The sequence below is a fragment of the Coenobita brevimanus genome, chromosome 94 (assembly GCF_032717465.1).
Source record: "Coenobita brevimanus isolate Jiangsu-jjx chromosome 94, ASM3271746v2, whole genome shotgun sequence".
Classification (NCBI taxonomy): domain Eukaryota; kingdom Metazoa; phylum Arthropoda; class Malacostraca; order Decapoda; family Coenobitidae; genus Coenobita; species Coenobita brevimanus.
The window spans coordinates 6,794,016-6,907,513 of record NC_137047.1 but is presented as its reverse complement, the minus strand read 5'-3'; the positions used below and the strand labels follow the sequence as shown (position 1 = coordinate 6,907,513).

The window sequence follows — 113,498 nt, the reverse complement described above, 5'->3', positions numbered from 1 at the left end:
GTTGCTCCATGCCCCTCCATTTCACTGCCCACCTCCCAGCTTGCACCCCCCTTTCTCATATACCTCACCATTCCATCCCTCCATCCTAATCATAATTAATAAAATAGTAGCAAGAATTAAGTGCAGAATATTTCATCTGGTATACGGATTAGTAGTAAATTCACAGTAAAGTCAGAAAATTTGTCTATCAGAATTCCATTGCTACCAGTAATAATGATCTGCCCATTTCACTTAGCTCACAGTCTGTCCAAAGCTGACTTATTCAGCATTGCTGACAGGTAGCTGCAAAGCTGCTTGCTTAAGAACACCATAGTTTAAATCCTAATGCTAGCAGCTGATGCCACTCAACACAGGTGTCCATCCACGTGTTGTAGATTGGAAGGTAAAATGAGAACAGTACCTGAGGTAACAGCTAGTGGAGGTAACTGGGGTAACCTGGATGATGTAGTGGCTTTGTGTCCTGGGATGCTTTGCAAATAACCCACCACAAGTCCATAGGTCAAATTTTATTATCATTAGCAACATGGGTGAGTGCCTCATCTTGTTTTCTCCCACTTTTACCCATCTTTTTTTTACATCACAGTGACTCCACTGGAAATTTATAAGATTGCTTCATGATATATTGGATTCTCTTGTGAATTTACCAAAATATTATGTAATTGCTGGCCTATTTTTGTTTTCTTGCATCAGAAAAATTAGAGAAGACATTTCACTGTATCGATAAATGCCTGGTGGTTTAGTGGGTATATAATTAAAGCACTCCAGTTGGATTGAGCCTGGGCTGGTTTATATCCAAGGGGTGGTTGGTGTTTATTGGTCACGTAATGCCACTCAGGGTCCGTCAGGGATGAGTGAGACTGGTCACTTTCATCTTAAATGCCATGACTAACTTGCGTAGCCCCGGGCCCCCACGTTCCTCATGGGGCAACACAGGATTGGATGATGAATAAATAATAAACTCAGGTCTTTGAGATAATCCTGTCATTCATGCCTTTTTGTTTTTGAGAGTTTTTGCACATGCTTGCATATGTCTGCCTTGTTCACTTGATTATGGCTGTCCATGCTACACAATCTGTGATAGCATCTCTCTTCAGCTCCATAACCCTGTGGTTATTTTGTATGATCCATTGGTGTAATACAGTAATTTTTAACTCACCTTTTTCATATCCAGAATGTTGGGTTATAATCTGTGATAGCAACTTACAAGAGATTCTTGACTGGCCTACTGCAGCTGCACTGGAATTTACATGTTCAACAGGACATTTTTCTTTCCCTGTACTTCTAAAATTAATGCTGTATGTTTACTTGTACTAGAGTACCATTTGTATTTAATTTCTGCAGTCTTGTAGTTAAATGTTGTATCTACAATTTTTCAGGCCATATGGGGGTAACTCTGAACTGAGGAAGTGTGTTCGTCATGGCACTTCTCACACCAAATCCTCTCATCTCCCCCCTACTTCCTCTACTAGAAACCCTCTACGAGTAAAGGTTAGTTACCATATGTAATGAAGTACACTATAGTGATGTAACTAAATCATGTTGATGCAGATGGTCTTGATAGTCATTTATCTGATGTAAATTAGATCATAAGGTAGTTTTCTTGCTTTTACTTTGCCTACAGAAAAGCACAGTACAGTACTTGGATGAAAATAACTTTCACATTCCTGATCTAATGCAGCTGACTGTCACATTTGCTGTTTTAACTTGACTCTGTTTTGAAGACAGACTTCTAGCATATTCAGACATAAAACAGTTGCTTTGCTCAAAACTTCTAGTACTGTATCCATCAGGTGGATATCACATTGCTTTTATTATTATAAAAAGCAGTCTTATACTGTAATATATATACATCCAGTACCTTGAGTGTACAACTGGGATATTTCACTTCTAGGTGCTGGAGAAGGAAACCTCACAGTGGTTTGTCACAGGGAAGGTTTGTCAGCAGATCTAGTGTTTGACCCTTGGCCTTTGATTGAGACTGCTACTGTGAGCAGGGCAATAAACAGGATGCAGTTGGGGAAGGTAGCAGGTGTGTCTGGGCTGACTGCTGAAATGATGAAGGCCATAGGAGATATAGGAGTGGGATTAGTCAATGATTTGATAAATATGATCATATATGAGAGTGTGGTCCCAGATGACTGGATGAAGAGTGTGATTATACATGTGTGCAAGGGGAAAGGTGATGTCCTGGCAAACGGACCAGATAATGAAGATAATGGGGAGAGTCCTACAAGAAGGTATGATTAGGGAAAGAGCAAATATTGATGAGATGTAGTTTGGGTTTATGCCAGCCAGAGGGACCACTGATGCCATATTTATAGTCCACCAGCTTCAAGAAAAACATATAGGAAAGAAATAGGATATGTGGTAGGTAGGGACAGTCACCATCCACTCACCCGATGTAGTGCTGCGCTCAGGTGCCTGCTCTTTCCTGTCTTCCTTCCTTCTTTCCTTGCATCTTCTTCCGTCTTTCTTTCATTTGTTCTTTCCTCTTCCTTCAGTCTGCAGGTGACTCTACACTAAGTGACAGGCCAAATGGTTTCCTGCACACCAGGAAACCATTTACTACACAGAGTGGTAATCATATAACCAAATTATGGCGCCTGGTGGTGTAGTGGGTAATTAAGGTACTCCAATCGGACTGACCCACTGCTGTTTTATGTCCAACGGGTGGTTGGGGTTTATTGCTTACATATGGCCACTCAGGGATGAGCGAGGCTGGTCATTCTCATCTTGAATGTCATGACCAACTTGCCTAGCCCTGGGCTCCAATGCTCCTTATGGGGAAACTTTGGAGTAGGTGATGAATTAATGAAAAAGGCTCTGTACTTTGTTTTCTGAAGAAGGCCCTGACAGAGTTCCTAGGGAGGTGGTGAAGTGGGCAGTGAAAAAGTTTGGGATCAAAGAGTAGCTTGTTAGAGTGGTTATGGTTGTGTATGTGGATGCTTGCACCCAGAAGAGAATGAATGGAGATTTGAGTGATGAGTTCCCCATGAATATTGTTGTGCAAGGGGGTCATCTTGAGCCCTTTATTGATTGTCATGGTGCTTGAAGCTCTCTCATGTGGCATCAGAAATGGACTGCTATGGGAGATGTTGTATAATGTTGACTTGGTATTACAGATAAGGAAAGGATGGTGGAGGAAAGATTTTGGAAATGGAAAGATGGAATGGGGCGCAAGGTAAGTGTGGATAAAACAAAAATGATGATAGCCAGGGCACATGACGGTATTGTTAAAGCAGAGGGAGAGTGGCCTTTGCGATTTGCCACGGAGGTGTGGGATGTAACTCCATCTTGTGCAGTGTTTGTGATAAGTGGTTACATCAGAGATATTGGTACAGTAAAACCTCGATATAACGGACTTCAGTAGACCGGAATTCGCGTTTATCGGACTCGAGCTACCGGACTAAATTCCTATATATTGGAAAAAGTCCGATAAAGCCAAAAGCAGTCTGGACTGCCTGACCACTTCAGCTATTTTCACCACAATCAGGTAAATAAAAGACATGTTTATCAGTGTATAGTACAGTATTATTATATATAATATACCTTTCGATTAATATAGTGAAGCTGTAACACAGTACAGTACCACAGTGGTAGTCAAAACAGTTTAAAAACTGTTCATGCGATCCGGACTAATGTCTGATATATTGGAAAAAGTCTGGATTAGCAGGGGGAAGTCCGGATGTTGCTTTTATCGGAATTTCACATTTTTCGGAATGGTTTGGGCCCCAATTAGTCCGTTACAGTGAGGTCTTACTGTATTAGAGGTAGACTGCTCAATAATGCTGATTTAGTGTGTGTGGTGTGTCAGGGAGAGCATATAGAGATTTTCAGGCATTAATGGATTGATCTTGATGGTGAGCCTCTTGACTGCATAGAAGAGTTTTGCAATTTGGGTGACATGTTGTGTGCCAGAGATGGTTAAGGTAAGGAATGGCATTAAGAAGTTCTGGGAGCTATTGCCTCTCCTGACATACAGGGCTCTACCATGTCCTAAGGGATTTTTGTATGTGGCATATATTAGGAGTGTAATGCTGTTTGGTAATGAGACCTGGGCAGTAAAGGAAGAGGATATTCATAGGCTCAAACATACAGAAATGACAATGATTAGATGGGTATGTAGTGCATCACGGAATGCGAGGCCTTTGGGGGGGAGCTAGGTTTACGATTGAGTAGTTGAGAGGAAGGAAGGGGCTGAAGTGTATTGATGCTGTGATGAGGAGGGGCAGATTTAAATAGTTTGGGCATGTGGAGAGGATGGAGGATGTCAAGTGGGTGTGGAAAGTGAGAAGTGTGAATGTTGGGGGTAGAGTTGTGATAAGCAGATCAAAAGAGGTCTGGGATGAGTTCATAAGTGTGACCTCAGGGATAAGGGACTGAACAGGGAGGCTGCCAGAGATCGAGCAGCATGGAGAGCCACCATTCAGTGACCAAAGCTGACGGATGCAAGCATATTGGAGCCTTTATAAATGATACAACAAAACGATATACAGTAATACCTCACTATAACCAACTAATTTGGGGCCCAAGCCATTCCGAAGAAAGCAAAATTCCAATTAAAGTGACATCCGGACTTCCCCTTGCTAACCTGGACTTTTTCCGATAAATCAGACATTAATCCGAATCGTACCAACTTTTTTTCATTAGCACTGTTGATTCATTACTTGTTATCCAACTCATATCCAGCAGTCTGCATCTCCAAGATCCAGACCCACTCCAATACCCATCCAATGCCCATCATCAGGATCATGACAACTACCCAATACCCATCCAACACCCATCATCAAGGTCTCAACCATCCAATGCCCATCAAGGTCATGACAACCACCCAATGCCCAACATCAAGGTCATGACAACTGCCCAGTGCCCATCCAGCGCCCATCATCAAGGTCACAGCAGCCACCCAGTGCCCATCATCAAGGTCACGACAACCACCCAGTGACCATCCAAAGCCCATCATCAAGGTCACGACGACCTACCCAAACATCCTCATCCTCCACCATCCCCCTGCCCAAGCTGGACTGAGGTCAGACAGTCTGGACTACTTCTAGCTTTATCAGACTTTTCCCAACATATGCGGTAAGAATTTAGTCCAGTAGGCTCCTCAAGTCCAATAAAAGCAAATTCCAATATAATGAAGTCTGTTACATCGAGGTTTTTCTGTAATACGATACCCTGATTGTACAACTTGGATATTTCACTTCTTCTAGGTGCTGGAGAGGGACACCTCACAGTGTCACTGATATAACTTCAGTTATAGAAATAACCCTCAGCTTCCTCCTTATAAAGACTTATTGGCTACTAATATTTCCAGTCTCATCCTATGTGGGAGTGGTGCATGAGCTTGGCCATGATGCGACCCATGCGTCAACCCTCGACCTTTGTGTGTGGACTCTTCTTCTGCCTACTGTTCTTCCTCTACCTCTCCCTTCCCTCACCCTCTCAAGGTAGGAAAGAAAGTGGGGCATTGTTTTTTATTGCCATGTCTTTTCTGTGTCCATATCCTCTTCAACTTCCATGTATCTCCTCATCCTCTAAAGGTAAGACAGTAAGCCAGGTATCCTTTGGTTATCTCTGTGTTTCATTATTCACCTTCTCTGTATGTCCTCACCCTCTCAAGGTAGAAAAGTAAGCCAACTATCCTTTTCTTAAACATGTTTCTCTGCATCATATTTTCATCAGCAAACCCATTCTCATGGTGATTTGTCAGACTGGGTTAGGTACAGCATTTATACAGTAGACCCCTTCAATATGATGGACCTTTCTTAGGTTGAATATGCAAGTAATTGTCCATGAGAAACATTATTGAACCAAAAAAGGCTGTTCAGGATTCTTGGGCTTAAAGTAGTTCCTTGGCACTTCTCCCTTACCAGTTTATTTCTTTGTCTGGTGGGTTAATACCAGTATTTATTTTGTACAGAGTTACCATATTCTTGCAGCCTTTTGTCAGTTTAAAAAAAATGTAAGTACAGTAGCATAAAATCTTGAATATAATTCTGTACCAGTATACAAAATAGATTGCTAAACGGAAAGTTGTGAAAAAGCCTCTTTAAGTTCATGACAGTATGACTCTGTGTCTCTCCTCTTCATTTCTGTATCTCCATGCTCTTGCATGGTAGCCTTCTTGGTTTGCTCTTATGTCATATACCCTCACCACTCTTAAAGCAGTTTCTTTTTTTCCCCTTTCAAACCTTTGCAGAGTAGAATTAATAGTTGGTATATCCCTCTAGGACTTGGAGCAACTCTGTCCTCATTATGTAAGAGAGCTGGAGGGATCTCATGACCCTGTTCTTATGTTGCAAACAGTCTCATAGTCCTTATGACATATATACGTGAGGAGATTGTGTGGAATATTCTCTTTCCTCAGAATCATATCCCAAAGTATCCCGAGTCAGAACTAAGCTGTAGACTTCCTTATCTCCTTTGAACTTGGGGTATAGGGTCAACCACTTCACAAGGATTAAATATATTTCCATTATATTCCTGCTACTTGCAGACATTATTTTTATTAACTTGGGAGATACCTCTTGAATTGAAAGGGTTAGATATAGCCTTCATTAACTACTCCAACAAGAGAGGCTGTTCCTGAGTTGGTTAATATAGTCTAGACATAGCTAGGATAAATAAATATCTGTCATTTGCTTGAAGAGGTTAACATGATGATGATGAATACATCATCATCATCATCATCATCTGGACCACCTTTCCCATCCTTTCAAGTGTGATGATAATGACACTGGTGGGAGGATGTTGACTAATGATTTACTGTTTCAGGCCCTTGTGAGTGTAATGATGGTGGTGCTCTGAACTCTGTGACTGGGTACCCTTCTGGACAAAAGAGCAGAATGTACCCCACAGACAAACATAAAATGGCTCTGCTTATCCCATTCAGGTTAGAAAGTACCTGCACCTGTCTACTTCACTCAGATGATATATTTTACCTTATGTTTCTGCCACCTTCGGGCAGTGTTACGAGGTCTGTTCAGAAAGTATCCTACCATAGACTCTAAGATTATAAATAGCTAACCTGTTGAGCTACTGTATTAATCCCCCTCAAAGTAGGCCCCATCTGACTTGACACACGTAGCCCAGCGATCTTTCCACTCCCTGAAACATTTTTCAAAGTTGGTTTTTGGTATCTCCTGCAGGTGCTTTGTCGCATTCATCATGATCTCTTCTCTAGGATGAATGTTGCTCAAGACACATTGAAGTGTGCAAATCGCTGTCCAGACTCTCTGAAGACTGTTTTCACTGGAGATGAGACTTAGGTGAATGGATATGACCCAGAAACCAAAGCACAGTTATCCCAGTGGGGGCATGCAGGGTCGCCTCAACCAAAAAAAAAGCACAAAAGGTCTGCAACAAGGGGAAATGCAATTGCTTGTTGACATTTTATTTCAACTACCATGGTGTTGTGCATCACGAATATGCATCAGGTCAGACTGTCAACAAACACTACTACCTCAACATTATCCATTGTCTTCATAATGCTGTTTGGCAGAAGAGACCAGACATACTGCAATGTGGCAAGTTGGAAACTGCACCGTGACAATGCCCCTGTCTGTTCTTCTCAACTGATTCAGGAATTTTTGTCCAAGCACAACATCCCACAGGTCTGCCAGGCTCCCTACTCACCAGAAACGGTTCTGTGTGACATTTGGTTATTCCCCAAGCTCAAAACTCTGCTGAAGGGTTCCCAGTTTGAGATGAGAGAAGAGATCATGACGAATGTGATGAAGCACCTGCAGGAGATACCAAAAACCAACTTTGAAAAATGTTTCAGGGAGTGGAAAGAATGCTGGGTTATGTCAAGTCGGAAGGGGCCTACTGTGAAGGGGATAGTTTTTTAAAGCCTCAGGTCAGATACTTTCTGAACAGACCTTGTATTCAGCTGAGGATTTTTTTTTTTTTTTTTTTTTTTTTTTTTTTTTTTTAAAGGTGAGATACAGCCTTTATTTATGCCATCAAAAAGAGATACCTTTCCTAAGTTGAGTAAAATTGTCTGGAAGTAACAGGAATTAATCAGTAAAATATGTCATCTGATTCAAGAGCTTAGCGTTATTTCAGATTCTATGTGCAGCTTGGTTTGAAAGTACTGTAAATGTGGGTAAGAGTAAAGATGGGTGTTGAGAGAGCTGACTCATTTTGTTGTGCTGGTGAATGTACAGTACAGTTTTGAACATAATATATTATTGATTCACACACATTTATGAAAAATGTGGAGTAAGGAAGTCTGATGGTAAAACAGGAGAAATGAGTGTGCTTAGATGATATGGGATGGTATTACAGAGAGAGTGAGGTTGATGGTGGGAGGGGGCGTGGTACCGTAGGTGTAGAAGATTATGAGCAAATGTGTGGTAGGCTAAATGAAGGATAGATGTAAAGGAAGCAAAGGAATTAACATTCATTCATTCATCATCTAATCCAGTGTTGTCCCCTGAGAACTGTAGGAGCCCGGGCCAGGCAAGTTGGTCGTGACATTTAAGATAAGAGTGACCAGCCTCACTCATCCCTGAATGAGCAATAAACCCTAACCATCCGTTGGATATAAACCTGCAGTGGCTCAGTCTGATTGGAGCACTTTAATTACCCACTGAACCACCAGATGCCATAATTTGGCTATATGGTTACCACCCAGCATCGTTAATGGTTTCCTGGTGTACAGGAAACCATTTGGCTTGTCACTGAGTGTAGAGTCACCCGTAGACAGAAAGAAGGGGAGAAAATGAAGGAAAGAGAGACAGAAGAGGAAAGATGGAAAGAAGGAAGGAAGAGAGGAAAGGGTAGGCACCTGAGAGCAGCACTACATGGAGTGAGTGGATGGTAAGTGCCCCCACCAACCACTTCACAAGATTGAAATGGATGGATGCTTTTGACAAAGGGTTGCTCCCCTGATTTTAACTTGACTGTGATAGTCAACCCTCTCTTACACAGATGTGTGTGAAGTACAAAAAAAAAAAAAAGTGTGTGAATGGTAATCCTTTTGAGATTTTGCCAGAATCCAAAGGCTTGAATGATTGGGCGGCCATTTTCAATGGGCATGTTGACTTTGCCACTTTTATGTATTATCTCTTTCTTTCTGGATCCTACTGCCCATATTTCTTTGGGAATGAGAGTCATGAAGATGATATGGGTTAGCATTGTTTGTGAGTGTGATATATGATGATGAGTATTTAATGTAATGTGGAATGGATGGGAAAAATACACTGAGCATGGTAAAAAAAAAAAAAAAAAAAAAAAAAAAAAGTAGGCTTAGATGAGAATGATGATTGTTTCACTGCTTACTGTTCGCCATATTCAGTACTTCAGAGTATTATTATATGTGCAGTTATGCAGTATGACTCCTTTCAGGGAATATAAGTAATTATTTACATATTCTGTTCATGACTGTATCATTATCATCATCCGGACCTCTTTTCCCACCCCAGGGCAGGGTGAGGAGTAGCAACATCCAGACAACCCTGTTTGCCCAATCCAACAGGCCATGCTTCCATTCACGCATCATTCAAGCCCCTGGAATCCTGGCTTTATCTGATCCAACAAAAAAATTCACCACATTATGTAGCTTCGCATAAGCATATCCAATAGAGTCAATCCGAGCACTGTCACGTTAAATCATGCACTTCATCTCACAACATTCATCTAGCCAGCTCGATCTCTTGTCAGTCCCCTAGCCTCACCGACTTCCATACCTCTCTTTCATACACACTCCTGCACCATATCTCTCCACCTTCTCCTTGGCTTGCCTTGCCGTCTCTTGTATATTACAGGAATTTATTCGAAGAACTTGAAGTTTATATTTATTTATTTGTTTATTTATTTTTTTCAGAGATCGATTTGAAGAACTGTTGGAGTTTGCACCTCATATTCATAATTTCCTTTCATCTCAACGCAAGAATCACCACATTTATGTAATTAACCAGGCAAGTCGTTTTCATCAAGAACCAGTCTGTATTGTTTTAAGTTATTTTGTTGATATTGTAGCATCCCATTGGCTAGCTAGACCCTGTTTAAGCTCCATCTCTGTCCAGATGTTGCAGAAGTGTAAATAATTTAAAGATTACAGTACTGTATTTGAGAAATAATAGCTTTTCCCTGTTGCAGTACAGTATATTATATTATTATATATTATGTTATCAACAAATTACAAGAAAAGTGAAGGAGGTAGAGGTCAAAATCTAGATAGGCCTAGGCCTACTGTAGGTAGAATCTCTAATGTCACCCTTTAATGAAAGGGACATATGTTATCTCTCACATACACTTACCCTGTGATGAAAGTATATTTTTGGTGTCTTTATTTGTTTGATATGTATATGAGAAGTGAGTAGATGAACAATAATGGAGATGCTCATGACAACAGCTAGTTTTTGTTTCAGATCCCTTCAATATATGAGAAGTATCTCCTACATTGAGTGTAGATGTTAGGTGGTAATAAGAATAAGAACTAATAGACGTTTTCATACTAAAGGGTTATGATAATATAACTCAGAAACTCTGTCTTGGGGTGGGACAAGTGTCAGGATTATGAAAAAATTATATCCACATATGGAACTATGTACTGTACATAGTAAATACAGCAGATTGTTCCGACGTGGGTCCCTTTCAGAAGAGGTTCCAAATTAGGCTGAGAATGTTTTATTTTCCCACTTAACACCATTCCCATTTGTGGGATATAATTCTTCCATTTGAATAATTATTGGCACTGTAACTTGAAGACATAATCAGGAGTATGATGATAGAAGATGGTTATTCCCAGGTGGACAATCTGCGTTTCAATCGTGCATCTCTGCTCAACGTGGGCTTCCTGGAGTCTGGGGTAGACTGTGACTACATAGCCATGCATGACGTTGACCTGCTTCCCCTCAACCCAGCACTAATATATGAGTTTCCCAGTGATGGCCCATACCATGTAGCCGCCCCCCACCTCCACCCTCGCTACCACTACCCCACGTTTATTGGTGGTGTTCTCCTCATTAAAAGGTTTGAAGAGTGTACAGTCGCTAATTATTTTTTGGTGTATTTTCTCTTTAATTCCTCATTTCTCTAGGCAGTTTTATTCAGAATGTTTTTTTTCATGTGTGGTGAAGCCTAGATCCTGGAGATTTCAGTAATTAATGAATGATTGTGCAACCCAGTTCACTGAGCACTCTTGCAATAGTTCACCTGCTGTTATGTGTGTACCTTCTAATTCTGGATCTGGCCCATCCCTGTTTTTTATTGTGAAGTAAGGGTGGGATAATGATAATGGTAGTGTTTATGGTCATGAGCAAAAGTTAAGTGACAGTTCCCTGCCAGCATTGTATCCTGCCATCCATATTACTTTTTCCTCTTCAAATGTTAGAGAGTATCTTTCTTTCTGATACTTGTTTGTTGTATGTTTCATTTTGCCATTACAAAGAACAGTTCATCACAGGTGGCAAGGAAGTGCTAGTTTATTGTGATTGTAAATTTGTGATAGGGGGAGTTTTGGACATTTGAAGAGAATGGAGGTCAAAAAGATGGGAAAACATGTAGGAGTGCAAATATGGCAGAGAAGACCACCAAGAGGTAGACCCGAGAAGATTTGGGATAAACTCATTTAAAATGACCTCAGGGTTAGGGAAAACAGATTCTGCCAGTGACTGTGTACCATGGACAGTTGCCATTAGGTGAATGTAGCTGACACATGCCAGCAAATATAAAGCCTTTTGAAAGAAAATGGAACAGGTACAGATAATAATGATACAGTACCTGGAAAATATGGAGGAGAAGAGGTTACAAGTGCTGTAACCATAAATTTACTATGGACCATCTTTTAAATGCTGTATTAGATTTTATAGTGTCATTTGGCTGCTGGTTAAGCGTTCTCCTATATTTTCCAGGACTGATTTAGACATAAAATAATGATAACTTTTTGGCTGACAGGGATCACTTCCGAAAGGTTGATGGTCTGAGCAACAAGTACTGGGGTTGGGGTCTGGAGGATGATGAGTTTTATGCCCGCCTGAAGGAAGCCCACCTTCAGGTCTCCCGCCCAGGCAATCTCACCTCTGGCAAACAGAACACCTTCAGGTCAGTTGTTGTCGAAACTTACCTCTCTGTCACTCTCACTTTCTGTTGTGTGTTAGCCTTGTCATACTTTCAGGGAACAACACTCATAACCTCTTTGATCTGGTGAAGAATCGGCTGGAAAATGGGAAAGAAGCTGGGGTTGATGAGGTGTATGCAGAGATGCTTGACTGTAGTGGAGAGAGTGGAATGAAGTGCTTGTTGGAGATATGTAAGAAGGCATGGATGAGTGAAACTGTGCCTGCAGAGTGGTAAAAGGCTGTGATTGTACCCCTGTACAAAAATAAAGGTGAGCGAAGTGAGTGCAAGAGTTATCGTGGCATACGTTTATTGAGTGTGGTAGGGAAGGTATATGGAAGAACTATTATAGAGAAAGTAAGAGAGATATCATCAGTCTTAGTGAGTGATGAACAGGGTGGCTTTAGGAGTGGCAGAGGATGTGTGGATCAAATATTTGCAGTGAAACAGGTAGCAGAGAAGGCTTGTGAGAAGGACCATAAGGTGTTTATGACATTCATGGATCTGGAAAAAGCATACGACAAAGTAGACAGAGAGGGATTGTGAAATGTTTTGCGCATGTATGGTGTAGATGGTAAGCTGTTAGATGCTGTCAAGAGTTTTTATGATGGTAATGAAACATGTGTAAGGTTTAATGGGCATCTAAGTGAGTGGTTTACGATCGGTGTGGGTGTGCGACAAGGTTGTGTAATGTCCCTTTGGTTGTTCAATATATATATGGATGGGGTGACGAGAGAAGTAAAAACACGAGTGATGGGGAGAGGGATGGTGCAGGTAATGAATGGTGATAGATGGAATATCCCAAATTTGTTGTATGCTGATGATGCAGTACTGCTTGCAAGTACCGGACAAGAACTTGGTAGGCTAGTGCAGAGTTTTGCTGATGTCTGTGAGCATCGTGCCTTGAGAGTAAATGTAGAGAAGGGTAAAGTGATGGTTATTGAGAGAGAAGGTGACTCCCAATGTGATGTCACAGTGAATGGAGAGAGACTGGAATTGGTGAGAGAGTTCAAATACTTGAGTACAGTGATAGAAAAGAGAGGAAAATGTCCAAAAGAAGTGGAAAGAAGAGTGACACAAGGAAGAAAAGTGGCTGGTGCAATGAAGGCTTTGATAAGAAACAAAGGCTTGAGTGTTGCAGCTGCACGAGGCTTACATGAGGGAGTACTAGTGCCAACGCTAACATATGGGTGTGAGACTAGGGTGTGGCATGAAAATGAAAAGTCAAGAGTAAGAGCAGTGGAGATGGGACTGCTGAGGAATGTATGTGGAGTACAGAGGGTGGATAGGATACGAAATAATGTGATTCATGAAAGGTGTGGAGAGAGGAAATCGGTGGACACCATAATCGAAGAGAGTGTCCTGAGATGGTATTGTCATATGGTAAGAATGGATAACAATAGAGTGGTAAAAAAGGTATACCTGAGTGAATTTGAAGGAGGGAGGAGGCGAGGTAGGCCAAGGAGGAGTTGGAGAGATATGGTGGATGAGTGTGTGAGGAAGAGAGGTTTGGAAGTTGGTGAGGCTAGGGAACTGACAAGAGATCGAGCTGGCTGGATGAATTTTGTGAGGAGAAGTGCATGATCAGGGATTTTGGCACCCCTTGTGAGCATGGCAGCGTCTGGATTGACTCAGTCGGATACGCGGTGTGAAGCTGCAGAATGTGGTGAATGTTTTTGGGCATATCTGGTAGAGCCAGGATTCTGGGGGCTTGAATGACGAGTGAATGGAAGTGTGGCCTATTTGGATTGGGCAAGTTTGTACTGTCTGGACATTGGTACTCCTAACCCAGCCCTTGGGTGGGAAAGGAGATCCGGATGATGATGATATATGTATATATAGGTGGGGGCGCTGACCATCCACTCACTCAATGTAGTGCCGCTTTGGGTGTCTGTCATTTCCCTCTTTCCTGTCCTTTCTCTTCTGTCTCTCTTTCCTTCATTCTTTCCTCTTTCTTCTGCCTGCGGGTGACTTTACACTCCCTCCTTTGTCTTTCTTTCTTTCTCTCCTCTTCTTTCTGCCTATGTGCCTGTGAGTGACTCTACACTGAGTGACAAGCCAGATGGTTTCCTGTACTCCAGGAAACCATTTATTACGCTGGGTGATAAAGATTTAACCAAATATTGGCTCCTGGTGGTTCAGTGGGTAATTAAGGCGCACCAATCGGATTAAGCCTGTGTAGGTTTATATCCAAGGGATGGTTTGGGTTGATTGCTCATGTGATGCCACTCAGGGATAAGTGAGGCTGGTCACTCTCATCTTAATTGTCGGGACCAGCTTGCCTAGCCCCGGGCTCCTACACTTCTCACGGGACGACGTAGGATGGGATGATGGATGGATGGATATATATACAGTCAATCCTCATAAATCGCGGCAATTTGGGTCTGGACCACTGCCGTGATATATGAATTCCGTGATTTATGAATAATAACTCTTATGTGAAAAATTAATTTGGGTTTGGACTTTGGCCAACTAGCCCCCACAGCACCCTACCTACATCTATCTAGGCACCATCAAACACAGTCATACAAATTTAGGAATATTCAGTGCATGTATGAAGGGATCTCACCTTAATCCTATGATGAACTTGCTTAAGTGAATGGAGTGGGGTGGTGTTGGGAAGAACTTAGAACCTCTCAGCACTTGTTCTTCCCAAACATTTCACCAGCTTTGAAAACTTCTCTCCCCTCTCAGGTTGGGAGGGGCCATGGCAGGTAGGAGACAGGGGGAAGTTGCACAAAAAAGGCAGGTAACTCTCTTACTCCATGGCGACAGTCTGTAGTGTGCGGACTGGCGGGACAAGAACAACAACAACATGGCGGCATTAGTATGCACATATGCCACCAGGGACGCGTGGTGATTGGTTGTTGGGTCGCGATTTTCAGTTTGAATGCCGCAGTTTACGGTTCTCCTCGGAAAATGCCCACTTGGGTGCCTAGATCCGCGATTTTCATGACTTAACAGTGATTTAAGGTTGCCGGCAGTCTGATGGCCACCTAGCCATGATTTTCGAATCCCTGATTTATGAACACACGATTTACGAGGATTGAGTGTACTGTATATCCATCCATCCATCATCCCATCCTACACTGCCCTATGAGGAGTGTAGGAGCCTGGGGCTAGGCAGTTGGTCCCGACATTTAAGATGAGAGTGACCGGCCTCGCTCATCCCTGAGTGGCAGTACATGAGCAATCAACCCCAACCACCCCCTTCACCGGCTCAATCCGATTTGAGCGCCCCAATTACCCACTAAACCACCAGGTGCCATAATTTGCTTATATGGTTACCACCCAGCATATTAAATGGTTTCCTGGTGTACAGGAAACCATTTGGCTTGTCACTCAGTGTAGAGTCACCCACTGGCAAAAGGAAGAGGAAAGAATGAAGGAAAGAAAGACAAAAGAGAAAGTACAAAGTCACCCCTAGGCAGAAGGACGAAGAAAGAATGAAGTAAAGAAAGACAGAAGAGGAAGGAAGGAAAGGAGGGAGGAGAGGAAAGGGCAGACACCCAGAGCAGCACTACATCAAGTGAGTGGATGGTGAGTGCCCTTACATACCACATATATGCTGTATATCCATCCGCCCATCATCCAATTCTACATTGCCCCATGAGGAGCGTAGGAGCCTGGGACTAGGCAGTTGGTCCCGACATTTAAGATGAGAGTGACCAGTCTCACTCATCCCTGAGTGGCATTACATGAGCAATCAACCCCAACCACCCCTTCGATATAAACCTGCACCAGCTGAATCCAGTTGAAGCGCAATAATTACCCACTAAACCACCAGGTGCCAAAATTTGGTTATATGGTTACCACGCAGCGTAGTAAATGGTTTCCTGGTGTACAGGAAACCATTTGGCTTGTCACTCATTGTAGAGTCACCCATAGGCAGAAGGAAGAGGAAAGAATGAAGGAAAGAAAGAGAGAAGAGGGAGTGTAAAGTCACCTGTAGGCAGAAGGACAAGGAAAGAATGAAGGAAAAAAAGACAGAAGAGGATGGAAGGAAAGACGAATGGAGGAGAGGATATATATATATATATATATATCTATCTATATATATATGTATGTATGTATGTATGCACCTGTACATATACTTTATATAAACCAGAGTTTTTGAATTGGAGGGGTTCGATATTGCTTTAATAAACCCTTTCAGTAAGAAAGGCTTTTCCTAAGTTGAATAAAATTGTTTAGTAGGAGCAAGAACTGACCAAAAATTTTCAACACTTGCAATTTAGAATTAACACTTCAATCATTCAAACAGTTCTCTTCAGCTCAGGAGAGACATTTCTAACTTCATGAACCCCATTACAAAAACAAAATAAATTCCTTGAAGTGAGTGAAGTTGTCAGAAGGTAGAAAAAATAAAGCACGACTGTTACATCACCAGATTGAATTGTGTAATAGAAAACAAGAACATAAAATAAGGCAGAATGAAGGCTATACTCAATTTGTATTTTAAATGGACACATTAATACTGGTACAGGCACATTCATGACCGTCGTGTGCGTCGGAGGGATATGATCAAGTGCCACAATCAGCAGGAGGTGACGCGCCACCGTGACCGTGACACAGGGCTCTCTACACTGTCATACCATGTCCAGTCCAGGAAGGAGGCAAGTAGTGAGGCAGGAATGACAAAATGTCCAGGTAGTGACAGTGTTTCAGAGTAACTGATGATGCCACAAGAGGCAAGCATGTTGAATATTTGCTAAATGGGAGAGTTGGGAATGAAAAAAGAATGGTTTTGAAATAAAAAGATTTATATAAGGGCTAAGCAGCATGAAGATTTGTCTTATGTATTCCCAGTAGGAGAGGTCTAGCAATGGGATGAGGCATCAGTGAGATAAACAGAGATAAACAGAGAGTTGGATGAACCCTCAGGATGAGTTTTGTAATGGAAGTTAGGCATTATAAAGTAGGTACAGTATAGTGTAACAGTACAGTTCATTGTAATGATTTAACATTGCATGATGTGGTATAATATGGAACACATTATTATTCTCTGAAGGTCCTTTGGCTTCATCATATTCCTCCCTGTGGTATTTCAGCTGACCATCCAGGATGCACCACTGACTATCTTGAATGTTGTGCTTGAATGTGACCATGCAGTGACCCCCTGGTGTGACTGTACAGAAAATATTGGCAACACACCTCGGGACCCAAAGAATCCAGCTAGGACACAGGATGTCATTGTGCCTCGTCTTAACCGTAAGAAGCACCTCTCACAGGATGGATAAAGAGAGCACAAAGTCAGTTATGCAGGTAGTATTTACATACTAAGAGAGCTTTGGTAGATGTGCATGGTGAGTTGCTAACCTTTCCAGGTGTTTAAGCACGTCATAGTAGATAATTGTTCTGGTGAGGGATGCCTTCTTGAGGTGGCACCAACATAATTGGGAGGCTCTGCTGTCTGGTTATATTCTGTCTTATCCTCTGCAGGGAGGATGGTGGGCTACAGGAAAAGGCAGCTTCAGCCTGCTGTCCACTGGGTTCACATTTAGATGAGTGTGGAGTTGCAACAAGAATAGATAATGATAATTCCAGTTTGTAAGGATGAATGCAATAATCTTTTTTATTTATTTTTTTTTCAGTGGTATAGAAAATATAGGTATACAGAAGTTGGAAAGATTAGTGTACTTTTCTGATGCTACATTTTGCAGAGCAGTGCAGCATAAGAATACTCTGGGACACACTCAGTTACATCAGAAGCTGCATTCCCTAGAGAAATTTTGTGTAGTTCTGTATTGAAATACATTTTTATGGTAGGATTTTCACATAATTGTATGGTGTATTAGGTAAGTCAGAATACTGTAATTTTGCCACAAAATAGTGCATTATGTCCCTGTTGCACATAGGTTACTTTATCTTCTGTTCTTTAGATACTGTGTATGACTGACTTTTTTCCGGAATGAATGGCCTCATCTTGATTTTTATGTAGATAGCAATGTTGATATGAACATATTTGAGTGATGACACATTATATGATATATATTAGTACTGTGTGCTGTATATATATTTTTAGGACTGCATCAGTGAAAGAAGTGAACTATAGCTTACTTTACCAAAAATATAATTCAGGGATTATCTACTGTGAAAAGGTTAGTTATTGAGTCAAGAGGAGATATGGATAACATCCATCCATCCATCATCCAATCCTATGTTGCCCCATTAGGAGCGAAGGAGCCTAGGGTTAGGCAAGTTGGTCCTGACATCTGTTTAAAACAAGTTCCATCGGTAAAATGCTTATGACACAATTTTGACATATTATTATGGACTTGAAAATATATACCTACTCATAGTATGGTGAAGTATTATGAAGTTTTCATCCATCATGAAACATTTACAGCATTCACTTTCATGTCATTTTCTAGTACTTGTACAGTATTAACCAGACATACCTTTTCTTTATCATCCATTGCTCAAGTTAACTTATTTCCAGCTTCCATCCATGATAAGAACCATGGTATGTTTACTGTACAGAATAGATGTCTGTAACCTTCATTTATAACTATGGAATTATAAAGCAACAAAATCTTCCAGCATTCCTTCCTTATGATGTTCTGTATCTGTTTCTTAAACTAAATTGTTATAGCATGTTATCAGTAATGATATGTGATCTGATATTTTATCTGTGTATACTGTATTGTGCTCTCAAACTTCCTGATCCATGAAGTTACAGTATTTAGTTTAGGATCTCATGTTTGGATTAGATGGCCTGCCAGTATGAGTTAGGCCGTGGTGCTACAACTCATTCTTGTCATCATTAAGTCTCTACAAGGAAGATTCCAGATTTGTGAGATACGTATATGTGCATATTTGATACCTGAGCATTTTAGATATGATGATATGAGTTTATCTTTACTATCACTTAGCTGTTTATAATGTACATCATACTTATTTAATCTCGACAAATTCTATTAGAGCAACTGCCTGTCCAGTAACAGTAGACACCCAGCAGATGGCTATAATGTCATTTGGTATTTGCCTTGCTCAGGATAGCAGAAATTATGTACTGTACAAAAAAAAAAAGTATATATTTTATTGTCTTGGGTATATAAAGCACAATTTAAAACTGGTATTTGTACATACAGTAATCTGATGTTATCTGATTAAAAAAAATGTAATTATTGTATTCATCTTGGGTCGAATTAGTGGGAAGTACAGTAGAACGGATTTTTCATGCATAATATTATCATCCAAATTGGCTGTGATCACCATTGAGTGTACTTATTGTTAAGTATTTCTAGTGTCAGAGTATAGTACAGTATTGCCATTTGCTTAGTGTCTGCTGTAGGTTGAAAGTACAGTGGAACCTCGGTCCTCGAATGTCTCACATGTCGAACAAATCGAACCTCGACCAAAAAATTCAAGAAAATTTTGCTCCAGAGGTCGACCAAAATATCGGACCTCGACCAACCTGAACGTAGCCAAACGAAGGGAAGCTGGCCGACCGACAGTAACGCGTCCACCTTTGTTGTTTGTCAACGTAGTCATCCTGCTGTGCTTCATATTTTTCTTGATTCAGTGCAGTATTAGCCCCTAATAATGGCTCCAAAGAAAGCAAGTTCATCCAGTATGGCTACTGGCAGTGAAAAGAGGAAAGTAGTGCGGAAAATAATTGAAGAAGTGGAAAAATTATTGCTTATCTTCAGCAATGAGAAACAGTTAGCAGGAGACAGTGTTAGTGAGTATATAATTTGTGAAAAGGCAAGAGAAATATAGTCACCTCGTAAAGGATAGCACTGGTACCAGTGCTGAAACTTAAATAGGTAAGCATCTGGGGTCTTGGAACGGATTAAAATGTTTTACATTATTTCTTATGGGAAAAATTAGTTTGGTCCTCGACCAATTCGGTCCTGGAACAGCCTTCCAGAACGGATTGTGTTCGAGGACCGAGGTTCTACTGTAATCTTCTGGCATACCTCTTCTAGTAAGAGACCTGTAAACTTGTCATGTTATAGATGAATTGTTGCCTACTTTAACTGATATGTTGACAGGCCATAGTGCCATTTTTTTTTTTTTTTTTAATAAAAATATTTACTGAGTAAAGCATGCTTTGTCACTAGTTTAAGTGCAGTACAATAAGCATGATCTCAGTTACATAAAAGACACATTTCTAAGGGAAATTAAATACCATGTAAATGAACATATATTTATTTTTCAAATTTTTTATTTATAGGGTATATATTTATATATATATATATAAAGCCTAGGTTACTTTCTAGGTAATAAATACAGTCATGATTTGCACTAAATCATGGATAATAAATACAGACATGTGGATAAAAAAATGAAATTATAAACACAAAGTAAACCTAATATACAAGACTAGATTTTTAGTTTTCAACTAAATAAAGTGCGAGTGTGGGATGAAGGGTGGCAGCCTTGATCAGTGAACTTTATCAGCACGGAAGATACTTTCCTGATACACCCCACACTAGTGGAAATTGTAACCATATGCAAAAAAAACTGAGTTTCACCATGCTGTCACAATTACTGGAGCATTGAAAACACATTTTGGAGAATAATGAAGCTGTCATTTCACTTGTGGACATAAGCTGGAGGGTTCGTAGTATGGGGTCAAGCCCACTGCTGCCCTGAACACACCCGCATATGCTCCCATTTCCCACCCCACAGTACTGTACTTAGCCTCACAACAATGTGAGTCTTCATACTATATATTTAACCTGACAACTCAGGAATGACAAACAATTTAAGTGGCACAAGTTTGAAACTTATTCTCTGGGCTTCACTAATACTAAAATTAATCTTTATAACTTTGTACTACCAAACTTCTAGGTTTGTGTTTAAATACTATTTTGAAGGATGTTTGCTTAAGACCATGAATATACTTATACAATTACTGTAATATATATATATATATATATATATATATATAATATATATATATATATATTTATTGAAGAATTACTTGAGAATGAGCCCAATAAAGGAGGTGATTTAAGCAACATCCTAACCACCTTCCAAGTGTCCTGAGTGCTTGAGGCCCATCACAGTCAACTAAAGTACTGAAATCATGCAAGTAAAATGTCCTCTTATCAAATTATAGTAAACAAAATGCTTGGTACAAATTCTGCCCATTGCTGACAAGCTCACATTAAATACATCAGATCCCTCACTAGTGACCCTGAATGAGTAAAGGCATCATAAGTACAGGAACCTCACCCACGGGAGGTCTTGTAAACTCTCAGACTTTGCTTGCACTTGGTCCATGCCAGTCACACACACTTTATGCAGCAAGATATTCCATGATGATGAATGTTTTTGAGTAGTCACTTGAGCCTCTGCCAACAAGTGGAGTGTTCAGAAGGAGAGGTTTACCAACATACGATAAACTACCCACTGATCAACTCCTGCTGTCAGATTTGTTTCATTTGTGAGCTGCTGGAATGATCTAAAGCTTTTCCAAATAATGAAAGCTAAATGCAAAGATCCACCAGAGTTTTACCCACCACCTGAGGCTAACATACCAGTGAGTCCAACTCTATATTGTTCTGTACTCTACACATAAGTCACAGTCTACAGGTCCCAGGGAATGCTCCAGTGGTGGGTGACTAATTCTAGTGTGTCTAATGATTTGGGAGGAACTTGTGCTGATGTGAGAAGAAAGAATTCAACTCTGAACAAGTATCCCTATATTCCACAAACGTTCAATTTGAATGAAGGAGACTATCACAATATACACTTGTCAGAAACTATAAAAGGCCCTTGATAAGGCAATGCAGCATACCATCTCCATACACACACAGGGGGTTAGAAGGAACTACAGTAGTCCAGTAACAGATATGAATCACGAAGTTGAACGAGCTAGTTAAGGCAAAGGTATATAATTACTAATACTGCGCCGACACAACTGCCTTAACAAGATGCTGTGCACGAAGCAGCTGCCTAACTGAGTGAATACCTTGATCCTAGCGTCTCTCTCCAAACCCTCAAAGTTCCACGGAGTCTATATAAATCCTGCCTCGTTCATACACTTAATCACTGAGCTAATATAACACTGTAACATTTTGATAAAACGAGGAAGGTAAAGTTTTCTGACTTATTTTTCACAACCTTCAGTGTATAAAGTATTCAATGAGTGGTTTGTTAACATACAACAATCATGTACTGGAAGTCCAAGAGCATAAATATTAAAACAGCCCTTTGATAACAAGTTTGATTGAAGAATGCTACAAAGACACTTCAACCAGGCCAACTGATACAGTATCTGAGGTCCTGAGTCCACCTCTAACTTTTGATTGGGTCCTAAATTTCACATAAGGACGAACTGCTCTGTGCGCATCCTCTTTGCCTTCCCGCCTTCCTCTACCTCCCTTGCTACTTCCAGATTGGCATCGCTGCATTCGCATCTTTTTGGGCCCCTATGCCGAGGCTGGGTGGCATCTTGCAAGAGGCTCTGAGCATGTTTATCCGTTGACATGATAAGACTGTCCCCTGAACTCGGACAGCCATGTGCTTCCACCCTCCCTAGCTTCAACTCCAAATCATCCATGAGAAGTCTTGCCAAGTGATGTGATTGGAGGCTGGCATGTAACTGGTGAGCCAATGAGGAGAGCTGCTGGTTGGTGGTACCTGAGGGAAGAGCTGTATTGGTATCTTGGTCTCGGCTAAGGCTACCTCTCTCCAGTCCCCAGATGCACCCACACTCTTGCATCTCATCTTCGCCTGATTCCTGTGGTTGACTCCTAGGGGGTGACTGTCATACCTGGCAGGCATTTGGAACTTTTTTAACCTCCTGCCGCTGCCACTGGCACTGATGGCATGGTTTGCAGTCTGCCTCAGTCTTGTTGGCCTGTAGTGCTGCCTCCCAATCCACCAACTGGCCCATGAAGTTTAGGTTGGGGGAGATGATGACCCTGCGGGCCTTGACATACTTATAGGAGTCGACCATCGTCATACGTGTGTGCTTCATCAAGTATGCGATGACAATGGTGGGTGAACGGGATACACCAGCCTGGCAGTGCACTAAAACACGTGCTCCCGCCTGTCGAGCTTCATCTGGAAAAAAGAAAACCTTTGTGAAAATCTAGTAACAGTGGCATTAAAGGCAAGTCAAACATAGTCAAAATTTTGTATGAGCTGCATTACAGGCAAGCCATTCATTAAATGAATATTTAAAAGAAATATTACTCCAAAATAATTATAGCTCGGGAGAGGGAACAGCCCAGGGGAAAAAAAAGGGGGGGAGGGGGGAATGTTTCCCCGAGCTAGACCTTATTAGATCATATAGCCCTGCTAAGTGACAGGAGGGTGTTACCCTTCCCGGCATGGCAGCTACCAGGCGTGGCTTGAACTCACGACCCCCCGGTCCCGAGTCCGACGCTCTACCACTGAGCCACCCCGCGCCCGACAGCCCAGGAAGTAAAGCCCCATTCATTCGTATTTTAATGGGTTACAATCTTTTAAGTTTCCGTCATTATGGCTCCATTAAAATACTTCAACTGGTGTACATTACTGAGACAGGGGACCACCTCAAATATTCCTAACAAATTCTCATTTATTCTCCATATTTTTACATTGTTGTCCATCCTCCTTTAACTCAAATTTCTTATTTTACAACCTAACCATCGACAAATATGACCTGTCCAAAGTTAGAAGACGGGTTTGAAAACGGTGGGAAATTATTGCATAAAACTCATTTTGAAATGGTCAAAATCCTGTTTACTAATCTGGGGCATCAAGCAGCTTGGCCAAACACGCTGATTCCTGCGCTCTTCCTTGATATCACGTCACAGATTCATTTTTTTTTTTTTTTTCGTTGAAAGATTCCCTGCACATATAGTGCAGGCCGGGCCATACATTAGCCCGGTCAGTGGTGTATGGGCTGATTAAAAAACAGTAAGAGGGGAGGAAAGGACCTGGGGAATGCCCAGCACACACGTCCTATCTCCTGACTGGCTTTGTGGTGTGTGTGTGTGTGTGGCAGATTCATAGATCCCGAAACCAGCCATCCCTATCAGATTCAGTACTCTTATTATGGGGTACTTGAGAGTGCATATACGATAGTCTTTTGTTGTTAATCGCTTTCCTGAACAGTTTTCCACAGTTTTCTTCTGTTTCGTACAATCGTTGTGGCGCTAGTTTTCGAATTGTAGTGACAGTGGTACCTTGCCTCGGTTGCTCTTTCACAAATCATGAAGTTATCGAATTTTGTGCCGCCAGATCTACTTCTGCAACATTTAATTAACCACGACCGCTTTGTTGTACATATAAATAAGAATTACGAGTTCATTTGCAACAGGAAGTCGCGCATTACTGACAGGAACTTCATTGGAGGTTAGTACCTGTTTGGTTGGTTGCTATTTTGTCTTCGTTTCAGAAAGCATTTTGCCTAAAATTTTTAGTTTTCATATTTTAGCCCTACCCTTGTTGCAGGGTATTCATCCTTAAAAAAAAGGGGGGGGGGCTTGGAAAATATAGGAAAAATTTACATTTGAAAACGCACCCGGGAACAACTTGAAGTAGCTTTAAGTTAGAAGGGTTGTGGTTAGGGAATATCAAGAAAACTGCAAAATACGGTGATTCTTACTCGTAACGATTCCCTTTCACAAAACCCCAGACCAACTGTCGAGGGGTAACTAGGACAAAAGCAATAATTGTTGGCGACGGCTTTTGTTTCTGAGTCATATGGTGAGGAGACCATTGTTAGGCCCAGCACGCGCCGCTGCCAGACTCGCGCGGCGTCTCACTTGTTTGTTTCTTTGTTACGGCACTACAGCTGCAGGGCGCTAAATTATGCTATACATGTATTTTCGTGTCTATCCATCAGCTGCCATTAAATAACACATAAATTGTGCTGTAATTACAAGGCAATCCACTACCTGCCAGTAAATAACGCATTTAGAAATTGCTTTATTTACTGTATATACCTAATCACTACTCGCCACTAAAAACAAAGCTTTTCTATGTTATGCTTTATTTACAAACCTATTCGCTACTTGCCACTAAAAATAATGCATTTAGAAGTTTGGCTTTATTTACATAGTATCAACACAGGGAAGGTGAATTCAATACTTACCACTAAAATCGCATGTAGCACATGCCTTACTTACATACCTACATTATAGTTGCTGTTCAACAAAACGCATTTATATGTAATACATAAGCCAATAAGGAGTTATTGCAGAAAACTACTGTTTTCGATTAAAAACGCTGATAATTTCCAAACTCCCAGACATTCTGCAACTTCTGATTAGGGAGGCAGTTTTATACATTTAAAGCATAGACTTGCTACAAGACGGGCAGTTACATATTATACAGCATATTATTAAGCTTTTACAGCGGTTCCCCTGTGGTCTCAATTCACTGGACGGAACAGTACCCAATGGACGGCAATTTTAGCGCGGCTACGAGAGAGCGAGAGGTGCAATTACGTCCCTGTTAATGGTACAGCCGGAAGCCCGCCCTCTATTGTCACGGTCCCTGGGATATATTACCAAAGTTAAGAGATAATCCGCCACAGCCACCATTCCTATTCAAATCCCAGAACGTTTCCCAGCAATTTATTAACCTTTGGCAACGATAAGTTCCTCTGAGTTGAATTAAATCCGCATGACGTTAGCCGCAGTTTAACTTAAAGGTTATCCTATGAGAAATCTCACCAAAGCTGATTAAAATCGTCCGTCGATAGCATGGGCAATGTAAAGACGCCATCGTAGTGAACTATTCAATGGAGATAAACTATGTACTATGAGTGTCCTCTGACATGAAATATCTGGTGCTTGCAGAAAAATATGACATCGATGAAGCTTTGTTTACCAAATAACTTCCATTCCACTACCGCCAAATAATGTCATTAATTTCAGAAGCCCCTAGTGGTTAAGGTGGGTTTAAAATGATCCTGACACACTTTACAGCTTAAGGAAATCCAGCTCGAGTTGCGTTACGGTGAGGGGAGGGGGGGGGGAGGATTACTGAGTCACGCACTCAGTCATCAGCGGACAGACACCTCCCCCCTCGCTTCACAAACACCACCACCACCACACAGCCTACAGTATAGATCCAGACCGCAAATAAACACTGCTATCACACCACACTAAGAAAATTAATACCGGTGTTTCGACGGCAGAACTAGCGTAATCTACAGACGAAGTGGTGGAGCGTGTGAATAAGCGCAGAGGACTGTTTGCTGACTCTAAATGATGATGATAATAATAATAATAAATGTCATTAACATCTTATCACTTCTACGTGTCATATACGCTAAATCGCCTGGTGGGAATATAGTATTTCTCTCTCTCTCCATCCTGTACAGACACCTCTGACCTGACTCACGTAGACCGATATTTAACACTGCTGGTTATTCCCTCCCATTGTGGAATCTAGCCTAACTTAACCTCGTCTTCCTATAAACTAATTCTGCTATCCTCTCTCTCTCTCTCTGTCTGTCTCTCTCTCTCTCTCCCTCTCCACACACACACACACACACACACACACCATGACTCAGCCCACACGCATTACCATCACAAAAGTCGATCCAAAATACATTAGGCAAGGAAGGAGGGGGCTGAGAGGGAAGATTTGGGAGAGTAGTCACTTCTCCCCCATTTTTTTTCCCTTTAGTCAACCCCCACTCTTATTGGATAGTTCACCATATTTCCTCCGTGTCAAATCTTACCCATTTTCAGCACCGTAGCCCGTTCTCCTTATAATTCCTTAAACTCAATCGTATCGGAATCCTTAAAAAGTCCATCTTCCATTTTAACATCAGTTCAACAACGATTATTTTTATTAGGGTAGGACAGCCCCTACTCTCTCTCTCTCTCTCTCTCTCTCTCTCATGCTTGGAAGAAGGAATCAAAGGTTAATGTGAAACTGCAATTAATATTCCAACCACTTCAGTTCTAATATCTCTTCCCAGCTGTTTACAGTCGCCAAGAGGTAGCTACAAATAAATAAATAAATGAAAGAAAGGCATTCAGAAGCCGAATGCTAATCGCCTGCCAGAATATGCTGTTGGCCAAGTCCAAGATTTTGGTCACATCTTTATACCCAGAAGCTTTTATATTGATAGCTCAAGCCGTTCAAGAGATACAATGGTGTTAAAGGCGGGCGATAAAAACTAGTTGTCCTTTGGCAGCCATTTTGGTGACCTTGACCCTGACCCCGAGTGCCCATTTTCGAACTCAGCCATGATTTCGGCCATATTTTGATACCCTGAAGGTTTCATGTTGATAGCTAAAGCCGTTCATGAGATAATGGTAACAGAGAGAGAGAGAGAGAGAGAGACAGAGGCTGGCAAAAACATTATCGGTCCACCTTCTAGAGGCAGGTGATTAAAATAAAATAACATACAAGAATAAAAATAAAGTCTAACGTCCAAGGTTTCAAGTTCCTCGAGTCAACCCCTCATTTTAATTTTCCATTCATAAACTTCGTCCTATAACTCCCCTTCAGTTCACTCTATTCTAATTCCCTGGTTCCCCATTTCAACCATCTCTAATCCCCGCCTTCCCAGTCCACCAGAGAGAGAGCTTTGTTCCCGGGCAGAGTGAAATATTAGCGGTGAGGTCCCTAGGGTCGTGGTGAACGATGCCACACCAAAATTTCTCCGTTCTTGTTACATATTGCAAGAAAACGAAATGATGGCAGTACTGTATTAACCGTCTTTCGACCGTATTTAAAGCCTTTCAAATTTCTACGCTGCTTTGTCAAAATGTAAGCGCTACTAAACCTGTCGCTGTCATAGTGTAAAAATATATATATATATATATATATATATATATATATATATATATATATATATATATATATATATATATATACCGTATATTTTTACTCTGGTCACACTTCTACGTTCCTGTGTCAAAATACTGGAAAGTAAACAATGTCAAGTAAGATACCCGAATGATAATGCTGTTAAACCGCTGTCAAATATATTCGATCTTAGATCAAATGTACGTTGAGATAATGCTGTTAAACTTCTTCGATGTTTTGACAAGATGTAAGGAAGTTATGACGGGAGATATCTGTACACTCGTCAAATTTCACTGTTATCATGTCAGAATGTAAGGTTGCGCAGAGGGTTAACAGGTATTAATCCTCATGACAGTTTTCACTGATGTCGTGTCAAGATATATGGCAGTGCAGTGGACGGGTATCGCCATCAACTCTTCCGCCTTTACCAACGAGGTCTAAAGAAAACCACTATGCCAACGGACAATGAATGGAGGGGGAGGAACCGCACTGGGAGCTTCATCAGTAGGGGTAGTTGAGTTTTCTACCCCACACCACGTCCCTGTATCTCTCCATTATCTCAAACACTCCTTCTACTCCATCTCACCAACAATCCATCCATCCATTCCCCCCCCCCCTTTTCCATCTCCAGAATTCCCTCCACCATCACTGACCCTCCCTCAATCTCTCCAAAACTTCTCCACTCTCCCATCTCTCCAGCATTTCCCCTCCTCCACTATCCAATCTTCCCTTCACCATCTCTCTAACTTCCTCCACTCCCTCCTTCCCTACTCCCCCTCTTAGTTACCCCTTTCCTTCCCACTCTTCTCACCCCTACCGTTTCCTCGCCCCATCAACCTTAACCCTCTTCTCTCCTCCCTTTACCCCCTCCTTTACTAGAGGCAATGGGCATAAAATAATTGGCAAACGATTCTAGTCGCATGAAGCTAACCATTTCTTCTTTAATAGATTTGTAAATATATGGAACAAATTGCCCTCCAATGTAGTAAATTGTAATACAGAACTAACCTTCAAAGGCCGCTTGGATAAGAACCGGTATCAGTCGTCAAACCCCAGCTTTTTATGTTTACTCCTGAATAAAACACTTGTGAATATATATATATATATATATATATATATATATATATATATATATATATATATAATCACCAGCCGTTTGAGTATCCATATATATATATATAATCACCAGCCGTTTGAGTATCCACTGCAGGACCGGCCTATCCCGACCGAAGTCGGGACGATACAGCCTAGGTATCTCTACCAAGTGGCTTAGATTGTCGGGAAGAGATTGTACTCCGTAACAACAGCCTTGAATGGGACTATAAGGTCTGTTGATGTTTACTTTCCTTTGTACTCCTTTCCGCACCCCTTTTTCCCTTTGGTCCCTCCTCCCCTACTCTTTCTCGCATGTCGTCAAAGAACTCTTCCCCCATTCTCGGTCCCTCCCTCCTTTCTTTCCTCACTGCTCCTTCCCTTTCTTTTCCTCTCTCCCCTCCCGTCTATTTTAAAAAGGTTTACTACGCTACACGAAACTTCAATCTGGAGAGAGAGAGAGAGAGAGAGAGAGAGAGAGAGAGAGAGAGAGAGAGAGAGAGAGAGAGAGAGAGAGAGAGAGGGGACCTTCAATTTAGAGAGAGAGAGAGAGAGAAGGGGGGCGTAGTAATGGCTCTCCCTGAGGGACTCGTTCGTGGCAAAGAATGAACCAGAATTACACCTTACTCGCCCGTCTCTCTCTTCTCACCACACCACCCTGCCATTTTTTTTTTTTTTTCATTTTTAGCTTCCCCCTCCCCCCAGCGGTCTCTGGCTCTGCATCACCGCATCCCGAGGTGGAAAAAAGAGGACGAGACAATGATAATGACTTTAATTATCCCTTCATACACGAAAGTACCACACGTCATACAATTCCCTTCGTCATATTTCCTTTTCATAGGCAAAGCACCATACGATTCTTTCAATATCCTTAATTTTCCTCTTACAAACACAAATATACACCCAATCTGCGTGAAAACATGAGCAAAGAATCAACGTGGAAGAAGCTTACTGGCATATCAAACCTCGCAACCTCCTTTACTGCATCATTTTTACATTCTTTCACGTTCTCATTGTCACCTGAGTTTAAGAAGTGATAACAGGAAAGTGCGACTGGATTACTGAACTAAAGGACTGCACGTGACTAACACCTAATGAATATATTTTTTGATCTAGCACATGGCAGTAGATGAGGCGGTGCCGTGAAGTCGCCTAGGCGGGATGGTGATGCGGCCCCACCCATTCATGAGTCATCTGAGCTTTACCTGTTGCTCCCCCTCCCTCCCTCACGGACACTCTCCAATATACACTTCATGCCCTCAAAACACTACTTTGCTACTGCTACCTAAATGACTACCCTCACACCACTGAGTGCTCAGCAGTGGGGAAAAAGGTTAACAGTTCCCCCTTTTTAATTCTGACTGACGTCCTACGATTTTATTACCCTTACAAGTGAGTTTTTTTCTGACGATGTTATGAAATGGAACCGTATATAACAAGCAGAATAAAAAAAGGAGTGTGTACGCTTCTAACCTTTAAAACCCACACACGAAGTTGTTGTTTTATGGCATAGAAGTAGTCAGAAAAAAAAATTACTTGCGTAATTCACGGCCCCCATTTATCTAAAACCCGCAGAGTGTATATATGTAAGGAGGATCAGGAGGGGGGGGGGGAAATCCCCTCTGAATAATTTACCATCCCCGCTTTTAAAACTGAGCATGTAGCATACTGGAGCGGCGAGAGATAAGAAAGGGAGGGCGGAGGGTGTAAGAGTGATGGGAGAGTTGAGGGAGGATACGTAAGAAATAAGAAAAGTTAACAGCTGCAGGATAATTAGCTCACACTTGGTTGCGACAAGGATAAGACATGGATAACAAAGAAGCAGAGTTGAAGGAAGGCGCTTGAAGGAACAACTGAAGGAGGGAAGGAGGGTTAAGGAAGGGAGGAAAGGGTGTGAGTGAGTGTGTGTCGGGAGAGCAACACTTCACCACCCGGGGAAAAACTGGATGCAACAAAAACGCCGCCACACTCTAGGTCGCCCGCGGTTGTCTTGTGCTGTGATGCGGTGGTGTGGATGGGGGCGGTGTGATGATGGAGGGAGTGTGGTGGTATGGATGAGGGCGATGTAATGGTGTGGATGGGGACGGTGTGGTGGTGGTAGTCACTGTGGGGTTGGGATGGTAGGATTAGGCCTTGGGTAGGACTATACAAAGCACAAACGGTGAAACACAAGACTGTCAAAATAACCTGAAGAATGGTGTAGGTCTCCCCTCCTTTACCCACTTTCAGCTTTACCACTCTCCTGTCTGTATTCCTCTGTCTTCCTACCGCTCTTCCTCCCCCAGTTATCACCCTCCTTTCCTCTCTTATCGTCCTCTCTCGTAGTTAACTTTCTCTCTGTCCGTTTGTCTTTGATTCACAATAGAGTCATCACAGTCAAAGCCCAGTTTTTTTGTATTTGCAGGCCTCTGCATTACCCCACTTCACCCTCCTATCCTCCCCCAGTCACCGCCTCTCTCTGCTACTCTCCCAGTCTCCCCTCCCCCCATCATTTATCGCCCTTCTATCTTTCTACAGTCCCATTTCTTTATCACATCGCCTAATCTATCCCTCTTCTGAACCCCCATCATCCCCAATCATAATATTCTCATCCCCTCCACACTCCCTATTTTTCATTCCCATCATTTACTTACAATTCCGTCTTTTTCATTATCAAATCCCCACTTACCCCCCCTCCCACTCACTGCATCATGCCCATCGCCAGTACCCCCGTCCATACTGGCACAGAAACCTCACTCAATAACCTCTCTTCCAACATCAATTTTCCCTCGATACGACACACTCAATACCCTCTCTTCCAACATTAATTTTCCCTCGATACGACACACCACCAAGCGCCAACTTTATCGGTTATCAGGCACCCCGCTTCCGTCCTCCTCCTCCTCTCACTCCCCGCCGCGAGCAGAGTTATTGAGGTCCCAAGTTTGGTGTATACCTCGTGCCTGCCTGCTTTCGAAGTTCAATAATTACCTGAGGGAGACAAGGATGCGAGAAGGGGCCCGAGGGCGATAAAGACCTCGTGTTCTTGAAAATGAGAGGCCGAAGGTACATCCAACGCTGCCCAATTTCATTTAAGTTGTTGTTTTGATCCCCTCTACATTTTTTGTGGAGGGGGGTCAATAGTAGTCTTCGTCTAAATAGGGGAGGGGGGTTTGGCATGACCAGCGGTCATTTTAGGCATGCCGCATTTACAGAAATATAAAAGACAGCCATGCATCAGCCCTTTGGCCAATCACTGCCAGCGAGAATACGGTGCAATGAATACGGGTGAAAGACTCGGGTGGCAACGGTCCGCTGGTAAAGGGCTGGACCGACCACAGTGATTCAGTGTTTCTTCCAAGGATGCATTCCACCGGGCATCAGTGCTGCGGCTTCCTGGAAGGTTCCTCCGTCCTGATAGGCCGGCAAGACTGGAAGGATGGCATGGAAGGTGCGGCAGGTGAAGTTGTAGAGGGGAAAAAAAAAAATGCTCCACCATGAATGAATTTGGCATGAATGTACGGTCCACCAATTAATTACGATATCTTTCCAGTTTTGAAAGTTATTTAACTAATGGTACACCACAACGAAAAGTCTTCTCTAGACATGTCACAGACAGTTTTTCCATAATGTATACATCAAACTATAGGACGATGCTTATCACGCTCTCTATTTAGCCCAAGTGACGGGTATGAGGTTAGTGAAGAACGCATACAAACTGAATGCAAATTTTACATTACTTCCTCTGTGTGTGGGGGGGGGGGGGTAATTTGTATTTTTTTCCCCAACAGAAAGAAAGGATCACAAATATTAATGTCGGAAAATCCCCAACCTTCCAAATTATTAATCCACGCGGCGCAGCTAAAGACAAATAATAAGGTACAAGGACTAACGAATTTCAAGACAAAATTATGGAGGTGAGGGTCTAGCGTAAAAGCCAAGCCGAGATAACAGTAGTGAAGGTGAAAATGCGAGAGGTGTAACGGCGGGTTGAACAGGAGTGAGACAATGGTGAGGCAGTGAAGGAATGTTGAAAGGAGGGAAAAGGAAAGCTGAGTAAGAAGAGTTGTGCTGGAAGATGAGAATAAAGAAAAACTGTAAAGGTGGCGGTAAAAAAAAAAAAATGAGAAAGGTCTGGGTGGAGGAAAGGTGGCAGAGAAGATAAAAATGTGGAAGGTTTGGATGGAGGAAAGACAGTGAAAGAGAGAGAGAGAGAAGAACGTGGGTGGAACAAAGGCAGTGAAGGAGAAAGAACGAGGATGGGATAGGGCTGAATGGGTTGTGGAAGAGGAAAGAAGGATGGGACAAGAGAGGAAAGGAAAGCTAGTGGAAGAGTGGAAAGGTGAGAATACGATAGGAAGGCTGCTGGAGGACAGGAAAGGAAGATGAAAGACTGGAAGGCTTGTCGGAGAGAGGAAAGGCAGATAGGAGAGGATACGAAGGCTGGTGGAAAACAGGAAAAGGAGGATAGGAGAGGATACGAAGGCGGGAGGAGGAGAGGAAAACAGGAGAGGATAGGAACACTGGTAAAGAAGGTGGGAAACCCGTCAGTGCCCCGGGGTGAGTTGAGGGATGCCGGGAGTAAGGCGTCATCCTACCCTCCCCTCCCTACCCCACGCCATCCACGGAGGAGTGGGCAGGGAGAGAAGAATAGGTGGGGGGGGGGGGCAGAAGAAGAGGGAAAAGAAAACGAAGGAGAGGGGGTACTGGGAAGTGTAGGCGGAGGGACAGAGAGTGAGAAAACGAGGCAGAGGGGGGGAAGTAAAGTAAGAAGTGGGAGAAGGAAGATGAGGAGAGGGAGAGGAGGTGGAAGTATGAGAAAAGAAAGAGGGAAAATCGAAAATGTGAAGGGAATGGGATGAAGGAGAGAGAGGGAAAAGGAATGGGGTAGCGTAGGGGGGGGGGGGACAGTAAGAATAATACAGGGGATGGAAGAGGAGGGGTGAGAGGGTTCGGGTGGAGAGAGGGAGAGTGAGTGGGAAGGCCGGGTGTTGCGTGAGAACAGATAACTAGATAACAGCCACATGGACCAACGACATTTCATCACCATCACAACCACAACATCCTCTACAAAACCCATTCATTACCATAACTGATAAACTACAATCTAGCTTCTCTTACACTACCATACTGCACAATTCTTAATCCATCATCCATCTTTATTATTTTCAGCTCTCTTACTATCATCCAAACCTCAGTCCATCACCCATCTTTCATTACTATTTTCAACTCCAACATCCGCGCGCCGACTTCCAATGCCACTCCTTCAGCCCCAAATCTTTACATATATTATTTTATTCAGCTTAATGTCGACAGTCACGGTGAAGGGGTTAATGGTTATGGCCTTCTCTATGTTATTCTTGCCTCCGTTTGACTATTTTTATTAAGCTTAAGGGAGACACGTGGAAATGAAGGGGTTGAACCATTGTGGAGATGATAATGAAACCTGGTGCATAATTCCGATCTTTCCTCACCATTTCCTCAAGCATTCATAATCTTTCCACCAGCCTTCATCCCTCCCTCCCTCCCCCTCCCCCATCTTTCCAGGATATACCCCCCTCCCCTCCTTTCAATTCCAGGCAAGATGAGAAGTCCGGAGGAAATACAAGAACACTCCGGAACATTCAATAAACAAGAAATATCGGTAAATAATAGATATGTTGCGTATACCACCGCGATAATGTAGTTACTATATAAACAATAGGTTTGTTTTTAAGAATACTGTTTTGCTGCATTATTTCATTTATTTTCCACTTGATAAGGATTTTAATAAACAAATCAACTCCTCTACTTAGTAAGTCCCGTTCGTCAGCTGAATAAAATCACCCGGCAGCAGCAAAAATAAAACAAAGTCTCACTGGATTGAAATGTTAAAAAAAACACACACACACAACGAAAAAAATCTCCCAATACATCCAGGCATTTCGTTACACCCCCTGAAGCATGTTTCATTCCTGGAAGAGGAGGCAAGGGGTGTAAACTGTAAACAGAATTGTATCCTAACCCCCACCCCCCGCCGTGTTCAGTTTCTCGGGCTTCCCTAACTTGCACATTCTCACTCGTTAAATGAGAACAGAGAAAGAGAGAGAGAGAGAGAGAGAGAGAGAGAGAGAGAGAGAGTGTGTGTGTGTGTGTGTGTGTGTGTGTGTGTGTGTGTGTGTGTGTGTGTGTGTGTGTGTGTGTGTGTGTGTGTGTGTGTGTGTGTGTGTGTGTGTGTGTGTGTGGTAAATGGAGACACGATAAAATAAGAGGAAAAGGGAAGAGGGAGTTCAAAAAAATAAAAGACCCCCTACCCCCCTCCCTCTCATATCATCATCTCCCCTCCCACCATCACGCTATCTTTCCTATCGCCGGCGTCCATATATTTGCACATTCAGTCGCTATTCCTGTCCCTTTAATCTTTTTAGGCACGTGCTATCTGTTTGTGTATCTCGCCTTTGTGTGTGTGTGTGTGTGTGTGTGTGTGTGTGTGTGTGTGTGTGTGTGTGTGTGTGTGTGTGTGTGTGTGTGTGTGTGTGTGTGTGTGTGTGTGTGTGTGTGTGTGTGTGTGTGTGTGTGTGTGTGTGTGTGTGTGTGTGTGTGTGTGTGTGTGTGTGTGTGTGTGTGTGTGTGTGTGTGTGTGTGTGTGTGTGTGTGTGTGTGTGTGTGTGTGTGTGTGTGTGTGTGTGTGTGTGTGTGTGTGTGTGTGTGTGTGTGTGTGTGTGTGTGTGTGTGTGTGTGTGTGTGTGTGTGTGTGTGTGTGTGTGTGTGTGTGTGTGTGTGTGTGTGTGTGTGTGTGTGTGTGTGTGTGTGTGTGTGTGTGTGTGTGTGTGTGTGTGTGTGTGTGTGTGTGTGTGTGTGTGTGTGTGTGTGTGTGTGTGTGTGTGTGTGTGTGTGTGTGTGTGTGTGTGTGTGTGTGTGTGTGTGTGTGTGTGTGTGTGTGTGTGTGTGTGTGTGTGTGTGTTGGGTGAAAGAATGAGAGAGTGGGAGGAAAGGGTGGCATAACAGAAAGGCTGATAAAAAATAACCATCCATGCAGTGCTCCTTCTCATCAACTTTAACCACACCGTCACCACTCCACCTTACCTACACTCTACTACTTACAATACCCCTCATTCTACCCTGTCAAACCGTGCCCTGCCTTGCCCTGGTCTATCCTCCTGCCTTGCTCTACCCTGTCCTTCCCTTTGATATCCTGCGCTGTCCTGCACTCTCTCATCACATTCTATTCTTTTCTTTATCCTGCCCTGCACCTTATCCATTTTCTCGCCTTCTGCCTCACATTCACTTCATCATGTCCTGCACATTATCCATCCTCGCCTGGCCTACCTAATCTTATCCAGTCTAACCACATCCATCCTGCGTGCACTTATCTCACCTTACTCACCCCGCCACATCCTCCCGTCTTATCTCCCTCTATCTGTCTCTATCTTGCCATGAGCTGGTTTTGCCTACTCCTGCATTCTCTCTCTCTCTCTCTCTCTCTCTCTCTCTCTCACACACACACACACAGTTAACCCTAATTTAAGTGTATTTCTGGCATCCCTCTGTAGCATTCCCTAGCAAGACCCCCTGCCTCCCCGCGCACCCCCTTGCTGGCTATGCCCCCAGCTGGCGTGGAAGTGACCAATGGAGGGGCTGATCATTGCCTCGTCCGGTGAAGGGGTCGCGGGGAGAGGAGGAAGAGAGGAGGGGATACGTCTCTCCATCCCCCCCCCTCCTCCTCTCCGTTCTACCCCTTTCCACACCTCTTTACTTAACCATTTCTTCCCTACTTTCCATCTCTACTCCTCGCTCTCTCCCTCCTCCCTCCCCCTTTCCCCATACCCCCATCCTCTTCCATCTCTTCCCTCCCCCATACCTCCTTTCCTCCCCATCTTCACCATTCTCATTTCTCCTACCCTTCCCTCTTCCCACCGTCTCCTCTCTCCCCTCTTACCTCCCCCCTCCCTCCCTCATCTCACGCTATACTGTATTATAATAAGTTAACTCATTCTCCTTGTGTGTGTGTGTGTGTGTGTGTGTGTGTGTGTGTGTGTGTGTGTGTGTGTGTGTGTGTGTGTGTGTGTGTGTGTGAGAGAGAGAGAGAGAGAGAGAGAGAGGCTAAGGGGCTATATACCACACCATCAGACCATTAACTAAGAGGGTGGGGGAGCATTATTGGACCAGGCTAGGACATCCCATCTCTCTCTCTCTCTCTCTCTCTCTCTCTAAATATTTCAAAGTTTTCTTGAGTTCTGAATTCTTCCTCTTCTCTCTTGCTGACCTTCTCACATCCTTCTCCTCACTTTTATCTTCCCCCCATCTACTCTTCGTACCACTCTTCTTTCCTCCTCCTCCTCCTCCTCCTCCACGTCGACTGGCACTCTTGTCATGTCACTCACCGACCTCCTTCCTGTCCCTCCCTCCCTCCCCCTACCCCCATTCCTTCCTCCTCTATCCTACCCTCCTTCCCATGTCTTTTCCTCTCCTCTCTTCTCCCTCCTTGTCTTCTTCCTTTCCCCTCTGGATTCTCACCCCTCACTGCTCACTCTTATCTCACACACACACACACACACACACACACACACACACACACACACACACACACACACACACACACACAGTTATACAATTATTCTTTCTTAACGTCATACTATTTACTTCCTCCACCTGGACATCAATCTCACTTGAAATCATTTAATTATATATAGCCTAGCATATTATCATCCCTCTGGAATGTATATTTTCCTTCGTTGGTTTTTTATTGATCAAAACTTTATCATTAAACCTTAGTCTCCTCCAGTCATCATTTATCTCCTTCCATGCCCCTTCTTTGTCTTCGCAGCTCCCTTTGCTTTTCTTCTCTCCTCTTCCTCTTCTCCTCCCCTCGCTTTCCTTTTCTCCTCTCCTCCTCCTCTACTCCTCCCCCTCTCCCCCCCTGTTATCTGTCCTCCCCTACACGCACGTGTCAAACCGCTTATCTCCCTCATCTCGTCCTTCCATTACCCTCCCTTCACGCCCTTACACCGCTATCTACCCTACCCTAACCCCCCTTCCCCCCTCTCTCTTTCTCTCTCTCCATTCCTGAACCCTACAAGAGTCACGTTTAAAAGACACTGGAGAAGCATGGAGGTAAGAGGGAGGGGAAAGAGGAGATAGCTGAGAGGGAGAAGGAAAGGGGAGTGAGGAGGGAAGAGGAGGAGGCAAGGACATGTGACGGAGAAAGAGATGGCGAATAAAAAGGGGTAAATAGGAAACGAAAAAGGTGGACAGAATTAGAGACAGTGAAAAAAGGAAGAACAAGGAGAGAGAGAGAAGGAGAGAGTCAGAGAGGGGAGGAGAGAGGGGTATCGCTTTACACGACTGAGGGTGCGTCCGATTTCCCTCAGTGACTCACCCGCGGTTTCCTCCTCCCTCCCTCCTTTCCTCCATCTCTCCCCTCCCTCCCCTCTGTCCCTCCCCCCATCCTTCTCTCCTCTTCTTTCCTTTCTTCCGTACCGTTTCCATTTTCTTCTTTTTCCCGTTCACTCCTTCAGCTTTCCTCTCTGTTTCCCCGTTTCTTCTCTCCTCATGTATTTTCTCTTTTTTTCAACATTCCTTCCTTTTTCCTGGTTCCTACGTCTTTCTCATTTCTTGTTTATCTTCTCTACTTTTTTCTGACTTTTTCCCTTCCTCCCTCTTCTCTCTTAAACTCCTTTTTCCCCTCCTTTCTCTCCCTTCCCTCCTTTTTACCTTGACTTTTCAATTTCTTTCTCCTCCCAACCTCTGACTCACTCCTTGAAGTCCCCCCTCCCCCCCTTTCTCTCTCTCTCTCTCCCTCCCTCCCCCCCTTCTCTCTCTCTCTCTCTCTCTCTCCCTTCTCTCTCTCTCTCTCTCTCTCTCTCTCTCTCTCTCTCTCTCTCTCTCTCTCTCTCTCTCTCTCTCTCTCTCTCTCTCTCTCTCTCTCTCTCTCTCACTCATATCAGCACTTCTTTTCACCCTTTCCTCATTCGATGTCACCAGTCATGAGAGAGAGAGAGAGAGACAGCTGAACTGAATGCAAAGAATGAGTCACAGTGGGAAAAATATTAAGACAATTAGGAGAAAAGTACGAAAATGGACTAAGGAATGCAGTGTGTGTGTGTGTGTGTGTGTGTAAGGTGTAGCTCCCCCCACCCCCCCACAAAGCAGTACAATGGGAACAAGACATTTGATAAGCTGTAAAACTCAGGGCTATCTGGACCTTCCATAATACCTCCCACACCTCCCCACCAAACATACGACCTTGTCTCACCTTCCTCCCTACCTCCCTTAAATCTCTCCACCCTACTTTTATCTCCCTCCCTCATATTCCTCTCCTTTTATCTCCACATCATATCTCCATACTTCCCTTCCCTTCCCTCATTTGGATCTCCTTCCCTCATAGTACATTCCTTGGTATATCTTCATGCCTCCCTCACACTTATCTCCTTGTCTCCCACCTCACTTCCTATCTACCATACCTCCTTTATTTTAATCTCCCCCCCTCATACTTGTCTACTGTGTTCTATTCTCCCTCCATCTACCCCTCTCTTCCCCTCCCCCTCACGTTCGTCCTTCCCTCACCTCCCTACCTTCTATAATACCTCTCTTCCCTCCTAGTAAAAGAAAAAAAATAAGGGAGAAGAGTTACCTGAACCAAAACACCAACACTACTACTATTACTACTACTACTACTAATAATAATATGGTGATGACGATAATGATAATCCTGATGATAGTAAGGATGAATACTGATGTTAATGAACAGAATAAGGAAATAGGCAACCTTGAAGATGATGAAAGAAGAAGGGGGGAGGATGAGATGAGAGGAGTGTCCCCTTTTCACTGAATGGGCAGAGTCAATATCAATACACGCAGCTCTTTCATTGTCCTGCCCTGAGTCATACACTGATAACAGGAGGAGGAGGAGGAGAGAGGGGAGAGGAGGTGGAAGGCAAGGGAGGAAGGGGTGTGGGGGAGAGGGGAGAAGGGGGGTAGTTTGTTTTCCCTCACCTCCTCTGTTTCAAGTAGTAACACCTTGCTTTCCCTTCTATTCACGTATTTCTTTTTTTTCACGATTTTTTGTGGACTTTCATATAACTTCTTTTCATGATGACTTGTACTCTCTCTCTCTCTCTCTCTCTCTCTCTCCCTATCTCATTAGCCATTGCTCTCTATAATTAATATTTCCTCCCCTTTTCAGTTTCCTTTCCCCTCGTCTTTTCATTCTCCTAAGAGGCCAAAACAAGCGATGTGGAAGGATTGTAAACAGAGGGAGAAAAAGGGGAAAGAAGGGCGCAGAAAGAATAAAGGGGGAAGAGGGAGTGAAGGGAAACTGGGGGGAAAGGGAGGGTACATGATAGGGTTGAAAGAGAGGAAAATACGGAACAAGGAGAGGTAGAGAAATAAGGGAAAGAGAAAGGGAAGGGAGACAAAAGGGAGGGAAATATAAAGGGAATAAGAAAAGGATGGAGAGAGGGAGAAGAGGGAAAGAAGGGAGGGGAGAGAAGAGGAGGAGTAGGAAACAAAAGTGGAAAGAGAGACGCTGTTAGAGAAAAGGAAATGGAGAGAGAAGGAGGGAGATGGTGAGGCAGGGACAGGAGGTGGGGTGGGGACTAGGGGGAAGGAGAAAGGGAAAGAGGGGAGCATTGGGGGAAACAGAGAGGGGGAAGAGGGGGGGTAAAGGGGAAACATCTGAAAGGGGCGAGAAGGGTGATGACTCATAGCCTGTCACCCTAATGGCCCGACCAGATTTGTTCACTAACATGCCTTCTGGGGGGGAGGGGGGTGCATTTATTTGTTTACTCATTCATTCATTTATCAATTTATTATCCAATTACATCTTCTGCACTCATATAATAATTCATTTTTATTTCTGTCTTCATATATTCATTCATTTGTATTTACGAACTCATATATTCACTGATTCATATCCATTCATTCACTTACATTTACGTGCTCATGCATTCCTTCCTTCATTCCTTTACTCATGTTCATATATTCGTTTACACACACTTATTTTCATCTACTTTTTTACTCAGTCTCTTTCATTCAGTCATTCATATGCTCGTTTCTCTCTCCCTCTCTCTCTCTTTCTCTCGTCCTTGGCAAAATACAACAACCTTCAGCCAGTTTACCGGATGTGACCCGCTAAATTACCCTTCCTTGGTATTATTTCTACGCTCTCCCTCTCCCTCTCTCTCTCTCACACACACACACACACACACACACACACACACACACACACATTCATTCCCATTCTCTTTCCTTCTATCCTCCTTTCTCCTTCCCTCCATCCCCCATTCTCTCTTTCTCTCCATCCCCCATTCTCCCTTCCCCTCCATTCCCCTGCCCCTCCTCCACCCTCGGAGTGTCACTGGCCGCGCTAATAAAGTCACCCACTTGTGAATTAATAACGTTCTTCGCATCACTGGCTAAAGGCAGAGGGGAGGGGGTGGTGGGGAGAGGGGAAATGGGTGGAAAGGGGACAGAAGGGGGGAGGGAAAGAGGGGAGAAGGGAGAAAGAGGGAAGATGCATGGAGAATGAAAAGAGGAGAGGGAGAGGGGAGAAAAAGGGAAGATGCAAGGAGAATGAAAAGAGGAGGAGAGGAGGAGGTGGGGAGAGGGTAAAATGGGGGGTTAAAGGGAACACAAGGGGGAGATGGAGGGAAAATGGAGAAGGGAGGATGAGGGGAAACGCAAGGAAAAGAAATATGAGGGAAATGGTAGGGTTAAGGAAGCTTATAGGCCAGTGTAGAATACAAATGTAAAATGGGACGCAAATAGCAAGAGACCTGACGGAGACTTTCCTTGAAATATTTCCAAACTCTCATTTTACCCACGGCATCTCTTCTCTTAACTTTTCCCCTCTTGCTCTTCATTCCTTTTCTTTTATTCCCCTCTTCTCCCTTCTCTTCTCTTCATATTTCATCAGTTTCTCTTCATTTTCTTACTCCCGTCTGCCATACCCTCCTCTTCTTCATCTTCTTCCTCCTCCTCCCATGGCAGCCTCGTTTATTGGCATAGTAAGAGAGAGGGCACGAGACCCGGCCAATGTTTTGAAGTGGGGACACGAGTGGCCTGCAAGTGGGTGGGCCCGACCGGTGAAGTGGTCAGGCTGGGAGACAGGATGGAACTGGGAGTGTGTGGATGTGGAAGAGAACTAGAGGATGAAAAACTGGCCGTGGAAGACTAAGAATAGTGCAAGGAGAGTGAAGCGATGAGAAGAGAATAACACAATACAGAACATATGAGGAGAGAAGAGAAGAGAGAAGAGGGCGAGAGGAGAAAAGAACTGAGCAGGATAGAATAAACAGAGGAGAGGGGAGACGAGAAGTGGAGAGGACAGGAGATGGGGGAAGGAGTGCTGAAGAACCCTCTTGGTACTGTGGTTCAGGCAATAACACACTCGCCCCTCACCACTAAACAATACCACCTATTACCACCAGTAACGCCTTCCCCGTTCCCCTCCTCTCTCTCTCTCTCTCTCTCTCTCTCTCTCTCTGCTCCTCCTCTTCTCTCATTCCCCTCTTTTTTATCTTCTCCCCCCCCCCTAAACCGCCCAAGGGACCCCAATCCTCTCCATTGGTAAATGGTCACCTCTAATACATTCGCACTTATATTACAGGCAAATAGAACTCAGATATTTGAGGATAGTACAGTGGTAAGTGCAATAGTTAGTAGCTGTAGTAGTAGTTGTAGTAGTAGTAGTAGTAAAAATAAACATCAAAACACTGGAGGCACATTCGTCAATGGGGGTGGAAGGGGGGAGGGAGCTTAGGCTTGTAAATAGAGGAGGATTGAAGTTTAAGCCAACCCACCTGGGTAGGGAGGGGTGTGGGGGGAAAGGTGGGAGACGGAAGGGAAAGGGAAGAGGAAGGAAAGGGGGAGAATGAGACGAATAAAGGGGAAAGGCAGAGAGGGGAGAACTAAGAGAATGAGAGATGGGGAAAAGAAAATGAAGAAGAAGCAGGTGGAGGAATGGGTTAAACAATAAATGAAAGGAAAGGGCGAGGTGATGAAGGAAGGAAGATAGAGGGGGAACCAGGGAGCTTAGGAATACAGGGAGAGGGAAGGAAAGGCGGCTTAGGAGGGGAGTGTCGGGGATTAAGACATGGGGAGTGAGCTAAACAGGTCCTCGTGACAGGTTACTCACAAGAGGCGGGGCGGAGTGGGTGGGGATGGGTGGGACGGGGTAAGATGGGATGGGGTGGGACTGAGCGAAATGGGAATGGAAATAGTATGAGATGGAAGAGATATAAGAGCCAATATTTGCCCCTCCTTATCATCATTATCCTGACCCTGTTTTCCCGCCTACCCATGATAAAAATAATAAAACCAATCCACTTCTGGGATGCTCATATTGAGAGAGAGAGAGAGAGAGAGAGAGAGAGAGAGAGAGAGAATACTGGGTGACTTATTCAATAGGGGATTTAGTGTGTGTGTGTGTGTGTGTGTGTGTGTGTGTGTGTGTTGTAGGGGAAGCCCATAGCCAGGGGGGTCAAAAGGGGGGGAAGGGGGGAGGGAGAGGGGAGAAAAGAGGGTTAAAGAAAGGGAGTGAAAAGGGAGGGTGGGTAGGTGACTCACAAGAAGCTGATGAATAATATAGAGACGCCGTGAGTTTGTGTTGTGAGTCATGCTGAGGTGATAGGTGAGTGACTGAGTGTTAGAGTGAGTGAATGAGTGCGTGTGGAAATGTGAAAAAAAAAAATGAGTGCGTGTGGATGGCTGAATAACTGGAGTGAATGAGTATGATGTGAATGAATGAACCAGTATGCAAGCTGGTTAGTGAGTGAATAATATGCTGAGTGAGAGAGGGACTGAGACAGCTTTAAAGTGAATAGGCTACAACATAACTCCTTCAGCCTTTGCATCCTTTCGCCCTCTCTGCTATTACTGTCGTGTTTTCTTATGCTTCCCTGTTGTCTTTAATGGCTACGTTTATGTTCTATTTCAATACTTCTTGCTTTTCACGATGCTTTCTCATATCCTGTAGCTTTTCATTATCTTCCCTCCATTACCCCTTTCCTCCCCCTGTTTCCCTCCCTCCCTCTCTCCCTTTTTTCCCCCTACTTTCCTCCTCCCCATTCCTCCCATCTGCTTTCTATTTTCGTCTCTTCCCAACCTCCTCCCCTCTCTCTTCCCTTTATCCTTTCTCTCTCCCTCTCTCTCCTTCCTCTTCCCTTTTCCTTCCTTTCTCATTTTCTGTTTCCCTCCTCCTCTCTCTCGCTCTCTTTCTCCCATCCTCCCATTTTCCTCTACTCTCCCCTTCTCTCCTTCCGTATCTTCCTCCTCTCTCCATATTCTCTCTTCCCTTCCTCCCGCCTCCCTCCCTCTTCCTTTTTCCCTTCCTCCCCTTCTCCTCCCAAATGTCTCTTTCTCTATCAAATTATCCTCGTGTCATTGCCCCTCTCCCGTCAATGTCCGCAACTCTCTCTCTCTCTCTCAGACACACACACACACACACACACACACAAACACAAACCTTCTCCCTCTCCCTTGGAAGCTGTTTTCCCACATATATACACAAACACGCGTACAAAATAATATTCACAGACAAACTCTCTTCCCTTTTAAGGCGTCACACACACACACACACACACACACACACACACACACACACACACACACACCAAATTTTCGGCCTTATCCTGTTCGTTATAAGTGCAAATTCTCTCTCCCTCTCTCATCTGCCTCTTTTCTCACGCCCTCCCTACCTTCAGGCACCCATTTCATTTTCTTTAATTTTCTTTCATCTCATTCTCCTCAAAATTCTCTCTCTCTTTCTCTCTCTATGCCTCCCCTCCCTTTCTCTATTTTCTCTCCCTATTTTGCTCCCTCTCTATTAGTCACCACACCCCAAGTCGTAACTCTCTCCCCCTCCCTCTCTCCTTCCCTCCCCTCCCCTGCCCTGTCTCCCTCTCCCTTCCTCTTCCTGTCACCGAGTTTCCCCCTGCTCTCTCTCTCTCTCCCTCTCTCTCTCTCTCTCCACCACATGCGAACTAATGGCGTGTTATTTTATTAGCGGGATTACGGCGCGGGTTGTGTGTGTGAGGGGAGGGAGGCTTGACTAAACACACGCCAATTACGAGAGAGAAAGAGAGAGAGAGAGACGCCACCATCCCCACCCTGACGCATCCACTCGACTCTTAAGTGGCGTATTGGCAATGACGCTTCCCTCCGTATCTTTGAGTGTCGGGAATGTGATCACCTATAATTGTATCACACACACACACACACACACACACACACACACACACACACACACACACACACACACACAGAGTCTCATTCATTAATTTCCTTAGTATTATTTTTTTTGACAGTATTATGGCCTCCTTTTCTTTTACCATAATATTACCAGTGGCAGAAACTAAATCAGTAAGCGGAAATTACTTGCCTTTACTTACTGACCTATCGCTAATCTTAAGCCGCCATCTCGAAAATTTTACATCCAGTGCTAATAAACTAAACTTCAGAATTTCTCAATACGAACACGATAAAACTAAGCACGCGCTGCGCTGATATACCACGCATCTCCCAGCGCAAGTAAAAACCTAGTGTCAGTGGCAGGTACTTGTGAATGACGCTCACTGAGTTAATAAGACATACCAGTAAGCATAATTATGATGACAGAAAAATTCAGGGTACACAAAAATTCAAAGATTTACAACGATAAACTTAAAAACCTAATTGTGTGTGTGTGTGTGTGTGTGTGTGTGTGTGTGTGTGTGTGTGTGTGTGTGTGTGTGTGTGTGTGTGTGTGTGTGTGTGTGTGTGTGTGTGTGTGTGTGTGTGTGTGTGAGATGGGTTGTCAGACTGGGTTTAGGAAATCTGTGCGAACAGTACCCTATGAAGCCTAACCTTTTTAGCCTAATTACGTCTTTTGGGGGACGAGGGGATGGGTAAAATTTTTGCAGTGTAAAATGGTCTGAGTCAGCCAAAATAATACATCATTCAAAAAGACGTCCTCGGGCTAAAAAGGTAAGAGCCACAAATATAAACTGAACATACATACCAATAAAGTGTATAGCCTCATCGAAGTACTGCCTGAGGTTCTGATGCCCAGAGTCCATGGCGGGTAGGGTCTTGTAGCAAATGCCGGAGTCCTGGTGATATCCCGGAACATGGGCCGTCACGTTCAGTACCCGTGTGATGCCCAGCGCCTACGGCAGAGAGGGAGAGTTAAGTGTTGTGCCAGAGAGAACGGGTGGTAAGGAGTGTTGTACCAGAAAGGGGTTAGGGAGTGTTGTACCAGAAAGGGGTTAGGAGTGTTGTACCAGAAAGGTGATAGGGAGTGTTGTACGGGAGTGTTGTACCAGAAAGGGGTTAGGGAGTGTTGTACCAGAAAGGGGTTAGGGAGTGTTGTACCAGAAAGGGGTTAGGGAGTGTTGTACCAGAAAGGGGTTAGGGAGTGTTGTACCAGAAAGGGGTTAGGGAGTGTTGTACCAGAAAGGGGTTAGGGAGTGTTGTACCAGAAAGGAGGTTAGGAGTGTTGTCCCAGAGAGACAAGGGGGGGTTAAGAGTGTTGTGCCAGAGAGAAAGGGGGATTAGGAGTCTTGTACCAGAAAGAAATGGAGGTTAGGATTGTTGTACCAGAGAGAAAGGTGTTAGATGGTGAAAGGTAAGGAGAGGTGTTAGGTACGTACGAGATGGTATGTGTGTTAAGCTGGGAGCGGTGTTAAAAAGCTGATTTGTGTAGGGTTACGTTGAAAGTGAGTTACGTTAGGTTTGGAGGCGCTGTGTGATCAGGAATGGTGCAAAGAGATTAAGACAAATGTTACGTGTTTGTGAGAGGTAGTACGTCTGATCAGATTTTAAGTGATTTGTTAGGTGAGGTGGGTCATCTTAAAAGTGCTGGAAGATTATAAGTCTTAAGTTAGCTAGTCTTATAGGAAGTTAGAATTGGCGTCAGAGATAGGAAATAAATATATTAGTAGTACGTGAGCAGTAGAAGAAAGATAGAGGGAGAAGTGACAGGATGATAAAGGGTTAATATGAGGGAGGGTGGTGTTGAGTGTAGCTGCGCAGGTGGGTGGGAATAAGGTGTGACGGGGGAAGGGGGGATGAGTACTTGTGTGTGTGTGTGTGTGTGTGTGTGTGTGTGTGTGTGTGTGTGTGTGTGTGTGTGCGCGCGCGCACACACACACACACACACACACACACACACACACACACACACACACACACACACACACACACACACACACATAATGTTGGAATCTATAAAAGGCCAATGTAAAAATTATGTGATGTGTGTGAATTACTATGTGGATGTGTAATAATAAAACGCACTTGGTTTGAGGGGAAAAATTCATCATATTATGCAAAATTAAGGCGTGTGACTATAGCAATAAGTGCACCTGTACGTAATTATGTGGGCCTATTTCCACCTCACCTGTAACACCCTAAGGTCCTGAGCGTCCCTGGCGTTGCCGATATACAAGAAGGGCAGGACCTCCGACGCTTGCGCCTGCTCTATGGTGGCCTCGTTGCCGGGGGAAGGAGGCACGCCCACGCCCATACCCATACCCACGCCCAAGCCCATGCCCACACAGGGATTGTAAGAGTCGTAGCAGGCGGGGGCGTCGACCATCTCGTCCCGGGTTCGCATGAGAGCATCTTCACACAGCTCGGGGTAGGCGTGCTCAAAGGCCTGGAAGCCACCTGAAGAGAGAGGAATAAAGAATTGGTTTGAGTCTGGCTTTAAGATGATGATAGTTCGTTTTATTTCACTTTAATTTGGTGGATAGTTTTGGGCTGCATTATCTTCACTTAGACTTGGTTTGGTAAGTAAAGTTAGTAGGGTAAGGTTAGGTAAGGTAAGGTAAGGTAGGGTAGGTTGCACTGATTGGATTTATCTGTTGTGAATTGGGTTTGGCTGGGTTACGAAGGCCTGGTTACGTCTGGATTCACTTGGTTAGGTTGAGTTTGGCTGACCTGTATTTGGCTGGTTTGAGATGTATCGTGTTGGGTTGGTTGGGTGTGGTGTAAACTGTTAGTGAAGTGGAATCAACTGCTTTGTATCCAAGATGGAGCGGGTGTCCCTGACCCCTAGAGCACGACATAACCCCCTCCCCCCAAAGGAGGTGACGCGACGGGAAGCCTACACCCCCAGACCTGTTGTGGCTCCTGCTGACACCCTACACGCCGGGGTGGAGAAGGCAGGGACGGGAAGGTAGGGAGGGGGAAAGGGCAAGAAGGCAGGGGTAGAGTAGCTAGTGTGAAAGGAGAGGGGCGGAAAATGGAATGGGGAGTAGATGTGTGAAAGGGGAGGGGCGGAAAATGGAATGGGGAGTAGATGTGTGAAAGGGGAGGGGCGGAAAATGGAATGGGGAGTAGATATGTGCAAGGGACGTGACGTAAATTGGAGGGTTGGGAAGGGGAAGGGAAAGGTGTGGAAGTAGTGTGAAAATGGAGTGGCGTAGGTGAGAAGTGGGGGGAGGAGAGGAGGGAAGTGAGGGGGTAGGTAGGTTTGAGGTAGTAAGAAATGAGGAAGGAAGGGAATGGAAGAGATGAACAGGGAGGAGGGGAGGGGAGAGAAAGGGATAAAGGTAATGAGAAAGAGGGGGGGGGCGTAAAAAGAAGGATCTAAGGAAAGAGGGGAGAGGGATGATGGTGGTGAAAGAGGTGAGGGGTGATGAAAGAAGAGGGAGAGGTGGGAGGGGAAGTGGTGAAAGAAGGAAGGAGTGGGAGGAGATGGAGAGTGAGAAGGGAGAGGGTGACGTGGCTGTGTTGGAGTGGGTGGTGAGTGATGAAGGCAGTGGGTGGGTGGGTGATGAGCGATATGTAGCCGAAAAAGCTGAGGAATTCAAGCAGTGGGAGGTGATACATGGTAACTTAGGGCCACAAAGCTAAATTTAATGAAGATGCTTGTTTCCTCACAGCTACACAAGACTATTAATACAGGCATAGTGGGAGGCTGGCTTGACGTGGTGGTGGTGGTGGTGAGTTTGATAATGGTGGTGGTTGTTGTAAGAGAATAAATATAAAATCATGTTCGTGAAAATAAACGTACAGCTCAGCATACGATGTGATGATGTCAGTAAGAGGGTAAGTATAATTATGTAGTGATGATGAAGGGACATTTAGTGCAGCCTGGTAGTAACTATGGATGTAATGGTGACGAGAGTGGGTATAGTGGTGGTGGTGGTGACGACGACAGCAGGTGGATGCAGGTGTTTTAAATCATCATTTTCACACACCTGCATTCATCCCTGCACCTATGAACACCTGAGAGAGAGAGAGAGAGAGAGAGAGAGAGAGAGAGAGAGAGAGAGAGAGAGAGAGAGAGAGAGAGAGAGACTTTTTAAAATTTAGTCATCCTTAAATCGCAAGAAAGTATTTGCTTTTGCATAAATTACTATTACTACTGCTACTACTATTACTGCTACTGCTACTACTACTACTATGAAAGACAGTATACAATTTATGTAAGAACAGGTTTGTGTGTGTGTGTGTGTGTGTGTGTGTGTGTGTGTGTGTGTGTGTGTGTGTGTGTGTGTGTGTGTGTGTGTGTGTGTGTGTGTGTGTGTGTGTGTAACTAAAATACTGCGTCAAGCCAAATACACGTATTTTCACAGGTAAGGTTACAAGGTCTAAGCCTGTCTAGCGTTACAGGGGAGCAATAGGCCTAGCTGTGTGTGTGTGTGTGTGTGTGTGTGTGTGTGTGTGTGTGTGTGTGTGTGTGTGTGTGTGTGCGCGCGGTGGGGGGGTGGCAGGTGATTCACACGTGATGCCGTGACTGGTTTGCAACACACACACACACACACACACACACACAACCTCTAAAATGGCAAACATCAAAGCATTAAAATCATTACAGTCAGATCCAAAAATAAAATTCCTCCTACATACATCTAGACTCTCTCTCTCTCTCTCTCTCTCTCTCTCGTCACGCACCTTGCCTTTCACACCGTCACTACTGTCAACCAAACCATGAACTTCTCTACACCACCGACCCACACACTCTACTCTTCCCTTTCCACCAAGACAACGCACTCAGACCTCCCTCCTTCCTTCCCAACATCAACACTCTCCTTCCATTCATCCAAACACACACACACACACACATACACACACACACACACACACACACACACATACACACACACACACACACATACACACACACACACACACACACACACACACACACACTCTCCTTCTTTCTCACTCTTTTCTTCCATCTCAGCATCCACATTTATCACTCCACTCACAGTCACATTCCAGGCACATCCACATATTCCATCCCCACACACATACCATCCACTCCCACACACAAACATATCTTCCTCAGCCAGCTGTACTTCTAATTATTGTGATTTCATCGTGTATATGTGAAGGCTGTGCATTTGTATTTCATTTCATCACACTTTTTCATCTCTGTTGCCAGGATCAGTTTTTTGTGGTGAATCATCCATGTACAAAACCATACAAACACAAATTCACTTTGTTCACACACACACACACGCACACACACACACACACACGCACACACACAATAATGATTTCTCTCTAAGACGTCCACTCCACAGATTCCTTCCACCAACTACTTACATAAACCACAATCAACTCTACATAGGACTTAAAATACCGTGAAAACACTAGTAACACGCAATAACCCCGCTGCGGAAATAAACCCTCCCCCTCAAAAAAAAAAAAAAGTGGGGGAAGCGGGAGGATAAACTAAGCTGGGAATAATGTCCGTCTTTCATTCATTGCACCGCGTAATAGGGTTAAGCAACCATCTCAACTCGCGGGATTAAGTGGGACACACGTATTAGCCTCTATCCCAGGGCGCTGTAAGGAGCCCCACGTCAGCCACCGGTTAGGGAAGGAAGGGGCTGGGGGAGGAGGAGGTGGGAGTGAGGTTTGTTATGCGAGGATGCAACCCCGTGAAAGGCGCCGAGTGGTGATCCATTGCAACTCCGCGCCGTGCCAACCTCTGACGTCAACAAAGGATGCTACGAGGCCATTTAGTCACCTCCAATTCAAACTCGCAAAGTCTTACCCACATACTTCTCACTTGTTAAACCAGGATATAAATACCAAAATAGGTGACATGAGATACTGGGAAGAGTGATAAATCCGGGAAGTGTTTGAAAAAGAGTAATGCGTAGGGTGAATCCGGGGAGTCGCCACACAGTCCGGGATGGTCCCAGTGACGCGGGGCGCCATCTCCAGGGAGGCCGTGACGTCAGAGCGGCGGCGCGCTACAAGTGGCTAACTGGCATTGCGAGCATCCAGTTTCAAATGCCATGTTAGGAGAATAAAAACGCTCAAACTTTCTATTTCCATCAGACAAGCAGAGCTTTATATTAAAGTTCTCGTTACTAATTATAGTGATGGAGAGATCAGCGTGCAGGCCACAGCAAACATGGCAGCTACGGTATCATGGGTGCTCAGTTTCAAATGGCATACTAGAACAAAAACAAACTTTTCCCATCAGACGAGCAAACCTATATTCAAATTATAAACTTCACTGTGGTCAGGGAAGCAATACGGTTACAACTCACAATAAAAACTGTACAATATGCATGTTAGTGAATGTGTACTGTATATCTTCAACTACATTTCTGCTAATAAGAGGAATATTACTTGCTATTACTCCTGCATCGGCTACCACTTCTGCTGTTGATACTGATACTAATATTATTATGATCTGTTTTTTGGCTTGTTTTACAGCTTCAGTAATATGATCCCCTGTTATCATTCCAAACAGCTTTCGACATAGTGATGAGGTTAGTGTGGGTGTTGTGACGTCATTATGGAACACCTGCATCCCTCCCCTTCCCCTTCCCCTCACTCATCCCTACTCCTCCCCTCCCCTTCCGTTCACTCACCTGCCTCAATTCTCACTCCCTACGCTTGCACTCATTACCATTTCCATAATTTATTTTCCTCATCTCCATCCCTCACCACCTACTCATAACGCATTATACTGACCGATGATCATTCTCTCTCTCTCTCTCTATCTATCTATCTATCTCCACTGATATTTATTCTTGTTCTACTCTTTACGTATGACTCATCAGCTCCAAAAGCGTGTTCATATTTACTCATTTCCCCCCAAATTTCTTACTTTCAATATACCTACCAACCTACCAATATACCTACATGCATCCACACGCGAGCCATCAACTTAATACACACACAAATGAACCTAATATCGTCGAACACACACACACACACACACACACACACACACACACACACACACACACACACACAGCCTTGTATGTATGTCAGCGGCCTATTGTAAGCTTGAGTCTACTTCCCTCTTGCTGTCGAATCCTCTCTCTCTCTCTCTCTCTCTCTCTCTCTCTCTCTCTCTCTCTCTCTCTCTCTCTCTCTCTCTCTCTCTCGTCATTATTATTATACTTTCCCGTTTCGTAGGCTCCCGGATGCTACTAATTTTAAAGCACTGTCCGCTTCCTCTTCCAGTCTCGTCATTCCTATTTTGGTTTTTCCTAGTTCCCATTTACTGACCCTTTTCACTACTTTGTACGCCCGGATCTTGCCATTTTTCAGTATTTTCCGCTTTATCAGGTAACTCCCCTTTCTATTTCTGCTATATATCCACTCGCTGTTAAATTATGTAGACTAGAGACTATATTTGGCGGTCTGCGATGCTACTTTGTTTTCATCGGACGTTTCTTGTGTTTCCAGGGCTTTGCTGTGATCATTTCTTAGGTGTGGTATATGGAGGATGTTAAGCAGATCTGTAGGTTCAGGAGGCTTCGCTGTGCATATTTTAGGTGTGGTTTACTGTAACTAGATGAAACATGGCATTGCTCTTTCAATCTGGACTATTTTCGTTAGTAATGGAGACCTTCCTGTGTCCGTTACTAGACCACATATTAAGCTACTTCGTTCTGAATATGTGAATTTATGAGGGAAACATGACGAATGTGGTAAGAGATCCGAAAATTTCCCTCCAGTATACGGCAGGTATAAAGATGTACTGTATGTGTAAAAGATAGCTTCAGGGAAATAGCCTATAAGCGTGTACAGGAAGGCTACAGAGTATTTATTAAATGGCTATAGATGAATATTTAGCTATGATATATGACGGCTATATACAAGTCTAAGTGTGGCAGTCACCTGTGGCGGTCGACACACTCCCCGAACATGTAAATGAGGCTTGGCTGGTGTGACTCATGGAGGGGAGGGGGGAGGCTTATGGGGAGGTGGGGGGAGTGAAGAGGGATGTATGGAGGAGGGGTGACAGTAGTAAGGCAGAACCACAGAGATGGCTCTGGTAAGGGAGGATGGATATATGGAGGATGAGGAATGGAGGGGGGGGGGAGAGAGACGGAGGGAGGATGTATGGAGAAAAGATGGACGTATGAAGTATGGATGGATGTATGGAGGAAGAGGAAAGGAGGGAGGAACGGAGACGGAGGGAAGTGGGAGTAAGGATGAATATATGGGTTAGAACGGATACTTGGCGTGAGGGTGATTATATGGAGTAAGGATGGGTATATGGCGGAAGGAACGAAGGTACGGAGGGAGAAGGAAGTGGAGAGAAGCAAGAATAATGATCGATGCTTAAGGAAGGATAGAAGATAAGACGAATGGAAACGGATAGACAGACGGAAGGAGAAAGGGTGGGAGAAAATAAAGAAGAATGGAAGGGGAAAACAGAGAAGTGGGGGTAAATAGAGTAGGAGGGAGGGGATGATACATAGAAATCAAAACATCAGGCATAAAGGCGAAAATAATGATGAATGGGACAACGTAAGAAAACAAAAACATACCAGAGATAAGGATAGCAGCAAGGATGTCAGAACTAGGGAAGGCCGAAGAAAGGCAGGGGTAAGGACGGAGGGAAGGACGTAACTAGGCGGGAAGGACGGAGGGATGAAGTGAGGGAGGAGGTAGTTGGGAGACAAGGAAGAGGGGGGAAGGGAGAGGGGGGGGGGGCAAGCTGTAACACTATACCTCCCTCCTTCCCTCCCTCCCCTACCCTACCACTTTACCCTCTAGCACCTCATTCATTGCGCTTCCTGACACATTTACAACGACAAATCACAACCACAACAAGAACACGACCAACAACAGCAATTTCCCCGCCTCATGGATTATTTGCGTCATCCAAGAACGACGCAGCGTGAGCCAAACACATCTTGAGTTACTCTGCATCACTCACAGCGTAAATTCCCATCTACTTTATAAACGCAAAGGAGTGTGAGAATTGTTTACATCCATTCATAAGTGTACTTCCCAATCCTAACAGTCCTCACAATATAACGTCAGTTCAATTCCACGGTCATTTTTAGAAAGCAACACCAGATCTCCACCCACACTCTTACAACACCAAACCGATGATGATGATGATGATATGCCTGAAATCATGGATGTCTCACGGGTATACTAACCCCCAACATGGCGCCAGTTCAAATACCAGGGCGGTTTTTAGAAAGCACTACGATTACTTTCATCCCCGCTCTTACAACACCGAACTTGAGACGATGATGATGAGACGAGATATCACGGACGTTCTCCCATTAGACACTCGAGAGAAAGCAGGCGCGGGTTCTCCCAGATAAAGAGATAACAAGTATTAAGATTATCACATCAGCGCTCCACTTGCTGACGTCCATTTTATCTAAGCGGGGTCCTTCTTGGCGCACACGTTCCTCTGAGGATAAGTGGCGTCGCGTTGCATTCCTCAGACAAGGATGGTTAATGGGATGTGATGATAATGATGCAGTGGGGGGAGTTTTAACTCTCTCTCTCTCTCTCTCTCTCTCTCTCTCTCTCTCTCTCCAGTTAAAATAGTTTGTTCTCTACAATAAAAGCTGACTCTCTCCCCACACTACAATTGAAATATGGAATTGCCTCTCCTCTCTCTCTCTCTCTCTCTCTCTCTCGTAGGCCTCCACTAAAGCAGCCATCGCCTCCCATTGATTTCCAATGATGAGGCGCGGAGAAATTCATTACAACACCTTTTTGCTGTGACTCATCACCCGTTCCCTCCTCCACACCCTTAGCTCTCTCTCACTACTCCCCCCCCCCCTTCTCTCTCTCTCTCTCTCTCTCTCCTTATCCTTACACTCAATTTTCCTTTTCCCCTACTCTCTCTCACCCTACACACCCTCCCCTTTCAGAAGCATTAATCATACTAAGGGTGCCCCCTGTTACGCTTGCCCCCTCCTCCCCTCCCCCACCCTTTCTCCCTGCTGACGTCATCCCTTGCCCTAATGTCCGCGGTGTCAAAAAATTTTAATAATTTTTACGATTTCCTTGTATACATATTCACTTGTCAACACATTTCGACCACAACTACTACCAGGTAAAAGAAAACAAAAAAATTAGATGGCGAAGTTAAAAATAAACAAACAAACAAAACCTCTGTGGTGTAAGGAAGTTTAATGTAACTGTCTATATCTCTGAAACTTATTATTTACTTTTTCTTTTTTTGTTTTCATACCGTGCTGTCTTTTCCTTACATCATTCCCTCTTCTCTTCAGTCAGTTTTCCTTCCTCTTTCGGACTATCTAACTTCCTCGTTTCTTTTTCATACGCTTCTCAGTTGTGTATGCATGTTTTATTTTTATCATTTCTTATCTTTCTTTTGTGTGTGTGTGTTTTTTTTGGTCTTTTTTCTCCTTCCACTTCCTGTTTTTTTCTCTCCTCCCACTTAACCCATTTTCCCCTCTCTCTCTCCTCTTCGTTTCCTTGATCTTTCATTCTCCTCTCCCTCTCTTTATCCTTTCATCTCTTTCTTCATCTTTCTCCGCCTTGTCTCCCCACTTCCTCTTTATTGTCATTTCTCAGCCCTTCCCTTCATCATCTACGCTCTTTCTTCTCTTCTATCTTCCCCTTACTCACTTCCTAGGGTCTCTTCATCCTTGCTCACTTCCTCTTCTTCCTCTTTTACACGCCTCTTCCATTCCCATCTTCCTCGCTTTCCCCTAATCTTCTATGACTCACCGTGCATAGGCCTACACACACGCACACAAAACGCGCACACGCACACATACACCCGGAGTGAAAGTCTGTGCGTAGGTGTGTGTGTGTGTGTGTGTGTGTGTGTGTGTGTGTGTGTGTGTGTGTGTGTGTGTGTGTGTGTGTGTGTGTGTGTGTGGATACCATATAAGTAAATGTGTTTGTGTGTACGTGTGTTCTCCGAGTCTGTGGGCGAATGTGCACAGAATATGTATGTGTGTGTGTGTGTGTGTGTGTGTGTGTGTGTGTGTGTGTGTGTGTGTGTAATATCAAGGTTGGCGTGTACACATCCTTCTGCAGTGACTAAGATAATTATGCACATCATTTACATTATTTTTATATTCCTTTTTAAATCAGACGAAGATTTTCACATGTATGGGAATCCCTGAACATACAAAATTCCACAAACACACAGCTCCAAATATACACACACAGACCCAACATATACGGTTCACAGCTACAAACGCACACACATACACAGATGCACACAAGTATACGTCTACATACACATCTACACATGGTACACACGAAAATATGACAGTTACATACACACAAACGCTCACATAGCAGTATATGCGATTAAATTTGTAGTACGTGCTTACCTACATAAAATGCATACTCTGACGCACACAATCTTACACGTACATACTGTAAACACGCTCACAGTATATCTTACATACACACATAAAAAATACATTACACTTACACAAGCATTCACGTTCATACATCTACCTTGCCTTACACAATCATACGTATACTTAAAACACACACACACACACACACACACACACACACACACACACACACACACACACACACCTGTAAGACCAGACCCCGCTGCGATGACTAATGCAGGTGGCGTCGGGATAACGAGCCCTATCAACAGGTGAGACAAGGCCGATTCTCCCGCGCCACCATTACACATGACTAATATTGACTCCAACCTCCACCTCTCACACACTCGCACTTACTCACTCACACACACACACACACACTTACTCTCACTCACACTGCTCGTAAAATTAACGTCATTGAAATTCAAGTTTCTTATACTGACTCCAACTCTCTCTCTCTCTCTCTCTCTCTCTCTCTAAAAATAAGCTTCTAAATACCAGTCAAATTCCTCTCTAAAATACTGCTAACTGCGCAAACCGGTACCGTGCAGTTTAAAAATAACAGGGGCCCATAAAATAACACCATACTGAACTCTGGGCAAATAACCGGATCCCTGCAACTTTTCCAGCATAAAAAAAGGAAAAATGCGACATCCATTACGCACTATGTTCAAGCCTCGGAAATTTGCGATACGGAAATGGAATATACGAACTGTTTCCCTACAAGGACATATTTTGCAGTCTAATATTACAAGTATCAGTAGACTTGTATATAGTTTTAGGAAAGGCCTCTCTTAATGAAGGTGGGGTTAATTAATTCTGTATCTACCCTCCTCCAAGCTCGAAGATCCATGTATATAGAGTCAAATTATCTAAATTAATAAAAAAAAAATACGTAATTGTAGTGAATGGATTAATTTACAAAGATACAGCAACATCCATTAGGCACTACATTCAAGCCTCTGCATTAATTACCAATACGAAAATGGAAATCGACAGAAAAAATTAAAAATAAGAAAAATAAGACCCATCGACTGTGTGCTATATTTCCGCCTGTTCCGCCGGCCTCGTACGCGGCGAGTTTACGCGTCACCATGGCAACGATGACGTCACGGCGGAGTGTCCTATTTCAGAGCCTATTGATCCCCGGCAGGAACTCGTGCACTCCAGGCAGGCCAGGGCAGGGCAGGACGCTCGTGGGGGGTGGGCAGGGCAGGGCAGGTAGGGTTACGTGAGGCAGGCTAGAGTAAGGTTGATTGGATAGGGTAGAGTAGGGTATGGAGAGGTAGGGTCTGGTAGGACATGCAAGGTAAGGCAGGGTAGGTTTAAACAGGGCAGGACAGAGAAGGGAAAGGCATAAGAGAGCAAGACAGGGTAGGGCAAGGTAAAGAAGAGAAAGGCGGTGCAGGACGAGGTAAATTAAGGCAAGGCAGAGCAGGACAGGTAAAAACTCAATCATTCCAAACGTTGCAGGTGGTCTGATAAACATTCACACAGTAAGCTAGCAATTACACGAAAATTGACGCTATCAACAGTTTTAAATTCAAAATACGTACAATGCTCTCTCTCTCTCTCTCAATATGGCTTCCCGCGGCACACCTGAAGGTTGCTATGTTACTCCACGCAACCCACGCACTTAAGCTTTCAAGTGGCACGCGAGCGCACGCGCGCACGTGTGTGTGTGTGTGTGTGTGTGTGTGTGTGTGTGTGTGTGTGTGTGTGTGTGTGTGTGAACTTGCTAGCTATACTGTTTTGCTCTGGTGGATGTGCTAGTAGCTGTGGTAGAAACACTGATATATAGTAGCGGTTATTGTGGTAGCGGTATACCTATGCACAACTGAACTTGTGGCAACAATAATACTGAGCAGTAACAGTACCGATGACGATGGTACTATGCTAGGCTTAGTAAGGTTTATTACACTTCTACACCAATACTGCACGTGATAATGTTTACATTAAAAAGATGAACTCACGAGAACACTATGGACTTGAATGCTGAACAAACTGCCCAGGAAAGAGTGTCAAGAGAGCCTCGTAAGCTCACTAGAATTACGGGCAATTATGTGTAGCGGTATTAACAGTATTAGTATGAGTGTGGTAAACATGGCCAGGGCGCTGCGTCTGTACTAGGCTACACGTTAATTACTGGCTCATCTGACAGGGACCAAGCCGCAGTCACGATATACGGTAACTCTCTCTCTCTCTCTCTCTCTCTACATCAGCTGCTTTATTCCTCTGTGACTTGCACTTCTTCTTCCATTTTTTTTCTTTGCATACCTCTTACTTTTATTATTCGTGCGTGCAAAATTGGATGAAGATTCTTGACTTAATAACATCGGGGCACTGAGGGGGGAGGAGGAGGAGGAGAAAGAGGAGGTAACATAACTAAAAGAAAAGGAAGCAAGACTGATAAAAGGGGAAAGAGTGAAGAACTGGGGGAAGAAAATGAAAGAAGAGCGAAGTGGGTAAGAAGAGGATGGGGAAGAGGTGCGTGGCATAACGACCACGACCGTGTAGCTAATGAACCGCACACACACACAAACACACACACACACACACACACATACATACACGTGAACAACCTACACGCACACAATCTCCCTCGCGTACACATTCTCTCTCTTTCTCTCTCTCTGGCAACATTCCCACCACAACAACACCACACTCCACCGATGACGTCACACCTCAACCACTCCACCCGCCAATCTCACTCTCTCTCTCTCTCTCTCTGATTACAAAGATTAGATGACTAACTCACTGTGTACACTGAAGGAGTTATGAGTCGACTAACCAATTAATTCTGTCTCTACGATTCACTTTACATTCGGTACATACAAAGTTTCTGTGATTGGCTTTAAGCATATAAATTACTATCATTCACTTTACATACATACGTCTAAGTTACTAGGATTCATTATCATCACCCCGATCTGTTTCCCGTCATCTGCGTATCGTACATAAAAGTACATCATTCACTGCAGCAAACTCATTTTACGCACATAACTCTGTAACCACTGGCTAATGGTGTTACTGATTTGGAGTGGCTGAGTCACCTTTGAATGTTATCTGATTCACATTTGACTGGCATAGACTAAAAAATAAATTTATGTATTGTCATTAGTTTGAAGTCTATGTATGTAGTCTAGCCTATGTCGGTGAAGGGATAACTAGATGTGACCCTAGGTATAATGTGTGTGTGTGTGTGTGTGTGTGTGTGTGTGTGTGTGTGTGTGAGGGTACAGGTGCACCGGGCTCAGGTGGTGACGTCAGAGTCGATCAATATACCCGCACACGCATACATACACACACATACCTCACACACACACATACATACACCACACACATGCACTGGCCCCAACTCTGTCTGTCTGTCTGTCTCTCTCGTACACACACCATCTCTCCTGGCCAGGTATACAGGCCTAAACGTACACGCAAGCCCGTTCATGTAATATACACACCCACCCATTTCCTTGCACGTACACTGAAACATACACACATACATATATACATTTATTTTACCTCCATGTATAGTATGCGCTCGCCCCCCCCCCTCTCTCTCTATGTGCAGATGTCAAACTAGGGTATTAACAGAGGAAGCCACACACACACACACACACACACACACACACACACAAAGGGTTTCACTGAGTCACACCTCATTCAGCATTCTTCTAACACTGTCTTCTTTCACTTCTTCATTCTTCGCTATTTCATTTACCTAACTATTTGCATAACTTACAATTTACAATTTTAATGTGCCCCTTTCTCTCTCTCATATTGATAACAGCGATCGGGATGGGTCGGGAAGGAATGGGGGAAGGCAGGGACAGGGAGACAGAAATAAATGTAAGGGGGAAAAGAGGAGGAAGAAGTGGGGGAAGGGTGAGTTAAGAGAGAGAGAGAGAGAGAGAGAGAGAGGGGGGGGAAGAGGGGGTGAGAAAGGGAAGAGGAAGGGTTAAAGGGATGAGTGAGAAAGAGGGGAGGAATGATGGTGGGGTGAAAAGAGAGAAGAAGGCAAGGAAGAGAGAAGAGGGGGTGGCACCGTTCTAAGGGAGGAAGGGGAGCTAAGAGAGGAAGAGGAGGGGGAAGGGGTGGATGTGGGCATGGGGGATGAGGTGGGGAGGAGGGGTGAGTGAATCAGTGACCATCGACCGACTACCCAGCCTCCCACTCCATTCATCCCCGTCACCAACACCACCACATCATTACCAGGCCTACGTCAATACCAGCTTCACTGTTATCTGATTCAACCTTGTCGCCAGAATCACCAGTCCATCAATGCCACTCAGTACCAGGCTTAAATCACTGTCGAGTCATCCATTCCACCTTCTGTATCGATCTTAACATTAGTCATGCCAAGTCAGTATTGGTGCTAAATCTATTAAGGTCACTGATATCAGCATCATGTGATATATATATATATATATATATATATATATATATATATATATATATATATATATTATATATATATATAGATAGATAGATAGATAGATAGATATATGGGTATGTAGTTCGTAAACACAAAATGATGCATAATCGAGTGTGTGGCTCGACTGCATGCATGAATATTTCGTGGGTGCGTGAATCAGTCACAGGATGAACGTGGGGAGGGTGCGTGTTCGTGTATTCGTGAGTAAAGCCAGTGAGTGCGTGGCAGCCCCAGGGAATGAATCACACACCCTTTTTAGCGTCCAATATTGAATAGCCAGCGTACCCAAGGCCTCGCACGCGCTAGTCCTATTCTGGGGAAGTTGTCGTGTTGGCGATTTGGCTACGGTACTGTGTTTGGTTTCTCGTAACTCTGTCTGGGATCTGTCTGTGTTTTTATTCGTTGTCTGTCAGGGGTGTGTTTTTATACGTCTATTTTGCTGTCCGTCTAGGTTATGTACCTCTTTCCATCTGGCACATTTTCTTTGGAATGTCTTTTTGTTTTCTATTTTGATTGTGTATTTGTTTTTGTCTTTCTTGGGATTGTATTTTCGTGTCCGTTTGTCTTTTTCGTCTGCTTCTCCGCTTCATTACATTCCAATCTATCTGTTGTCAGCCTGTTTCCGTTTATTTTAAATATCCTGTACTCTGTAGTATTATGCTCTCTCTCTCTCTCTCTCTCTCAGTTCAGGTACCGGTATGCTTTTTAACCCCCATCATTATCTCCCAACATTTTAAAGTTCATTTCCATTATCATCAGTGTTTATTACACAGCTCACCACTCCCCCTTCCTAATTTACTGTGTTTATTCTCGTTTATCTAGTCACCTCATTCGCTTTTTTTTATGAGGTAAATATAATAGTTCAAAGTTAGCAGAAAAGTGTTTTGTAAGCGGGGTAACTAGTGAAAATTGGTTACGTATACAGCTTATCATATTTGAGAGAGAGAGAGAGAGAGAGAGAGAGAGAGAGAGAGAGAGAGAGAGAGAGAGAGAGAGACTGGGAATGGAAGATACAAGTTAATTTGGCAGTTAGGCTAGTGAATGGAAAGGAAAAGGGGAGAGAGGCAGGAGGGGAGAGGAAAGGAGGAAGAAAATGGGAGTGAGAAAGCACACTGATGCGAAGGGAAGAAATAGATTTGTGGGATATGGGTGAAGGGTGAGGGAGGAAGGGAGAGGAGGAGGTGAAGGAGGGAGTTGATAAAGGAAGGAAGGATGGGAGAGAAGATAATGGTGAGGGTGAAGTAGGAATGGTGTGTGTGTGTGTGTGTGTGTGTGTGTGTGTGTGTGTGTGTGTGTGTGTGTGTGTGTGTTTCTTACTACACTCTGCTTCCTCTTCCTGGTCACCTCAGAGTACTCACACACACACACACACACACACACACACACACACAAAGGAGACAAACCATGCACATATACATATCCAAGCACTTCACTAAAAACACCCACACGCACATACTTGCACACACACTCACGCAGACACATGATCATTATTTCATTGGTGTATAAACACGAACATCCCGACTAGATACACACACACACACACACACACACACACACACACACACACACACACAGTAAACTACCTATGATGGCAAGGTACCTTCTCGAGCGAAGGCAATTTTCAGCATTAAAGCAAACATTTACTTTCTCTCTCTCTCTCTCTCTCCTAACCTCACTCCTCAGGCAAAAGCAATTATGAATATTATAGCACACACACACACACACACACACACACACACACACACACACACACTGCATTATTCCCAAGCTGGCACACAGAATAGCCTACACACCCACCCACCCTACCACTCTTTCCCCTCCCTCCCACCACCCTACCCCCTCCCAGCCATTCATTCGATCAGGCAGTAGCGAGAGACCTTCAAACCCCCCCCCTCTCCTCCCCCACCTCATCTGGTCCCTTCTACATCCTTTCTCTCTCCCCCACTTCACCTCCCCTCCAAAAACCCATACATCTGCACCCCCACTTCTCAACCCCGACATCTTTTCCCCGCATCAACCCTCTCAGCTCCCCTCCCCGGCTTCACTTTCTATGCTTTTTCCCCTCATCACACCTAAATCCTCTTCCTCCCTATAATCATCTATCTATAACCTACCTATCCATCCATTTATGTAAGCACCTACTTATCCGCCACCATCCATCTATCTATCTATCTATCTAAGCCCTTTCCCCTTCAGCTACATACATAACCCTTCCCCTCCTTTCACTACCCTCCTGCCTCCCCCCCCCTCCTCCTCCACCTGGCTTACAATGTGAAGGCATGAGTCACAACATTGCACGTGCACTTCTGAGCAACTTTTACCATGGCTGCCAGCGCGCTATTTACGTACACTAGGCTACACACACAACTACGCCACCCTTCACCCTCACCCGCTCACACGCGGTTAAATAATAATAATAATAATAATAGTAATAATAACGTAACCTCAGCTCTGGTTTATCTGTCGAAGTCTGTAATGTCGTCAGTGTGAGCCAATGGGATGCAAACACATGTGAGCAAATGAAGGGACATAGGAGTACATGAACTATCAGCGACCTCATAAATGCCAGACACTCACTTTCGAGATCAGAATCAAGTACTGCACAAATCGCGAGGCGAAAGAGGTAACTACGGAGCCGCGGTAACTTCAAGCTTTGATATAAATTCTCGGAAACACTTTATGACTCCGATCGAAGCCAAACTTGTGTGAAAAGTCAGCCCAGTAACTGAATATCGAACAAAAGTTTATGCCACACTACTAAACGTACTCCATAACTTATAAATCTGGTACAAATGTCGTAAGACAGTTTGATCTGCTGTTAATGAAAAGTACAAAAAAAAATCACATCACAATCATTACTAGTCATGAAAAAATGCTGCAAGTATGAATTTAAGAGGTACCGTAAGTTGCAAGAATAGTAGTAAACACAAGGCCTTGCCGCTATTTAAAAAAAAAAAAAAAAAAAAAAAAAACGCAGCAAAAAATGTCAGGCAATGAATCGGCTTCGCGAGCAATATAGATTTCGAATAAAGTTGCAGTTTTCATGTGGGTATTGCGACTATTCCATGCAACGGCCCAAGATTCCGTAGATTCCGCTGCGGGTGATGCATGCTGGAATAGCGTCCAATACTAGCGACATTGCGTGGTGGGGGCGACCATAATGTAGTGGTGACTCATACGGCATCCACCACAGCACCGCACTACCTTCACCCTCACCACCACACTACCATGTACTTCCTCACCACAACTCCCAAATTATTCTCACACTGTTCACGTTCATAATTAATGATACATGTATATCCAGTTAACATGTTTAAAATTACACGAAGCAAAGGGGAAAAACTCAACCACGTTCAGACAGCATGGCGACACATGGCACTCTAATCTCACCATTATTATGTATTCACCTCACATTCCATCCGCTAAAACAATCCTTCCCAACCACACCTCAAATACAAAAAAAATCACCAAAAATCACTAACAACACTTCAAAACCCTCCCAAGTAGCACGAAATCTGTAAGTAAAAGTAAGGGTATGAGTTGGACCCTCTAGCGACATATGGCGCTTTCCCTGGGTGTATGGGAATGTGGCGGGAACACGAAGGCGCTTAAATAAACTACGCTTCCTCCAGGTATTACACAACGCGGCTCTAAACATGGCACCCCCACCATTACAAGATTACATAGAGCATTCTTCCACGGCAACGAATGGCATACCTAGTGACTCATAACCTCCTTTATAAACTGTCATATTTTTCCTTGTGAGGGGTTAGGAAGAAAGTGACGTGTCGTGGCGTCACAATAATTAAACCTGAGCATAGCAGATTCTACAGCAAAAACACTATCACACAACTTTCGGCTTCATCTCATCAATACATAGGTTCCCATGAGGTGAATATAATCGTCTGGCCGTGGCGTGAATATTAAAGAAGGCTGCTAATATTTCAACATTTATTTGCGTGACGATTTTCTTATTTTACCTCAAAGCAATTGTGTACATTTTGAATTGCCTCTACAACTTAAGGGATATATGAAATGAACTATATCACACTGAAAGGGGTTATAGGCCATGCTTCCTATATAAAAACAGCCACCAGCATTATCGTGAAGAAACTATTATTTCAGACACTTTTGTTTATTCTCCCATGGGGCTGATGTAAACTCGTGACGACACCAGGTTAGTGTAAACAGGAAACGTTGAGGTTGTCATGGCTACACCGCTATCAAAATTATGGGTATATAATATTTTAGTAGGTTCTTTGTTTCTCACGGTGATGTAAACTCGTGACGTCACCAGGGTAAACAGTATAAACAGGAAACGTTGAAAGCCGTTGTCATGGTTACCCCGTCCCCAAGGTGCTCCTCCCTCTTACTCAAACTTCTCCTCTTAACATATGCTGTCTTCCGCGTCTCTCTCTCTCTCTCTCGACCTTCCCGCCTCCCCTCAGCTTCCTCCTTTTAAATCCCGGGCAACAAGGAAATGGCCCTAACGAACTTTTCCCGGGCCTGGCAAGTATATTCATAAAATTTCTTAACCTCAACCACTTCAATATGATGGCATTTTATATTTTACTTATTAAGCTATCTCCATGCGATTATTATTCAGCTTAGGGGAGACTTCAAATTAGAATGGTTAAATATAGCCTTACTAAAAACCCATCAATACTGGATTCTTCGTAAAGTGAATATAATGATTCAGCGGCAGTATCATTCCTTAACAAGTAACGTTCCTGGGTTGAAGAGGTCAGGGTGATGAGATAAAGCAATAAAATGATTCCCACTATTTAATGTTTCTCGCATTTAAGCTACTTCCTAATGGTATGAACTGAGATTCTTCGTAAATCTGACTTGGGTGGGGTAGGGGCGTTCTGGGCGGCGCGTCACTCCTCCCCTTCCCCCCCGGCCCGCCCTTGTGCGTGTTGGGGAAAGTGCGTGTGTGCGTGCGTAAGCTGGGTATAGTGGTGTGTGTGTGTGTGTGTGTGTGTGTGTGTGTGTGTGTGTGTGTGTGTGTGTATACGTCATGTATGTGTATGAGTACTGTGTGCCTGTGTGTGCGTTTAATGAAGGTATGTGTGTGGCTGTCTGGGAAAACTTGCATGAGGTGTGTGTGTGTGTGTGTGTGTGTGTGTGTGTGTGTGTGTGCGGCAATGGTGGTGACTCACGACAAGGAGGGAGGGAGGAAAGGGGAGGGAGGAGTATGCAGAGAGGTGGAAGGAGGGAGGAAGGGAGGTGGAAGGAGAGAGATATTGATGACGGAGGAGGAGGAGGTTATGGAGGAAGAAGAGGTGTAGGTGGAAGGAGGGAAGGTATTGATGGAGGAAGGGGGCGGAGGAGAGTGGAGTTATTTTGGTGGAGGCGGAGGAAGGGGAGAGCGTCACGGAATATGGCGTGGCTGTCACTCCACTGTCACCTCTCTCTCTCTCTCTCTCTCTCAACTTACCGCCATTTACTCCTTTCGTTTCTCGTACTACTCCATTCTACCGCCTATCTAGCTTCACCCCGTCCCCCTCCCTCTTAGCATTTCAGACCCTTGCGTTTTCTTGTCATCTAAAAGAAATCTCTCTCTCTCTCTCTTTTTTTTAATATATAATTCCCCTACCCCGCCCTGCCTAGCGTGTCGCATCCATAGTCACGCTAGGGGGTCAAAATGGAAGATCCTGCACTACGGATGTAAACAAAGGAGGGTTAGGGGAAGGAGTCCTATTTTTACCGTCTGCTCGATAGTCTCCACACGGCATCCCTGACTCACCGCGTCATCACCGAAGCAAAATAAGGTTATCACGCTTTTGAAAATTTAGGAATGCAAAATAGTTAATCTCACCACGTAAATAAATATGCGGTAATAAGTCAAAATGATATGTTTACCTGACTATGAAATCTGTATTCTGGTGTAAGACTCAAATTTGTCAGTGTGTGTCTTTGGCTTTAGAAAATTGGGAACAACAAAATGCTTCATCCCTGCTTCATCGTGCAAACAAACACCACTAAATCGCACCAAAATACGACCGTGTTTCTTAGATTTTTGAACATCTAGGACGGTATAGTTTCTTCTGTTTGATTTATCAGTGGAAACAATCAAAACAGAAGTATGATTTGGGGGCTTTTCGAATTTGGATTAGAATATTATTAGTTTAATCTTCATGCTTTATGAACCCTAACTCACTCTATCCTTAGGTGGGAAGAAGAGGCCAGGATGATGATGATGATGATGATGGTATACAGACTAACGACTGTATCCTTTAATTTACCTTTATTTGTTTTTTCTGGTGGAAAGGTAAAATATAAATGACCTACAAACTAAAAATTCCCAACTGCTGTCATTTCAGAGCCCGGTGCTGCGGTGTCCGAGGCAACCCAGCGCTGACCGTGGCCATTCCAAGACACGGCAGCCAGGTAAATAACACCCACAACCCGGAATAAATAGCAGGCTGACTCACGCTACGGCACTACCACCACCACCACTACCGGCATTACCACCACCACCACACCACTACCATCCCTGTCCCTTCGCCACCACCACCACTACCACCACTATCATCCCGATCCCCTCACCACCACCACAACCACCACAACGTAAGTTCTGGGTTTTAATGTAGTGCGTGTTGGGAGACGGTCTGACCTAAGCTCACTCATTCTAATAATAGGTCACGCCTGTCATCACCAGAACCCTTTGAGGTAGGGTCAGCCACGAAAAGAATATCTACCGGTTTATATCGTTCCTATAAGCATGACAAGAGGAAGAAATATGTATGGTATGGATTTTGGTGGCATAAGAAATGAGGTTACCATTAGTAGTAGTAGTAGTAGTTGTTGTTGTTGTTGTAGTAATTGTTGTTGTTGTCGTGGTGGTGGTGGTAGTGGTTTTACAGCCTACTATACTTCATCCAATTCATCTGTCTAATAACAGGTCACAAATACGAGTAGCCTATATGAATAATTTATGTGTATGGCGATCAGAAATTACCGCAACGATACATATAATTTACTGATAATATGTAATGTATTTAAGCATGAACACGCGTACCACATCCTTCTAAATACGGAACACCAGCAGACATAGTTTTTTTTTGGTTGAGGGCGAAAAATGTGTACAGTTCGAGTAAATGCATTAATAATCTGCCATGTTTGGGGAGAGAGAGAGAGAGAGAGAGAGAGAGAGAGAGAGAGAGAGAGAGTGTGTGTGTGTGTGTGTGTGTGTGTGTGTGTGTGTGTGTGTACGATAATGTATGTATGTGTGCGTGTGCATGCTAAACTCCGTCTCCCACCCAACATTGACTCAGTGTTTGGTCTGTCGCTGTTGGTGAGGTGGTATACACACAGACACTTAGTTACCCGCCCTGCCCTTTTCTTGTCCTTTCCTCTGTCCAGTCTTGGCCTGCCCTGCCCTGCGCTCCATTATCTTTCCTCTGACTTGTTATGACCTGCCTTGTCATGTCAACTACCTTTACCCTTCATGCCCTTCCTTGTCCTGCACTCTGACCTATTCTGATTGCCTTATCTGCACCGAGTTAACTAGCCTTGTGACATGACTTGCCCTGCCCCGGTCCCTTCCGTGCCCCGCCTTGCCCTGGTGGCCATTACCATGTACGCAGCGCCTCTCCCCTCCAAAGACCTGCAGTAAAATTAGGGGCAGCCACGACATCAGGTCACGGCAGGCCAGGGCGGGACAGGGAACGTCAAGGGAGGGGAAGGCGGGGAAGAGGAAGGCACGGCAGGGCAGGTGAAGGAGGAAGCGTGAGGTGTTGTGGCTCTGCTGGTATGCAGGAGGGGAGGAGAGAGAGCGGGGGAGGGAGAAAGAAGTGTGGGGAAAGGAAGAGAGGAGGGAAAGAGAGGTGTCGGTAGTGTGGAAGGGAGGGAAGAGAGGAAGAAAGAGTAACGGATGGAGTGTTGTTCATAACACCTCTTTTCTCCCCCTCACTCCATCATTCACGGTTCTTCAATCACCAGTCTACTCCCCCCCATCCTCCTCGCTTCCCTTCTCCCCCCCCATCATCCTCGCTTCCCTTCTCCCCCACATTTCCTCCCTTCCTACGAGTCTGTGTGGCTTTGCAGGTGAAGGAATGCAGAAGGGAGAGAGGAAGGGGGGTTTGGTCCTTCAATCGCACCTCCCCTCTCTCAGGTGGTATGTGCGAAAGGTGGAGGAAAGGAGGGGAAGAAAGGAGGAACAAGAGGAAGTACTGGTCTCCCTCCCCTTGGTGAAGTTTAGTAGGATATGAAGTTACCACCGAAAAATGTTAACTAGAACATCTTAAAGTACCAGAAGAATAAGGTAAGAGTATTAGAGTATTAAGGTAAAGTATTAGGGATTGTAGTGTTATATGTTCCTCCAAGTCACTATATTGCAATCCTTCTATTATCTCTCTCCTGCCCCCTCCACTCCCCCATGCTCCCCTAGCTGACCTTTGCCTCCCCCCGGTCCCCTCCCTACCCAAGTATAGTGTTTACCCACGACCACGATAGCACTGTCAGACGCCGAAATGAAAACTGCACCGAGAGAAACGGTGCGCAAGGAGTAACACTGCGACGAAAAGAAAAGCTGCGTCTAAAGACAGGAGGAACAGTGTGTGTGTGTGTGTGTGTGTGTGTGTGTGTGTGTGTGTGTGTGTGTGTGTGTGTGTGTGTGTGTGTGTGTGTGTGTGTGTGTGTGTGTGTGTGTGTGTGTGTGTGTGTGTGTGTGTGTGTGTGTGTGTGTGTGTGTGTGTGTGTGTGTGTGTGTGTGTGTGTGTGTGTGTGTGTGTGTGTGTGTGTGTGTGTGTGTGTGTGTGTGTGTGTGTGTGTGTGTGTGTGTGTGTGTGTGTGTGTGTGTGTGTGTGTGTGTGTGTGTGTGTGTGTGTGTGTGTGTGTGTGTGTGTGTGTGTGTGTGTGTGTGTGTGTGTGTGTGTGTGTGTGTGTGTGTGTGTGTGTGTGTGTGTGTGTGTGTGTGTGTGTGTGTGTGTGTGTGTGTGTGTGTGTGTGTGTGTGTGTGTGTGTGTGTGTGTGTGTGTGTGTGTGTGTGTGTGTGTGTGTGTGTGTGTGAGAGAGAGAGAGAGAGAGAGAGAGATGGGTTAGGGGTAAAAACATAAAGTGACAAAATTCTAACAGCAACAATTACATAACCAATCATTCTCTCTCTCTCTCTCTCTCTGTCTGGTTGATTTCCAGTCTGGGAAGGAAAGGTAAGGTCAGACAAGGTTCACCCCCGCGTCCCACAAAGGCTGGGTGATACTCATGCCCCCCCACCCTCGCAGCATTCCACCCCCACCACGCTATCCTCCACCCATCCCCTCCCAACCACCCTACCCCCACCCCCACATACCTACCCCCTCACCCCACTTCCCTATCCACTCAACCGCCTTTTCCTCTTCCTATTCATTTCATCCCATCTTTTCTCATGCATTCCACTTATCTCTGTTCCTCCCATCTATTGAAATACCCATGTTAAGTTTCATTTCCTATTTAAATACACATCTTCCTCCCACCTACTGATTAAATGTTCTCTCCCTCCTACCTTATGTTAAAATACCCTTCTTCTACCTTTGTAATACCCCTCTTCCTCCCACCCACTCTTTAAATACCCCTCTTCCTCCCACCCACTCTTTAAATACCCCTCTTCCTCCCACCCACTCTTTAAATACCCCTCTTCCTCCCACCCACTCTTTAAATACCCCTCTTTCTCCCACCTATTTAATACCCATATTCCACCTTCTGTGTAAATATTCCTGTTTCTTCCACCTACTTCACTCGCGTACCCTCACAATCCACTCGGTTCGTCAGTCAGTTGCCATGCTAGGAAGTCGAGGCGGCGGTGAGTGGTGGCGTAATGTTGGTAGTGATAATATTTGTGATGGTGGTGGTGCTAATGGGTGGAGAGAGAGAAAGAGAGAGAGAGAGAGAGATGGGGTGTAACTGGTGGATGGGAAGTGGGGTGCAGAGCAAGAGGGGGGAGGAAAGTAGCGAGAAAATGGGTGAAATGGGTGGCGAGTGTGCGGCAAGAGAGGGAGAGACAGGGAGTGAAGGAGGGGCATGGGGAGGAGGGGGGAAGGAGGGGCATGGGAAGGAGGGGGGAAGTTGGGGCATGGGAAGGAGGGGGGAAGGAAGGGCCGAGGAGAGAGGGAAGGTGGAAGGAGGGGCAGAGGAGGGAGGGAAGGAGGGGCAGCCTTCTCAACTTTCCCTTCTGCCTTACGTGGGGCGTCATCGGTATAAATGGAGGGAGGGAGAGAGGGAGGGACGGAAGGAGGGAAAGAAAGGAGGGATGAGGAACAAGAGCACAGGGGAATGACAGGTGGGAGGGATGAGGAACAAAGGGAGGGGGAAGGGAATGTGGGAGCGAAAAGCAACGACATGGGAATAACAGCGAGGGGGGGGGATGAAAACTTGGAAGCAACGAGGAGAAACAGAGAAGAGGAAAAACGGAAAAGAGAAAAAGAAGGGAAGGAGAAGAAACAAGGAATGAGGAAGGGAGAGGAAGACAGACAGAGAACGAAGGAGAAATGGAAGTACGAAGGGCGGGAAAGAGGAGGAGGAAGGGAGAGAAAGAGTTCACGGCTATTCCTCTATCACGTGCGCCACCTTCTCACCTCGTCTCTCCTTCCTCCTCGGCTATCCTTCAGTTTCTCACATAGCTACTAGCCTGTTCTTACATGAAACGTGTACATGTGGAATCAGATGGAATGAAGCGGTAGGCCACGTTAGAACATTCAGAGGAAGAGATAAACTAGTAGTCATAATGTCGTAGGACGTGGGGTAGATGGGGGAGTACCGTAATTACAGAAGAAACAGTAAACGGGAAAAATCACTGAAATGGTGGCAGCAAGTAATAAAATAGGCTAATGGTAAATAAGGTAACAACAACAGCACCTGGAAAAAATAGTGTTGCAAGTTGAAATAATAGTGTCGTGGGAAAAAAAAAAAAAGCGTTGGAAGTGGAAAAATAGCGTCATGAGTGAAAAGAAAAAAAATACAGCGTTGGAAGTGGACAAAATGGTGTTACTAGTGAAAATATGGCGTTGGAAGAGTTAAAGTTGTGTTGCAAGTGGGGAAAAAAAAAATAGCGACAGAAGTGTGTTGGTAATGGTGGTAGGGCTGTCAGGGCGGGTGGCGGAGGTTGCAGGGTAAATTGGAAGTGTGTTGTAGCGAGGGTGATAGCAGGCCTGTAATGGAGGTCGGGGCAACAGCAGTGCAAGGATGGACCTGGTTCATTTAGCTCTCTCTCTCTCTCTCTCTCTCTCTCTCTCTCTCTCTCTCTCATCGTGGGCTTCTGGATTTTGTGCCGACTGTTCTTAATTAACCTTTTCGTCCATTTCTTCCTTGTATATGTTCTTCTCTGCCTGTTTGTTCATTTCTCTGGCTTCTCCTCTGCTCCACCCAGCCTACTGGATGCCGTGTAATATCATTCCCTGCCTTGCCCTTCCCTTCTGCCCTGTGCTGTCTTGCCCTTATCTTTACCTTGTGGGCCTACTTGTATCTTATGTCATGCCCTTCCCTTACTCTGGTGTCTCATCCTTCTCTTCCCCTGTCCTGTCCTATCCTTCCTTTGCCCTATCCTGCAATACCTCTTACTGAACCTCACGTCTTTTAGTTGGCTATCCTTACCGTCCTTTCCTTGCCCTGTTCTGTCCTGGTGTTTTCCTTGCCTGCTGTCCTCTCCTCCTCTATCCCTTTCTGCCTATCTTAAATATTGACAGGGTGGACAAGATGCGAACAGGGATATAATATAATACATAGAGTAGAACCTTAAAGGGTGCAAATAGGATCCGACGAAGAAAAAGAGAGGAGAGAGAGAGGAGTGAAAAAGAGAGGCGTTGAGAGGGAAGAGAGGAATGGAGTGGGATGCTTGGCTACCTCCCCTTTATTCCACACCACGGTAAGTGAGGGAGTGAGAGGGAGGAGGGGAGGGGAGAATGTCAAAGGAGAGAGAGAGAGAGAGAGAGAGAGAGAGAGAGAGTGGGGGGGGGTTGTGATGAGTAAGAGAAGGCGAATGAGGAGGAAAGAAAAAATAATGAGTGGAGGGGTGACAAGGGAGGCAGAGTGCTCTCAGGTGTATTTCTCTCTTTCTCTCTCTCTCTCTCTCTCTCATTTTTTTATTTGTTTCCTGTATTTTTTACACAAATTACTTTAGATAATTTTACTTGTTTTTTGTTTGTTTACTCCAAGAGCGACGTGGGAAGTCATCGATTTATTGGTGTTCGAGGTGACTCATTTGTTGACTAGGCTTCCTCTCTCTCTCTCTCTCTCTCCATACATTTCTCCGCCCCTACTATCTATCATATTTTCTTTTCCTTTAAATCTCCCCTTTCTCTCAATTCTTTTCTTTTTCCAAATTTTCACTATATATACAATTTTTTCTCATCTTATTCCCTATACCCGTTTCCTCCTCCTCCTGCTCCTCTTCTCCTTCCTTTATACTTCATTTACAGTATTTCTTCCTTTTCTTCTTCATCCCCTTCTTTCTCCACCTAATCTCCGCACCTCCTTTATCTTTCTCCTTCCAAAACTCCCAACGGCTGCCCCCCCCCCCACTCCAAGGGCAACTCGATACGGCTTCCTACTACCAGAGCCCCCCCCCCCTGTCCCCTAACCCCCTCAGGCTTAAGTAGATACCCCTCCCAAACCCTCCAGCTCTTCCCCTACCTCTCCAGCTCTCCCCTTCCCTTCCCTTCATTTCTCCCCTTACAATTTCTCTTCCCGTTTCTTGGCTACCCCTCCCCTATTCTTTTCCTCCACTACTCATCCCTTCTCCCACTCCCTTTGCCTCGTTATTCCCTCCCCTACCCTATTCCCAGCTCCTCCCCTACACTAACCCTACCTCCAATCCTCCCCTTCATCTCCTCCCTTCCCTACACCACACCTACTTCATACCGTCCTTACCTACTCTTTCATTCTCTGGTTTGTTTACCCATTCTATGTACCTTACCTCTAGCTAATTACTTTCCTGTTTTTCTCTCTCCCTTTCTCTTTCCCCATTGTCCTTCCTTTTCCCTTTCCTTCCTCTCTCCTCCCTTCCTTTCCCTTTCAAACCTCACCCTTCCTGCGAGCTGTATTTTTTCTCCATTCCTTTACCCCCTTTTCTTCATCTCTCTCCCTTTCCTTTCTCTCTCCCCCCTTCCTTTCTCTTTCACCCTCCTGCTTCCTGTCCCTTTCTAGCTTCCTCTGCCCTTTTCCCACCCTTCAGCTTCCTGTTCTACTTCCTCTCTCCCTTTTCCACTTTCACAGTCTCCTTCCTTTCCCGCTTCCCTTCCCCTTCCTCTTTTCTATACATCCCTTTCCTTATCTTCACTTTCCTCCATCCTTCCGTCCATTCCCTCTCTTCATATTTCTCCTCTCCTTTACCACTCCCTCTTCTACTCTCTTTACCTTTCCTTCTCCCTCTTTCAATACTTTTCATGACTCCAGTTCTCTCATTCATTACATTTTTCTTCCCCTTCACGTTTTCAACCAAGTAGCCTATTTTCCTTCTTACACATTATCTTTCTTCAACTCCTCTGTCCCATGCCCCTCCTCCCTCCTCCTCTTTCCTTACTTTCTCAGATTTTTTTTTTCCCTCCCTCCCTGCTACACTCTTCCTTTCGCACACAGTCCCCTTTCCACTCGCGTCTTTCTCTTCACCTTCCCTTTCCCACACTCTTCCTCTACCTTCCCCTCCCCCTTCCTTTCTCAAATAGACTCTTCCCTTTCTCTCCTTCCCTCCTCGTGCCCTCTTCACTGTCTCTTACAACGGGGGGTCAATATCGTGAAGGGGGTGAGAGGGGCGGGGGAGGGGAAGGGGAGATGAGAAGAAAGGGGGCTGAAGTAGACTGGAAGAATGGAGAAGGAGGGAGAAATAGGCTTGTGGCAGAATGGAGATATTAAAAGGGGGAAGACAGAGGTAAACAAGAAAGGGAGGGAATAAGAGAATGAGATGAAGTAAACGGAACAGAAAGGGAGGGAGAAATGTGCTATAGGAAGAAGGGAGATGAAGAAATGGAGGAAAGGATAAACAGAGGGTGAAGGAGATACTGCATATATTGGAAAAATGAAGAAGAAGAGGGGGATAAATGGAAATTCGAAAAGAAAATGAAAGTGAAGTAGACTGGAAAAAGTGGAAAACAGAATGAACACAAAAGAAAGAGGGCTGCGATGAGGGAATGTACTAAAGAAGAATAATGAGAAGAGGAGGAGGAGGAGGAGGAAGAGGAGAAGGAGGAGAAAGGATGAATAAAGAAGTGAACAGGGGAAAGAAGAGATGGGTATGGGGAAGCGGATGGAAAATGGATGAAGACAGGAGAAACGGATGAGGAAGAGAGAGGATGAACGAGGAATGACGAAAGAAGGAAAGAACGATGAAGATGAGAAAGGAAAAGGATGAAAGAGGAATAAGGAAGGATGAGGAAGAAAGAGGAATAAGGAAGGATGAGGAAGAAAGAGGAATAAGGAAGGATGAGGAAGAAAGAGGAACAAGGAAGGAGGAGGAAGAAAGAGGAATAAGAAAGGTTGAGGAAGAAAGATGGATGAGGATGAGGAAGACGGAAGGGATGAGGAAGGGAGAGGACTTTGCGCCAGGCAAGGTCACCAGCACTGTCTTGTCTTGCCCTGGCTTCCTGCTCTCTCCCTCCCTTCCTCCCCCCTTCTCTCTCTCTCTCTCTAATCTGTCAACGAGATGAGTTAGGGTATATACCGTCATAGGGACATATAATAAACCTGGAGATTTGGTATGGTAATGGTATGGCAGGGAAGAGGGAAGTGTCATGGCAGGGAGATGTGAATGGATTAGGGATGTAATAAACTGGGGAAGATGGTATAACAGTGGAGGAGAACTTGTATGGTATGGTCAAGGAGAGGAGCTGGAAGATGGTATGACAGAGAAGAGGAGGGAAGGTGGTATGATATGATACAGCAGAGAGGAGGTGGTGATAACAGGGTGGAAGGGAGCTTGAATGGCAGTAAGGAGTAGATGGCTGGTATTACATAAGACCTCCGCCACACAGTACAGGTGGAGTGTACTGTGACGTAAGGCAGGACACAGCACATTACCTTACAGCAGGAGGTACGCTTTAGTTCTTTCACGTTAACTTGGCACAGATTCTCGTCCCTTTGCAGTTTGTTTGACGAAGCTCAGTGGCAGAAAAAGAAAATACTATGGCTCTACATCCTTTCCAAGCAATTCCTGACCAGCATCATGTTCTAGTAGTTGTCTGTTGTTAAAAATGAGGATTCAAAATGGAGATGGTAATTTTAGCCCAAGTTAAAGTGAAAAGAACACAGCACCATATATTACAGTGCGGTATTCAAATAGTGTTACAACTCAGCATTCATGATGGAGAGACAGCAATAAGGCCAAGTTAAAGTGAAGAGTTATAGGCTAGTGTACTCACCCTTAAGAAGGAGGGGCTCCCGATTGTCCTCGAGGAGCGCGTTGAGGACGAGGTAGACGGGGTGGTGAGGTGGGAGGGCCTCGAGGTCGGTGGTGGAGTCGTCATACACGATGATCTCCTTGTAGCACCGCTTCTTTAGCAGGTCCCGCCCGCAGGGGGACGCCGCCAGGTCCACCACGGAGGCCCGCCGTAGCTGAAGCCGCTTGCGGTTGAAGCGGTCCGAGCAGTTGAGGTTGATGGCGGTGCGGATGTGGCGCATGTTGTACGCGATGAACGGCCGCAGGTCCACCAGCAGGAAGTTCCTGGGTTTGGTTTTGGTCAGCTTGCGCGCCACCTCTGCAGGCTGTAGGTGGCGGGCGCGGCGCAGCAGTATGGAGCGCTGCAGCGTGGCGCTTTCCCCACACGGTGACGCAGGCATGGAGACCACTTGCGGTGCCAGCAGCTGCGGCAACGACACTGGGCAGCGCACCGCAGCCTCGCCGCTGGCCTCACCTGGCTCACTCAGCGACCGGTTCAGCGCCAGCCGCAGCCCCTCCCGCCGCCCTTCACTCAGCATTTTGACCACTCAGCAATCTGCAACAAGGCCGTGCACCGCGTCACTATACATACTGACACACCCACACCAATACACACACACACACACACACACACACACACACACACACACACACACACACACACACATCTACACCACCCTTACTCTCACACCCACACCACACCACACTCACACTGACACCCACACCACACATCCGCACCGTCTGCACCACACTTATACGATACCACTCACAAGCTATTTTCTACACTTTCTCACTGCCGCCTACACTATACTTGGGCTCTCTCCCACACCTACACTACCCACACACACTCTCTCCCACCTACACTAACCACACAGGCTCTCTCTCCCACACCTACTCTCCTATCTCCCACCTACACCACAGCAGCACTCTCTCTCTCTCTCTCTGCAATACCATCTAAGGCAGAGCACTTACCCACCATTCATTCCACTCACACACACACACACACATACACATCAAATCTTACCATGACACACCACACCCTTCCATCAACACGTGCGATAAACATGGTCCCTATAAACATCAGCACTGGCAATGACACACCTATAACAACGTCACTAATGACACTAACACTCCTACAATATAACAAAAGCCACTATACCCTTTTCACCTTAACTTGGCCTAGATTTTTGTAGTTTTGAAGCTTATTTCACGTTGCACTGTGGGTGAAAAAGACAATGCTATATTTCATTTTCTATAGCACTCCATAACCGGCATCATATTCTGGTGTAATCCACTGTTACAGCTCAGCATACAAGATAATAATATGGCAATGTCAGGCCAAGTTAAAGCAGTATAACACTCCTACAATGGTGTCAGCAGCCTCCCCCCCCCCTTGACACTGACACACTGATTCACTCCTACGTTACGCAGCCACAGGAAGCCCTCAGCCCCCTCCACTTCCTGTTACGCCTCTTACATCCTCCTCCATCCCCCCACCCCACTAACATACCCCCCCCTCCTTTCCTACCCATCACATTACCTCCTCCTACTGCACTATCATACTCACCCCCTCCCGTTCCTCCACCACACCAACATATTCTCTCCTTCTACCTTTATCTTACCTCCTCCTCCTCCCTTTCCACCTATTCTCCAGCCCTACCTACCGTCTCTTAACCCTAACCCCCTCCCTCCTCACCACCTCCTTCCTCAACTCCCCCTCCACCTTCCCCCACCCAGCTCCCTTCCTCCTACCACGTGCGGAAATTACTTATACCAAAAATACCCAATATGACGAAGACCCTGCCGGAAAACGAGCTATTTTTAAAGAAGTGATGCACAGTTCCACGATTAGTCATTTATGTTCGCCGGAAACAAATACTTATGTACAACCCCCTAAATGTACTGCTCCACTCTTGTTCCGAGTGTTACAAGTCTGTTTATGCAGTAGGTGACGTGAGGTGTGGCAGTATGTGGTACGTTAAAGCTTATGACAGTGAGGTGTGAAACTACAATGATGTGACTATGTGATGTGATCGATTGGTACGGTATGACTGTATATATGTTGTATCATATTGGTGTGACCATGGCGTGACTATGGTGTAACAGTGATGTGATCAGTTAGTGTGACTATACGTTATGTGATCAATTAATCTGACTGTGTGTTGTGTGACTGGCGTGATTGTATGGTGTGACTATGTGGTGTGATGGTACGGTATGAGTATATGCTGTGATCGTATGGTATGCCAAAGATGTGATCGTATAGCGTGACTGAATGATGTGGCAGTGTGAAGTGTGACTGCTGTTTAACACCACAGTACTTTTCAACGACTTGTACGCTATAATACTGTGAAGACACGTAAATCAGTGGCATATCTGTATTGGGTATATACCGCATATTACTGGGAGGGTAGATCAACTGCATATCAATAATGCTAGGTATGAGAGGGAATGAAGGTCTGCAACTGAGTCATGATAAGGGTGCGTGGTGTATCATCACAGTCACCCTGCATGAAATAAGAGTCAGCAATTGATAAGGACAAGAGTTAGAAAGACTGTGTGAAAGATATTGCACATATTAGCAGATTATCGTGTATATGGTGAAGTAATCAGGATGTGTTATGTTTACTGGTACTACACAGCCTGTATCTTGTATTTGTATCATAAAAGCGCATTCCAAGTTCCGATGTGTGTGTGTGTGTGTGTGTGTGTGTGTGTGTGTGTGTGTGTGTGTGTGTGTGTGTGTGTGTGTGTGTGTGTGTGTGTGTGTGTGTGTGTGTAAATATACGCTACTTAGTACGACGTTACACAGATTACAGGTAGTCTAAGAAAAATTTCTTTGTACAGTAGCTAGTGGCTGTGTGAGTACTTGTTACAAATTTACTCCGACACTATAAGGTAACAGAAATTGAGACAATGTTTAAAGAGAGAGAGAGAGAGAGAGAGAGAACGCTTCTTCCCCTCACAGGACAAAGAAAAGTTGCAATACTGCGATCAAGCGAGGAGCGAGACTAGAGGGTGAGGAGTGAGTGAATGAGTCAGTGATGGTGTGGGAAAGTCCGGGGAGCAGTAGAGTCCATGGTGTTGCTCCTTCCTTCCTTCCTTCACGGCATACACACACACACACGTAACCAATTATGAATATTCCCACATCCCTATTAGTACAGTGAGTTTCAGCATCCTACCAGCCCCATTTATTAGCAGGGAATAGGGTCAAGATAATATAGCATTCTGACTCTTAACTATCCAGTAGCTACAATGAATTAAACAGTATGGATGCTCGAAAGTACTTATGCATGACTGTATACATCACGCTACTGTTCTCAGATATTACTAATGCTAAGTATGTTAAGATAAATAACAATTACCTGTAAAACTGTACTTGTTAAAATATGACTGGATATCGTTAATACTGTTGGAATTAGGCTCACCACACATGTCGGCCTGAAGTAAAGTACCGGTACCGTACAAAGTTGCTGAATGTCTGAAGTTTTTAAGTGGAAGATATTATTGAGGGGCGAAATGTTTCAAGTGGCGAACTCTCCAGATCGGGTAAGCTCTCTCGCATCAGTCAAAGCTCTGCAAGTTTTAGTGAGCAATACCCCGTAAAATACTGGATTTCTGCTTTAAAAAAAACAAACACAGCCAATGCCTAGTCTGAATATACACCAGCGGCGGGCATGCTGTCTTATTTTCAATGGCTCCATACATTTCGCAACACCTCTTCCTTTGCAATTTATCCTGCTCATTACACCTCAATATCCTCATGTGATGAAAAGATTCAAGTGTAATACGGAAAATACATTGCTATGGAAAAGGAGCTACCTAGAATACAACCCTCAAGTCTGATAAGGTAACATCCGGGAACTCAGCGTCAAAGCACCCGGACTCATTATGCTACAAAACAATTAACATACCGAACGGATGTCTGTCCACACGGTAACATACACAGTAATTTTCTTAGTACCAACGTTCAACACATCGTTATCTCAGGACCATTCGATTCTGTGACGAGATAACAACAGTATCTGGATTCGTTACAGCCTACCGTATTGCAATGCATTTTGCAAATTGAACCAAAATATTCACATATAACGGCAAACAGTTAGCCTATTTATATCAGACTATTTTTGCCTTCCATTTCATCCCGCTTTTAAAACGCTATGCGTCCACGCATCTCGAAATGAAAGGAGCTTGAGTCTTTTTTTTTCTTTCTTTTAATTTACTTCTTTGGAAGGGACGTTGTGCAGGTTCTCAGCCTTGGGTCTTTCCATCTTAGGCATTATATACGGTAAAGGACCATGAAAAGTTGTATCTTACTTTCAATTTTAACACACCGTACCGGCTTCTAGAGCATCAGTGCACAGTTTTGAGCTAAAGTTCGCCGACATTTCTCAGCCGGCTGTGGCAATCGAAGATATTGCACGGCCTCTGTTTATGAGAGCAGAATGCAGTATAAGGAGAAGGAAGGATACTATCTGTCGATTGGAAAGGAATGGGAAATACGAGTATGGTTGGCAAGACACGATGTTGGCAGAGGATTCTCGAGGAACTCTTGCTCCAGGCAGTATCTACGCCAAAGCAATTAACACACATATTTGCCTAGCACATTAACACAGTCTCTTTCTATATTAACGACAGCATCGCCAACGCTCATTAGTGAGTTCGTTTCCCATGACATTCAGGTTTGTGACGTGTTTATCACTGACCGCGCTTAGCCAAACACAACTGACATTCTCTCGCCCATGACTCACTTCTCCCCTTACCATTCCTGCCTGCTTGCTGTCTGTCTGTCTGTGTTAACTTATCCTCGTCTGTCCGTCTGCCTGTCATCTCCCTGTGTCCTGTCTTCGTTTGTTGTCTGTCCGTGTTACCTTATCCATGTCTGTCATCATCTCCCTGCCTGCTGTCTTCTTTTGCTGTTTGTATATCTGTATTTGTCTATCGGTCGTGACCAGCATTATACTCTAGTTTTAATCTATTGCTATAACTAAGCATTTAGGATGGAGGTATGGCAGTTTCAAGCCAAAGCAACATCAACATAGTACAGTGTGATAACAGTAAATAAGACGTTATCACTTTCAAGGGCTTAGTCTTGAAGTTACCGTGCAAGCTGGATTACTGGCAATAAATTACATTCTTTGGTAGTCTCAAGTAGTAAAGCGCTTATCGCCTGACCAGGAAATACTGTATATCCTTTTTCTGACAGCCATCGTTGTACACTGCTGCATCAAAATCTAAAAATCCTTTCAGTACCATGACGTTTATGTATGCGGAAAAGGAGGCAAAACCAGACATAGGGTCATACCGTAGGCAGCAATGGAAGTGGAACTTAAAATAGCAAGTTAAAAAATAATTGTTAGTTTTGATGTAATTAAAAAAAAATTATATGGAGAATTGACATAAACTGGAAACACGGACGACGGTGCAGACGATATTTTTGAGATACTGTGAACTTCCCATAAAAAAGATCGTAAAACAAACTGAGGATCAGGTTTGCTTCAAACTAACATAGTAGGGCGGAAAGTTGTGCTTATAATGAGGATATATTTTGGTACCGTAATATCATCGTAGGGTGAGGGAAGGTATACGTGTAACTGGTATGCCTGTTCATCTGCCCTTGTGATCCGCTTCTCACACTCTTCCCCATTGCTCTTCCCTTTCCGTGGTTGTCGAGCACCGGAGGACGAGGTTCTAGCTGGGGAGGGCCCGTCACACAACTTTAAACGGATACCACACACACACACACACACACTCCGGCCTTCATTTACGCTGCAATTTTTACTGGGCGTGTGTTCTTGGGTGTACAAGCATGTATTCGCCACAAAATTTCGTTAACAATGAATTTTTCCTGTGACTGCACAGCATTCTTTGGTGTAACATACGAGTAAGTTGATATTCTCTAACGCTATAATTCACGCATCTGAACTATGGACCATGCTGTGCTTTGGTATATATAATATCTTGTTACATATTATCCATTTAGCATTTTACTATTTACCACGCCGAGCCATTTCACTACGGATAATTTCAGTGTAACTATTTAAGCTCTTAGGCTCATTTAAAGTTACGACTAGCATCATACGGGTGCACACTTAGCAACCAGGTGAATTCTTCTTGGGTTGTGTGATTCTAACCCAGTAACATAATTTATTGATTTTGTCCTTAGCCTAGGCTGTGACTGATACGCCCAAAGTTGGAATCTGGAGCTATTGCACGTAAAAACCACCAGACAACAATATAAATCAAATATACCGAGGCCATATCCCACTATCAATCACACATACCTTCCTTCAGTCCTTATACCTTGACTCGACTGCCTTCTTACATTTCATCCCACATTGGTTCAGCATCTTAGAAAATTTGAAAATGACAAATATACCAAACTAGGCAACATATCCGCAGAAATATCAGTGTAGTAAACTCTGTATCCAAGTATCATACTGACAAAACCATATACAGCCCTTGAATCCCATCGTTATCTTTAAAAATATGAAAACTCATGATGTATAATTAGGTAACATGTCAAGAGAGCACGAGAAATCACTCCTCAGTTATATACTGTACATGAAATCATCTGTTGGTTGCCAAGCTAATATAGCCAAGATCTGTGACGCTGTGAAGGTTAGTATAGTAAAACAGTGGGACACGAGAAGCCACCACTAGGAGCCAAAAATTTAATCATTAAATATCTTCGTAATTCAACGCCTCTTTACTACTACCACTACCACTACTGGTATTACAATTACTACAACTTTTACTACTAGTGTTCCTACTACTACTATTATTATTACAGTACTACTGCTATGAACGCCTTGGGGATAATACCCACTGATTTTCTTCTGGAGGAAACTACTTGTCTAAATGTTAATTACATCTGGATAACCCTTGTTCCAATCCATTCACAGCACGAGATTCCCTTAAGCTGAATGAAATCGTCTGACAAACAAGTTTATCACGCTAACTCAAGACGATTTTATTCACCCAAAAAGAAATAAACTACATATTAAACCCATCCCATACTACTTCGCTGTCACCAAGAAACAGCCAGAAATGACAGAACCGTAGCATGGGGTTGAAGAGCGACAGAAATATGCAACGTTGCCGCCTATTGCACACAAGCAGTCGACCCACACGGCGTGACAATGTGCAGACGTGGCAGTAGCGCGTGACATCACCTCGGCGTTTGAGTCACTCGCTTACAATCTTTCACTTCCACAAATACCAGAGCCCCACTTGAATTAGTCCGTCACACGTCATTAATGAAAAGTGGGCAGGTAGGTGGGTGGGCGGGGATGTGACCTATACTGGGTGAGCACCACTGGTAAGGTCATTCACGATCACCAGGCAACTACTCCATTCATTCATTCACCTACAGTCGTCAGCATCTTCGCGTTCTTCACTAATGTTATTCAACTAAGCAGCTGCTTTCACTCATTCTCATATAGTTTTATTACTACAGGCTACATATTTTACATTCAAGCTCTCATAGCAAATTACAAACTATAATTCACATACTGTTCAAACAAAACAAACATTACGTCAAGAACACGTTCATATGCACCAAACGCTGCAAACTGAGTAAATATATAATTAAAAAAAAATAACAGTACAGTAATCATAACAAAACAGTATCACTCTACTTACTAAAGTTAGCACATGATAATCCTTCAGGTAATAAATAATAATCCTCGTTGACTAGAATCTTCTCACAAACACACACTTAGAGCGATATGTAAACACTAGCGTAAATGCTTCGAGTGGCGGGAATTGCACTGAAAGGGGAGATTGCACAGAGCAGTGCACGTCCTCCCACCACGGTAGTTGTGTATGTACTGACTGGTAGTGGTGTCGACTGTCGAGGGAGGTGGAGTCGACCGTCCCGGCTCGGCTCTCCCGCCTCACAGATGTTGCCAACTGTAACCAGAGGCCAGATGTATAAGGCTTTTGGGATGTTCCTTCTCTACTGAATATGCATTTTCTTTGGCTGTGCTGGGAAGGTCAAAGGGCGTATTATCCGTGCTTCGAAGTTTCCTATGATTTTAGACAGTCCCCGAGGAACTGTGTGCTCGAAAAGTTTGGGAGTCGAGAGTTTTCAAGAATTTCTGGTTGCCTCCTCTGGTATGAGCATGAAGGGGAGTCATCACCCAGAGTTGGTAATACAATGATGTCATACCACTGACACATCTTTATGGTCTGGGAATCCTTGCAGGCCTCTTTTTCATCGTGTTATCTTAAGCTAAGAACGCCTCATTTACAAAGCGATAATATCAAACTATTTCGTGATTTCTGGCGCAGTAGGAGGGATGAGTTGGTGGCAGGTCGGGGCAGAAATACCCAGTGATTCATTCAAACAAGTCCGCTGCCAAAGTCAACTACGCTGTCCCTGCATCTAAATCATCTCCATGCAAAGGCACCCAAAATAACTCTGTCGATTATTTTAGCCACTCTGGGAGTTAGGAATGGCTAAATAGGCACATAGGCAGGTATGGGGAGTATAAATAGGGAGGTGGGTCGAGCTGGACCAACTAGTAATTAAGTTGCAAGAATACAGAAATACGATAGATAACACGGATTAAAATTAGTAGTAGTAGTATAAAAAGAGTACTGACAGTTTGGGGAAGGGGTGGTGGTGGGGAGGAGTATTGGGCAATTATCTTGGCTTGTGAGAGTAGCGCCCGATTCTGGAAAATACGGGAATGTATCATGCCCAGAGTATTGCCGCCTGGGGTATGGTGGGTGGCGCATCGTACGTTAGTCATTGGACGGCATTTAGACGCCAAGCCCTCGTTTGACTCTTTTCGGCAATGGCACAGTTTTGGGGTGGTATGCAAGGAATCTGGGGCATAAAATATTCTGGGCATACATTGCGCTGCACGGGATATTATTATACCCAAATCTGTGCTGCTTTATCATTAACCTGCTGAGAAGCATTTACCCCAACAGATCAAGAGTTAATTCGAGAATAGCTGCACAGGATAGCAATATTAAACTTACTGACGTATCATACGCAGAAAAAGTGGTAACCGAGACGAAATGTAACTCTCTCTCTCTCTCTCTCTCTCTCTCTCTCTGACTAGAGATAAGTAATACACAGATATGTGTACGTAAGTAGATAGGTGGATAGACAGAGCAACTGATAAGTAAGAAAGTAGGTACGTAGTTAGACAGAGAGACAGTGATCGATAGGTAGGTAGATAGATAGATAGACAGAATTATATCCTATCTAAAGCTGATAAGTGGAGGTTGAGACTGTGTGGTGTTACACGTGTAACAATCAGGTTGACTCTCTCTCTCTCTCTCTCTCTCTCTCTGCTGTCTCCATCTGCGCGTCGACCTTGTATGAACGTTCCCTCATTGCCTGCAACTTCTATCACGACAAACAGGGAAGCATACTAGGAGGCACAGCAGACTTCGCGATACCTCGTCCTTGGCGATTTGTTTTGCATTTCACACCTTTCTCTCCTCTTGAATGTTACTGAGGCAAATTAAGTCGATACTGTAAACAAAAATAAATACCATGAGGGGAAAATGTCAAGGTGTAATATGCAGAATGATTCGCTAAGGAAAATGTGCTACGGTACCGTCACCTAGAATACAGCCACGAGAGGGTTAGTGGTACGTGCCGGTACTAAAACTCCTGTTCTTATGGCCCAGTGCAAGTGTCGAATGGTAACTGGACCTGGATCTGCCTTTCTTGAGTGGGTTGGTGGTGGAAATATTACAATCTTAGGCCAGTATTCCCGTCGGTTAAGGAGGTTCATTGGTTGTTTATTATTTGCTACGACTGGTTAATATTACTCTGCACGTCATTTACGCAGGGTACGGCGATATTAGAATTATCTATACAACACAAGATAGGGCGGTAAGGTGTAATAAGCAATTTGAGTCGCTCGGGAAGAGATGTCAGGGAGTTTCCCGACGAGAATACAGGCCTTAGACTCTCACTCAGCTGAGTAAAATCGTCTGATGATGGTGAATACTAGAGTTGTCCCAGTGATGAGAGGAGCGATGTTTTGATGCAATGGTCCAGCTGATTAATTTTGTTCTGGCTACTGAGACTATTTTTTTTGGGGGGGGAGGGGACGTTGAAAGAAGATGCACTTTGCTAAATACGGATGTTAAATTCTTTTTTCTGTAACCTATACTCTCTGATGATTGATCCAGCCATCATCCATAATCTAATCCTCTACTGTCCATTAGGAGCGAAGGGGGCTGTGGCTAAGTTACTGGGTATAAATCAGTGTAACTCTTTCACTTTATTCCCTTTTGCGCGAATCTCAACATCCTCGTGGCCCCATGTCAGTTTTCTCTCCATCCCTTCACAAATAACGATGAAAAAACTGATTGGTGCATAACATTCATTTTAATATAACGATCGATCAGAATGCATATTTTGTTACATATCATTGGGATGGATGACAGTGTCTGCTTTCAGTCAGTCTACTGATTCGAAGATGAGTCACTGATAATGCACATCTCATACCTGAGTCCACATCCAACCGGTTTCGGCTTTTACTTTTATGAGTAGAAGGTTGGAAAAACCAGATTCACATAAAGATGCTGTGAAAAATGGCAAAAGGACTCTAAGTGTGATTTCACTGACACACTCTGATTTACTACACTTACACTAGCCCGCCATGGCCCCCCTAATATCCTACCATGGCCCCCTTGGGGACCATGGCTCCCAGTTTGAGAACCGGTGCTCTAGACAGTTAAGGTAAGTGATCAGTCGGCCCCCCTGCAGTGGCTGAACTTGATTTATTTTCTCTGGTAAATGACAGATAATATTATATATCTGAGAGAATCGCGACACGACAAATGGGTGAATACGTAACCGTTTGTCTGAGTAGCGTTTCTCCGATAAACAAATTGCCAAGACCTACTGTGACGTTCAGAGCCTTGCGAGGATTGTGTCTTAGTCGAACTGTGTCGTGTGTCGAACGAAACACTCAGGAGCCTTTTTTTTTTTTTATTCAAAGAAGAACCCAACCAGAAAAGATCACTAAGCGAAGTTCTGCCACTGCCGATTAAGGAAGCGTTAGACTCACGAATTTCCCAAGTTCAAAAAATCCTACTTAATGTGTGGCGTTCCTAAGCAGCAAAGAAGACGCGTAAAAACTGTGTATAATATAACATGACGTCAGGGCCAGCTGTGGCCATGGTGTCAGTGTGTTTCTTTGTTTAATCCTTTCACTAGGGTGACGCCATTTGTTTTCTTATGTCCTAATATCTGTATCTATTTATCTGGCTGTCTGACCATCTCTCTCTCTCTCTCTCTCTCTCTCTCTCTCTGGTCTATATGTTTCTCTATATCTATCCTTACCCTTCTGTCTATCTATCTATCCATTTCTATCAATCAGTTTGTCTATCTGTCAATCTATTATAACGGTCCACATAGCATCTAACAATTTTTCTTTGAGAGAGAGAGAGAGAGAGAGAGAGAGTCTGTTTGGGTGCATCATCAGTCTGTATAGTGATAACACATGAATAATTTACCCATCGTATCGCCACAACAAACACGATAACCAGACAAGGCCCTGTTTTAGTCAGCACAGGAGGCTTCGTGGCGTCTCTTCCTTACCGATTTATTCTCTACACCTGGTCGACGAGCCACATCTGAGTGAGGGAAAAAAACAAATCTGGACAAAGGAAAAACAAACTTGGTCCATCAGTCAGACCGGCCCAAGCATCTGACTCGGTTCTTCCAACTGCGAGCTGAATGTCCTAACCAATGCACCACCGACTTCCCACGACCAAAACATTACCTAACCATGACTCAGGCAGCTAGTGATAAGAGGCATTGGTCCAGAAGCTCCCTGATTCACAGCGGCATATTCTTATTTCTTATCAGTCCACAGAACAGATAAACAAACCAGCTGTTCTCTTGACACGCCATTATTGCTTATCAGTTTATCGCCAGCAACACCAGCCAATTTTATCGGGGTACTTATCGGTCTATAGTGGTAATGTTTGCGTATGGGACAGGGAGGTTCGTGGGGGTGTTTGTGAGTGTGTTTGTGCGGGTGTCCATGTGTGTGTGTGTGTGTGTGTGTGGTCAGATCAAAATAAACTTATGCATAAACACAAAATTATTCTTTAAAAACCATCAGTTTATTATTTCAACATGTTTTTTGGGCTGCCATATTAAAGTAAGTTTACGGGAAGCACATCATATTACAGTTCAGTTATTTAGTCATTATCCGATAGTTTTTTTTTTATTTTTTTTTAGGTAATTTATCGCCAAGGTTGCTTATATCCAGAATGTGGGCGGGGGAAAAAAATAAATATAAAAGTCAAGCATTGGTCTAGGGAAAGGTTAGGGCTTACAAGAACTAAATTGTCCGCCTTGACTCGTGCTGTCGTTAGATAAAACCATAACCCTTCTTTTGATCGCGTCTATCTCTGTGTCTGTTTCTCTGGGTTCTGATGTTTTGAAGCCTTGACATAAACTTTATTTTGCGGGGGAAGTTTCAGCCATTGTCCGCATTTAAGTCGTCTGAGTATGAAAATGGGAGTCAAAAGTCGAGGTCCCTAGAACGAAGAGAGAATACCCCAAGCGGACATTTGGCCTCCGTCTCGTGGTCATTAACTTTAAACTTCGGATGACGGTATATCGGATCTTATTCTCTCACTCGTTTTTAAATTATGTGATGCTGTAGTTATTTCACTTTAATTTTGCCCAGATTTTCGTTCTCTTGTAGCTTATTTAACGTTGCCAAGTAGCGGAAAAAGACAGTGCTACGGCTATATATCCCTTTCATAACAATTTTTCGTGACTGGCACCATATTTTAGTATATATAGCTTGTTACCACTTACCATTCAAGTTAGAGAGATGGCAGTTTTAGGCAAGGTTAAAGAATATAATTTGCTGTACCGTTAGCCAGACATGTGTTTATTTTGGATGCCATTACTTAAAATACAATATTCATTGAATCATGCATGACACGAACTACTTAGGTATGTTATATATCAACAGACAGTTTCATTAATCTTGGGAATAATCAGAGCCCACTCAAAGAGTTAGTTGATGTTACAGTTTAGCCCTGATTGATTATTAAAAATATATATATGGAAGCAATTAAGTCGAAACTGTTCAACAAAGAAACAATACTGGGGTTGGGAACTAATTCCCCCCTCCCTTCATTTTTTCCCATAAAGGAAGGTACGAAGGGTAGAAGGTAAAGGCAATATATGAGGAAAATGTGTAAATATATACCCAATTAAAAAAAAATCGATTACTATGTCCGTATTTAAAGTTCGTTACGAGGGATCGTAGCACCCTTTCTTAAGCAAATTATATTTCATATTACGCCTTAGCATTCTCTTTTGTCTTTTATACCATTTTAATGTCGGCAGAGTTGGTATCTGTTGCTGGGAGAATTAATTCCCCGGGCTAGACCTTGATAGATCATACTGGCTAGCCCTGCTGGGGGACGGGAGACCACTACCTCTCTCAGCAGAGCAGCTACTCGGGTGGGACGCGAACTCTCGCCCTGACGATCTCGAAAATATGTTGCTGAGGTATAATGTGCATAATAAATTGGCAAGGAAGAAATGCTGAGAAACCTTTCGTGTTACTTAAAATGCTGCCCCTAATTCCACAGTTCCTACCAGGTGTCTCCAAGAAAAATGATCCAAGACTCTTTGTTACCACTTATCTTTACTTATTCATATGCCATTCAACACACACACACACCGCACGAGGAATTAGTGTTGAACCAATGAACTGCATCTCTTCAGGTAGTAAAATTATGCATTAAAAGGATTCTTATTGTCTCCGTAGGTATTGTGAGGATTTCTGGTATTATCTAAAGCAAGATAAATAAATCACGTATACATCGTTAATGCTACTTTGTAGTTACGAACATATATGAAGACCGGATTTTGTCAATGCTGAATATTACTTGTCTTTATTTTCACAATTATAGTCCTAACATTAATTGAAATATCCCTATGACGAAACTGCATAAAATGTGTCATAGATTCACTAATATTACGTAGTACCCAATGGAAATATCAATTCTGAGATTTTAAGAACTACATATCTCCCATTTGGCGTGTGCTTGTTGGTGGCAATAATGCGCAGGGTAGAGGAGGTGGGAGACGCGTGTTTAATTTGCTTGTGGTGCCTATATCATCTCATTTCTTAAACTAACGCCAGGAAACAACAGTCCCTGATGCTGATATTAATTCTTTATGGAGCTGAGGTAAGAATGGAGAGAGATTAGTGCTGCAATTAATGGCTGGAGGTTAAATACTGAACTAACGAATTGCATCTCTTCAGGTAACTAAAAAGTATTTATTAATGGGTATTACTGGGTCATTACTGCCTCCATTGATATTCTGATTATTTCTGGTATTAAATAAAGCAAGTTATTATTGATATCTCACGTAGATATCGTTAAAGTTGTGTAGTTATGACCATACACGAAGACCGAATTTTTGCAAAATATTACCGGTAGCTGTCTTTTTGTTTTTTGATATCTTGAATACGATCTTAATATCAATCAAAATCTCCCAGTGACTTTGAAAACTACAGAAAATGTGTCATAAATTCATTCATTGCATAATAATCGATGTAAATGTTTTTGTGGGATTTTAAGAAGTACATGTCATATCTCACGTGAAGCGTCGCGTCGGCCAGGTGGTTCCATTAATGCGCCGGTCGGAGGATGAGGTTGTTTATTTTGTGTGTGGTGCTTATATCATTCCTTTTTCTCAAGCTAGCACCAAGAAACAACAATCCCCGATGTTAATATTGCTCTCTATGGTACCGAGGTGAGTATGGAGTCGCAGCTGTTGTGAAATTAGTTGTTAGAAGTTGAAATTACTGAGAGGATATTCCTGACACTTAGGCAAGTCGAGTGGCTACAGTAAGATGACCAGAAAGAGATGCTTTTAAAAAGTAAAGGAAATACTGTAAGTGGCCATGTAATATTACTGTAATCTATATCCAGATTTTGTTCTGTTTGTGTATCATATCCTATGTGTGTGTTTGCTTTGATGACTGATTAATGGAATTCGTGGTATACAGTATGGCGTCTTTCATCCTCCACCGTCGTTTGCCGAAGAAGGGAAATTGGACTGTTGGTTAATTGTCATGCTGGCTGTTATGTGATTTGTCTGGTTTCCTTTTGACGGATCGTTTGCCTTATAACTACAAAAATTATGCACTATAATCGTTTGGGGCTTTATTTTGTATTCATGGTGTAAGGAAGAAGCAGGCTAGGGATATGTAGTGTTTATCATAACAGCGGGTTCTCGCGAAGTTGTCGGCTGCAGACCAAAACCTATAAACTAGGGAAGAGTACACCATACGTATCCATGCATGTTAAGGGTGCGTTGGTAATGTTTCCAGACTCTTGTACAGTATTCCTTCGGGGTTGGAAATTTAGAATCTGAGGCGGATGATGCACTCTCAAGACAGCCGGATTGGCATGTTCTGACGCTGATAATTCACCTTGAAGTTTAACGATGAGGGACAGCCATAAATAGACTTTTATTGCTTTAAGCAGGTCATTTTTTCTGAATGTGATTATGACTAATGAATCAACGTTTTTAAGTGAGAAGCGGCCTTAAGAATTATTGAGATGAACCCAGGTGATTAAGAGAAAACCAAGTAAAACTTTGTAAATACTCAAATGAAGAAGGAAAGCCAAACGAACTGAAGTAAATGGCCACATGATCCCAGATGAAGGAGAAAATATACACCCAAGGTTTGAGGTTTACTTGATATTTTCTTCTAATTGGGAACATTGGGTTATATACTCAGGTTTGCTTGGGTTTTTCTTTCATTTGGGTTCGTTTGGGTATGTTTTTTTTGTAGTCATTTGGGTGTGCTGTCTTTCATTTGGTTATTTGCTTAGGTTCATTTGGGTGTTGTCTCCTTAATTTGGGTTCATGTAAGTATATGTCCAGGTTCATAAGGGTGTTTTCTACTTCATTTGGGTATCTTTAGGTTCATTTGGTTGTTTTGTTCATTTGGATATTTATTTAGGGTCTTTTGGGTGTTTTCTCTTTTTGTATGATAATTTTGGAATTGATCTGGGTTTTCTTGGGAATTTTGAGCTTCATTTGGTATCATTTGGGTATTCATGTAGGATTATTTTTAATTTTTAATTTTTATTTTGGAGTTTATTTAGGTTCTTTTAGGTGTTTCCTTCATTTTAGTGTATTTAGGTATATTTTGGTTCATTTTATTTTTTTTTTTACTTTCTGAATATCTACATAGGTTTATTGGAGTTTTCTCATTCAGATAATTTGTCTTAAGAAATTGTTAAAGGTTCATTTGCGTGTTTCTTCATTTGTTTTCATTTGAGTATTACTTTGGGTTCATTTTTTTTCTTTCCTTTGATTACTATTTTTTCTAGGTTCATCCAGGTGTTGTTCTCCTTTCTTTGGGTTAATATCGGTGTTTTCTCCCTCACTTGGGTATTATTTAGGTTTGTTTTGGTTGTTTTCCCATTTATTCGTTTTCTCGGTAATTAGTTTCATTTGAGTTTTTCCTTCATTTGGGTTTATGTGGGCTTGTTAATTTAGATGTTTTCTTGTTCATTTGGGTTCATATGGGAAGATATTTAGGCTCAGTGAATTGAATATTTTGGTTCTTTTTTGGTGTTTTCTGCTTAATTTGGTTTCATTTTGGTATTTGTTTCATTTGGGTGTTATATTCTTAATTTGCATTCATTTAGGTAACTTTTAAGGGCAGTTTGGATATTTTTCCCTTCAGTTTAAATTTGAGAATTTTGAGAACGCTCATTTCGGTGTTTTCTGTTTTATTTTTATGTATTTAGGGTTCAGTTTTTCATCCATCATTTGGGTTCATTTGGATATTTATTTAGGATTCTTTGGGTGTTTTCTTCTTTATTTGGGTTCCTTTGGATATTTATTTAGGTCCTTTAGGGTGTTTTCTTCTTTATTTTGGTTCCTTTGGGTATTTTTTTAGGTTCCCTTGGGTGTTTTCTCCTTCATTTGGGTTCATTTGGGTATTTAATTAGGTTTCTTTGGGTGTTTTCTTCATTTTTTTTTTTCAAGGTTTCTTTGGGTATTTTCACCCCTGTTTGGGTTCATTTGGGCATTGTGTTCATATGGGGGCTTTCTCCTTCATTTTAATATCTGTTTAGTTTAATTTGTTTTCCACGTGAGTTTATTTGGGTATGTGGCCTGTATAAGTTCAGATGCGTGTTTCCCCCTTCAGTTGAGTTTTTGAGTAATTTTAGTTGTTTTTTTTTATGTTGGTAATATTTCGGGTCATTTGGATATATATATATATTGATTGATTGATTGGGGTTAATTTAGATATTTACGTTCAGTTTGATGCCTTCTCATTCATTTGTTTCATTTGGGTATTTAGGCTCATTTGGATTTTTTTTTTTTCCCCGTAATTTAGGTGCCAACAGTATGTGTATATATTTGGGTTAATTTGGATGTTTTCTTTTTAATTTAGGTTCATTGGGATAATTTGGTTATTTTAGGTTTAGTTGAGTGTTTTCTCGTTCATTTGAGTTCATTTCCGTAGGTAGGTTCTATTTTTCATGTAGGTAGATTTTTGCCCTCACTCGGTTTGGGTGCATTTGGGTAATTCGTAGGACCGCTTGCGTGGGTTGAGTTGGCACTTTATCTGAATTCATATAACTTGGGGGCTCGAAATTGTGATCTCGCAAGGCTACCGGATTAGCTTGTGCTGGTAAATCACCCGGAAGGTTAACATGGAGTGGCAGGTAAAGATAGAATGTCATGGCTTAAGCAGGTTTTATGGCTTCTGAGTCAGGTTGTGCCTTGTGAGTCAGAGTTATCACATGACAAGATTTATTACAATTTTTAGGCTGGACGAGTATTGCCGTGATACAGCAAAATTACGGTGTGTGTGTGTGTGTGTGTGTGTGTGTGTGTTTTAGTACATTTGGAAACGGTTTGAAATATGCTAAAAGTGAATCAGCTAATGTGTGTTCATTGTTAACGGATGAATTTCGTCATAGCTAATCAGTATACGAAGTGTTTTCATTTTTTGTGCCAATGTTGTACGTGGACATACTTCATATTTGTTAACTCCTGTATTCAGTTTAAAGGTGTTGTGTTAATGGAATGGTAGGGACACCTGAAAATGTTGAAATCTTTGTGGGTGGGTCGGTGGGCATGGGGGAAACTATTTCACCAAACAAAATAAACCTACCTGCATAAACCACTTCCCCCTGCCTTCTTTCCAGGCTTGATTGTTTTCAATACCGGTAATTATTTCATCCTCCTCAGTTTCAGTAATATTTTTGCCCTCTGTTTCTTCTCTTTTTCTTTCCTTTTTCCTTTCTTTTCACTCCGTTCAGGCGTGTTTGGTTTCCGACTGGACTTCTACTAGTTAGTAATACATTAATGTTCCCCCTCTGAATGTGAGTATAATAGTTTGGACGTTCTGAGAAAAATGATGATTCCCACTTACGGTACAAGTAATACTGAAGTACCGTCCGTGTGACTACTAGTAACTGCAGAATTAGACTAGGATGAATCCGACCAAATTTCATGAAACATTATTTCGCTGCAGTATATGTAAAAAAAAAAAAAAGCATGAAAGTACTATCTTCAAACAGCGCATCATAAACATCATCTTTGACTCATTCATTCATTCATTCATTGCCAGACGCCATGTATCCCAGACGGGGTGGCCAAGGGCTTAGAGTTAACTGTTTTACAGGGAGGGGCACTAATCCTCCACCAACCCCACTTACTCTGCTTTTGTATGGACTTGGTAGTAATTGATAGTTATAGTAGTTTATTTATCCAGTATATATACCATTCAGGTTACTTCACACGGGATGCGGCGTCATGCAATAGATGGGTACCGTATTGTTTTTCATGGGTGATAATGTGAATGATTATATGGCCCAGTTCACTGATCATGCTGTTGATGGTCATTCCATTTTAATGCTTTGTGTTTGCAGTGTTTCTGGATCGTACCTCAACCTCCCCCCCCCCTATTTTTTTTTAAATTAAGGGATGAGTGGTGGTGGTGGTGGTGGTAATGGTGGTGGTGATGGTGGTGGTGGTCGTGGTGATGGTGGTGGTGGTGCTGGTGGTGGTAATGGTGTGGTAGTGGTAGTGGAAGTGGTGGTGGTGGTGGTAGTGGTAGTGATGATGGTCCTTATCCAATTTTAACGGGCTCGGTGTCATATAGCAGCCGCGCATCTCTTTACTGTAAATTGGCTTTGCTACAGAGATGAGCTTCGCTTTAAAATGAGAAAGCAAAATGTAGGATACGAAGGTTGGGCAGGGAAAGGGAGAAGTTTTTGTGACTGTATGAGAAGCATCATTAAGTGCATGAGGACATAGGTAAATGCACACCACGGCCACAACCAGAACTTGTCTGACGTGACTAGGGGGAGAGGGGGAGATAGGTGGGAGAAGGTGTGGGGAGGTGGGTGTTAGGTGGGGGAAGGGGAGGAGAGAGGAGAGACCTATCGGGGAGAGGGTGAGGTAAAGACAGGTTGGAGAAGAAAGGAAGAGGTGATGATGGGGGGAAGGATGCAGGTGAAATGATAGGTGGGGGGAAAGGGAGGCGGGGGAAAAAATAGGACGGGGGAGAGAATGGTGAGGAAACAGATGGGGATGCGTGAGGGAGGGAGTAAACCGGTGGGCGAAGGGAAAAGAGAGGGTGTCAGACAAGGGGGCAAGGGGGAAAGGGAGGAAGGGGAATGTAGGGAGGGGGTGGAGGGAGAGAAGAGGGACAGGTAGAGAGGAGTAGGGGTGAAAAACAGGTGGGAGGGAGGTTTAGAATGACAAGAACGGAGGGGAGGAGAGACAGGTACGGTAAGGAGAGGGGAGAGGAGGGAGACAACGAGGATGGGGTAGGGGAGAGGGGGAGAAGGGTACACATCCTGGTTTATTACATGACTCCGTGACGATGTATTCAGACCCTCTCCCCCTCCTCCCCGCCCCACCCACCTGCCATGGTTTGGTAACACTCACCTGCTCGCTACATCATCACTTATAATTAGTACCATCCATATTCTTACCTTTCTTGAGTAGGATCCTGACTCATGGAGCTTCGTCCCTTCAACACCATGACAGTTTTAATGGTGATCTTGCTCTGGTTCACATGTAAATAGAACCGGTACCAATATACCCGACCTCTCTTGGGCAGGATTCTGACTCATATGCCTTCTGTTTAATTCCTTTTCCACCGTGTCATTTTTATCTTGTTACGGTCAGGGGCGTTTTAAAACCTGTTTGATCTTCCAGTTATCCTGACATACCTTTATGTTCTCATTAATGCCAGACGATATTATACCTATTGCTTAATCCTTTCAAACCAGTGACTTTTTAAACTGTATTCTTTCTTTGGCATAGTTATGAATAGATCCACTTCCAGTATATTCCACCTACCTTTCTCGAGCAGGATCCAGACTCATGTATCTTCTCAGTAATCCCTTTACCACCATAACGTCACATTTTCATTGTGTTCGTGCTACTGCAAGATGCTTGTGTAAGTCTTGATGGTGATTAGGGTGACAAGAAACAGGATGAAACGATGACAAAACCGGTATGGTTTGATGACTTAGTGAAATGAAAGAGGTACAGACAAAATGATTTTCTTTATTGTAAGTCATGGACGTGCTCCAGAATATTACAACTTCTCCCAAACAACTAGTATCGTAAGTTATGGAAATGGTTGGATTGGCTATATAAGTAACAGTGAAATTTTGATAGGCATTTTTGTATGATTTAATGTAGATTTGTAAAACACAATGGCAAAGGTGACGTACGGTATAACGCGAACTTACTGTTGACTCAGTGTTACCTTGTGGCTGGATAGATGAAGAGGGAGAAAAAGGACGACTGTGATTTGATTCAGGTCATTTAGCTCGTCCTGATGCATGGAAGTTGAGTTCCTAAATTAAGAATTTAGCATTATTTGGAATTCTGTTTTGCAGTTTTACTTAGTTGGAGGACGCATATATAGAATGAGCACTGAAAGGTTTCATGAGTGCGGCACATGGACAGCTGCCATCAAGTGAAAAGAACAGCTCGTACTAGCATAGTTAGTGGTCTGTAAACGTAAACTTAGAATTCTTCTTTGACTGACAGCCTGCAGTCACTGAGTCTTCGCCACAGTGTTGCATCACTCGCCTTTTACGATCGCTGTTTCACTGGATACTATATCTGTGAATTCTCAGCCCGCATGCCTCCCGCTCGTGGGCAAGCACACGCCACCTGTTTTTCTACACCCCTTCACCCATTTTCTGTCTTGTTCTGCTATGCAAGAGTTAGTCATTCTCAGCCCTTCTTGTGCACAACTGGTCACCTCTGTCACGGTTTCCTCACTGTCCTTCCGCCCTTCTGTAACCTCCAGCCTTTCAATTGCTGTATGTCCAGGCATTTCAAAATGAACGATTCTTGCTCTTAGCGTTCTGTCGTTCAATTACCCTCGAGAGGGACAACCTCTACAAGCTTTGGAGTCTATTATTCTGCAAGAGCTGTTTCAAACCGCTTATATATATATATATATATATATATATATATATATATATATATATATATATATATATATATATATATATATATATATATATATTATATAATATGTGTGTGTGTGTGTGTGTGTGTGTGTTTGTGTGTGTGTGTGTATATGTGTGTGTGTGTGTGTGTGTGTGTGTGTGTGTGTGTGTGTGTATTGCAGAAGGCTTAATACCAACTTTGGTTATATAAGCGGGCTCAGAAGACAACGTATGTCCTTTTCATTGGCCTTGTCCTTGTCCTTGTCCTTGAATTTTTTTCATTTACCCCTTTTTTTTTGAGTGGGGGTTTGGGTGGGTGATGGGTGTTACTGTCATGACCATCCTGACCTTCACCCTGACCCCGCCTACAGTCACGCTTATTTGACACGTACACATGCACTTCCATGTACACACGACAGTACTACTGCTCACACACATACCCACATTACCATTCACACAAACACACGGCCACATAAACTCACTCATGCATTCACACATGCTCACTGCCACGCACAACACTACCACACACTCACGTTTACAAATACACACTTCCACTGCCACATGCACATGGTGTAGCTACATTCACACGTACACACGGCCACACACAAAAAGATGCACATGGGCGCATCACCTCTGACACACAAACTGAGCGGCAAACACGGAAGACAAACACAGGGGCGGCAGGCAGCATCCGGCCCGATCGTATGTATCCATTTAGCCAGTTCACGTCACGACCGGGGTGGGTAGCGAGTGTATCTGTCAGTTCTCCTGACCTGGGTTCAGTCCCACCCGCGGGCGGGTCCCACGTGTTTGGACCCTGTCGAGGATTGCTTGATAAGATATACAGACTCCCGTACTCACAAACACAGCCACAGCATTACAGTTTCCACATGCACTTAACACTAGTCTGAACCCCAAAGCCTTCCATACTTTTACCCATGCATGAAGTACTGGGTGGTAATGGGTCACTTCTCCCTTGATACAAATTTGTGTTCCTCGGTCATACGGATAAGTTGCCCTTCAGAATCCATAAAACATAGCTGGAACGTGCATAGTGGTGCTGTCCGCAAATACGCAAATATCAGGCTTGTACAAACCGACCATTACAACAGATACCGGTACATGAGGCGAGGATGATCTCATGTGCTGAAAAGAATCGCGTGTGGGTAGTAAGGATAAGTTACAGTAGATCATAGGACTGAAGGGATTAGACTCCACTGTTGAACAAAGGCCTTTCCCAGCATTCTTTTCATGACTCGTAAGACTTGCTCTCTCATATTATCTCAACTCTGTTTTATCTCCATCTTGTCTCTGTTCTTTCTCTGCATTACCTTATTACTTCTTATCACGCCTTTCCGTCACTTGTCTCATCGCTGTTACCTCATATCGTCTCTAATTTATTTCTCTCTCTTACTTCTCCATATCGTATCTGTTACATCTCCATGTCTTTCTTACTTCTTCATCTGGTCTTTGTTGCCTCTCCGTCTCACCTCTATTACTACTCTGGCTGGAGCCCCTGAACCCAGTAAACCGCTGATAATAACACCTTTCATTGTAATCTCTTCCTTTATCCACACTATGCTAGAGAAAGTATTATACTTAAGATGATAAAATCGGTGTTAGGACTACTGTATAGTTCTTTTACCTAAACTTGGCCCAGATTTTCGTCCTTTTGCAGCTTATGTCACTTAGCTCATGGTCAAAAGAAGATAGTGCTACGGCTCTGCAACCTTTCCATAGCACCTTTTTATGACTAGCATCACATTCTAACTATAATCTATTCTTACGGTTCAAATTTCATGTTGTAGAGATGGCAGTTTAAGACAAAGTTAGAGTACAAGGGGTTTAGTTGCCAGGGAGTCTCCTAAGCCCACGACCGCACTATATAGCCACATCCTGGACGTGATTCATATGTGGAGACGGTGGGTGGGGAGGAAGAGGGTGGTGCTGGTGGTGGAAATGATGATGATGATAGTGATGACGTCAGTACTGTACGTATCCTGAGAGTGAGTGTGCAGGTGATGATGATGGTGATGGTTGTGGTGGTGATGATTATGATGGTGGTGGTGGTGATGATAATGACGCTAGTGATGATGGTGTTCGTGGTGGTGGTGGTAGAAATGATGATGGTAATAATAATGATGATGATGATACGCCAGAGCTGTGCGTATCCTGGGTGTGGTTGGTATTTGTTGAAGATGATGATGATTGTGATAGTAATGATGATGATGTTGGTGATAATGATGACGATGATGGTGATAATAATAATGATGATGGTGGTGATGATGATGATGGTGATGATGACGATGGTGATAGTGATGATGATGATGTACTGTAAATATCATGAGTCAGTATCATGTGCTCAGTTGCTCATTACACTCGAAACTGTCAGAAGTTAATAATATTTTTACTGAAGGGTTTGATGAAGGCTATAACATCCCCCTCTCCTCCCCGTTCTTAAAGTCTTTCACAGGTTGGGTTAAATCTCCGTCTTTGTGAGTGAGTCACTTTGTTTATCAATCAGTCGCTCAGTCAGTTCTAGTCAGTTTATATATCTATCTATCTGTCTATCTGTATATAAAGCAATCCCTCTATCTGTCTCTTTATCCATATATCTCATCCATCCATCCATCCTGATCCACACGTCCCAGAGTGGTAATTTCCTATTGAGTTGTACAGTAGGCTAGACGTACCGTATGAGTCAATCTGGTTTACTCACCTCCTTCCTGGCTGATTCACCCCTTAGTAGTCGGAGTTCCGGCTGGGTCAGGAAATGTACTCACACCTCACCCACATTCCCATCCCACCACCCACATTCCTCTTGTCCTAGGCTCGTGGTCCTGTGATTGATCCCAGCTGTGGCATGGAACCGTACAGAGGAGCACTTTACAGGATGGGACCCACACTTGCCTTTAAGAACCGAACAGCATTAGGAAGGAGGATGAAGACAGTAGGATGGTTGGCACATTTTGGACAGTTCCCTTAAAAGAGTGACTAGAACACAATGCAAAGACAGGAATAGTGAGGCGGAACGCTTTTAGTCTAGCTTTCGCCGAGGATTGCATACAGTTTAAGGAAATTCGTAACAGAGCCCATCACAACCCATTCAGCACGGTAATGCCTTTCTCATTTTAGTCCTCCTAAACAAATTAACTAAAGAGAAGCCTCACAGTGAAGGGGTTAGGAGCAGTGGATATGAAGTTCGGAATCACAGTGATGCATAATTCGGTCTTCAGTAACATTTGCAAAAAGTCTCTCACGACGTATAGATAATTGAACTTTGGGGAATCCTGGCGTAAATGAACAAGTTTAGCGAATTGAAGTCATATAGACTTTATCGTAACACCTGTATTCCGAAAGGTTCACTCGGACGCTGAATGAAATGGTATCACCCTCACACGATTTCGTCTTTCCTGTTTCTAGATCCTTCCCACCTCACGTGATACAGATGTAGTTGTGGGAATAGGCTGAACATTTTATTTATTTACTTATTTATTCATTCATTTTTTGGATATATTTTTACAGTACGATTAAATGAAATTAGTTAATATAGTGTAAGCAGGTAGTTGAATGATTAGCGGCAGTAAAGGAATAAGTCCTTAACATAATTGAATCAGTGAATAAATAGATCAACACACAGGCTCCTATGCCTTACTCTCAGCAGAATAAAATAGTCTGGTGTTAGCTGGAAGAGAGCACTAGAGTTGCCCCGATCATGAGTGGGATAACGGTACCAGAACCAACACTCCAAGTATTTTGTGTCCTTTGGGTTATGTATTAGATTTTTCTTATCCTTCCTAACGCCTCCATATCCTTCCTGATTTCACACACACACACACACACACACACACACACACACACACACACACACACACACACACACACACACACACACACACACACACACACACACACACACACACACACACACACACACACACACACACACACACACACACACACACATTCCTCTCCTTTCCTCTTCTTCCACTTGTCTCCACATCCTGCCGACTCATTGTACTCTATTGCTACCTCCACCTTCCCTCTCTTCCACCTGTCTTTTCTTCATTCCACCTGCAATCCCTCCCTTCCAGTTGCCTCATCCACCTCTTCTGTTTACATCCTGCATTCTTTACTTAATTCTCTTCACCTTCTTTCCATTATTCCTTCCACCGGCAGATTTCTCTCTTCCACGTTACCTCCACATTTACCAACTTTCTTCCACATTTTTTCTATACTGCCTTCACCATCTGTTCCACTTTTATACCTGCCTTCACTCCACCTCTTCTACAGTCCATCCACGTCCTTCCCTATTCCCTCTACCTTTTCCATATTTCCTTCCAGTTCGTCTCCCTCAATCGTTCCAGACTTTCCACACGCTCCCTCCACCTTCTATATCTATATTTTCTTCCAGTTCGTCTCCCTCATTCCTTCCAGACTTTCTACAGACTCCCTCCACCTTCACTTCCACATCCCTTTCACGTCACTTCCACTTAATAAATAGATAACAGCCAAATACATTATAACCCCCCCTCGAAATTTAGACATCGCGGCTCCTGTGTCAAGGCATCATTCCGAATATTATGGTTATGTGGCACTGATTCGAATATCCAAGAAACGATTATACTCATTTTCCTTCAGCTTGGTCCAGAGTTTCATCCTTTTTTCAAACATTTAACGTAGCTCAGGAAAAGACACGACTTCGACCATACATCCTCTCCACAGCACTTCTTCGTGACTAGCATCATGTTCTAGTGTAGGTCTGTTGTCATTAAGCATTCAGCGTGGAGAGGTGGCAGTTTTAGGCCACGTTAGAGTAAAAAGAGTATAGTGGTTTATTGGCTTGTCAGACGTATACAGAGAAACAGTTATCCTCCCAGTTCCGTCTGAAGAAAATTTACAACAGGCGAAATACAATGGACATCACCCTTAACCCATTCAGTGATATGGCGCCTCTTATGCTCTGTTTTTTGCTGCTGTCAGATATTTCATTCATCTTCGGGTAGATCTCATAGTGAAGGGGTCAGAAATAGCCACATTTAACTTGAGTACCACGACTTTGTGTGTGTGTGTGTGTGTGTGTGTGTGTGTGTGTAAGGCATTAACAAGGGAATATTGATGGAATTAAAGATGTTGAATATACTGGGCCACGTTTGCCTAGCCTCGGACCCCTACTTCCACTTAAACATCTCTCATGGAAAAGTCAGATGGACCTTCATAGGAAATAGGAACTAACCCATGATAGGGTGTGGGTGTGACTCATGGGCCTTCGGTCTGATCCTGAGTCAGTGGCGGTGAGTCGGTACCATGTGATGTGGGAGAAACGGGGAAGGGAGAGTGGGAGGGAGGGGATGGGAGGGATGATTGACAAAGGGAGAAAGGGAGGGGAAGAGAGGAGGAGGATGGGGGTAGAAGGAAAGGGGTGAGGGGGGAAAGGGAGGAAAAAGGGAGAGTAGAGGGAGGAAAAAAATCGAGAGAGGGGAGAAGAAAGGAGAAGAGATGAGGAAGGGGGAGGGAGGAAGAAGGATAGGGGATGAACATAAGAAGAGAGATAACTGCAGTAGGCCAGTTAGTCCATGCTAGACAGCCTCTACAAGAATGTGACTAAACGACTATAATAAGACAAGGATTGCAAAGAAGATGGGGAGTGAGAAGGAGGGATGGAGGAAAGGGATGCGTTGGCAAAGGGAGAGAGGGAGATAAGAAGATATTAGAGAGAGGGAGAGAGAGAGAGAGAGAGAGAGAGAGAGAGAGAGAGAGAGAGACAGGAATCGTGATCCTGAACAAGGCTGTTACCAGGATATACACAATAAGTAGGTACAGTCAGTGTCAAAAGTCAACCTGCCCTTTGCACTTCATCTACTTCACACTTAGGTCATGTGCGTCACCTTCCTTCCTGATGCATCATATCAGAGAGAATCATCCATGGTCAGGAAAACATACCAAGCCCCACTCACTAAAGGAATATTAACCAGTAGAGTGAAATGACAAGAGGTGAAATGTTAATCGAACTTCTTTTTTCCCCACCGCATATTGACTGGAAAATCCCCCAACAAATTGAATTGTATTTTTTGTGCGTGTGATTCTACTGTGCATGAATCCTGAAGACAAACCGTTCATTTGAACACGGATATCCGGGAAGTAAAAAAAAGTGGAAAATTTATAAATAGTCATAGGCCAACTCTTATATATTTTCGGCATCGTCATCATCATCATCGTCATCATTATTATTATTATTATTATTATTATTATTATTATTATTATTATTGTTATTTTTGTTATTATCATTATCATGATTATCATAGGTATAATACCCGGTACGTAAGGTTAGTATTATCATCATCATCATCACTATTTCCACTCTTATAAAGGGGGAGGAGAGAATCTAGAAAAATAAATTGAAAGAAAAAACAAAGATAGAAGAGAATTTAAAGTACTGTACAAGAAAATACTGGTGGTTTTGATGTCAGATGTAAACTGCAATGTAACTTTTTATTTCAGTAAAAACTTGCAGGTATTTCGTCAAGGTGGCTGGGAAGGTGTAGGAGGAGAATAAGACATTTCGAGATATTGGCATTATGGAAGGAGGTGTTTTAATATCGTTTTTTTGCTTTTTAAGGGTATGTGTATTTCCTCCACCTCTCTCTCTCTCTCTCTCTCTCTCTCTCATTCCCCTTGCACATCATTTAGATCCTTTGCTGAAAGGACAGATGGAATAGAAGCTTTTAGAAAGAGAGAGAGAGAGAGAGAGAGAGAGAGAGAGAGAGAGAGAGAGAGAATGTGTGGATTAAAAGTAAAAGTAAGAAAGTACCATATGGAAGAGAGAGAGAGAGAGAGAGAGGGGGAAATTGTGAGTGAGTCAGTGAGTGAGAAAGGGAGGCAGGGAGGAAGCTGTAATTGACACTAATCAGTTTTTCCAAAGGTTATGACGACAGAAAACCTACAGCCAGAGGAAGCCAGTGTTTGTGGTATTTGATGTTGTTAGGAGCCTCTCGTGGTCCAGTGTGCAGCGTGGTGATCTGTAGGTCTAGTGAAGGGCAGGCATTTTGGTGGGTGCAGTAGTACCGCACGTCCTTACCGGTAGCAGTAGCCTCACATTTTCGTCCCATGGTTAGGCTCCCTCGATCATGTAACCTAATGTCGAAGGATCGTATTTTCGTCGGTTAAGAAAGCTCCCAAACATCTCTCCCCAAGAGATTTATTTTACTCATTTCTCCTTGCATTCCTCTTCTTTGTCATTTGAATCATTGAAATATCACCATACTCGGGATAAATAACGTACACGTTGATGTTAACTCTTGTATCCAAAAAAAAAAAAAAAAAAAAAAAAATCGCTCAAGAAATGCTAGGGAGGCTCCTTAAACGACGAGAAATCGGGCCTAAGATTCACTCATGGATATTTACCACTTCAACAGAGCTCTTGCACATACAATTCGCAACGATACGTCTCAGCATCCACCAACACCTGCTTCATTCGTCCTTGCATAAAAAATAAATGTAATCCTACTTGTGCGGCTGTATGTTACATAAACAGATACCAAGACTAAGAGTATGCACAACTTGTCCCTTTCAGAGTTGATGAGAGCAAAAGCCAGAATCCCTTTATTTCGAGATGCGTGGCCATATTGCGCGTAGTAAGACTTGATTTCTTAGGAGTGGGAAAGATTGAGGAAGACAGTAGCACTGGGTTGGGATAGGTCCAGTCCCTCCTCCTCCTCCTCCTCCTCACCACCCCCACCCCCACCACCACCACCACATCATCATCATCATCATCATCATTCCATTTACCAAAGTGAAAATATATGAATCAAGGCTTATTGCACCTCTTCCTGGACGTGAATCACAATAGCAGGAAATATGAGATCCATCTTCCCTTCTTGTGACGTAGGAACCACGAGGCTGATTGGAATGAGAGAGAGAGAGAGAGTACTGATGAAAGAGTAAAGGAGAGTACTGATGAAAGAGTAAGAGAGAGTATATACTGATGAAAGAGTAAGGGAGAGTACTGATGAAAGAGTAAGAGAGAGTACTGATGAAAGTGTAAGGGAGAGTACTGATGAAAGAGTAAGGGAGAGTACTGATGAAAGAGTAAGAGAGAGTATATACTGATGAAAGAGTAAGGGAGAGTACTGATGAAAGAGTAAGAGAGAGAGTACTGATGAAAGAGTAAGGGAGAGTACTGATGAAAGAGTAAGAGAGAGTATATACTGATGAAAGAGTAAGAGAGAGTACTGATGAAAGAGTAAGAGAGAGTACTGATGAAAGAGTAAGAGAGAGTACTGATGAAAGAGTAAGAGAGAGTACTGATGAAAGAGTAAGGGAGAGTACTGATGAAAGAGTAAGGGAGAGTACTGATGAAAGAGTAAGGGAGAGTACTGATGAAAGAGTAAGAGAGAGTACTGATGAAAGAGTAAGGGAGAGTACTGATGAAAGAGTAAGAGAGAGTACTGATGAAAGAGTAAGAGAGAGTACTGATGAAAGAGTAAGGGAGAGTACTGATGAAAGAGTAAGGGAGAGTACTGATGAAAGAGTAAGAGAGAGTACTGATGAAAGAGTAAGAGAGAGTACTGATGAAAGAGTAAGGGAGAGTACTGATGAAAGAGTAAGAGAGAGTACTGATGAAAGAGTAAGAGAGAGTACTGATGAAAGAGTAAGAGAGAGTACTGATGAAAGAGTAAGGGAGAGTACTGATGAAAGAGTAAGGGAGAGTACTGATGAAAGAGTAAGGGAGAGTACTGATGAAAGAGTAAGGGAGAGTGATAAATGATCACCGTGAGAGAAAGTGAGATAGGGTGAGGGAGAGAGCAGCGTGGCTACATGGTTTTGGTGTGTGGTGTGAATCAGCGGAACTGGGAACTATCTCATACCAGCCATGGGGTAATAGTAACAGGTAATAGTAATAATACCGTAGTAGATTAATGGAGGCATTTGCAGGTAGTTGTAGCAGTACTTGTAGTAGTAGTAGATATTTTGGGGGCTACAATGGTACCAGACATTAAAGTAATAGATGGTAGGTATGGAATAGGAGAAGTAGATCAATAACAAGTGAGGGAAGTAAGGTGTGTGAATCTGTAAAAGAGAGCCGTGTGTCGTGGTGAGAAGGATCATTACTGAGTGGAGCCTGGAGTTTTTTTTGTCAGGGCCACTCTTCACAGAATGCGGCATCAGGCAGTACACAGGTATGTCTATGCGGTAGGCATATATATATATATATGAGAGAGAGAGAGATAGAGAGAGAGAGAGGTAATCTGTACACCTCAGGTGTTAACAATCAACCTTTTTCCCACATCGAGGACATAAGCGTTATCAGCGACCTTCATGTTGTTATTGTTATGGCCATCGTGTTGTACTAGAGGCTGGTATTAGAGAGAGAGAGAGAGAGAGAGAGAGAGAGAGAGAGAGAGAGAGAGGTGGGGGGGAGGTCAAGCGTGTGTGTCTTTACAGATATGTGCTTGTATATGTTTATGTGTATGTGCATGTTTGTGTGTGCACATGTGCAGAAGTGCATGTATGTATGTAAGTATTTATATATACAGTATACTGTACTGTATATGCGTGTGCTTGTGTGTTGGGGAGGGCGGGGGTCGCAGCCTCAACCCTCACCTCACCACCCCTCCCTTACCCGCCTCCCGTGCCTGGTATGTATTTCCCACCCACCCACCTTTACTGGTATTGTGACGTGTGACTGTCAGCCGAGTGTAAATACCTTGGAAAAACATGAGAATGATTTAATGTTCGCCTCTTGGTGTCATTACAGCTGCATTTTCGTTGTCATGGGAGATTTTTTTTTCACCTCTTTCTTTGAGTTGTATTTAGCGTATTACACAGAAATATTATCATGCATTTTTATTAATGTCATTTGTGTATAATTTTCTTCACTAACATACTTGAGAATATTAATCCTGTGAAGGTCGAAACAATTCTAGTAGCCTGTTTTATTGCAGGTAACGGCAGGTGAATGTGTTTAGCGGAGAATGAGTTTTATTTGTATTGGTACCATCAACCCTGTCAGGGCTGTGTCTTCTCATTGTTTATTATAGATAAAGCCAGACGGTTGTATTAGCTGAGATTAAGTCAGAGGAGCCTGAGTGCTATGGCATGATGGTTGCAGTAGCTCGCTAAGGAGTAGCTGTAACGAAACTTGGGTTAGCTATGTGTTTTCTTGTTTACCTACCACTTGTTTTTGACTGCCAAAGTTTCAGGGACTTCCAGTGAGTAAATGCGTCTTACATTTTCTAGACTAACGTACCTAATTTTGGCAAATCTGGTGTACCTACAATCGGTGAAAGGGTTAAACTGTATGATGTGTTGAAATGCCAGTCTCCTTTCCAGTAACTACAGTGATTTTGTACACACAGGCCTAACATGTACGAAAGTCGACAGTTAAAATAAGATATTTTGAGGTCCTAACACATTCAGTACGGTGACATGTTTTGGACCGGTATTTTGTCCATGCAATATCCAGACGAGTTTTTCTGTGTGTAAGAGAGATTTTTCTACCCATATGGGTTAAATTTACTGTGTTCTTCGTTAGGCCTCTTTCGTACAGGAGTTCTGAAAGATGAATAAAATCTCTCGTATGGAGGCAACATGAATTAAGTAAACTAATGCGTCATCATTGTGAAGGGTCAAGATATTGTCTGGTCATCCATGTTGATAATACTTTGCAGGGTAAGGGTATTATACTGTAGTACTACCCACCATACCCACGTATTCCCTACTTATCGAAAACATACCGATATAGTTAAATGTGACCCATTGGACAGGGAGCAAGGGCTTGAAACCACGTCGTACTGGGTGAAGAATTGTGACTACCCACCCCCGGCATGGACTGATGGTGTAAACAGCCTCGTAACTCTTATGAAATACAGTTTGGGAAGGGGACTTTATAGCTGGAATTTCCCTTCTCTGATTCACGTCCCACCACCCCATGTGGCCACAAATATCAGGGTATAAGGAGGTGATGACTTTCCCATCTTTACCGGGTATGTGTCTTTTGTAAGCAGCCTTGTAGTTCTTTAAGAAATACGGAAGGGGAAGGGGCAATTAGAAGAATTATTCCTCTGATTCATTTCCCACCACCCATCCCATGTGGTCAGGAAACTCAGGCTTACAGCGAGATTTAGGGCGATCAGTTTCCCTTCGTTATGCGTCAAGATGTAAGCAGCCTCTTAGCATTTATGAAACCGTAGAAGAAGTTAGAGCTGGAATTTCCCCTTTCCTCTGATTCACGTCCCACTAACCCCATGTGGTCACGAGAATCGGGGTTAGGGTGAGGGAGAGGATGGTGGCTTTCCTTATGTCTCTTTTTGTGAACATGAAGTAGATGAGATAAGTATCTACGTTTTGCTTTTGTGTGTGTGTGTGTGTGTGTGTGTGTGTGTGTGTGTGTGTGTGTGTGTGTGTGTGTGTGTGTGTGTGTGTGTACTTTACTGCTCATGTGAAAATACCATATGATTACTGAAGGTGTGTGTGTGTGTGTGTGTGTGTGTGTGTGTGTGTGTGTGTGTGTGTGTGTGTGTGTGTGTGTGTGTGCTTTACTGCTCATGTGAAAATACCATATGATTACTGAAGGTGTGTGTGTGTGTGTGTGTGTGTGTGTGTGTGTGTGTGTGTGTGTGTGTGTGTGTGTGTGTGTGTGAATCCTTTGTTGTGGTATCTGCTTTCTTCATGCGCCTGAGTAAGTGTTAGGGTACGAATAAGATGACACTCACTGTGGTGGTGACGTCATGCGGTCCACCACACTCAACCTGTTATACCACTGTCACTCACTATCACACCTGACTCACCACCACAACCCAATTCTACTCACCACCACAGCCATTATTTTTTTCTGACTCACCACCACCCTTATCGTCACAATCATCATCAGTCACCACCGCCAGATGATTTCGTAGTAAATAGGTTTAGTAAGGAAAGACACTCCAAAGCTGAGTAAAATCGTCTGCGGGTGGCCAGGATATACTGAAGGCTTTGGATGGAGGGGGTTAATATTCCAGAGATCCTGCCTTGAGATCCAGAATTGAGGTGTGGATTTGGTGGGTGAAGGAAAGAGGCAGGAAGTGTGAGTGGGTGACGCTTCATGTGTACGCCTGGTGGTTTCGCTGAAGAGCTTAGTAATATCCAAGAAGCGATCTGAACCATGCTGCACAGACCTACACATAAAGGGTTGCCTTACTTTTTAAATGATTTTCCCCAATACTTAGATGGATTGGGTTATTTATGGCAATTGGCGTTGGCTTTGGTTCCTTCTCATAATCATGCATTCCTCTTCTTTTTTATTTTCAGGAAAGACAAGGACGGGGGAGTGCAGAAGCTTCCCGTCTGTTGTTCTTTCTATAAAAAAGTTTAATTTACAGTAGGGAATATATCGTAAGTTTGTTCGTGAATTTGGACGCCTTGAAGGTTTCTTTGAATTGCTTAGTAATGTCCACGAATCGTTCTGGTGAAGCAGCAGGAGAACTACAGCCACTCCGGTACACACACATACCATCAAGAATTGTATTTTTGTGGAACTTCTTTGACGTAAACTTTTCCGATTGGCCAGGCAAGTTAGCTGTGTATAGTAGAGGTGTATGGTGGTGTAGGAGACCATAACGCCTCTCCCTTGGCGATTTATTTTGCATATTAAACACTTTTTAACCTGTTCTTGTATGTTTATAGTTTGTATATCGACTTAGTTTGCGTCAGTGATATTGATGAGTATATGGAGTTGTGATGTGCTTAAGAAATCACTAAGGAAGAGATGCCACGAAGCTTCATACATAACCGAGGTGATATTGGTGTTTGTGTCACATCATCCGATCTCTCAGGCGAAAATAAGAGTTGGGATGATGATGATGGTGATGATGATGATGTCGATGATGGTGATGATGATGTTAATGTTGATGATGATGATAATGTTAACGATGATGATGATGATGATGATGATGGTGTAATATAAATGTTGTAGTCAGACTCGCCTACAGATTCTGCATCATTAGTTTCAAACACCATACACAATTCTCTTCCATATTTACATTGAAACAAACGACTTCGTGTTTTATCATATTCTCGTTGCCATCAGACACGTTTTTCATGTTGGGGGACCTCGTAGTGAAGGGGTTAATGCAGAGCGAGATAATAAGGCTGAGTCATGGGGGAAAATAGATAAGAGGAAGGTTAGATAAGCCCCTTTCGTTCGAGGCCAGCGGTGTTAGTAAAGGTTTGGGTGAATCATGAAATGTGGGAGGTCTCTCTCTCTCTCCATAAACTTGTCATTCCATTGCCCGAGGACCAGTAGCCCTTTGACATGCCACAAGCCTTCACAGTTCACTACTTCGGCACTGATACCCACCGTCCCCATTGCATACATACTAAGACTTTCTCACTGAGGGCTTTTGCAATGGTAAAGTCTGTTTTATCGAAATTCAGGTAATCAGACACGTTCCCTGCCCCAACCTGGGATCGAATTCCCATCCTTTCGTGCAGCAGTTTTTCCTGAGCGATTTATTCTGCACATTGCATCTTGAAGGATTTAAGTAACCCCTCTGCATCGTAAAGTATATCTAAGCTTGCGAGCAACATCCCTTCCATAGCGATTTATTTTGCACATTCCCTCTTGAAGGCTGAGTAGTAACCCCTCAGAAGCGAAAACGAGGAACACCTTTTCCTTTGCGATTTATTATCCATACTACACCTTAGTCTGTATGTAACCCCTCCTTTAAGAAATCCTGAGATGAATGAAATCGTCTGGGGAGAGCAAGAAAAAAAAAGCGTCCTCTGTTTGAAAGGTTTAATACCGTATTTGGGTAGACTTCTTTCACTTGACAGTTAAATTAGTGTGAATCATGGCGTAATAGTGAGTGAATGAAGAAGTGAGTGAGGGCGGTGAAGTGAATGAAGGCAAGATCTGGCGTGCGTGAGTGGATGAGTGAGCAGGTGAGTGAGAGAGAGAGAGGGAGGGAGAGAGAGAGAGAGAGAGAGAGAGAGAGAGAGAGAGAGAGAGAGAGAGAGAATGAATGAGTTATTGATGGCAAGGTTTGAGGTTTGTGAGTGAGCGAATGGGGGCGGATCTGAGTTTTATGAGTACGGTACCTGAAGTAAGTATATGAGTGAGTGTGTGTGAGTGGTGAGTAACGAGAACGCCTGGTGACGAATCATATTGTTCACACTCTTATCTTATCTCGACTATCACTGAGGTGGTGATGGGGGGATGAGAAGGGGTGAGGGAACGTTTAGATATGATATGATGGTGATGATGGTGATGACAAATGATGAGGAGGAGGACCAGGAGGAGGAAATTGAAGGAGAAGGGGAAGGATGGGATGAGGAGAGAGAGTGCGTGAATAAGAAGTAAAGGTGAGTGGGTGAGTGAGTGGCTGCTTCATTTACCCGTAGCTACTCATTACTCATCACATACTTCAGTTGTTACTCATTCATTTTTACTTACCTTCACTCACCACCACTTGTTACTCACCAGCTTTTACTCTCCTTCAAGCCACGTCTCACTTCTCTCCACTTCGTCGTTATGCTTCCTCTTGCTCATTTTCACACCGTTCATCCTACTCTCACCCACCCTCTCCTCGCCTTGTCACTGTTTCACTCGCCTCACACTCTCTCTCTCCAACCCCTTTCACTCATCCACCTTCTCACTCAGCCTCTCACAAACACTCTCACTCTCATTCCAACACTGTTTACTTTACCCCAAACATCGCAGGTGCAGACAGACAAACTGAGACAGACAGGCAGGGTGTGTGTGTGTGTGTGTGTGTGTGTGTGTGTGTGTGTGTGTGTGTGTGTGTGTGTGTGTGTGTGTTGGTATAAAGACTCCAATCTTCCAAGCACCTTCATGTGCTTCTCAGAGGAAAGTGTGAAGTGAAAGGGAGTACAAGTGGAGACAAGGAGATTAGACACTGTGAACAATTGCACAAACGAGTAGACTCCCTCACATTGGCCTGCTATCCTTGTCTTGTCAGTCTAGGATAGGATTCTGAAACATATATTGGATAGACTCCCTCTCCTTAGATGTGTTTTCTGTAGGACGAAATAGGAACACGGGAAGATTGTGCACTTTTCTCCGTGTACGTCTTACAAAAATAAAGAAGTTACGACAGGTTATGCATATTATTATTATTATTATTATTATTATTATTATTATTTATACGCATGCTGGCTATTACTGTCCGGGTCTGTTGCTTCCCTTGCCCTCCCTCCCCAGAACGACACAATTACGAGTCTGTTTCATCTCCAGTGGTAATAACCTCATTAATTACATTTTTCAAAGCTTCCAGCAAACCATAGTTATGTGTGTATTTCTCTCTCTTTTTGCCCCCTTTATGCTTTCTTAAGGATTCTCTCTCTCTCTCTCTCTCTCTCTCTCTCTCTCTCTCTCTTCCACCACTTGACACTATCTTTCCTCTCCTGTCCTCCTTATCACCATCTTATCTCTTCCTTGAGAGATAACCCGTTTCTCCTTGTACTCTCTCTCCTCACTGCGCATCTGTGTGTGGGTTAGTGGCTATAGTTCTTTATCTTGGCCCAGATTTTCGTCCTTTTGTAGGTGATTTCACGTAGCTCAGTGGCAGAAGAAGACAATGCTGCGGCTCTACATCCTTTCCTTAGCACTTATTGGCTAGCATTTTACACCACTGTTGATCTATTGTTACAGCTCAGTAGTCAGGACAATAATAATAATAATAATAATAATAATAATAATAAAAATAATAATAATAATAATAATAACACTAATAATAATAATAATAATAATAATAATAATAATAATAATACAATCCTGTTACCCCATAATAATAATAATAATAATAAAGACTGATGATCAATTCGAGGCCCTATGCATCCCCGA

The 113,498-nt window shown here is 43.6% G+C and overlaps 2 protein-coding genes across 2 annotated transcripts; one reads left to right on the top strand and one right to left on the bottom strand.

Annotated features, from left to right (window-relative positions):
* The first annotated feature begins 324 nt into the window (after window positions 1-324).
* On the top strand, window positions 325-20,121 carry beta4GalT7 (beta-1,4-galactosyltransferase 7). The gene is made up of 9 exons (XM_080282808.1): window positions 325-353; window positions 1,377-1,488; window positions 5,318-5,450; window positions 6,778-6,895; window positions 9,833-9,926; window positions 10,760-10,983; window positions 11,908-12,054; window positions 16,556-16,685; window positions 17,121-20,121. The coding sequence occupies exons 1-9, from the start codon at window positions 325-327 to the stop codon at window positions 17,307-17,309; spliced, it is 1,176 nt and encodes a 391-aa protein (XP_080138934.1). The 3' UTR covers window positions 17,310-20,121.
* Window positions 20,122-20,210: 89 nt separating this feature from the next.
* Window positions 20,211-84,053, bottom strand: LOC145413009 (dual specificity protein phosphatase 10-like). Its single transcript, XM_080282830.1, has 5 exons — window positions 83,816-84,053; window positions 76,155-76,727; window positions 47,222-47,490; window positions 45,842-45,989; window positions 20,211-23,094 (listed from the first exon to the last, which is right to left on the bottom strand). Exons 2-5 carry the CDS (start codon window positions 76,708-76,710, stop codon window positions 22,796-22,798), a joined length of 1,272 nt encoding a protein of 423 aa, XP_080138956.1. The 5' UTR covers window positions 76,711-76,727; window positions 83,816-84,053; the 3' UTR covers window positions 20,211-22,795.
* Window positions 84,054-113,498: the final 29,445 nt, after the last annotated feature.

What these genes read in the sequence shown, in the direction of transcription:
- beta4GalT7 (XM_080282808.1), top strand. Translation starts at nt 325, where the DNA reads ATGCTAGCAGCTGATGCCACTCAACACAG. An exon ending in CCTTCCCTCACCCTCTCAAG is followed by an intron (nt 5,451 to 6,777) that starts GTAGGAAAGAAA and finishes TTACTGTTTCAG; the next exon opens with GCCCTTGTGAGTGTAATGAT. An exon ending in GGTGTTCTCCTCATTAAAAG is followed by an intron (nt 10,984 to 11,907) that starts GTTTGAAGAGTG and finishes TTTGGCTGACAG; the next exon opens with GGATCACTTCCGAAAGGTTG.
- LOC145413009 (XM_080282830.1), bottom strand. Translation starts at nt 76,710, where the DNA reads ATGCTGAGTGAAGGGCGGCGGGAGGGGCTGCGGCTGGCGCTGAACCGG. An exon ending in GGAGCCCCTCCTTCTTAAGG is followed by an intron (nt 47,491 to 76,154) that starts GTGAGTACACTA and finishes CTCTCTCTTCAG; the next exon opens with GTGGCTTCCAGGCCTTTGAG. An exon ending in TGAGGCTATACACTTTATTG is followed by an intron (nt 23,095 to 45,841) that starts GTATGTATGTTC and finishes TCTTTTTTCCAG; the next exon opens with ATGAAGCTCGACAGGCGGGA.